Genomic DNA, 144,179 nt, shown 5'->3' with positions numbered 1-144,179 from the left:
AAGTCAAAAATATTCAATGAAATACGGGTCGGAGGACTATATTAATATTGAGGATTACAGCTTGCTAACACTGCAGTCAAGAGGAATTAATCATCAATACCTCAGCTAACATGTAAGAAAGATAAGCCATTAGCATCATGAGAGCAACTTCACGAACACTTGAGTGCCTGCAGAGGAAATTAGTCAGAGCTGTGAAAGCTAACAGATGAATCACAACATTATGACGAAAGGACAGTCGTTCATCATTATATAACAGGAATACAAAAATTCATTCAATATCAGAATAAGAACTTCATGAATACTTACTTGCCAAAGTACAAGCCTTTAAGAATTAATGCTGCGAGTAGCCCCGTCTAATGGAAAAAAATGGAGTAGGGTTTAGACCGGTCAGCTTATGTTAACTGATCAGCAAATATTAGTCATAATTGTTAGATACAGATATAGAAAATTAGATATTCCAGACTTCAGATTAGGCACAGAGGAACTGAATGTCTTCAGACATTTTGAATATCTGTGAATGACATGAAGCACTGAACCAATGATGGCTTTAAATTTGAGTCTTAAAACAGCTTAACTCAGATCATAAGTATAGCCAGTTTATGACATCCAGTCATGGGCACTTGTGGATTTTGTTCTTTGATGGGAAGAAATTAGTAAATAAATATATTAATATTTCATTGTAATCACTGAACCATTTAAAGCATCAATTCATTAGAACTAAAAGTCATTCCTCCTGGCAAGACTTAATAAAAAAACCCTAAAGAAACAGGTAGACAAGTAAGCACACAACAGCTTATGGACACGCCCATTGCAACTAACAGATGCAGGAAAAGTAAAACAACAAACTTACAGCAACTCCGAGACAAGTGCTTGTAAAAAACAAGTAGAAGAAATCTCCAATGAGAGTAAAAGCTGCGTGGGCATTAAAATGATCCACATTGATCTTCTGAATAGAATTGAAGAGCACTACAGATGTTGCATCATTGACAACTCCTTCCCCAAAGACTAGGCTGTATAGCAAAGGGGTCTCATCTTGGTGTAAAACCTAGGATACATGAGAACAATGTGCAATGGGAACGGCTAAGCGGTTGGTAGTCTTAGACAGACAGACAAAAAAGAAAAAAGAAAAAAAAGAGAACATATATAATATGATATAATATGGGCAATCAACCTGCAGTGTACACACTGTATCAGTTGAGGAAAAGATGGTTCCAATACCTGCCAGAAATAGAACAACTTGTCAGGGAAAAAAAAATTACACTGTTTTTTCAAGGTCAGGGGGCTCTAGCATCCCCTAACCCCCTCTGGTTCCGCCACTGAGAACAAGTGAGTAGTCGTTGAATAGAAAAGAAAGATTAGATAGAAGAAAGAGGAAGCGGAACTGACTGAGATAGTCTCGGATGGTCAAACCATGAAATCCACACTTGGGAAACATCCACCAGCTACCTGGAGAGAAGACTAGCATCAATTAATTATACTTTTACGCAAACAAACAAACAAACAAATAGATAAAAGAGAATTTCATTGTTACCAGCTGCAACAATGGAGGAAGAAATGAAAACACCAGTAACACCAAAGAGCATAATAGTTAAGAAGTTGTGAAAGAACTGCTTCTTCTTCACTTGAAATCTAAGCAAGTAACACACCTGATTAATTCAATCACTCCTAAATAAACAAGCAAGTAAATAATAATCACAGACTTACCCGGCATTGAATATAATGGGAGGTAAAAGATAAATAAAGAAGAGATTCTCATCGAACGTCAGTAAACGAGAACTTTGGCCTTTGCTGAAATATAAGATAGTAGCTCCTGCAATAATCCCCTGAAATTATCATCATAATTAATCCGGATTCATATATAAATTTTCTTAGCAATAGAATAGAATAGATATATTGGATAGACAGGGTTTATCCTCTGTTATCCCGGACACCGGGTTCGACTCAGAGACATACGAGAACAAGGGCGGTGATGGATTCATTAAGCCACCGATTTTCTTCGAGTAAGTGGCCGATCACTAAACAAAGGCAGAGCACTGCTATGAAGAGCGTGATGGGGACCACTTGCTCGTGCTTCTCCCCCGCGTCTAAGTATTTTGCTAGGCCTTGTATTATATTCATCATTTGCATTCAACATTCAAACTCTTTCTGTTTTCATGAACCATTTTATTCACTTCACTCCAGACTCATCATCTCTGCTCTATGTTCTCTTGACACGTTCCACCCACGTGTCGCGACATCCTTGCTTTTCTTAACGGCTTAGTCGTCATAGGCTAACCTATGTTTTTCTCGACGTCCATTTTATATTATTGTTCGCCCACAGATAATTTCTATTATTTGTTATTTATAGTATATATCCTATATTTTAATATGTAATTCATTTTTGGGCTTTTCCGAAAATAATGAAGTTGTAAGAATTATATTTAGAAAAAAATATTTTTGATAAACGAGTTAATTCAATAATAAAAAATCATACGGCATTTACACAAGCACAATCGAGTCGAACAAACAAAACACAGAAACAATCACTGATCAATCCATTATTCTTGGAGATAAAATCACATGATTTGCTGAAGATGATATATACACATACTTCGCCACATTCGCTTCCGCCACAACCAGTTTGAGCTACCGACTGAGAATCCAATCCTCTAACAACTTTCATTACTAAATCAAGCATCATACTCACACAAATGGTGAGAAAATAACAAAACTCACACAAACGGTGAGACAACATAAAAAACCAAGATCAAACACGAACTAAACGTGATAAACTAGCAACTTTAGATCCACAAATACTTAAATAAAATACTAATTAAACCAAAACAATCCCTAGATCTGGGGAACAAAACCACAAAACAGAATAACTCGAACCACTTTATAGAATAAAATCACATGGAAGAACGGGAAATCCGCAGTTCTGTGGAATTGAGATCTAAGAATAAGAAGGTCAAATCATAAAAGGTTTTGCATCCTTAGATCCGAAAAATAAACTAATGCCAAAGTTTAAGAAAAATTGGATCAATCTTACCTAACAAGAAAGATCTTTAGGAAAATCACGAAGAAAGGAGAAAACAAAAAAGTAAATACTGTTCGGGGCTTTCCACCGGTAGAGATCCGGTGGAAGCCCCTGCGGCGGCTGTGAACGAAAGAAAGAAAAAGGAACGGCTACGGGGGAGAGTGTAGGGTTCTTACGTAATATATATAAAATTTATAATTATTGTAATATATGTATATAATTTCATTGAATCATAATAATTAAATATTCTAAAAATCGGTTGATTAATCGATTATTAACATTCATTTACAAGACGGGACACTAGAAGAATTAACGATGAATCACAATTTAAAGGGCATAATTTTGAATTGTGACCATGACGGAAACAAGTAAGCAATGGTGTCGGAATGTTAGGGGTATAAGGGTTCCATTTCCAGATCTTGACCAACTCTTTTAATCAAGGTCTTGGTACAAGGGGATCATATATCATATACACTTCGTTGGTAAGAGGTCGATTTTAATTTTTTGGTATGTTAGATGTTGAAAAGTTTAACTTCTAGTGAAATGGTGGCTAAGTTATATATTGGTTTTCCCTTTATGCATATGTTACGTTGATATGCAATATCTGATATTTGTAATTGTAGAAGCACTTCAACACTTAAAAACAAAGGTTTTTGTTTGAAACATGATACTTGTTGGTTGGTTCCTTGAAAGCATCGAAATAATACACTTTGTATGGATCTTGCATTAGAAGGGTAGACATCAAGCTGAACCAGTGTTAAAGAGTCCCTCCTATTTAATATGCTTGTCAAATACTCCCTCCGTCCCAGCAGGATGTTTACGTACACTGTTTGCACGCATTTTGAGGCTCTCGTAAGTATAGTTCAATAACGCATTTTTAATTTTTTCTTATTTTAAATAAAAGTTTGAAAAGGAATTTTAAAAAAAATATATATATAATATAAGTATACTTTATAGGAGCCTTAAAATGCGTGTCAAAAAGTAACGTAAAGAACCTGATGGGACGGAGGGAATATTTAGGAAGTGGTTTCACTGGTCGGTCTGGTAGTGGTTGATAAATATATGCCAGTATATTATGAAGGTTAAATGCAACTGAAGTTACTGAACCTGTCAACTCTTGTGCAAGCTACAGGATGTCAGAAAATTATTGTGAAAATTAGTTTTCTCTCTTGTTCCAACGAAACTATACCAAAGTATGAAACAATGTGCTATGGATTAAACTTGTATAGAACTGAGGGTCATTTAAATAGAGAAGAATATAAGTACTCATTATCTGATATTAATTGGATCCACACATCTGACATTGTACAAAATTTTCTTTTCTTGCATACTTATGCATCCTCATTGTTGCAGATCTGTCAGGAAGATTGTAAATCTAGATGATCACATTGCTTTGGCCTGTGCTGGGCTTAAAGCTGATGCTCGAGTACTTATTAACCGGGCACGTATTGAATGCCAAAGCCATAAGCTTACTGTTGAAGATCCAGTTACTGTGGAGTATATCACGCGTTACATAGCTTGTCTTCAGCAAAAGTATACACAGAGTGGTGGTACTGTTAGGCCAGTTGGGCTTTCAACTTTGATTGTTGGATTCGACCCACACACTGGTGTGCCAGCACTGTACCAGACTGATCCTTCAGGGACCTTTTCAGCTTGGAAAGCTAACGCTACTGGGAGAAACTCCAACTCCATGAGAGAATTCTTGGAAAAGAATTATACAGAGACATCTGGTCAAGAAACCCTAAAACTTGCTATCCGCGCATTACTTGAAGTAAGTATATACTGCCTACATTCCATTATTAATTAAGTACATATGACTTATCACCTTAATGCATTCTGTTAGTAGTCTTATCGGTGGAACAAAACTTAACAGTGAAACACAAAACTTTTCATTGGTTTAGCAATCCAATATAACTATAAACATAAGCTATAACGTCACATTCAGGAATTAAACATAAGAGAGTGTAATTGAAACAATCCTAACCGTTACCCCTTTCACAGATCTACAGAAAAAATGAGACTGTGAGCACTATTAATGGCCTATGAGCTTATATAACAGTATTAACGAAACCAAGAGACTTCTCTATTAAATGATACATGATTTATTAGTTATCTAAAATCGGACCAGACATGAGGAATGCAGAAAATTAGAGTATAACAGCTGATGAAACTTACTGCAATATTAATGCCAGATGCCTTTGTATTTCTAGCTAACGCGACTTGAGGACCTCAGTTCTTAACTTCCTGTACAAGGAAAAAAGTATTAGAATTTATTTGAACACTTGCAAATAAAATTATATGGTAAACTTCCCTTAACCCAAAGTGCTTGGAATGACATAGTTTTTGTATATTAATTTTTGGCTTCAGGTTTGACCAAACTGATTAATCCGTGATGTTAAGAGGACATAATGAGCCCTACTCGCTGTTCCACAATGTATACTTTATGACGAGCAAACATAAGAGAAAGCATTTGGTTTTTATAAAGACAAGAGTTTGGTAAAACAAACTAAGAGCCACAGTTCGCGGAGTGATATGAGATTCGAGAGCGGTGATATGTGGTTCAAATGAGACATCATTTTTATTATTAACAAAATGTGGGGTACACAAATTTTATGGATCAAAATTTTATGGATCAGTGGCTCGTAGTTCAAAGATTGCAGTAAAGAAACATTAAGAGCATCTCCAAAAGCCTCTTAGGTAGCTCTTAAATATAAAACAAAATATTAGACTCCTAGTAAGTTAATAAAAATGCTCCAACTGTAAGTACTGTATAGTGAAGAGAAGCTCAAACCTAGATCAGTAAAGCATTGAAAAGATATCTACACATGCATATAATTATGATATATCAGGTTTTTATAAGATTCATGTTGTGCATAAATGAGAAGAATTTCATATATTTTCTTAAGGATATGTATTATTATTTTGAAGGGTTTTTTGAACGCCTGCAAATGTTTTTCTGTTTATCTACCGGAATTCCGGCAGTAATTCTGGTACTAAGAAATTAATAAAGGGAAGATACATTATGTTTTATTGAGTGACAGTTACTAAAATTCTTTAAGTACATTTCTGGGATAATTTTCACTATTGGGTTTCATGCTAAATGCCGTTCTCGATGTATAGATGTATTTAAATTAAAGATGTTGCTGTTGAGATTTGAGACATGGTTGGTTTCATCTCTTTTCCATTGCTAATCAAAATGTTTCTGTTTGTTATCAAACAGTAGCTGCTATAGAAGCAGGAAAAGATATTGCCTTGTCTAATAAAGATACTCTAATTGATGGTGGTCCATTTGTCCTTCCTCTTGCACATAAGCATAAAGTAAAGATTCTTCCTGCCGATTCAGAGCATTTTGCAATTTTCCAGGTATGCTGGCTCAATCAGTTTCATTCTAATTGTGTTGGTCACTCTATGAATGTGAATCACATTACCATGCTAGGTGTATTGTTATAGCTTATTATAACACCACGTTGCGGATGATTGTTAAAATTACTAGTTATAAGGATTTCCTTAAACATCCTTTGAACTTTGCTTCAGTGTATTCAAGGATTACCAGAAGGTGCTTTTAGGCGCATAATATTAACCGCATCAGGTGGAGCTTTCAGGTATAATTATGAGTTTGTGTTGATATGTTCGTATCCCTATTTTATCTACTTCTAATGTTAAAATGGGATAGAAAGATAAAGTTTAGTAAGTTATTACTTGTAGTAAGTAGTGGTTGGCTTCTTTCACTATAATATTATTTACTTCCTTCACTTCTATTGTTCGCTTCCATTGAAGAGACACCTTCACATTCTTCTGAAAAATACCTTGACTGCAACCAAACATCTTAAGTATTTTAATGAACTTTACATCCATTCTGGTATTTTATAGCGTTTTTTCTTCGCCTTTGCTTTAATTCCTTTTACTCCTCTTTCTTAAAACGCTTGGTATAGGGGTGTGATTATTCATATCTTGCAACCATGACCTGACAATGAAAATAATATTGCCTCTATTTAAAAGCTAAATGTCAAGAGAGCAGTATGAGATATTTGGCAAGACACTGACACATCAAGATATTCTTCCTACATGTGATTCTACAATATCAAAACCCATAATACTGCATTCAACTTAATAAAGTAAAGTGTGTCTGTCTAGTGAGAACGGCGACACAATTCACAGTTTTGTTCGCAAATTTGCGGTGACAATACCAAAGCCGCGGGGAAAGGGACATGTTGAGGGAAAAGAGGAAAAATATAAGAAAACAAAGAGCAAATGAAGTAAATGTGCTTCAATACGCTACTCAAAGGTGAAAACTTAATTTACGTCATGAAAAGGATTTTCTACTCAATATTTGTCAAGAATCCTGCAACAAATCTTCGGGATCAGAATCACTTGCATTGTGACCTAAAAAGTACAGCCAAAGGTGGTTAAGCACTTTACACACAAACAAATAACCATGTATGTGAGGCCATGTACGTGAGGTCATGTACCGGCAATATTACAAAGCAAGATATCAAGTTCACCAGGGCATTGCTAACTTTTCAAAATGAAGATCTAACTCTAGAAGCTCTCGTCACTCATAATATGCCTGATTAACAGAACACGAAAATCTTATAACTAACAATTTGCTTTAGAGTAAAAGACTGTTCAGGTGTGCAATGTACGGAGAATGAAGTAAAAACATTAGGGTACTCTGATTAGGTATGTGTTGCGCTTGTCAGCGGTGAATTTGAGAGACTCCCTACATTACAATGAAAAACTCCGTTCCATGCTAGAGTGATAGTTGGTCCTTTAATAATTAAGTTGATTGTGTTTAATTATTGAAGGTATAAAGCTTCTGTTATTAATATATATATATAGCTGACTACTTGAACTCTTGCTATTGTACAGGTAACTCTGTATACTGATGAAGGGTGGTATAATGACTTCAAACATATGCATTATGATTCATATTCTCCTCCAGACCCACAAATTAGGGAGCACCTAACACAAAATGACATTGCTTATATTGTACCTTTTATGCACAATCCAGCTTTGTCATTGGTACACCATTTTGGCAGCGAGTATGGAACCCGTTATAAGTTTAAACAAATGCCCTTGATTACATGTCAGCCATCTTCTAGGCAAAAATATTTGTGCTCTAGAAGATAGATATTCAGTGGCAAAGAATCATATATAGGATTGTTGTGGCTCTCTCTCTCTCTCTCTCTTTTACCTCAGGCTTGAAATGCAATAAAATAATTACTAATGCGTGTTTACAAGTGTATTAGTTGATTATCTTCACAACTTATTGTTGGTTGCTGATACTTGATGCTATATGCTTGTGTCTCAATCTCATAATACCCGCCTCTCCCTCCCGATATTAAAAATCCATATATCTTTGGAGTTTAAGGTATGAGTTTAAATTTTTATTATAAACAAATATTATATATTGATTTGATATAAATAAAACTCAAATCTGACAATAATTTTATTAATTTTTTAATTAATATAAATTAATAACTTAATTTTTATAAAGTGAATATATTGATATCAATAACCATCCATCGTTGCTTGCCGTAACATGATATTGTATACTTGTATCCTTGCTTAGTTGCGCATTGTTGATGGAGGAATTTGGTAATCAACAAAGATGAGGTTCATAGTCAGAATCAAGATCTATGACGGTGGTTTTAGCTGCCGGAGTGTGGTGGTTGTGTGTTTTAGGGGGTGGCTGAGATTAGGGTTTTGATTTGCCTCCTTGTACTCTCAACTCATGATCCCTCAATGTGCCTACGTACCCCTATATTTATAGGGGACCAAGCCATACGTAGTTCTGTTGAACCAAGACTCCTAGTTTGATCAGGACTAGGCCTCTTGGGGATAACACTAACCCTGAGGTGGTGACTTATCTCTTAGACGTCCAATGCTTTCAGAGTTCTACTCCAGTTAGAATTAAGCCTTGAGGCCAACTACCTCAGACTCCTAGTCCAAGTACATCACGTATACGACATTATCTCCACTACGAGAGGTAACACTAACCGCTACGTTTCGTAGCATGGAGGAGACGTCTGATATAGCCGTGACCAATTCCTTGAGGTGTAGGGACGCGTCCTTACCCCCTGGTGAAGGTTCTCGTTAAGAGGTAAGACCATTAGGGAGCCATGTTACACGATCGTCTTAATCCCCCAATGATGGCTAACTCACCAGAATACAGGATTCAGACATATGATCGGCATTCGTGTTACCCCTTAGGGCCTTCAACAATCATGATCACCTCAAGCCCCCACACGAGGGTTAACTCGGCAGATAACAAGATTGAGGATTATAGAACATGCCCGGATGTAGCCTGGGAACTACCAGATAAGCCTGATAACTACCAGATGAGCCCGACACTAGTCTTCATGTCCCTCGGAAGGGTAGGTCTTCGTATCCCCCGGAGGGGTAGGTCTTCGTATCCCTCGGAAGGGTCATCATTGAGACTCACTCTTTCCCTCACAATTCACACATCACTCCAATATTCGCGCCCTATCACATAGGCCGAACCCTCCGAGGGCCGCGCCCTTCAACATAGGCTGAGCCATCTGAAGGCCGCGCCCTATCACATAGGCCGAGCCCTCCGAGGGCTACGCCCTTTCATAGAGGTCAAGCCCTCCGAAGGCTACGCCCTCTCATAGAGGTCAAGCCTCCGAGGGCCGCGCCTTATCACATAGGCCAAGCCCTCCGAGGGCTACGCCCTCTCATAGAGGTCAAGCCTCTCATAGAGGTCACACCTCCGAGGGCTACGCCCTCTCATATAGGTCAAGCCCTTAGAGGGTTGTACCATTTCATATATACTCATAGTTAAATTTTGGGCATAACACACATTGTGCCCTGCCTCTTTATTACCTTGCTTCATTAAGCAAAAATGCCTATAATCATACTGGAGATATCAAAATCAAACTATGGTTCTGACAAAGTCTACTTTTATTTGAAAGATGTGTGTGCGTCTTTCGAGTTCTTTTGATGTAGTTAGCATAAATCAAAAAGAGCGGCACCAAAGCAAATAAATTTGTCTCGGAAACAAACCGAAAGCTAACCACAAAGCGCAAGATGGCCGTGCACTATATACTTGCGAGAGGAAGGATGATGACCTAAACTAACCCAACAATTAAAAGTTAGAGGGGGAGAGAGACCTGAGTTTCGCAAGTCTGCTCCTACTCCGGCGAGATTTCTTGGTCAGCTTTGTGGGTTTCCATCACAAGGGCACAATGACGGGAAGAATGGCAGGAGAACGGCTGCGGAGAATGCTGATCGAGGAGGAGATAAGAACTTGTCCAAAAACTTGGGGGGCACTACAGAGTAATTGCGGTGATTAATTGCAGAGGAGTAATGCGTCATTAACTGTAATTTGCAGGGGCTAGAATGTAATTTCATACTCAATAAAGTTGATCACAGTTCCTCTATTAGTATCTGTTTCACAACAATAATATTTCTTCGATTTTTTAAAATTTTAACCATGAACCTTATAAACTTCATAAATAATGCTAATTTTAATTATTTTAGTTAGTGTGGACCTTGTTAAATTACTTGTAACAAAAATTTTAGAGTACCATTAATTTTTTATGTTTTTGCCAGAAAACAAAAGTACTTTTATTAACGAGAATATAATATTATTGGGACAAAGCCCCAACTGTCAATTCAATCAGGTTGGGGAAAAAAATAACGTACTAAAAATAATAAGTTGATTTTCATTATATGTTTTGTGATTAATTCTTAATTAATTGTTGTTAAGAGCCCGAAATTGGAGTTGTATTATTGAATGTTGAAACCGGATCATAATTATTGGTGTATCACTGTAAAAGTCATGCATTTTTTCGGGATAACAAGATGACTAGATAATAAATTGTAACGTCGGACCACCCTATTTCTAGCAGTTATATTTTTTTTTTTTGACAAATATGGCTTATAGCCTTACAAATGAGTATCTGTTCTAAGATTTTGACTCAAATAAAATTAATGTTTAATTTTATATTGCATCATTTCATATTTAAGTTGCCATTTTTGAGTGATTCATTTGTGTGCTAATATTGATCAAATTGTTCTTGTATCACTTCTCATTAAAGTTGTCGTTTGTTGAGTGATTAATGCTTGCTATTGAATAGAGATTTATATAATTATTGTAAAATAGTAACAAAATAGCCCCGTGTAATTGGAGTAAAATGCCTAGTCCACCACCATATCTTCATCATAATCGGGAACACCAACAACTAGGAATGAGCAAAATCGAACAAAAAACCGAAACCGAAATCATAAAAAACCGAATGAAACTGCACCAATAAAAATCAAACCAATTAATAACCAAACCGAATAAAAACCGAACCAATAATATGGTTACGGTTTGGTTCTTAAACTTTTTTTTAACCGAATATAAACCGAACCAAACCGAATAAGATTAATTCAATATATATATACATATATATATATATATATATATATATTAAATATACATATAGATTAATTATAATAATATTTTGATTTAATTTTTTAGACTGTCTTATAATTTTCTTTTGAATGGCCCAAAGTTTTTGAAATGTGTATCTTAATCAGATTGTTATGTACCTTAATTAGATTGTTTCTGCTTTTAACCTTAGATATCAGCTCTTGTTTCTTGATATGTGCATTAATGGTCATTGGTCAGTTATGAGACAATATATCATTTAAGGCCTTGAAAAGTTTCCAGGCATAGGAAGCATAGGATATACTCATTCATTTACTTATTTACTTTGCATACTTTCAGAGTTTGTGGTATTACATTTACAATTGCAACATTTTTAGTAGATCTCACCTTGTATGATAATAAGTAAGCTAATCTACAAAATATTGATTCCTTACACATTGCTTTCTTGTAAATTCTAACATCCATCTAATATCAAAAAGATAACAAAGAAATTTTTGGTTTGGTTTAAAACCGAAACCATAAATGAAAACGGAAACCACACCAACGGTTTTTGGTTTGGTTTTGGTTTTTGATTTTTGAAACCGAATAAATGTGGTTATGATTTGGTTTCCGGTCGAAACCGAACCAAACCACGCTCATCCCTACCAACAACATCTTGCTTATATGATTCTTAAAATAAAAGCATAGTGAAAATTTATAAATTGGAAATAATTATTTTGACATGCCATAAAATTTCATTTTACAATCATAAGAGATTAATATATCGATTATAAACATAGAAATATATAATAGTTAGTGAATCTAGTGGTCATAGTTTGAGGACCAAACCCTGTATACATTAGGCCCAATTCACATATATAGACGGCCCAATAAATGAACAATATATACCGGGTATTATCATATTATATAGTCAAAATCCCTAGCCACAACTAGTCGTCCGCACAATCCTCAATGTTCTTGTCAAAAGTTCTAGCCACCACAAGCCCTGCGCACCATCTTCGTTGTTCTTTAGTTTCATTTCGCACGAAACATTATACACTATAATCATCTCATTGATATATGTCTCTATGTCTACTCACCTCCCACTTGTGATTTTGATCATTGTGTTCGTGTGTGACATGGGTTCTATCATGATTAAACTCGCTAAATATTTATTGGTACGTTATATCTCGAATTTTGTCTATTTAGATAATCATATATTCAATCATTTCATTTCATATATGGATAACTGTGAATAGATTATCCAATTTTATTGTTTTGATGAAAATTGTAAGGCAGCATAATGATTGTTATTCATTTGTTTTGATTTATTAGATCTACCAATTTCTTTTAATGAATATGTTTTGAAATTGTAAAAGTTTTTTTGATCGGAGAATATATTAGGAGTGCTCTTAATTAGTAGATTTGGTAGTATGGATACGGCGTAATTGATGGAATATGTTTTAGTCGTAATTAGGTTAATGTTCAATATTGTTAAAATTTTATTTAGCATCATAACATTTTATTAGTAAAAATAATATATTATAGAAAATAGAGTGATTGACACTTTGCACCCCTTATGTTTAGGCGCTTTTTCGATTTGGTTTCAAACAATTTTTTTTGGCAGTATGCACCCTAAAGTTTGAAAAGCGCTTCACTTTTCACCCCTTTGACCACTCTCCGTTTAATTGACCGTTAAAGTTAACAGATGTGAGGTTTTCACTTTGCACCCCACAGTTTTAATTTTTTTCATAAGTATTTACAGGGGTGCAAAGTGTCAATCACTCTAAAATTTATAGAAAATGATTATTATTTATTACAAACCGTGATGCCATGCATACTAAAGAAGCACAAATTATCAACGTAGATTGGTGATAAGGGATCCATATGAAGTTGATCTTCTGCGAATTGCATTTGTCTGATCGGATCTTGGTCAGCACATTAGCATAATACATATAAGGGTAGCTAGGGAAGAATGTTGGTGCATACAAAAACAGATCATCATTTATCTTACTAGAAGTTTGGTTGCATGGCCAGCGGCGGATCCAGGGTCCGAGCCAAGTGGGGTCCAATTTTTTTTAAACATGATAGGTAGCAAAATTAATATCATAGAATAAGTCTGATGTTATAATATTTACATATGTGAGCTGCATATTACGTTTACCTATCACAGCAGCATTCTCCGTTTCTTCATTTTCTGAAATCTCTCCATAATATCTTCATTACTTATTGTTTCGAATACGTCTCTTTCAATATAGATCACCATACAATCTATATGCTTGATGTGATTTGATTATACAAAGAAGCTTTGAGCTTTCTCGGCCGTTCTTCCGGTCGTTGCGTTGCTCTTCAGTCTTGTCTTCATCACTCTGCACCTGTGAGCACAAATGACTTGCTATTATTTTGTGTTTACTTTTCTTGGCCCGGGCTTGAATTTTTTGGCCCCATATCATCTTTATTGGCCCCATTTTATATTACAGTTCTGATTTTTTATACATAAAAAAGTAGGTTTTTTTTTATATAAAAATTCAAGTGGGGTCAGGGGCCCCACCTGACCCCTGTGTATCCGCCACTGTGCATGGCGTGTCTATCTGACTCTGGAAATAGAATATATATGGTCTGTTCACATGACCTGGGGAGACATGATATAACATAGCAAACAGAAGAAGCTACAATTATATAGATAGTCTGAGTTTTAAGCCGAGGATGAATCTCTATAGTTGCGGAAAGTCTTTCAGAACCTCTAATACATTGTTGTCCGCAGAAGCTAGCAGTTGAGAGAGTTTGCCGCTTAAATCATTCACCTCTACTTGCAGACTGTTAATGTAACTGCAAGTCTCTTTGAGAATGTCCAGAGCTGGTACTAGAGTGTGGTAGCAATGTAGCCAATGCTAATGTAGCCAAGTCTCTTTGCTCTACATTTGTTTTCAGTTAAGCTGCAATGATTACGGCACATTGTGTGCAGTCTTTTAAATTAGCTAATTTTCCATGCACGGTAAGATTAAATACTGAAATATATGGTGTGCAAATTTTAATGCACCGATTCTTGTTCACCAGTGATCTTACGCTACTTGTTTTAGTTAATTTCCTCGGTTGCTTCAGTTAAGTTATGGGATGTTGTACTCAATGCTCAGAAACTAAATATTGCATATAAGGATATAAGTAATGAAGCAAATTTTATATTGGTTAAATACCCTTTTTCTGTTGTCACATAGGAGACACCACTAAGCATTCATTATATTCAGTGCTTTAAAAGAAGAAGCGCCAACCCTTCAGACGATTTTCAGGAAGCATTGAAACAGGTACAACAGCTCTGCTAATGTGCATTTGATTTATATTTAAAACAATTTATATATAGGTTTTATCTTTATCTCATATTCTCTATTTATTCTACTTGGTGTAGGCAATGCAGGCAATAAAAAAGAAGGAAACCAAACAAGGGATAGATTCTTCTTAAAGGCGGTAAAAACTTAGAAATACCTGACTCTTAGGATCTTTATACATGTTCAAGGCAAAAGTAAGAATTCCATAGCATTGTTCCTGAAACTAGAGTTTCATGCATTCTTAATTATGTACTGCTATGGTCTTAACAGATGTGGGGTTTACACTTTGCACCCCACAGTTTTAATTTTTTTTTTATGATATGCTAGAAATTGTTTCGCAGTATTATATGCTAGAAATTAGGGGTGTGCACGGGTCGGTTCGGTTCGGTTTCTATCTAAAACCGTTACCGAACCGTGTATTTCGGTTCGGTTCGGTTTTTTGGTAAAAACCGTAACCGAACCGTTTGAAACGGTTTTTTTCGGTTCGGTTAACCGTTGGTCGGTTTCGGTTTTTTCCGGTTTTTATATGATTGGAAACTAGTATATACAAATTTAATACTATATTTAATTTTAGAAAAATATCTATATATTTATAATATCAATTTCTCTTATTAAACTATATAAATAATATATTGTATCACACACACATATATAATATGTTATATATAATAATATATAATAAATATTATATTTTTTTATATATTATATAAACGGTTCGGTTTTTCGGTTCGGTTTTAGGGGTAAAACCGTAACCGTAACCAAACCGTTATGACGGTTCGGTTCGGTTACGGTTTTTTTCGGTTTTTGTCGGTTACGGTTTTTTTCGGTTTGGTTTTTCGGTTTTTCGGCTCGGTTTCGGTTTTTCGGTTTTTTTTGCTCACCCCTACTAGAAATTGTTTCGCAAGCATTAGTAAGTAATGCTTGCTAATAATCTCATACTATATCTTGTTGCTTACTTGAACTTCTTTCTCTTAAAGTATCAGAGGTTGCATCATTGACAAGGAATTTTGACGTCTCAAGCACATCACCATATAGACCCTGAACCTCGTTGCAATGGACTCCATTTTATTGGATGATAAGAGCGCAAGACTATATTTGGACAGAAGACTGCAGGAAAATGATGTAAAAGGGGCCATTGATTTTGCTATTAAGGAGCAGAATATATTTCCAAAGCTCCACGGACTTTTACGCTTTCTAGGTAACATTACTGTGCAAGTCTCCCCTGCAGATGAGGAAATAGACCGGTATAGTGTCCTAGGCGTTGATAGTTCAGCAGATATAAAGACAATGAAGCAGCAGTACGTGAAACTGGCTAAAGATAACAAGCTGATCAGGTCGCAGGAAGTACATAAGCTTCTTAATAAAGCGTGGCATACCTTGTCAAAAAAATTCACCAGAAGAGATTACGATATGAGGAGAATATAGAGAAAAATCCAACAGGATGCCTTTGTTGTGAAGCAGGCAATTGCTCATCTACACAGCTACTTCAGCCAGCACCTGTTCTCCATGATTTTTCTGAAAATAAAAGTAGTGGTCTAAAGCAAGTTTCTTCAGCACAGGCAGTTGAGATGGCACCTGATCTATACAATGTCCCCGAAAATGATGGAATACACTTGACATCAGTTCCTGCAGTCACTAATTCAACACAACCGACACCTGATGTCTACAATGTATCAGGAAATAAAGAACCTGGCCTGAGCTCAGTTAGCACCGATACAGCATTAATTCAGCCAGCTTTAGGTATGTGCAGTATATCGGGAAAAAAGAGAAGTGGCTTAACCATGATTCCCTCTGATACACACTTGATTCTGCCACAGCAAGTTCAGTCCAATATACCGGGAAATGGAGGAAGTGGCCCAAATTTAGTTCTCTGTGCTACACAATCAATTCATCAAAGGCCTGGCATGTACAATGTATCTGGAAATGAAGGAATTGGCCCCAGGTTGGTTTTCTCATCTGAAGAATCATTTCAGCCAGGGTCTGGTATGGTCAATGTTGCAGGAAATAGCAGAAGTGGTCCAGGGTCAATTTCTTCATTTCTGTCCTAGCTGTCATGACATGTTTACTTACTGCAGATGAAGCTTTATGACCATAGAATGGTTCAGAGAGGGGAAGTACTCTCATACGAAGGAAATATCGGTGTACATGGCCACTTGCAGCATGCAGTACCCTTCAGAAATATTTGTCATGTCTGGTAACAGTTTAAAGGATATGCACTCATTTTCTATTATATAAATTTAGCCTTCTAAAGAAATATAACTTATCGATGTATAAAACAAAACAGGTGGGACAGATCTGGGGAACTTTTATTTAAGGAGAGGTTTATGGATTGTATCCCCTCAGAATTTTGCTGGGGAATGAAAGAAGGTATTGCTCACTAATTCAGTTCAGTTTCCTACATATCATCATTACCCTGAGGCACAATCCTTTTCTTGAAAAAGGTGCATTTTCTTTCATTTTCATATTATTATATAAATTAGGTACGATTGACATTAATTGACAGACAACGGGGAAAAAGTAGGCAGCATATATAACCAACACTCTAACTTTGGCGAAGCCTGGATTGGAGGACTTGATGGTATTTATCATATGAGGTGGTGATATACTTCATTGTATCAATGAAAGCTTAATGGGAGATGCATCTGATCATTGGCCATCTTGACATGCTGCAGTTGAAGTCCTTATAGAAGTTTTATGTTGCTTTTGCAATTCTCCTTCTCCATATCATTTTATCGTTAATTAACAAACTGTTCATGACCAGAATATCATTATGTGTATTCCCCACCACAAGAGAATTCAAACGGGAACACCAAAATAGCAGTTAGTATACTCTTTAATAGGGGTGTTCCAGAGGGATCCATGCCCTCCCATATGAGAAGTTAGTATACTCTTTAATAGTCTTTGTTTGTGTAGAACAGTTGACAAGAAGATGTTGTATTTTGGTAGCAGACAATCCTCTCACTTTGTGAATGCCATTTATGAATACTTTTTTAATACTTGGACTAGTACATGTATGATGGTAGAGTATTATGGTGGTATTGAATACCTTGTGATGAATTTGACTTTGGTCAGCTCATAAAATTTTTGGTGTGTATAAATTATAATTTCATGGACTTGCTAATTTGGGCTATTAATCTATACAATAGCATCTTTTTAAAGAGTAGCTGGTGAAGCTTCACCAAAGCTCAATCAACTCTGACGAGTAGAAAAAATAGACCCCCTGAAATTATTTTCTGCATCCGTCACTGATTCAGGTGCCTCTCAATCTTGTAATTCTAGTTTTTCAAACCATACACATGAGAAAACTGGAGAGATTTCTCATGTTCATCATCAATTTGATGTGAATTTTGTTGATAACAACTAACACCCTTTGTATTTAGACAAATAATGATCATCATGGGCTAATTTTGATGTTAAAAAGTTTATGCTCCTGATAACTATGCTCCTTGGAGCAATTCATGCAAATAGTGTTAAATGACAAGAACAAGGTTTGTGTATTCTATAGTTGCTTTGAGTGGCCTGTTTGTTCATTCACCTCTGTATTCACAGTGGGAGAGAGTGAACGATTTGATTGTTGATTAGATTACTGACGGCTTAAACCAGGTTACTACAGCCACACTATGCCATAGATGCACTTACGACAGAACACAAAAAATATAGGTGACAAACTTATTTGTCCCACATCGAGGAGATTTTGAATAGATCTCCTTCTCGAATCTATATAGGTTCATTTGTTAATTAGAGAGTCAAAAGGTAGCCTAATTTATTAACTAAAAAGGTTAAAGATTCTAAATATGCTAGTATGAAGGCCAACATTTACTCTCATAAAACTAGAAGAATTGTAAGAGGTTTATCTCACTTTCCTATAACACTACAAGAGAAAGCGGTTTTGCCAATGGAAATTGCTAAGGGAAATTAATCCGTTGGTAGTTCCCAACGGATTTGTAACGATTTGACTAGCCAATATTCTGCCAACCAATTCGCAACGAATTACCTACGCTTATTTACTAACGAGACGTTCCGTTAGAAAATATAACCGTGCAATGGAATAGTAACAAAAGGCCAAGGAATGAGCAACAGACTAGCAACGAAAACATCTATTGTTATGTTCGTTGATATTCCATTGGTAAATATTAACAGTTTCGTTACTAATTGGTTACTAGTTTTAGATGCCGCTGCATGAGCACATAATACACGGATACTATGCTAGTCTCTTTAGTTGACATGTGTGTAATGCTAAGGCCCAATGGGCTTTAGTAAATTAAATTGATTTGGGTTGTAGAAAAAAACCAAGAGTATACTGGACTTAGATATGTATTAATATTAATATTAAGTAATTCTCTTTGATTTATATATGTTACACAATTGTTAATTGGCTCATTCTTCAACTAGAAATTTTATATTATATTCTTAACTGGAAATTTTATATTGAATCGTTATAAAAAAATTAACCTTTTATTTGGTATGAGAATTCTGTAGTCAAATGTTGTCAGTTTACATAGCTTTTAATCTGATACCTACCTAAAACATAAGACTATTTTTTAAACATTTATTTTGGACGATCCAACTGTACGGATATTATTGTAATGGGATAATATTGATTAAAGAAACTTAAAAAAAATAGCCTTTTATTTAGTATGTGGATTTTGTAGTCAAATGCTATTAAATTACTTAGCCTTTACTGGAACACTTAACCGAAACATGAAACTATTTTTTTAAAAATCATTTCGGATGATCTAAACATACGGACGTTCTTTTATGTGGTGTGTGGATTTTGTAGTTAGGTGCTGTCAAATTACTTAGCCTGTAATGGAATACTAATCGGAAACATGAAACTATTTTTTAAAAAATTATTTTAGACGATCCAACTGTACAGATATTATTGTAACTTGTTATATTGATTAAAATAATTTTTTCAAAAAAATATGTCTTATATTTGGTGTGTGGGTTTTGTGGTCAAATGCGGTCAAATTACTAAGCCTTTAATCGAATACTTAACAGAAACATGAAACCGTTTTTTTAAAATCATTTTGGACGATACAACCGTACGGATGTTTTTGTAACGTGATAATATTGATAAAAAAATTTTTTAAAAAAAATTAGCCTTTTATTTGGAGTGTGGATTTTGAAGTCAAATGTTGTCGAATTACTTAGCCTTTAATGGGGTACTAACCGGAAACATGAAACTATTTTTTTAAAAATTATTTTGGACGATCCAACCATACGGATGTTATTATAACGTGTTAATATTAAGATAAATTTAAAAAAATATGCCTTTTATTTGTTGTGTGAGTTTTGTAGTCAAATGCAGCCAATTACTTAGCCTTTAATCGAATACTTACCCAAAACTTGAAACTATTTTTAAAAAAATCATTTTGGACGATCCAATCATACGGATGTTATTTTAACATGTTAATAGTTAATATTGGTTAAATTTTTGTAAAAAAAATTAACCTTTTATTTGGTGTTTGAATATTTTAGTCAAATGCACTCAAATTATACTAATTATTTTTAAAGTCATGAGAATTAAGTTTATTACAAAACACATATAATAATATTTAAATTTTGATCAATTTCTTATTTTAAAATAAAAGATATAATAGACTTTAAATTTTATTAAAGTTATTATATATTTGAAATTTTTTGTTAGCAATCAAAAACTAAAAGTATAGATTTTGAAACAATGATAAAAATTTGCGCGGTTACAATTCCCCCCAATTGAAATTTTTTTGGCCTTTTTCTCTTTGTTTCCCCCGCAACAGACATTCTCTCCTCATCCGGCTCTCGATAAACTGTCTCTCGCTCAATTTACTCTCTAGTAACACATTTTTTCAACTTTATTTTAGGTGTGTTCTTCAATTTTAGACATATCGTCCTTCGATTTGAGGCATATATCGCTAATTTGGGCTAATTAAGAGGATCTTCTTTAGGTGATTAGGGTTTTTCGGCGAAGCTTGGAATTGGGGCTTTCACATGTAAAGATTCTTTGGCTGCCCAGGGAAAGCGTCGTTACGATGGTAACCAAACTGGTTATTTCTTTGTCATTTTCAAGGTGTTTTTTGCAGGCGTATTTAATTTGTTAAATTTAGGGATTGTATGGATGTTGAATTTTTGAGATATTGTATGACTTTAAATATCAAGCTGCAAGTGTGGATGATGAGGGTATTGGTGTTAAGATTGCTGGATTTGCTCAGTTTTCTAGTCCAAAGAAACACAATGGGGCTGCAGGTCTAGATATGAGGGTAATGATAGCTTCAACATAGTTTCTTCCTATTGTGGTTGTGATTGATTATTTTAATTGTTACAGCTTATCTTGTTTTTCTTTTTGCCATTGTGTGCACCACCATACAGGTCTTGTTCACATCAATGAAATATTAGATGCATTTGGCTTATTTATTTAAAGTCTATGAGTTATGTTTATTTTAATCAGAATATCAGATACATTTGGTATATTTTGCTTATGGATGCACGTTCTTTGAAGCCTTCTATGTTCTTGATGCAGGAACATAGTTTAGGATAAGAATAACTCATAGATTATAAGCAAATACCCAAATTAAATCATAATACATTAAGCTTTGATGATTTATTTGGCGTTGTCTTGTAGTGTCAATATATATGAACCTTGGTTTGTCTGTGTATAGAAACATGTTCAGTATATTTCCTCTGTTTTTTTTTGTTTTGAAAGAATGAGTTGTCTCCCTTACAATCACGTGTGTGATTCTCGTCCAGCTACTTGTAGCAGAATTAAACTTCATTTGCTATTTTATAACATGCTATACATCTTAAGATAATTTTTTAGTTATGTTTTGTAGGTTAATAATGACGATGGATCTGCAATTTTTGTGCCATTTCTTTTTGTTTTTATGGTGTGCTATATTATTAGTATGTCTCTAGCTCTTGTTTTATGATTTCTTCGAGTTAAATAAGAGAGGATAGCACACACCGTATTGGTTTTATGATGAGAATGGCTTGGTTGATGATAATAATGTGCAACCTAGTATACTTTTTTTTTATCGGCTGATCTATAGTTAACTGATCATCAAGTTTGACTCGTACTGTAGCTATGTTTAGGAAACCTTTGTGAATCTTTGCGAGCAGCAGAATACTTCTGGTCAGCCTATGGATAGAAATGCATTATTTCTTAATGCAGTTGGAGGTCCAGACAATTGAACAGGGTATATGGAGTTGGTTCATCACAAGCAACTTCTATCAGTCTGAAATTATGCCTTGCACTTCAACCGTTGTCAATGAAGAAAATGAGTAGCTGAAGTACAACTGATAGAGATGAATGAGCGGATGGAAGTGATGGAATATCAAATTGCCAGGTTCATTCAGGCTAATTCAGTCCGAGATTCTCAGGGACCTGATGTAGATAGTCAAAATGATGATAATTAAGATTTGTTTTAGTAACTGCAGTGTTAGTTTCATTTATGTATGTCGCTTATGACTTAAAACTATTGCATATGACATTATAAATGTTGAGATTATTATATATATTTTGTTGTTACTTCATTGTTTTTTATAAATATCTTAAAATGTACAGGTCTTGGAAAATTAGAAAGAATATGTTTATACTAGAAATAATTTAAATTCTGTTGGCAAAGTGTTAGTAACAAGTCGTTAGCACTTCTGTTATTAATTGTACCAACAAAATTTCGTTGGGATAACATCGCTAACAATACCAACCAAATATTCCGTTGGCATGCTCGTTATAACATTGTTGTTGTAAAAACTAGAAATCTGTTATTAGTGTATCTGTATTTCGTTGGTAAATTTAGTAACGAATTTGTTTCGTTAGCATGAACTTCCCGACGGGCCATATGCCAACAAATTAGTTTTGTTATCATTCCGTTGGCAAGGTGATTTACCAACGGAAATCCCTATCGTGCCAACGGAATTTTCTGTCATTAGAAATGAATTTTCTTGTAGTGTAAAAGACTCAAAACTTGGATACCATTTGATTGGTAATGAGGTAAAGTTTATAAAAAAACTCAAAACTTGTATGCCATTTGATTGATAACGAGGTAAAGTTGTCCCACATCAAAAAGATGTCAATATAAGACTCAACTATATTAATATTGGCTCAATATACATTGGGCCAGATATAGTTTAAAATTTAAAAGTAACAATAAAGCATTGTGATCATTTATGAATCGTAAAATAATTGTTGTCATGACATAATATATTGTTGTGCAATCATAAGAGATTAATATACCTATAATTAAAGTACTAATTCATAAAAGTTGGTGAATCTAGTGTTCGAAGTTAGATGACCAGACCGCATATATAGGCTATATATTACTTATGTTCGGCCCAATGAATGAGCAATATATACTAGGTATTATCATATATTATCTTGTCAAAATTGCTATACGAGGTCCAGCCCACATATATAGATGGCCCAATAAATGATCAATATATTATCATATATGGTCTTGTCAAAATCCCTAGCCGTAACTGCCGATCCCCAAATTCTTATTGTTCTTGTCAAAATCCCTAGCCACAACTGCCGATCCGCAAATTCTCATTGTTCTTGTCAAAAGTTCTAGCCACGACTATCCCTCGGCAAAGTCCTCGTTCTTCGGTTTCATTTTTGAGGATAGTCATTTCATTGATATATGTCTCTATGTCTACTGACCTCCCACTTATGATTTTGGTCATTGGGTTTGTGTGTGACATGGATTCTATCATGATTGAACTCGCTACATATTTATTGGTAGGGAAAATAGATTTTTTTGCCACCTAACTTATTATTTGTTTAGAAACCTACCACTGAACTATAATTTTTTTCTTTTTTGCCACTAATGTTAGGTTCAGATTTTTTTTTTGTCACTAACGTTAGGTTCGGATTTGATTATTAACACTATGTTATTCTTTTTAGAGTTAATTGCATTTGACACCCCTTTGATTTCAGCATGTTGCACATTGCACCTAATAGTGATATAATAGTGATAGGGCTGAGCAAAAAACCGATTTGAAACCGGAACCGAACCGAAACCGGAAAAAACCGATCCGAATATAACCGATCCGAAACCGAAACCGAAAAATTAAAAACCGATCCGATTTAAATGCTTTGGTTCCGGTTATACCTCCCAACCGAACCGATAAAAACCGAACCGAACCGGTTATTAAATTAATAATAAAATAATAAATAATATATGTAATATATAAATATATAATCTATGTAATGTTTAAAAATCAATAAATTGATTCTAATACTTAAAGGAAACACAAGTCTGTGTTAATTTTTTATGCTCAGTGAATATATATGCTCACTGCCAGGCTGCTCTTCCATTCTGCATCTTCTATTTCCTGTCTGGTACCTCATTTTATCAATTCTGTATCTTGCATGCTCCGCGAATATTTTCCGTATGAGAATTCTAGGTAAGATTCAGTTTTATATTATTGGTCGGAGTGTTTCGTTCATGTATTATTTTTCATTCTTAAATTTATCGGTTTTATAACCGAAACCGAACCAATTATAACCGAACCGGGAGTTTTTAAACCGAAACCGAAACCGAACCCGAACCGGCGGTTGCGGTTTTCGATTTTTAAAACCGGAGATATATGGTTGCGGTTCCGGTTTTATCCCGAAACCGAGCCGAACCGGCCCATGCTCTCCCCTAAATAGTGATATGTGTCTATATCTTTACATGTAGTACTCCATATGTGTCCTAGGTAGTTTATCTTAGAGGACGAGAGTACGGATTTTTTACTCAGAAAGGAAATCTCAAAATTAACTTATGGAACTATATTTATAAAAAATGAGAACCTTAAAATACGTGACAAGTAGTGGTAAATAACTATAAAGTCAAGTGATACTATATATTTGTGGAGTCTTAAAATAATTTATAAAACTAAATTTTTTAGGTTCTTAAAATGCTTGTTAAACTCTCATACTTCAAGGTAAACTAGCTAAGGGACATATAGATGACTGTATATAATGTTATAGACACATATCATATCACCATAATATTGCAGACTACCACCATGTTTTTATAATGCTAAAAAAATAACATATTGTTAATAATCAAATCAAAACATAACGTTAGTGACAAAAAAAACCAACGTTTTTTTAAGGAAAAAAAAACCAACATTAAATTTTATTCAGAAAAAATAAAATAAAATATTTTTTGAAATTTTTTGGAGTCTCAAAATGTGTGTCCAACTTTCGTCCTTCAAGGTAAACTACCTAGGACACTACATAAAGATATAGACACATATCAGATCGCCATTATATTGCATACTAACACTATATTTTAATAATACTCCCTCCGTCCCATTTTAACTGCTTTTGACTTTTTTACACGTATTTTAAGATGTTAAAAAAATTACATCTAAACATGATTATTTTTTATAAAATTTATATCAAATAAAAGTTTAAAGTCTAAACTTTTATTTGATATAAGAATTGAAATTTTTTATTGAGTGTAGATATTGTTTTTTCACACCTCAATATACGTGTTAAAAAGTCAAACATCAGTTAAAATGGGACAGAGGGAGTACTAAAAAAATAACATATTGCTAATAATCAAATCCGAACCCAACGTTGGTGACAAAAAAAAGTCTGAACCTAACATTAGTGACAAAAAAGAAAAAAATTATAGTTCAGTGGTAGGTTTCTAAACAAATAATAAGTTGGGTGGCAAAAAAATCTATTTTCCCTTATTTGTACGTGATTTCTTGAATTTATATAGTATGTTTTGATAATCATCTATTCATTAATTTCATTTCATATGTGAAAACTTGTGCATAGATATGGCAGTTTTACCCGACCCGTTCCGACTCGGTTGAATCTATCGAACCCGGTTTTTTTCGATCTGGATCCGTATATGGATCTTATTTTATACCCGAAAAAGTTTGGATCTGGATCAGGATCTCAAGTATTCCGAACCGGGAACCGACGGTTGTGCATATAGATTATCCAAATTCAAGATTTTCGATAAAAAATGGAAAGCAATGAAAATGATTGTTTTTCATTTGTTTTAATTTAATGAATCTACTGATTTCTTTTAATGGATATGTTTTGAAAGTGTAAAAGTTGTTTTAGATTAAACTAGGAGAGCTCTTAGTGGTAGAATTTGCTAGACTATACTTTTTTTTTTTTTTTTTTTTGAATAAATTGTACTCTCATTACTTAAATCATATCTCTTTCGAGTACATGCAAAATAAAATCCGGGGGACTATCAAGCCACTCCCTTTCTTCTGACATAGAACAGGTGGCTTTTGCTAAGCTATGCGCCACACTATTCGCAGAACGATAAGTAAATTTAACTAGCACTGGATTTATGTGCTTCAATAACTCATTACAATCCCCAACTATTGTGCCAAAGATGGCTTCGCCTGGACTGCCATTACATGCCTGAACAAGCACCTGAGAGTCTGTTTCCATAATGCATCGCTGGTTTCTTCTTTTCAGTACCCATGACAACGCTTCCTTCATACCAATTGCCTCAGCCTCTCTCGGTGACCATGCGCCCATCCTTCTGCAGCATCTGGCTCCAATAAACGCTCCCTGAGAATCTCGCATCACACAGCCCACTCCAACACTACCATCCTGAAAGAGAGCAGCATCTGTATTCACTTTCACCCACCCTTCCATTGGTTTCTTCCAGATATGCTCACCCTCTTCATTGTGACAACCTCTTCCCACTTTATAATTCTGAGCCTCTCTCCACTCTGTAATAAACCGTATGGCTGCAGCCTTTACACCAAAAGCAGATCCATTACTTTGCTCCCAGAGCCATTTATTTCTTCTATTCCACAAGCCCCATGTAATCATCACAGCTTCCACACATTGTTCCTTTGTGCAGATTTCAAAGATCTTGATAAAATTTTTAAAAGCTGGCTCATGCGGTAATACTTGAATTCGTTGTTGTACTCCTGTCATAGCCCAAACAGTCCGTGCAAAATCGCAAGTAAATAAAACATGGGTATCCGTTTCTATCTCATTCCTACACCATGGACACTGCACACTCTGAACCACTTGCTTATTTGAAAGAGCACATGCAGTTGGTAAGCACCCTGTACAAACACGCCAAACAAAATGAGTTACTTTACCTGGGAGTTTCAACGACCAAAGTTTGTTCCAAAATCTCTTATGAGTGTTCTCGCATTCCCCTTGCAGCCATCTATATGAGCTTTTCACTGTAAATGTTCCTTTCTCATCGAGTATCCAGAACCAAGAGTCTTTCTTTTCTATCATAGGGATCGGTACTCGTTTGATTAATTCTGCATCCCGTGCATTAAATATATCTTCAATCAGATCCATATCCCAATTCTTGCCTGTAGCATCCATCAAATTATTCACAGTAATGTCAATCAAATGGTCGGGCATTTCTGTTGTTAAGACTCCAACATCCGCGTCTGGTAACCAAGGTATATGCCACACCTTTGTATCGTCACCCGTCCCAATTTTTCGTCTAGTTCCTGCTCTGACAACCTCCATAGCCTCCATTAAGCTCCTCCACATATAACTTGGATTCTTCCCGACCTCTGCCTCAAGAAAGGATGTTTTTGGATAATATTTCGCTTTGATTATGGTAGACACAAGTGCATTTGATTCCTGGAGCAATCGCCAGCATTGCTTAGCCAACATAGCTAAATTAAACTTTCTCAATTCTCTTACTCCTAAACCACCACAACCTTTAGGTTTACACATCTTCGTCCACGCCATCCATTTAACCCCTTTTCCTGTTGCTCCTCTACCCCATAGGAATCCATTCATTTTACGCTCTATATCCTCACAAATACCATTTGGAATTAGAAATAGATTCATCCAAAAATTGGGTAGCACCTGAGTTGCCGAAGACAATAGCGTTAATTTCCCTTGCTTGGAGATATCTTTATTGGCCCATCCCTGTAACTTCTGCTGGACTTTGTCTTTTAAAAAACCAAAAACCTCCATTTTATTACGGCCCATACGCATAGGCATGCCAAGATATTTTCCTGGTACCTCTGACTCCTTTACTTGTAGTATTTCACACACCCCTGCCCTGTCCTCCCTTTTTGTATTTGGACTAAAAGTAATGTTTGACTTATTACTATTTATCATTTGTCCAGATACACTTTGGTACTCCTGCAGAATGTCTTTCATTATACTTGCTTCCACTTGCGATGCTCTAAAGAAGAAATAGCAGTCATCTGCAAACAACAGATGGGACACAGGTGGAGCTCCTCTAGCTATTTTGCACCCATGAATTAACCCATCTTCTTCATATCTCCTCAGAATTCCACTCAGCCCCTCAGCACACATTATGTATAAATACGGTGAAATAGGATCTCCTTGACGCACTCCTCGTTGAGGTATCACACTTCCAAAAATTTTCCCGTCGTGAAGAAAACTATAAGTCACTGTTTTAACACATTTCATTATTCTCTCAATCCATATTTGAGGAAAATCAAATTTCTGCTGCATAAATTCAATAAACGCCCATTCTAACCTGTCATAAGCCTTAGATACATCGACTTTTAACCCAACAAACCCCGTTTTTCCTTGGGTTTTCCTATGGATGTAATGATTCACTTCAAAAGCCACCAGAGCATTATCAGTCAGAAGGCGATTTTCAATAAATGCGCTTTGCTGCTCCGAGATAATTGTATGCAGAGTTGGTTTCACTCTATTCGCCATGACCTTTGACAGAATTCGCATCAGCACATTACAAAGGGAAATGGGTCGTAAATCTGCAACTTTTTGCGGATGTTTCACTTTTGGAATCAAACACACAACTGTTGTGTTGATATTTGCAGGCAGATCCCCTGTTTCAAAGAAATGTTGGCAAAATTTACACACATCTGGACCAACTATATTCCAGTAGGCTTGAAAGAATGAAGGGTTCAATCCATCCATACCCGGGGCCTTGTCCGGGTGCATAGCAAAAATAGCAGCTTTAACTTCATCATCACTGATTGGTAACACAAGTGCTTGTTTTTGTTCTTCATCTATTTGCTTAAAAACAATTCTATTGGACAGTCGTTCTTCCGTATTTGATGTACTGAATATATTTTCAAAGTACTCTGTAATAAGCCCTTGTATATCTTCCTCTGATTCCTTCCATTCCCCACTTTCATCCTTCAGTTTTTTGATTTTATTATGCTCCCTTCGTGCCGAGGCATATTTGTGAAAGAATCTGGTGTTTTTGTCACCATCACGAAGCCAGAATTGCTTGGCTCGTTGGCGCCAAAAGATTTCTTTCTTTTCGAGTAATCTCAGATAATGCCTTCTTGCTTCATCATACTGACGGATTCCAGCCACATCTCTTCGGGCTCGCAATCTTTGCATATCATTTCTGTACTTTGCTAGCTTCTTCTTCATGTCCCGTATTAGACTTCCACCCCATTCTTCTAGTTTTGCACAACATCGTACCATTTTTTCCAGTAAATCAGTAACTCCCTCCTCATTCCAGCATGATTGAACAATATTTCTGCATTCACTTTCTTTCACCCACATATTCTCAAATCTAAATCTACTTCGTTTTGGAACATAGATCTGCTTATGCAGTTGTAACATCAGAGGCATGTGATCAGATGTGGACATTTCCAGTACTTGAACTTCCGCCTCTGGAAATAACTCACACCATTCTTTCGAAGCTAAACCTCTATCTAGTCTCTCCTGTATCCATCTTTCCGTCCCCCTCGCTCGCTCCCATGTATAAATATCTCCTGTAAAACCCAAGTCCTCTAGCCCACAGTCCATGATAGTCTCAGAAAACCCATCTAGTAAAGCCCTTGGTTGACGTTGGCCCCCCCGTTTCTCTTCCAAAGAAGTCATGTCATTAAAGTCACCAATTATACACCAAGGCAGTGCTGATTTTGTTGATAAATTCCTGATCATACTCCAAGACTCTTCCCGTCTTCTTCTCTCTGGAAAACCATAGTATCCCGTATATCTCCATTTGCCCATGGTTTCATGTGTACATTCAAAATCTATGTAGTTACTGCAGCTACTCAAAATGTTAATTCCTCCCTCATTTTTCCAAAACAGAGCAAGCCCCCCACCCTGTCCTTGTGCATCAACTGCAAAATACTTCGCAAAGCCTAATTTTTACTCACCGTCTCTACTCTTTTTTTCTTTACTAATGTCTCACTTAAAAAGATAATACTGGGCCTAAATTGAGTATTGATTTCACTTAGAAATCTAACTGTCTGTGAGTTGGCCAGCCCACGACAGTTCCAAGATAAGAGACTCATAATTCTTGGCGGGCCTGGACTCCAGGACCCGCCACTAGCAAGTTTTTTGACCCAACTATTTGCTGGCTTTCCATATAGTCTACTATATCGTGTCCATGATTTTCTCCCAACACATCTGCATCAATCCGTTTTCTTTTAGCATCAACAACTATATTTTCGGTATCCATCTCCTTTTCTGTTGCAGTCATATCCCCTTTTTTCAGCCCTATGATTGCATGATCCCCGTCATTTATTAACATTTCCCTATTTTCCCGCGATTTGATCTTGATCACCTCCGTGTCATCAGGCGTTTGACGTATCACCCCTTCAACCTCCTTGAACCGGTCCTCCACCCGTCCGCCACCATGCATGGTGGTTGTTTCTTTCCTTGTATTTTGTGCCTCCCACATGCCATCTCCATCTTTTTTGTTTCTAAGCCACCGAGCTCCTGTGTTATTTCTTGCATTTCTATTTGGTGCACGTAGCCAGACCCCGTATGCTTTCTCTATCATTTTATCTGGGTTGGCATAAACAATATTACAGTCTCTTTCCGCATGCCCTATGATTCCACAGATAAAACAGAACGTTCCCAGTCTTTCATATTTAAAATTTAACCAGCTCCAGTTGTCGCCTTCCCGTTTGATTTTCAGCCGGCGTTTCAATGGTTTCTCCACATTTAATGACACTCTGATACGCACGTATGGCTTCCATCCTCCTTCAAAGGTACCAGGATCTGATTTAATGTACTTACCAATCGATGAACCAACACTTTTAAGTACATTTTCGGACAAGAACCCTCTCGGTATATCATAGATCTGAACCCACATTTCAACTTGTTGTAATGGAACTGCAATCGGATCCTCCCCTTCCTCGACTTGATGATAGATTAGCATCGCTTGTTCAAATGACCAAGGTCCCCCATCTATAACCTTCTGCAGATCAAGTTTATGAAAGAACACAAAAGAATACCTTTGGCCACCCATTTCGTATACCTCCATTCCTTCTTTAGGCCTCCATAATCCTGCCATTACATTCTGCATCGCGTGATAATTAATGTTTTTCTCAGTCAAAAACTTCCCCACTAACATATATGTTTGCTTTTGTGCCACCACCTCATTGCTTGGAACAATAACTCCTTCTTCCTCCTCATCGTCGATCACCAGATTAGCATACATCTCCTCTAAAGGTCTTGCCATTCGTGTAGCTTACGATAAATAAAATTTATGAATAAAGTTTATAGGCTGAAAGTATTTTAAGAAAATATACGACAGAACTGTCACAAAGACAGAGAGAAAAAACTGTCAATCATGACAGACGCTCGTGTACAGCTTTCACAAGTCACATGTACAGTGTTCTTAACATGAAAGGTAGTATCGTTTTCACAAGTCACTGCTAGCCTATACTTAATCGATGAAATATGCTTTAGTCCAAATTAAGTTTTACCTTTCTCAGTCCATTAATATACATCAATGACCCGTTAAATGGAATAATAGGTTTTAGTCCAAATTAAGTTCTACCTTTCACAGTCCATTAACACACACCCTTGACCCATTAAAGTAATACCGAATTAAGTAAAGTAGTAGAACTATGAAATTGTTTAGTAGAACTATGAAATCTGTTATTCTTTCAGCAGAAGTTCACTAGAAAGTGTCATTTTTGTTGGATGATTAGTAGTTCACTTTGTTTATTGCTTTTACTTTGTCCAATACCATATAGATGGTTCAATGGAAAGCTTTTCGGTAGATGACATGGAGATTGCCTGCAGCCCATGCTACTGAATTCAACTTCCATAAACACTGATATGTACTTTATAGAAGCAATGAATTACAACCTGATGGTCATCTTTGTATCCTTCTCTAACATTTTTTTGATGAAACTTAATGATGTATTCGGATCCTGAGATTGTTTGATTTTGCTTAACCATCTGACATATTAGATCTCTTTCCTTCAAGTTCTTTTGTTGTTCAGCAATGGACCATAGCAGCACACATCTCTTTGGCAGTTGGCAGAGTTTCAATTACGGCAATTGGGCCATGGATGCATACCTTTGTGCTTTACATCTGGTAGTAGGAATCGCAGCCGGTAATTCAAAATGATGCATATTCTATCTCTTTGGCTTCGTTCAAATTTTTATTTTTCTTTTTAACTACTTCCCGTTGCTTACTTGTGCTCTCCATCACTGTAACTTCTGCAGCTGCAGATCCCTTATTCAATGCATTTGCTACTGCTGCATTTTTGAAGTTCGGGCCTCATGTCTTGGTATCCCGTGTTGTTGTGCTTGCAATATAAACTGAGGTAGTGTTTGTTTTGATTTTATACTGATGAAGAATTTGACCAAGAGTTTGTACACATACTTCGTCGACAGAGCATAGTGTTTTCCAGAGGAACATACTTCGTCGACAGAGCTACATAGTGTTTTCCAGAGGAAGTTTTGATTTTATACGGATGAAGAATTTGACCAAGAGTTTGTACACATACTTCGTCGACAGAGCATAGTGTTTTCTAGAGGAAGTTCGAGATATCCAGGAGTTACTCTACAAAAATGCTATTAGTTATTATCTTTCTAGTACTTGTATGCTTTTAGTTATTTGCAAAACTTGTAGGCTTTAAGTTATTTGCAAGACTTGTATGCATTAAATAATTTCTGTAGCTCATGGATTTTGATGGTGCTTGTGGTTTTAAGACTGATTGATTGTAATATTCAAATTTGATGGGAAATGCAATATTTAAAAGGTGTTTTCTTTAAAAAAAAAAAATATTTGTGGGGCTCATCTTTTAGAAATCAGACATCTTTTGCAACACACCACTATGTTAATATGTTACTATAGGATCTCAAAGATGTTATATTATTCTATAGCAACACAACTAATAGGTACTTATACTTATTGCTCAAGACCCAACATGGGTTTGGTGTTACTATAGCCTTTTTTTGACCTATAGCAACATCAGATGCGGTCTTTTGAGACACACGTTTGGTGTTGCTATATACCATCTATGGCGTAGTGCAGGCATTCATGTTAAGAAATGTGCTTAATTGCCGAATGTCAATTACAAAGAGGTTGGACCTGTCTATATAACAATGAGATGTAAAAATTTGGATATTTTGATCTTGTACATATTTTTCAAATATATTTAGTCCCACCTGTGAATCAATTCTTTATGGTTCAAAACCAAGTGTAAGGTTTTACTATTCTGTAAGAGATGCAAGAAACTGATTAGCATTAGGCATGAAGAGGTTCATATTTCCTCATCAGTTTGATCCTCAATATTTTGGGGAGAGATTATTATTATTATGTAGTGTCCGAATCCAAATTAGGTGGCAACCTCAAGTTGCAGGTCAGGTCATGCCTAACCAGGCCAGCCTGAGAAAAGAAGATCTAGCAAGATTCATACATTTAACATGATGCGGAGATGGAGATTTTATTCACAGAGAACAAATATCATTCGATTTGGTACCTTTTGGAACGGGAGATAATTTAGCAGTGAATCGATTCAGAAACAACATTCACGATCAACACTGATTTGCAAGAGTAGAAGAGCTTTGGCAGTAGATCATATTTGGAGTGACATTACCTTAGTTGCTCTCCTCATCTTCTTTACAGTAAAGCAGATTCCAGAGAACACAGTTCAGTTACAGTGAATATGGACCCCAATATTAGCTAATATTCCAGCAATGATGATGTTTCTCAGACAAACTTAAGCCATTTGGTCCACATTATTATGTACTCAGGCATATATATATAAGTTGATAACGTACGCATCTAGCTACGTGAGGCGAGTGTTGGAATCTTGTCAAATATACGATGCTTAATTATCGATAAATAAAAATAAATAATATGCATATCTTCATCTCTCAATATGTGTGGTTTCAGAAAAAACTCTATCTGCAGAGAAACACAACATGTGGTTATTGTACAAATGAGGAATCCATTCTGTATCCAGAACATAATTAATATTTGAAAAAGATGAAATGTAACATCAATCGATACACTAAATATTCGATCTCATAGCTTCCAACTGCTCTATGTTAATGTGATTCGGGGAGTAAAAGCCTACAATTAGAAGTTTATTATAGAACTTCTTATTGTACATGATATGAGAAGCAGAAAACTAAGAAATATACATGCATTTTAATATATTTATTTTCTATCGAGATTTAATATATGTAAGATAGAACTCATGATGAGTTTCTAAGCTACCTATTTGAAATAGGATTTGGACCACTAGGAACTTCGTGAGCACTGGCATTGACAGCTCGGTCTCGCCACATTGATCCTTGCCGGGTTTGAGATGATCTACAAGCCTTTCTATGCTGAAGCCTTGCTGGAATATTTTGTTGCTTAGTAGGTTCTTGTTTGTTGATACCAGTGACTGTGGAGCTGTTTGTACAGAGATTTGTTAAGTTCTGAAAGTTTGATTTGCTTGCAGCATTGTAAGTATTTGAAGCAAGGGATTGCGAGGTGTTTTCTTGATGAGGCATGACTGGCACAAAGAAAGAGAAGATTATTAAGAAGAGGATCATATTGTTGTAATTAAGCAGAAGTGTCATTCTCCCTAGCCATGCATACAACTTAGAGAATCATGATAAACCCTCATTAGTAGCAATGCTATAAATAATGTGTGTGTCAGTGGGGGGCTTAAATACAAATTTCAAACTTTAATGTTTGTATTTGTCAAGTGGTGGGTAAGGAGCAGGAAGAACTTAAAATGCTGTAGAAAACATACATGTATGACAAGAGAAGAGAGAGTGTGTGAGTGTCCTGAATCTCATGTTTTCTTGTCTGTTTTTTGAAGGTTAGTTCAAGTGAAACTGAAATATTGAAGTATAATAGGTGATATATTCAGTTTTCCCTTCCCCATGTGTACGATAGATCACATGTTCAATTATTTCTTCCTCGTGTGTAACATAGGTCATATGTTCGGTTACCCTTCCCCATCAGTAATTCATACTAGCCATGTGGCTCATTTCAATAAAAAAAACAAAGTTAGTCAAGGGCGACAGCAATGCATATCGCTATCATCTTGCGAACGAAAGGAAAAGCACAATTTGGACCTAAATTTAACACAACTCAGAGACCTTAGAAAAGAAATTGACAGTTCTCAGAGGATGAGACATACAGATGAAGCCAATGAAGTTGAATTCAGTGGCATGCAAATTTCTAGAAATGAAGATTAAATGAGAGACACATGCATGTTAAGCTGACAAAAGAAAGAGAGGCCAGGGACACTTGGAGGGACAATTTTATACATATAACTTGGCAACTAGGATAATGCACAAAAGTATGTTACAAAAATAATAAATGGGGTGCTATTAAGTCAACTAATCAGCATTTTGGGGACCCTTGATCTAATGTTATTTAGGGCCTGCTCTCAGCCACAATACATTCACACAGGCTAGATTTCTCTTTCACTGAGTTGAGGAAGTACTCAGCTTGCTAGCAAAGCCTGCAACATTAATCTGAAAACTCTACAATGGTCCCCAGCATACCCAGAAGCTTTGTTCATATGAGTTCTGGATGTTACAGATAATGTAAAGTTTTGTTATAGAGTCTTTGAGAAATCTGTATCTTTGCCTAGCTCGCACTTGTGAATAGCAGGACCATACCCAGTTGTTTTATTTATTCAGACCCCATGACCTGATTGTGTACTAAAATGGTCTCACGGTTATATAAATCACAAGCTCTCTTAGAGAACATAAAAGTGTTAGTAATATATTTGTCCTGCTTTTTCTTTCTTAGTGAAACAGACGTATTATAGGATATTTTTAGTTTGATTAGAAACATGCCGACTATCTCCATAACCAACACATGTATGTAAATTGGACTAACCGAGCAAAAAAGTTAATATACCAAATTACCAATCCTCTTTGGTGAAATCTTTTTACTATCTCTTTAATCTGGATGAGCATCCGGGAGCGGGTGACGTTATCTTTTAAATATCTCTTCAACTCGGATGAGCGCCCGGGAGCGGGTGAAGTTCAATTCTCTCTCTTTCTGGATCAGCTAGTAGACAATTTTCTGTCTGCGAAAAGGTTGACAGATATGTTTCTGGGCAAAAATCAGTACACAAACCTTACCACTTCCCATAAATTATTTTGGCATTCCAACTTTGCAGGAAAAAAAAAATAAAGAAGCAACACTTGGAAAAATATTTTATATCTGCAAGACTCTGGATATCCATCATTCATAATTTTCAATAGTCAAAGTTCGAAATAAAGGAAATACGATATGTATTTTCATGAAAAAAATTTAAAACATCAAATATTGAAAACAAATCATTCTCTACATATGCAAACCATGATTTAACTCGACAATTAAAAGTTCGATTAACATGACATTTTTAAATCACTGGATGCATAAGTTCAACTCAAACACAATTTCCAGGCACTCTAAAATATATGCTCCAACCGATACCAACAAAATGCAGAGCAAAATATGTGTTATAACATCGAAAATGATGTATTGCCACAATGTTACAACACTGATGATGTCATAGTAATTAAGCGACCCTTGTCAAGATGAATACAGATCTATTATTAGTTCAATCCATTCATCATAAGAAACTTTAGTAATATTTCAGCATCTTGATTAATTAACTTTTCAGAGCAGAAAATTACAACTGAATACCCAGAAGCAGAAAAATAACCCCCATGGCTAAAGCTTACACAATAAGCAGAAACAACAATCAATCTTGGGAAGTGAATGCTAGTCACCAAGATGTCAACTTATTCATTCCATGCTGATTACTACCAGAGTCCACAGTGTTAATCATCGTCTTCATCTGCAAATTTGAGTTCCACACATAACGAAAAACATATGATTAATATGCAAATACTAATTATTTATCCAATTACAAAATAACTATAGCTGAACAAGTACTTTTAGAGGAAAAGGCGATTGGAATAATAAAAGTATCAAGTTATTTATATGTCAAAAGCACCGGCATGTAAACCAATGTAAACACCTATATATATCCAACTCAAAAGACAACGACCAGCGGTAGCCTAATAAACAATGCAGTATTTGATAGCAATTGTCTTGCAACCAAGATTCATCTTTCCTCTCTTTATGTACATTAACTAAAGTACTAATATATATTTCAGATTAATCGTCATTTTTTTACTGTAATTAAGATAATTTAATCATCATTTCTGTTAAACGCACCATAAGATTCTTCAAGTGGAAGTGTAGAACCACGTCAAGACAATGTGGAGAGTCTAACAAAACGTCTTCAAACTCGCCAATTGCAAAGTGCATTATATACTACAAGTCTACAACCCAATATTCTTGATCTTTAATTCTTAATTACCATGCAAAGGCCAAAGCACGTCAGTCCCTCTTACACTACAATTCTACAAAAGCCATACACTAGAACTTCCGAAACCCATTCCTCTAAAAACCATACAACACAACAACATATCCAAACATTTCCGAACTACCAACATTGCAACGTTCAACACAACTCGATAATTCCACAAACCAAAACAACACAATCAGACATAAAAATCCAATCTTTTCAAGAAACAAACAACACAAGCAGCAAAAACTCGATCTTTCGACAGGAAGGAAACAAATTACCAAAATAACGGCGCTCATTAGCAGCCTTGGCTTTTTCGAGCATTTTATCGAGATCTCCATCAAGCTTAACTTCCCACTTAACCAACTGATTCACAGCAACTGACCCAATTCCCATCCCCAAAACATGCTCCCATGGATCTTTTTACATGTACCAACAAACCCAAATCAGTCATTTACACATACAACTTAAAACGACATGTATGCATTAATGTATGTAAATTCTTGATTATGTGTGAAAATGTGAAATTGAGTGGAGAAAGAAAGGGGAGCTTACGACGCATTAAGGGGAGTTTGCGGAGGGCGTTTGAGTAGATTTGGGTGCTGAAGCCGAGGAGAGCTCCGATCAACGTCGCAGTCGCCGACATGATATGAGTGGTGGTTGGAGATTAGCCGGCGAGATAAATGTGAAATTTGGATGAACGGTGGAATTTGTTTGAATTGATACTGATATGATTAATAATTACGAACATACTAATTCTTTTTTTTTTTTAATGAAATTACGAACATAGTTCTAAAATCGACCATGTGAGCTATTAATCACCCAATCAATTACTATAAGATATTCTACTATTAAATCTTTTAAATTCAACAAAATTTAAATTAATACAATAAATTTAATTAATTAACAATAATATAATTAATATTTATTCGACTAATATACTGATTATCGTTTTTTTTTAACTGGATACTGATTATCGTTCTAAATAATAATTAATCGAATTCATGGTCAAACCGTGTCTGATTTTGATTTTAGTTTTTTACGGCACTAAGTTATATCATAAAAAAATATTATTATTATTATCATTTTATATAATTATAAAATATAATATATAATTTCATTATCTTAAATAAAAATTTTATTTGAAAATATCAATAAATTTTAACGAAGCAACATTCTATAATTGGATACTTTTATATAATTTTATTTATTATTTTAATAATTTTAGTAGGAATACTTTAAAATATTAACGTGAAACGACTCTGGTTGTTCTTTTTTTTTTTGACAAATGCAAGAAAATTTCATTAACTTGAATATAATACAGTCGGGACAAACCCCCAACTGTCGATACAACCAGGTGGTAAAACAAATAACATGCTAAAAACAATTAGATGATTTGTTTCCTGATCGTTTAACAGATAGAATTCAAAAATTCTTGAAGCAAAAAAACAAAATCAAAGACATCCCAAGCGATCCAAATTGCACCAAAATCTCTGGAAATGGTAACATCGCAATTGACCATATCACATAAAAACTATTGTTGGCCCAATGTTCAGAAACACCAATCGCATAAATCGAGATTGGAGAAGTGGCACCACAGCTATCTACATGCCGGATACCAGCTATAGACTTGCCGAAGGCACCCCAGCTATCTACATGCCGGATACCAGCTATAGACATGCTGAAAGTGTAAACCCGTAAATGATGAACAATCTTTGATTGTGAAAGGTGAGCTCTTGCAATAATCACCACCGTCCTAGATTCGATACAATTTTTGTAGATCACCAAAAATATCAAGAAACTCATTTTCAACAGATCCAACACGAAATAAACCCAATCATGACTAAAGAAAAACATAACAAACACTCCAAAAGGAGAGACAAATCACATACTCCAAGAGGAAAGACATACAAACACCAAAAAAATTTGGTTTTATTGAAAAGAAATTAACAAAAATAAAAAATAGATAATGAAGGGGTTGGGGCTTTCCACCGGAGAAAACCAGTGGAAGCCCCTCGATTTACTTGAAAAAGAACAAACCCTAATATTGGCCAAAGAGTTTTTAGAGTACTTGCGTCATGTAAAGTGAGTAAATCATATTTAGAGTGACTCTGGTTGTTAGTTCCATCAAATAAAAATTATTTAGACATTTCAAGTTAAATTATATATCAGTATTGAAATTTATGAGAATCTAAATGGATTATGTTTTGTTTAATTAAAAATTTATAATTTGATTTAGCAGTCAGATTTTTAAATTATATTTTGATATGTGTTTTTCAAACCAAAAATATTATATTTATATTAATAATAATTTATAAAATTATACTTTACAAAAATATTAGTATGTATGTTGAGCCCTTTTTCCCCAAACGTAAAAAATTGAAAGGAACAAATAGAGTATTAATTAAAATTTAGTAGTAAGGTTGGTATCTTAATATTCAAATTAAACTATAAAATATTATTTTTTAGATATATTGATAGTTTGGTTATTTGGATAACTTGAAAGTGAAAACCGAATCCATATCTAAAATATTTTTTAATTATCAAAAGCGAAATCAAACCAAATCATTTAAAAATCAAAAAAAAATTTATTTGAATAATTTGAATCAACCGGGTTTAATTTGTTTCGGCTAATTGTGCCCGAATGTGAAACTTGAAAAATTGAATATGAATATTGAATATTAAAAACCAGTTTAATTAAAATCAAATTTGATTTGATAAGATTTTCTAACTTAAACTTGGATATCGCATAAATTCATATCCAATCCATGATCATCCCATCTTGATTTTATATTTTGTATTGTTCAGTGCATATGAATAATAATATAACTAGCTTCTTAACCCGTGCAAAGAACGGGTTGCTTTAAATTTTTTTTTTAATATATGTTATATCTCGTTGTTCATCTTTTTTAATTAAAATTTTATACTTATTTGTATTTTAAATCAAATTATGTTGATGTCTATATTTACACATATCCTCAATATCATGATATAATTTTATTAAATCTAATATATATATATATATATATATATATATATATATATATATATATATATATATATATATATATATATATATAGGGGTGGGTTCTGGTACAAACTTACAAACTTTCTGCGTTCAACACATATATAATTTGAATTCAACATTTTCTTAACATATTTTGTTGAACATCGATTAAATTTGTGTTGAAGAAGTACATAAACTAATTTTTCAATGTAAAAACTAAGTTAAACGTATTATATAACTAATAATTATGTTTCTAGACCCTACCCAAACCCCAGAAGTATAGTTTAAGTATCTTTATAGATATATTCAACATAATGATAATTAGCGTTCTACACCCGATGTTGAACCCCAGTTACAAATGTGTTGAATGCGTGATTTATTTATGCGTTATTTTTAAAAATTGTGATGTTTTTTCAAGAATTTTCAACATGTATATTTTCAATAACTAAGCATTAACACGATGGAAGAATAAAAAAAATTCAAAAAAAAAGTTTGTAAGTTCGTAACTTAAAAAAGTTTTTATTTGATCATATCCATATATATATATATATATGCCAACATTCCAGAGAGGGACTCCTTATATGGAGTTACATAGTGCGCCACTATAAATCATCAATTTTATTACAAATTCTGTTATAGAATACATATAAAACGTGATTCCAATATAGAATACTATAAAATAAATATATTTTAAATAATTTAACACTTATAATTTGATTAAAAAAATATATTTTCGAAACTGATTCTACAACAGAATAATTCTGGATGAGTATTATTCTGTTATAGAATCATGTTGAGATATTGCGTAATTTTAGATGATCTTTGGAATAAAAAAATTGTATAACTTCGTTTTAAGTTTAATAATCAAAATTTGCAATTATATTTCATAAAAAATATAATAGAATATATATTATGTATATATTTATAATGGTGTGCTACGTAACTCTATATAAGAGGGTATGTTATGGAGTGCTACCCTATATATATATATATATATATATATATATATATATATATATATATATATATATATATATAACTTTTCTAATATATATATATATATAATTTTATTAAATCTTAATAATTAAATATTCTAAAAATCGGCCGATTAACCGATTAATCGATAATCAAACGGTTTTTTAATCCGATTCGGTAAAATTCGGTTAAATCGATGACTAATTGGTCAAAACTGGATTAATCTCGAAAATCAAGTAGAATATTAAAATTTACAAAATTTGTGGGGAAAATTTAAAATTTCAAAAACGATTAGAATTATAAATATCATATGCATATATGTATTGGAGTCTTAATTAAAAAATAATTAATATATATATTAATGAATAGACATTAATGTCTAATAAATACATTAGTAGTAAAAGTCAATAATAACCTTTATATATATATAAATATTGTGTAATGAGCAAAGGACAGATTGGTCATTTCGTATTAAATTACTCATGGTTGCTCTATTAGTAGATAATAGATAATAGATTTTTAAAAGTTTCAACCTTATTTATAATCGATCAACCAAATCACCTACAAGTGCAATTTTAAAAATTACAATTACATAATATGTTGCACAACAATAATACATTACAAGATATCTTACCTCACAACCACATCACCCCTCTCCTTTCTCTCCCGATGACTTTATCTTTTCACAAATATCTCTTCACAAATATTTTAACCCCTCTACACCAACTCACACTCGAATTGCTCCACATACGCTATTTGTTCCCATCGATCCTCAACCCAGACTCCACCACACCCCTTGTCTAGAGGCGGCTTCAGTGTTTTGAAGGCCTTTGGCAAAAAAAAAATAAAAATATTGAGGCCCCTAAATAATTCTTCTAACTTTTTACTGAGCAAAAGATTCAATCAAATTTTTTTTAATCAAATTTAACAGTCATTTTCTTTCTTTTCTGGAGAATATAGCCAAACCATTCAACCTGATCTCTTGTGACATTGTTATTGTTGTTGAAGGAAGTTTTTTTTGAGAAACTTCTCTCAATAGTAGCTACAATAAAAAAGTATATGTTGAAACCCCTTAAATATCATCTCTTTCTTTTCAAACTTTCGGATGCAAATTTTCTTTTACTGGTCACATTGAAACTTTAAAAATTAAAACTAACTTAAGTAATTGAACAAGATAATTACGAGATTAGATATGGGAACATAGAAACAAGGCTCGGGATGGGTACATACGTGATATGTGTGAAGATGACCCGTTACTGATCCCAATACTTGATTATGACCCGTTACTGATCCCAATACTTGATTGTTATTAGAGTAAAATACATGTGTAGTGATAGTTGTCCCACTATAATTTGATAAGCATTCTTAAATGAAGAATTTTTTTTTTGAATAGAATATTTTTTTGTATGAGTATGAACAACCAAACAAAAAAATCGTTCAAAAGAATTATAAATAAAAAATGCAAATATTTGAATAATATATCTAACAATTATTTGACGCAACTACAAAAATTCTCACAGTAACTAAAAAATTATTATCATCCCTCTAATTTTTTTAAAAATAAATTATTATCAATATACCATCTGATTATAGAATAATTAAATGAATAAACAATTCTCAAAACTCTATCAAATAAAAATAAAATATAAAAATTTATATTTCTACTGTCAGACTAATCATAATCAATATACTCCATCCGCCCCTTTTTATTTGTCATATTTCAATTTTTATTGGTCAATTTGTTAATTTCATACCAAAAATAATAAGTCACTCTTACATTATTTTGGAAAACTGAAAATTAGATATTAAAATAGGTTAAAAATTATTTTCAATGACATTTTTTTTTTCTAATTTTATTAATTGATAAAATATTAATAAATTTCAATTAATTTTGGACAATTTGACTAATCAAAAATAAAATGTGACCGCTAAATGGGAAAGTAATTCCCAAAGTCCCATGCATGGTTATAGAGAAGTTTAGGAGCGGAGAAAAGATAAATACAATTCATAGATTTTCTTTCTATCTATCTGATGTAAGTTTGGGGAATTTATTACAAACTACAGAAAAAGACGTATGTACATGCGGACAGCTGTTGCTCCATAGTATGCCAACTTCTCTATTTCCTTGTTCATATTCGTCTCTGGATAGACGTGTAGAGATACATATACGCTGTGGCTTTACCGGACTCGCATCTCCAAGTCATATAAAATGTTCAAGGCAAGCATTATGCTTCTTTGCTTGATTGTGTTTGCAGCTCATGCTCATCATGCTAAGCGATCAACTTCCAACAACAACACCTCTTCTTTGTGGAAGACACTGACCGGTATTCTCTCTTTTTTTGTTTAGTAAAACATATAATCCGGTAGATTCCTCGGATAATTATATGATTTTATTGCACTATTCACTTGTAATTGCACTTCCTTCAGCTTTATTTTACCTCTTCAGATTCCTATTTAAACATTTCACTCAGCCTTGGTTCCAGTTCACAAATGAAATAGGGTGATCAGTGAAAATGCATAAAATTTTCATTCCTTCGTCCATTCCAATCCAATTATTTGAATTAGAAAATCTTCATCATAAGAAATTTAGACTCATTCAGGTTTATTCAATGTTGTATCATAACTTTTTTTTTCTCAGTAAAATTTGTTTATAATTTTCTATTCCTTTTTCTCCTCGTTCCAGTTCATCCAAGTGAACACAGCCTCAGAGTGTTGGTAATGTCTGGTCTAACTAATAACATTAGCTTAAACTCACACAACAAAACACACAACGAACAAGTGATAGAAACTTAAACATAAGCTCAGCAATGCTATTTTGCACTATCCTTAATTTCAATCCCTTCCACTTGATTTCAATTGTTTGCTTATTATTTATGTGCCCTTATAAGAGACGATGCCAAAGTATACCTGTTCATTTCAAAATATTAACAAGATATTAACAATAATACAGATTTTGAGATTTTTGGCCAAAAATGTCTATACATGATATGCTCCCAAACTGGTTATTACCAATACACATTTGGGATACCAGGATGGGAAATGCATATTATCTCGGTGAAATGGCCAAAAAATAGATAAATAGAATTCTCGTTACTTTTTTATTAACACCGGTATTTTTGTTATTTTTTTATGAAACACTTGGCCAAAAACTTTAACCAGTTATTGGCTAATATATGAAATCAGTGGCACAACGACAAGACGTTTAGTTAGATGCCTAGCTTGTGATGGTGTGACCAAAAACAGCTACACTTCTGTATTCCCTAAGGAACTTGCTCCCTTCTGTATTGCCTAAAAAACTTATAGGGAGCAAGTATTATGAAGTTGTTCTTCCTGGAGCAGGGTTATATGATTGTTTATCTGCTTGTTCGTTTCTTGTTTCCATTACTTTAAGGGGCTGAAGTTATTATTTGGAGCTTAGGCAACCAATATCTCTTCTAAAATTGGTTTTATTTTCTTTACTGTTTCTCCTGTTAGTACTCCACTCTAGAGCTCTCTCTCTCTCTGCTTGGAATGAAAAAACTCGAATTCATTAGTTTAAACTCATTTAAAATAAGGTATAGTTCAGATTGATATAACATTAGAAACTATACAATGCGTTCTTGATTTTTTTTGGTTTTATGACATGCAAAATTCTCTTATTTGTTTAAATTTTTTTTTTAAATTTGTATTTCTTTTGTAGGAGATGCGCCTTTAGCTATTGCACGTGGTGGCTTTTCTGGAATATTTCCTGATTCGAGTATCGACGCATACGAGTTTGCATTGTTGACTGGTTTGCCTAATATAATCTTGTGGTGTGATGTACAACTTACAAGTGATGGAGCTGGGATCTGTTTTCCAGAACTTACTCTTGATAATGGTTCGGACATTAGTAGCCTTTTTGACAGAAGGAAGAAATCCTACCTTGTTAATGGTGCAACTAGAACGGGATGGTTTTCAGTGGATTTCACCTTAGATGATCTCACAAATATATCCTGTAAGTCATGTTCTCTTATATATTTTCTCTCAAAAGAATTGATGAGAGGTTTTTATGCGAAAAAAGAGCATTGATAAAACTTTCAAAGTTCGGGGTGGCATGATGCACAAGTTATGACAGTGTCTATTTGGATAATGCACATTATACCTTTAAAATATATCTTGTTCCTTTAACATTAGTTCTGTTTCTAGAGGGATAAGGTGGGTGGAAGAGTAGAAAGGATTAGATTATTCTGTTCAGGCCCTTTTTTGAAGAGGGAAGTGTTCAGGCTTGGAATTGTTGGTTTATCTTTAAGTCTTTTTTTTTTTTTTTCATATCCTCTCAGTGCCAATGAAGTGGATAGATACAGACTCTCAAACAACTTGGAGATTCAGATTAAGTTCAAGAGTGAAAAGTTTTATACCTGTGACCATCTTTTAATGTGCACAACCTTTATTAAATCTTCTAAAACCTTATCTAGTTAAAAATTATTCACTTAAGATCTTCGGCAATTTGAATTGTGACTGGTGCTTAATGAGGGTTCACAATATATGTTTAAAAATTTTGCTGATGGCTTTACTGGACTAACATGATCTTTATAAACTGGATAGTAACACAGGGAATTTACTCACGTACCAATATGTTTGATCAAAATTTTTTCCAAGTCGTTACTGTTGAAGATGTGGCTAGGCAGTTGAAACGGCCTGGGTTATGGTTAAGTATTCAGGTAACCATCATCCTTCATGCCACTTCTATCTTGATTCTCACATTAGGTAGCTATTAATTAAGCCATCTTATGCATTTCTAATTGCTTTGCAGCATGATGCATTTTTCAGCCAACATAATCTGAGCATGAAAAGCTTCGTAATTTCTGCATCTAGAAGTGGTATTGTGAATTATATTTCATCACCGGAGGTGAACTTCTTAAGAAGTATCGTTACACAATTCAAGGAAAGCCCAACAAAACTTATATTTCACTTTCTAGGACAGAATGATATTGAGCCTACGACAAACCAAACCTACAATTCTCTCCTGATCAACTTAACATATATCAAAACATTTGCTTCGGGAATTTTAGTTCCAAAAACATACATATGGCCTTTGGATAGAGATCTATATCTGAGGCCCCATACCTCAGTCGTGTTGGATGCTCATAGCAAGGGACTTGAAGTTTTTGCATCTGATTTCTCAAATGATGTACCTTTTGCTTATGATTACAATTACGATCCTGTAGCTGAGTGTTTAAATTTCATTGACAATGGCAACTTTTCTGTGGATGGCATGCTGTCCGATTTTCCAATAACTCCATCAGAGGCCATAGGTATTTTTTTATATTTGGTTTATCTTGCATGTTTTATCTTGTCTATTACTATATTAACTTGCTGTTTTTATGTAAGCACTACATGCTACTATGCTAGGCCCTGGTTCTTGATCATATTTCTTGAAGCAATTTTAATAAATTTCCAAGTAATGATAACATAAGAGATAAGTTTCATATGGATACATGTCCTCCCTACATTATAAGTTCATTGAATACTATGTTCTAAATAGTTCCGACTTGCGTACCTATGTTCTACTGTAATTTGATAATAACTGATATTTAATTTAGCTTTTTTGTTGATAATTATGTCATCCTGCAGATTGCTATTCTCATATGGACAATAATCTTTCCAGAGCAGGTAGACCTCAATACATAAGGTTTATTTTTTATATACACCATCCTTTCGTTTTCTGTTTCATTTTTTAATATTGCAGAATTCTTTGTTATTTATCTGTATCACTGTATGGTGATATAATTTCCTTCTAGTACAACTGTAGACCCACTAAATAAATTAGTATTTTGGTCTTACAGCAATCCCTTTGGTCATTGCTCATGAAGGATCAAGTGGAGTTTTCCCTGGTTGTACTGATCTAGCTTATAAACAAGCTATATCAGATGGAGCTGACGTTCTTGACTGTCCAGTTCAAATGACGAAGGATGGAACTCCTTTTTGTTTAGGCTCTATAAACCTTATACATGGAACCACAGCTGCTCAGAATTTCAGTAACCTAATAATGAACATCCCTGAGCTTGATGGTAATGGAATTTTCTCGTTCAGCCTTGACTGGAGTGACATACAACGTCTGCAACGTAAGTTGTACAGTTGTTTCACTTCTTGTAAATATGCTGGTGATTTGAAATCTTTTGATGGACAAAAAACTGGGAAATGTTAGCATATATTATGTTGTAGCACATGCATCTTTTATGATTATTCTGATATGTAGCATACTGATGTATACTGAGTTTTATACATTTTCATGGCAGCTATGATATCAAATCCCCATCAAGGTGCATCATTGTATCGAAATCCTAGAAACAAGAACGCTGGAAATTTTGTGACATTGTCCGACTTTTTGGCTTTAGCAAATAATGCAGATTCTGTCTTAGGTGTCTTAATCCACATCGAGGTGAGTTTATTATTGTGTTTTGGTTTCTAGTTATGTGTTATCTAACAGACTTAAGAATATTTTATAGTGCAAAACTAAAACTTAAGAACTCACATGAACTAGGAAGTTAGATATCGTTTATATATCAAGCTGGCTTTTTTCATCAGAAGTTTAGATATATTTTCCCCATACAGCTTCTAATAAGCTTGTTGATCTTCCCCCATCTTAAAGAATGCATCCTACCTAGCAGAAAAGGAGGGATTGTCTGTGACAGATGCTGTTGTTGATGCCTTGAGCAAAGCTGGTTACAATAATCAGACAAGGAAAAAAGTAATGATTCAGTCTTCGAGTAGTGCTGTTCTTGTTAAACTAAAGGAGGAGAAAAACAATTATGAATTTGTTTATGAGATTGAGGAGGATATCCGTGACACCCTGAACTCAACCATTTTGGACATAAAAAAGTTTGCCAATTCACTGGTCATCAACAAAAATTCTGTTTATACTCAAAACCTTAAATTCCTCACGGGTGCCACAGGTGTTGTGTCAAAGCTACAGGCATTTAATCTATCTGTCTACGTGGAACTTTTTCAAAATGAGTTTCTTTCTCAAGCATGGGACTGCTTCTCGGATGCATCCGTGGAACTGAACCTATTTATTGTTGGTTCAGGAGTTGATGGTGTCATTACTGATTTCCCTGGGACAGCCAACAGATACAGAAGTAAGTTTTTATTTGCTTTCTGTTGACATGATACTAATATATTTAATACGAGTGCAACTATTTCAGATCATTCAGTTGCTCTAGTTAATTTGAAGCCACAGCACAAAGCCTCTGTCCAACATGCTATACATTCTCAAGTACAGTTGGATCTAATAAGTAGAATATGGAATTAGTAGTGGTGCAAGTAGTAGTCCAGCTGTCACTCATTAGGCAGCTATCTGAATTGTATATATACCTGGATATTGTTCAGTTTGTAACAACTTTTGCATATAGAAATATTTTCTCTCTCTAGAGCTTATTAGCTTACTCTTCAAGCTTCCATATCTCTGCACTTTTCACCATTCTTGTTCAAGTTTTATATGAATCATGTAATTCTAATATGGTATCAGAGCTTTCATGACTGTTTTCGATCCGTAGTACCTCTCTGTTTCCGTTTTCAATTTAGCGTTGTTGATTCGGTGCCGCATTTCATCTCCGATTGGACTGAATCAGGTTTTTCCTACATCTCAATTTACATTCTTGTTCTTCTTCTTCATCGATTGATTTGTTCTCGCTTTGATCACTGTTTCTTCATCGATTTCGTCGATTTGCTCGATTGGATTGATTTGTTGTTGTTATCTTGTTTTTCTTCATCGAAACCCTAAATTTACAGTCATGATGCGATCTAGTTTTGCTAATGTTGTTACTGGTGATCACATTGTTAGTGGTGATTCTGGTAGTCATGCTCATAATGAAATGCATAATGAGGATTTTCATTCGGAAAATCATGAACATGAAGTTGAAAACGAAGTTGTTTACAATTGTATGGCTATTGATAGCAATTTACATCCACTGTATCTACACAATAATGATCATCCTGGTCTCATCCTCATTGCTAAGAAGTTAATTGGTCCGGATAACTATGCTCCCTGGTCTCGATCGATGCGGATAGCTCTCAATGCTAGGAATAAATTTGTTCTTGTTAATGGCACTTATGCCAAACCTGATATCTCTTCGCCTCTCTTCGCTCAATGGGAGCGTGTGAATGATCTTGTCATTACCTGGATCCTGAATTCTGTTGCTGAGGACATTAGTGATGGACTGAATTATGTAACTACTGCCTCTGAAGTATGGATTGAACTTCGTGAACGCTTTTCTGGTGTCAATGGACACAGAGTGTATCAAGTATTGAAGGATATTCATAGCTTAGAGCAGGGTAACAGATCTGTTGAAGTTTATTTTCACAAGCTAAAGGCCTTATGGGATGAATATTTAGTGCTTGAACCCACAATTACTTGTGTTTGTGGTTCTCACAAGAAGCAAGTTGAAAGAGAGCAGAAACGAAAGCTTCTTCAATTTCTCATGGGTTTGCATGATAGTAATGCCAATATTCGTGGTCAAATTCTATTGATGGATCCTATGCCCACTTTGTCTCAGGCCTATGCCTTTGTCAAGCAGGATGAAAAGGCAAGGCAAGGGTTTAATTCATCCATCCCAGCAGCACCTGTTGTTGCAAGCATCAATGCAGCAACAGTGGATAATTTTTCGACTGGCCAAAAGAAGCAATTATCTGGTGCTAATAAGTCTACACTCAAGTGTTCTTATTGCAATTTTACTGGACACACAAGGGAGCAATGCTACAAGTTGATTGGCTATCCTCCGAATTGGAAGAAAAAGAAGGACAGTCCTGGTGCTTCTAGTGTTTCTGGTCAATTTCGATCTTTGCCTAATCCTACTAATGGTTCTAGTCCTGGTGCCACTGCTGCTTTGACACATAATGTCTCTAATAATCCATCAAATGACCAGCTAGTTCAGATGCAACATCAGCTTAATCAGATGAATCAGATGATGAGCTTTCTTATGAACACTGGGAAAACTTCAAATAGCCCTGAGGATCATTTGGCAGGTATGGTCACTTCAACTGTTAATTCTGTTGCTACTCCTTACTGTTTGTATACTTGGTTGATTGACACGGGAGCAACAGACCATATGTGTTGTTCTTTGGCTATGCTTACTGATGTGGTCACTTTACCAAGGCCTATCACTCTATCCCTGCCAAATGGAGCAGTCATTTCTGTTACACAGTCCGGGACATTTCGCATACATCCTACATTAGTCCTTCACAATGTTTTTTATGTGCCTTCTTTTACCTATAATCTATTATCTGTGTCAAAGTGGATTAAGGATACTGGCGGATATGTTTCTTTTTATGTAGCGCATTGTGAGTTTCGCCATGATAAGTCTGATAGTGCTTTAGGCTTTGGGCGATTGATCGCAGGGTTATTCCATCTGGAATTTCAGAGTCTTAATGTTCACTCTCCTGTTGTTAATAGTGTTACATCTAAGACTAAACTCAGTGCCCTTTGGCATTTACGTTTGGGACATGTCTCTAATGATGTTCTACATCATATCCCTGACATTTCTTCCACTGTCGTATCTGATTGCAATAAACAGTGTCCAATTTGCCCAATTTCCAAACAAACCAAACTACCCTTTCCTGTGAGTTCTAGCAGAGCAACTCTACCTTTTGATCTCATTCACGTCGATTTATGGGGTCCTTATGCTTCTGAAACTCATAATGGATGTCGTTACTTCCTTACTATTGTCGATGACCATACGCGTAATGTTTGGACTTTTTTGCTTCCTTCCAAACAGCACGTGTTTTCCCAACTTAAACAATTTTTTGAGCATGTTCACACTCAGTTTGGTGTCAATATCAAAGTAATTCGTAGTGATAATGGCACAGAGTTTTTCAATGCCACTTTGAATGCTTTTCTGGCTGATAAAGGGGTGATGCATCAGGCATCGTGTGTAGGCACACCAGCGCAGAATGGTCGTGTCGAGCGTCGTCATCGACAAATTTTAGCTATTGCTCGTTCACTTCGTTTCCAGTCTGGTTTACCCATCAAGTTCTGGGGGGAGTGTATTTTAACTGCTACTTTCATCATAAACAGAGTTCCTTCGCCTGTTTTGGATAACAAAACTCCTTTTGAATGTTTGTATCATTCGCTTCCTGACTATAGTGTTTTCAAAGTGTTTGGTTGCCTATGTTATGCCTCTGTTCATGATTCCAATAAATTTGATCCTCGTGCAATTCGATCTGTATTTGTTGGCTATCCCTATGGATGTAAAGGGTATAAGCTCTTGAATCTTGCTACTAAGCAGATATTTGTATCACGGCATGTGATATTTCATGAGCAGACTTTTCCTTTTCTGAATGATACTCATTCTACTGTCAACACTGATCCTCATCAGCTGCAACATTGGTTGTCTGATATTGATGATTCATCTAGTCCTGTACTTCCTTCTCAATCTGTACCTAATGTGTTGCCAGTACCAGACGTTGTTCCAACACCTAATGTTTCCACCACATCACCTACTGCTTCATCCCATGTTGATGATGATTGGACTACTTTACCTCCTGATAATGATACGTTGGTTAGTTTGCATCCTGATGATGATTTACCATCGTTTTCAGCTGATCATTTTCTGCGAAAATCAACTCGTGAAAGGCACCATCCTGCCTGGTGGAATGATTATAAGTGTAACTCTATTGTTAAGTATCTTCTTGCCAATTTTGTGTCTTCACATGCTTATTCCCCAGATCATCAAGCCTTCATGGTTCAGTTGCATAAGGCTGTTGAACCCAAATCTTTTGCTAAGGCAGTACTTGATCCGAAATGGGTTGATGCCATGAACAAGGAGCTTACTGCCTTGGAATCGAACAACACCTGGATTTTGGTTCCTTTACCAGCTGGCAAGCAAACCATTGGCTGTAGATGGGTTTTTAAAATTAAATACCATGCCAATGGTGAGATTGATCGATACAAAGCGCGTCTCGTCGCTAAAGGTTATACCCAGGAGCCAGGAGTGGACTTTCATGACACTTTCGCACCGGTTGCTAAAGGGGTTACAGTCAAGGCAGTTATGGCACTTGCTTCTTCCAAAAACTGGCCTTTATTTCAACTTGATATTAACAATGCCTTTTTGCACGGCGATTTAGTTGAAGAGGTGTATATGGATGTGCCACCGGGATACAAACTGACCCCTTCTACTGCACACTTTGTTTGTCGTCTTATTAAGTCCATTTATGGACTTCGATAGGCCTCACGACAGTGGAACAAGAAGTTGTCTGATTTTCTCCTTACTATGGATTTTAAACAATCCATGGCTGATTATGCCTTATTCACGCACACAGCTGGGTCCTTGTTCACCATTGCTGTTGTGTACGTTGATGATATTCTTTTGACTGGCAACAATGTTCCTTTCATTGACCAGGTCAAGTCTGATTTACACACTCGTTTCAGTATTAAAGATCTTGGTCAGGCTAAGTATTACTTGGGCCTTGAGATATCCAGAAATGACTCTGGTCTTATCTTGAGTCAACAGAAGTTTATAGTTGATTTGTTGGCTAGTACCAATCTTACAAACTCTAAGCCTCTGTCCATTCCTCTTGATCAAAACATCAAGTTGTTTGCTACAGAGAAGTCTGGTGTTCTGATTTCCAATCCTTCTTTGTATAGGAGTCTTGTTGGGAAATTGCTTTATCTGATCACGTTTACTCGTCCTGATATTAGTTTTTCAGTGCACTTGTTAAGCCAGTTCATGCAAGCACCTCGTGAGAAACATCTTGATGCTCTTTTTCGAGTTCTTCGGTATCTTAAGTGCACTGTTGGTATGGGATTATTTTTCCCTGCTAACAACAGCCTAGCCTTGCAAGGGTTCTGTGATAGTGACTGGGGTGGTTGCACTATATCCGGTCGATCAGTTACTGGGTTTTGTCTCCAGTTAGGCTCTGCATTGATTTCTTGGCAATCCAAGAAGCAAACTGTCACTTCCCAAAGCACTGCTGAGGCTGAATATCGAGCCTTAGCTGCTGTTACTACTGAAATAATGTGGCTAAAGTACCTTCTTGCAGATTTGTTGATTCCTGTTCCTAATGCTATTCCTGTGTTTTGTGACAACCAGGCTGCAGTTGATATTGCTCATAATCCAGTTCAACATGCTCGGACTAAGCATATTGAACTTGATTGTCATTTTATTAGAGAAAAGGTTCAAGCTGGCATTATTGATCCTCAGAAAATTGCTTCTAAAAATCAACTGGCTGATATTCTTACCAAGGCTCTTGGCAGTTCTGCACACTGGTTTATTTGTTCCAAACTGGGCTTACACAATCCTTGTGTCACTCCAGTTTGTGGGGGGAGTAATACGAGTGCAACTATTTCAGATCATTCAGTTGCTCTAGTTAATTTGAAGCCACAGCACAAAGCCTCTGTCCAACATGCTATACATTCTCAAGTACAGTTGGATCTAATAAGTAGAATATGGAATTAGTAGTGGTGCAAGTAGTAGTCCAGCTGTCACTCATTAGGCAGCTATCTGAATTGTATATATACCTGGATATTGTTCAGTTTGTAACAACTTTTGCATATAGAAATATTTTCTCTCTCTAGAGCTTATTAGCTTACTCTTCAAGCTTCCATATCTCTGCACTTTTCACCATTCTTGTTCAAGTTTTATATGAATCATGTAATTCTAATAATATTAATACCCGGTATACTGGTAGTCATAAAAAAAAACTATTGGTTTCAGTCTTCAGATCTTCTTATAGTGAATACATGGTTGTCACTTCTTTTCTCTTGGAGTAATTGCTTAAGGTCATTATCTATTTGGTATTCTCATCTTCCGCGCTCTCACAGTATATGGTGGTCTAAATTGATGATCACAGGAAATCGTTGCTTAAATCTAGGAAAGAAGACCCCCCGGTACATGATGCCTGTAGCTGTAGGTCCTGGCGATCTTTTAAGTGTCAGCGAAACTCAGCCACCAGCTGAAGCTCCCAACCCAGTTCTGACCGTGTCTGATGTGACGGAAGCCCCACTCCCTGCTATTGTCGCAAAACCACATACAGATAGTGGCACCAGAAGTGAGGCTACAGCACCATTACCAAAGCAACCAAGTGGGCAAGTTAAAGTAGGTAGCGGCTGTTTCATGCTGAACCTTGTTGTACTTCTTATAACTCTTATACTATTTTGAACAAAACAACATTTTATTTTCTCTGATCATCTAGCTTTTTCCTGCTTGTTTCATTGTGGCTGAAGCTTTTAGATGTTTGGAGCTCAGATGAAGATGACTTAGATGTGTTTTTTAAAGAGCTCCTGGTCCACAACCATCGATGATTGTGAACAGGTTAGGCAACCAACAATATTTTGGCCTGTGTCCGGGGCTTAAAAAAAGCATAAACCCCATCGGGCGCTTAAAAAAAGCGCTGGACATATATTATAATCCTGGTCGCTGAATATTTATCCAATGACCAGAAAATCATTGGCTGCAAAACATGTCCACAACCATCGATGATTGTGGACCAGGACCCTTTTAAGAAAGGGAATAGTTGGGATTTTGAAAACTATGATGTTGTGCTTGGTTTTATGTCGAAATTGGAAGGAATATAATGAAATTTAAGTATGTTGTGATTTTAAAATAATTCATATCGTAAATGCCCCATTCTCCGTACTAAACATTTTCCAAATTTTTATACATAGATTTTATTATACGAAATTTGAATTCACTTATTAATACATCCCGAATTTTCGCTCTACTTTCATCTCTTCCGTCCCATACTTGACAAACAAGCACAATGTGAAGTATATTAGATGGTATCTGTATTGATCTTGAGTTTTTACGTTTGATTTTCGCCAACTGTGCAACATTTTGTCCTCTTTGTCCTCTGCAATAGAAATATAAGAACATCTAGAGCATATAAAATGTTCTCCTGAGTTGAAAGAGCTTCTTCCAGTTCTGGTGGATCAATGAGTCTTCCTTCCCGGTACAAATTGTGAAATATAAGCATTAAGTTAGCTATATGAAGTCGAGAATTAAAGCTACATGATTTGTTTTGACAAAGGTTGCGAGGTAAAGAAGAAAACAGTTACCGGTTTAGACGGGCAATTCATTACTAAACATAAATTTTAGCTGGGATTTTAATAAACTGTTTTTAGTTTATGGATTTTGATAAATTGTGTCTTTTTTTGATTTTGTTTGGATTTTTGATGAAATGTTACAGAGTTGATATAGATTTTTCAGGATTTAAGCACAATACTTTAAAATCTCATGGATTTTGGTGGGATTTCAAAAAATTTAAATACACTGAACAATTCTATGAAATCCATCATTCTATGAAGTTCAAAAACAATCCATTAGTATTTGAGTATTTTCAAATTCTAATGGATTTTAAGCAATCCCAATTGAATACCATCGAATTTCAAAACATAATTTAAAATTCTAATTGAATAACACAGATTTTGTAGCATAATTTAAATCTCAATTGAGTACCTCAAGATTCTGTGACATTTTTTAAATTCCCAATTAAATATCGTCGGCTTTTATGAATTAAAAAAAATACTTTAAATCTCAATTGAATACACCTCCTAATGCCCTTAGACTAGGTTTGCGAATAGTTGAAAACATGTACCTATTGTTCCGCAATGCTGAGTAATCCTTTTTTATCGCCAGCAGATATGCTTATTTTTTTTAGATTAAATGCTAGAAATACTTTTAGTTGACTAAATTCAAATAATATGAATCAGTGTTCTAAAAACCCCCGATTTAACCGATTAATCCCCTGCAAGGTCGGCCACCGATTCGATTTTTGAAATCCGATTAATCCTTATATATATTTCTTAATCGAAGTATATATGATAAATTATTAAAATTAAAATACTATATTACTTTAAATATGAATAGTTATAGAGTTTATAAATATAGTAAATATATTAGTTACTAAATAGCTAATATAATAATAACTAAATATCAAATAATATTTTAATAATAAAATAAATACGATTTTCACTCCGATTAATCCTTCCGATTAATCTCCGATTTTCGATTAATCCCTGAATCGGTAGCTTAACCGATTAGGTCCGATTCCCGATTTCTGTAACACTGATATGAACAAAGGATAAAATAAAAGAATTAAGAATTGTTGATGCAGAAAACCTCGTGAAATGAAAAAGTCGTGGGTGGATCTGTGTCGGCCAAAGAATATTTCACTATGTAATAATGTTATACAAGTGTTTTATCAGTAGCCTAACAGACACATGTGATTTTTACTCTTAGCATAGTTCTCCCAGGGGCGTGCACGATTCGGTTCGGTTCGGTTATTTGATAAAACCGTTACCAAATCATATGCATCGGTTCAGTTCGGTTTCTACATATTAACTGTAACCGAACCGTACCGAACGGTTATTTTTGGTTCGGTTAACCGTTATCAGTTTCGGTTTTTTTATTTATAAACCATAATAAGTAATCATTTAAGATTATGATATATTGTTAATAAAATTTTGCAAATGTCATCTAATCATAACAAAAGAGTTTATAATTTAAATGTTAGGCTTGCAAATCAAACATCAAGTTTAAGTACAAAGTGATAACAAAAGCTAAATAGTTTCACAAATGAGAAAATAGAGTACAGAAATGCTTTATAATGTCTCTTGCATTTAAATCTCTCGAGTAGTCTTTAAATTCTTCAAGCCTCCAAGCAAGCTTTTGAAGCAGATTAACAGAATACAGCTCTACTCTTCAATAACAGCCTAAAGTAGATACTTTGGGCCTTTTGACAATTCATCTACAATATTTAAAAAATAATAATAACTAACCATTCGTTATCAAGGATAAATTCAGTAAATTTAAATCATTCAGGAGATTAAGTAGTGATTACCTCATTCAACTTCTTCAAGTTTCTGCCTTGTATCCTCAAGAATACCAAGTGGACTCTCCATATGAGTTGGTTTTGACCTTAGCCAATCCTGAGCACATATCAAAGCTTCGGTAGTTTTAGGAGTTAATGAACTCCTAAACGGATCAATTACTCTTCCGCCGGTGCTAAATGCAGCTTCTGAAGCTATAGTGGTTATAGGCATCGCTAAAACATTCTTTGCTACACTCGATAGAATTGGGAAATTTCGTGGAATTTGCTTTCCACCAGAGAAGAACTACAAAGTCATCAGTGGCACCTCTTTCGACACCATCAGACAAGTAAATATCTATTTTCGATTTGTTTTTCTTGGTTCTTCACCCTCCAGGTGTCTTTGAAAGTCCAGCTCTAAGTCCACATCATCTTCCCCGTCTATTATCATTGGCATTGTATCTGATGAGCTTTAAGTGCCTTTTTTTATTCTTGTGTCACTGTTAACATTCTCCTGTAATCTCACATAATCTTTGTAAAGTGCCTCAATTGTATTTTTCACTTTTTCTTTCATCAAAATTTGTTTCTCCCTATCCTCGGCATATATTTGAGCAAAAGTAAACTCAACATACGGCATCTTTTTACGAGGATCCAAAAGAACAGCCACATGAAGCTAGAAAATTAACATTATCAATATAGTCCCAATATTTATCATATTTTTCTTTCATACGCCCTGCCATGTCACAACATTTAGGATCCTTACTTGAGCACATTTTCCAGATACTAACATGCATTTTGACAAGTTTATTGAAAAACAAATTCGATGTTGAGGATTTAAAACCAGAAATCTTCATAGTCACTTTATAAAACACCTTTAAAAATTCTAGATATACCTTGCATTTTTCCAATCATCCACCCCTGAAGGCCCAACCACCAAGTCCTTCTTTTTCCTCTTCCTACCCCTGGTGTTAGTGGAAGCATCTTCATCATCACCACCAAAAAGGTAATCTAGAAATGTACTGTCATATATCTTCCCGCAGCCTATGAAATGCATTTTCATACTTAACGACAGTCTCTAACATGAGATATGTAGAGTTCCACCTGGTGTCGACATCTAGGTTGACTTTCTTTTCACATTTTATTTTTTCTTTCTCAACACGTTCTTCGAATTTTTTAAGTCGGACTGGTGATGATCGAACATACCTCACTGCTTTTCGAATTCTTACAACCGACTTATGTTGATCTTCCAATCCATCTTTCACAACAAGATTAATCACATGAGCACAACACCTCAAATGCATGTACACACAATCTAAAATTGCATCAGGCCCTTTAAGCTGTTTTTTTAAATATCTTATCGCACCGTCATTAGAAGAAGCATTATCAACTGTAACAGTGGAAACTTTATCGATCCCCCACTTCACTAAACAAGCATAAACCAATTTCCCAATAGTTTCCCCCTTGTGACTTGAAATTTGACAAAAATTCAGAATTTCTTGACTAATTTCCAATTGTCATCGACCCAATGGGCAGTGAGGCACATGTAGTTAATATTTTGGATAGAAGTCCATGTATCAGTTGTTAGAGACACTCGTTGACCCTTCAAAAGTTTTTTAATCACTTTTGCTTCCTCCGCATAGACTTTGAGACAGTCTCTAGCAACAGTCCATCGCGAGGGAAGTTTAAATCTGGGATTTAAGTCCCATAAAAACTCAACAAATCCTTCATCTTCAACTATGCTAAAAGGCTTATTATCCTTAATACACATTTTAGATAATGACTAGCGACCTCTTTCTTGACTAAATTCATGAACCTCCAAAGTTTTCCCACCTTCAGACTTAAAAGACAGAGGAAAACTCTCTAAGGTCTTCTATTTCTTATTGACATTTCCTTTGTAAACGGGAGATGTCCGACAAGTAGTTTTCAAATGATTTCCCAAAACACTTGTCCCATTTTTCTTAACATGACACCTAATTAATTTATTGCAGTAAGGGTAATTCGTTTCTGTCATATTTTCCACAAATTTAAAGTGACTCCATACCCAGGATTTCCTCGAATCAGTTTCCGGATTATTTACCTCAGGATTAGCCGATGGAGTTCCCTTTAAGTGAGTGGATGAATCTTTAGGAAGAGTGTCACGATTTTGTTGTTGTTCAGTTGATTCCATCTAAAATACAAGAAGCATGAATTATTAGCACACATTATATGTAATCAAAATCAATTGAAATCATTCAGCCTAAAGACAAGAAAGATTTATTAAAGAAAGATGTATACCTTGAATTAGTTATTAAAGCCTGAAGGTGAGAGCTGCCAACTGAGAACTTGGGAAGAGAAAAAGAGGCGGCCACTCCAGGCGGGTGAATGAGCTAGATTAGGGATTTAGAAATTAGGGTGAATATATGTCATATCTCCAATATGACAAAGAAAAATTCTCATCCTTCCCCTTCTTGTAGTCCTGATCTCGACGATGCTGTGAGTGAAGATCTTCTTGAGGGTTAGGACATCAGGAGTAGCACCATGAAAGAAGAAAAGGTCAAAGAGGCTAAATTGCTTTTCAACTGTACCATTCATGTCATAATCCCCAACTCCTTTGAGCGTGCTGACTGGTACAAAGAGAATTAGGTATGCTTCTATAACTATCCTTTCGATATTAGGATATCCTCTAAGTTGGTGATGGAGCTTTTGTTTGACATACATGTTTCTCTTGGTCAACTAATGCCTTTCGCTTCGAGGGCATTAGCATGTCTAGACTTTATCCAGGCCAAGTAGTATCCTAATATCAATGTCAACGTAGTCAAACAGCCTTAAGAAATTTTATGGTTGTCATTTCTCAACATTGATGTAGTGAATGATAGGAAATGAAAACTGGACTACTTCTGTGTTGACAAGTCCTCCATGATTGATGAAGCTTCTTACCTTCTAGATCTCTAGGACCCAAAAGGTAATTTTAAGCATCGGTTTCTTTTACATGTTTCTTTTTTTAGTTTCTTACTCTATTGATCGTATATATCCTCAATTAGCTTCCTATGTTTAAAGATTTCCATCTAGCTGTTGCTATTTTCATCATAGCTCCTAATTTGTCTTTTCACAATTATTGAATTATTTTTGTCATACCCATAGCTTGCTATCACATTATCAGTGACCCTTGCATGGTTTCATGAACTTGTCGTAGTTTCATAATTTGGATTTGATTTTATTTTCTTGCCTCGAGATCTTAAATTTAAGTTTAACAAAAGCAACGAGAATACGAATAGGATCGTTGAGAAGATCTATGCTCTCCCTATTGAGGATAGGTTATGACCCAACTGTATGAGTCGTCCTATTAGGAACTCAGGAATGGTTGATGTCAAAGACTTCATAGGAAAATTGAGTAAACCCTTGCCCGAAAATGAAGGTGACTCCTCTAAAAGAATCCTGCCCAAGGAACTAGGAGCAAAGTCACTTCATCTGTGACCAAGGTGTCCTATTCCGTTTGAAGAATTTCTTCTGAATCACTTGACAGTCCCAAAACTGTGGAGGGACTTGAAGTCAGCTGTAGTCGAATTTATGCTAAAGGTATACGATGTCTACTTTCTCTGGTGTTATATTTTTCTATATCTTCCTCTTGTGAAATCATCTAGGGTAGTGGTGCCATCGCGAGTCTCGTAGAAATCAGCGGTATCCAAATAAGTCATTGTTAGGAGATCGTCTACATGTTCTTTATCTTCGAAAACTAAATTTTCTCAACATTCTTTCCTTTGTTCTTCAGGGACACTTGATAAAGATCAACTAGGTGTTTTGGCGTCCGGCAAGTACGTGACCAATGACCTTTCATTGCACATCTGTAACATTCATTTTCAACAATCCTTTTTCTTTTTTTTTTTTTTTCAACTTCTAGTTGGGATTAGATTTATCATGCTTGAAAGAAGGATAATTTTGATTTTGAAGTCCTTGACGACACATTTCACGTCCACGACTATTGATACGACGCCCACCACCTCATCGACACCCATATTTATATGTTGCCGCATTCACTTCAGGGAAAGGGCTAGATCCAGTTGGACGAGACTCATGATTCTTCATCAAAAGCTTATTATTTTGTTCAACAACAAGGAGGCATGAAATCAATTTAGAATATTCAGATTATATCCATCTTTTAAATTTTTCCACAATTCAAGTGGATTTTTCACTGTAAGATATTCATATTTAAGCCCTTCGTGGAGATGGAAAATCATAACCTTTGGGCGGTTTGATTCAGATTCTTGATTTCCATCTTTGGTGGTGTCCCCAAGGCCTTGTGCAGCTAAATGGATTTCGATATCTAAAATCCATGATAAATCTGGCAGAAAAAAATCCATGATAAATAATTCTTTCCGGTGATATCAAGAGCCTCAAATTCAAGTTTGGTGAAATTCAAGATTCAATTAATATAAAGCAAAGATAACACAATTCACATGTTATTCACATAAGAATATAATATAAAGTTTAGGCAATTTAGATCAATGCATGTCTAGGAAACACACAAAAAAGAATTTTGCCAAACTAAATGATAAAAAATAAAAAAATAAATCTCTTATTATAGGGTTAAAATAATAGAAAACTTGAAGCCTAATATGCAGCAGATATCAACAAATACAACTTTGATCGGGATTCAGATATACATAAATAGATCATTCATAAAACGGACCAGAAGATTATACGATTTACATTACCAATAGCCATTTTTCCAAGTAAATTTTAAAAATGACGATTGACAATTTGGCCATAGGGAACATACAACAAAGATCAGTAACATGTAAAAATATTCTTTAAGCTCCCTGATAAGAAACAAGTAAGAAACAAGTAGCATAAGATTATATAGAAGAACAATGATGTCTAGATCAACAAGTTGGTGCAAATCAGCAAGTATATGTATATGTGATACAACAGAAAATATATACAAGGACCTATATAAACATACCGCTAGTATAAGCACAAGTCAACCGATGGAAAACGAGAGAGCACTATCATAAAATATGAAGCTGTAATATTCAAAAAAACTTGCACACTTCAAGAACCAGAAGACCCCAACTGGTAGAGAAACTTGATCGTGCTGATAATGTATTAGATATATATTTTTTATAATATATTAGAGAGACATAAGAATAAAGAAAGAAGAGAAAGTGTATTGGATTCAAGTGTCTACAAATTCAAATTAGCCACCTATTTATAGGTAGATTACAAGGCATTAATTGAAAGACCAAAAGTATATGGTTACAGGATTGTGAAAGATTAAGAGACAATGATTTTAAAGTTCAAGAATATCTAGAATAATCATCTAGGACATCCATTCATAACATAATGTCATATGTTCATATGTTTTTATTAAAAGGACAAAATTGGGGTTTACTATCATTGCAGTATATGTTAAACATCATTGGAACCCCAGATGAACTTCATGAAACGATTGGATATTTGAAAAGAGAGTCTAAAATGAAGGACTTGGGTAAAACAAAAGACTGCCTTGGTTTTGAAGTTGAACATTTATCTAAAGGAAATCTTTGTCCACCAGTCTTCATATATTGAAAAGATTCTTAAACGGTTTATTATGGATAAGGCATATCCTATGATTACACCTATGGTTGTACGATCATTAGAAAAGAATAAGGATCCATTCCGCCCAAGAGAAAAGGGAGAAGAACTTCTTGGTCCTGAAGCACCATATCTTAATGTCATTGGTGCACTAATGTATCTTGCCAATTGTACACGTCCTGATATCGCATTTTCTGTTAACCTTTTGGCAAGACATAGTTTTGCTCCAACTCGAAGATATTGGACTGGTGTGAAACAAATATTTAAATATATTCGAGGAACAACGAATATGTGTTTTTATTTTATTCTAAAGACTCAAAAGTGGAAATAGTTGGTTATGCAGATACATGATATCGTTCTGATCCACATCACAAACATGTTATATATTTATCTTGGCGATCTACAAAACAGCCTCTTGCAACAACTTTTTCGAATCATGCTGAGTTGTTAGCACTTCATGAAACAAGTCGAAAATGTGTATGGTTAAGATCTCTAGTCCATCATATTCGAGAATGTGGTCTTTCAGTTAATAAAAGAACTCCTACTGTTCTTTTCGAAGATAATGAAGCATGTATCACTCAGACCAGGGAAGGCTACATTAAAAGAGATCGAACAAAGCACATTGATCCAAAATTCTTCTTTATCCATTAACTTCAACAAAAGGGTAAAATTAATGTTTGTCAAATTCGATCATGTGAAAATCCAACAGACTTGTTCATAAAAGCACTTCTTACATCTTCCTTCGAGAAGTTTGTACACAAGATTGAGATGCGTAAATTTCGAGATCTATGTTGATTTTCATAATCATGTTGAAATAAGAGGGAGATATAATTTTATTACACATGTACTCTCTTTCCTTCAGTAGGGTTTTTCCCATAAGGTTTTTCCTAGTAAGATTTTGACGAGGCATAATGTTTGTACATGTCATCCAAAGAGGAGTGTTATGTATTTAGTGGAGGACTCTAGAATAATGCATATACCAAACCTTTGATCTTTCATCTTCATGTAACTTAGACCTTTGGCTTTACAACTCCATGTCTCTTTACTTTACAAGTACATGTAAATCCTATCATGTAAGCCTATAAATAGACCTTACTTGAGCTTGTAGAGACACAAAACTAATAAAATATATTTTTCTCTTTACTCTCTATATCCTCTGTATAGTATAATCTATACTAGTACATAACATTTTTAAAAATTTTCTTTTCTGAGTAAAAATTTAAATGTTAAATTTTATATTGGGAGACGGGGACGCAAGACGTATTTTGATGCATATAAAGCATATATTCACAATTTTTGTTAAAAAGTTTATTATTTCATATAAAAATTTAAACAATAAATTTTTATTGAGAAAAAAGAGTTAAAAATAATTCATCAAGCTGTATTAAAATTTACATAGAATTAGGATGATTGATTGGATATCCGGTAATTGTTATACATAGATACTGATACAGCAGCAGAGGGGTGTGGATCTGTGGAAAGAAAAGAGAAAGGAAAGTAGCAAGATCTCTATCTCTCTTTCTTCTCCTCCGTTTACTTGTTGTTTACTTGTTGAATCGGAGGAAGAAAGAGAAGAACATGAAGACGAAAAGTTTAAAGATTATTATATTTCTCATATTGATCAACACAATAACCCTCTTTCTCTACTTGTCATCTCACCCCGACTACTTGAAACACCGCTCACCTCCCTCTCCCCAGCAAGCCCATCATCATTTTTCTGGGTTTTCTCAAATCAATTCTTCAACTAAGCCCTGGCCCATTCTCCCCTCTTATCTCCCCTGGTCTCAGAACCCTAATGTTAAGTTTGGATCATGTGAGGCTTATTTTGGTAATGGTTTTACTCGACCCTTTTATCTTCTCAACTCCTCTTCGGGTTCCGATGGTTGGTTTCGGTGTTTCAAGAGTGATACTTTGTTGACTTCTATTTGTGAAGGTGGGATTATTAGAATGAATCCGGCTAAGATTAATATGTCTCATGGTGGTGAGCTCTTGGAGACTGTTATTGGCAGGGAAGAGAATGATGAGCTGCCTGTTTTCCAGCCCGGAGCTTTCGATATTCTGGTTCATAACAAGGCCAAATTTGGGGATAAGATTATAACTCCCTATTTGCTTCATCGTGTTTTTCCGCAAGGGGAGGTTATTAGGCACACTATGCGCAGCTTGTTGAATTCCATTCGCTTGGTTTCACCTGGTGACTTTCAATGCTCTGAGGTAATCAACGTCGTCTCTTTGCTTGCATTTATGTTTTTTGTCTGATTATTGTCTACTCCACTTTCTATTTAATGCTACTAGCAGATTATACCATGCCGAGATAATTAGGATAACCAACCTTAACTCTATACTTACTATCCAAGATAATTAGGATAACCAACCTTAACTCTATACTTACTATGCGCTCATCATTGGATTAGTATTCTTAGTAATAGATAGAGTTCAGCAGTATAATAGATGCATGCCCTTGAGCTATTTTTATTGTGATTATTTGATTCAGAAGTGAAGGCCGAATCCTTTTCTGGAGTTGAGTAAATACTGCAATATGTCCTACTTATCACCACATTTATTACCCTTTTTTTTGGTGGAGGCAATTTTAGAAGTTTTTAATACTTACACCCTTGGACAACTTAATCAAAGTTTAAATCCTTATATTATATTTGGTTGGGGTGAATGAAAATGGACGGAATAGAATGAAATTTGAACTACTCCCTCCGTCTCACCAAATTGTTTACGTTGGGTTTGGGCACGGAGGTTAAGAAATATGTATAAAGTAGTGGAAAAGAGAAAGAAAAGTGGGTGAAATGGTGGGACCCATTGATTTTTAATATATAAAAGAGATAGTGGAGTAAAAGTAGTGTGAAAAGGAAAAAAAAAGTGGGAAAGTGGTGGGACCCATTAACTATTTTAGGAAAGTTTTATAATGTAAAGAAATGAGTGGGACGTCCAGAAAAGGAAACTTTAAAGAATCTGGTGGGACGGAGGGAGTATAATTTAGTTAAATGTTTAATAATTTCATTTCCTCCATCATTCCACTCTTATCACCCTTAACTTGAGCTCAAGCCCTCCGCTTTATGAAGGAATGCTACATTCTTTATCATATCCATTTTCTACCCAAATCTCATCATACAAAATTTGCATCCACTCATTATTTTTTTCCAAGTCCTTCCTTTTACCCTTAAATTTTTTCTTTTTATTTTCACTCGCTCCATTCCATTCCATTTCATTCACCCCAACCAAACAAAACATTAACCTCGTATTACTATGAGGCGAGGGGTATTCGATGTAGTTGGATCTTTTGATTTCTTGATGGCATGGTCAAGATTTTTGTTTGTTCAGATGTCAAGAATATATATATATATATATATATATATATATATATATATATATATATATATATATATATATATATATATATATATATATATATATATTCAAAAGTGATGGCCGAAGCTTTTTTTTTTTAACTTGAGCATTTATTATCCTTTTTCTTGGTAGGGGCAATTTTAGAAATTTTTAATACTCACACTCTTGGGCAACTGCATTGAAGTTAAAACCCTTGTGTTTCCTTGGCGTGAATGAAGATGGAATGAATGGAATGAAATTTGAGCTATAATTTAATTAAATGTTTAATAATTTCATTCCCTCCATCATTCCATTTCTATCACCCTTAACTAGACTCAAGCCATCCACTTTGTGAAGAAATTCTCCATTCCTATCATACCTACTTTCTACCGTAATCTCATCATGCAAAATTTGCATCCCCACATTAGTTTTTCAAGTCCTCTCTTTTATCCTCTACCCTTTGTTATATCCTTTTATTTTCACACATCCATTGACCCCAACCAAACACAACATTAACCTCTCATTACCTTGAGGCGAGGGGTATACACTATACAATGTAGTTGGATATTTTGATTTCTTAATGGCGTGGATATATATATATATATATATATATATATATATATATATATATATATATATATATATATATATATATATATATATATATATATATATATATATATAATAGGGTCCTACTTCACTACAAACTTTCTTAAAATAAAAACTATAAATTAATATTATTTTTTTAACTCACATCAAAATATCAAACATATGGTTTGAAAATTGATCGTTGGAAGATTAAGAAAAATACAGCTGTGGAAGACAACTAGGGTTGCAATTAAAAGATGACAATGGAGGTGAAAGAGGCAGAAGAGAGGAGGCAACAGCGGTGGGTGAAGGAGGCGGTGGAGGAGGAGGCAGCGGCGGAGGTGGAAGTGGTGGAGATGGAGGTGTAGGTATTAGTGATATGAGCTTCAGAATTTAGTGATATTTGAGGTGGGTTTTTAGTTTCTAGGATAAGGAGGTTTCTATTAGAGTAAGACTCTCTCTCTCTCTCTATATATATATAACTACATTATACATATGATTCCACATGCTTACAACTTACAAGGGATTTTGGTGTGCGCCATGTCGTGGGCTTTGGCCGGAGAAACACTTGGAAATACACTTTCACTCAAAATCTAGGTCAGAGCAAGAATGTTATTGTTTATCTTGTATGGAAAATTAATAAACAAGTCAAAGTGTCGCAAAACTTTTCGGTGTATGTCTTGCCTTGACTCTTTATGAAAATAAATATAATACATATAAGTAGGTGCAGATTTCATCTTCATGTTTCCAGTATTACACAATTAGTAGTCATCTCTTGTTCTGACACATCTATGTTTCTTAAGAAATAATATGGAATACCAATGTCATAAAACTGAAAGTCCTATCCATAATTTATCACCAGATGTCCCTTTTAAATATTGTACCATCTCTTACAGTTTGGTATTTAAGTTCTTGACTTATAGTATCTATCTTCAGTGGGTTGAGGAGCCAACACTTTTGGTTACACGCTTTGAGTATGCAAACCTATTTCATACAGTTACAGATTGGTATGCTGCATACGTGGCTTCTAGAGTAACTGGTTTGCCCTATCGTCCTCAGCTGGTGTTTGTAGATGGTCACTGCATGGTAAGTGTACTCAGCTTCACTTCATTACAGTATTTAGTATTTACAGATCGTAATTCTTCTTGTTGGTGTCATGATGATTGCCTGCTCGCAAATTCATTATGTGCAGTCTTTCACTTATAAATATTCCATGTTCTTTAATTCAGACATATGTAGAACATTATATATTTTGTTATATTTTTCAAATCTGAACCTGTATATAAGCAACCAGAATAGTGTGGTTACTCATTTACCTTGATACTGCTGTATGAATGCTTTTTCATTCTTTCCTGTTAAATGCTATGTAGATGATTGGGCACAATCTTAAATATGTGAAGTTGACAAGCAGTAGGCACACATTAGTTTTTGGCATTTTGCTTTTCAAATTTTTAGAATTCATATATTTTAAATTTGTCTAAAGAAAAAGGTACATTTTAATGTATATGTAAGTAACTACGTCGAGTCCCTGGGTATTCCTGGTGCTCACGTTCTTATCTACTTGCCTAGATATGTTCCACACAGAACCAACATGCTGCATAGAATTATCTTCTTAATGTCTTGTCAATGTTCCAGGCACCCTTGGAAGAAACATGGAAAGCGATGTTCTCAAGCCTAAGATATGCTAAAAATTTTAGTGGACCTGTTTGTTTTCGCCATGCTATCCTTTCACCTTTAGGATATGAAACTGTCCTATTTAAAGGGCTGACTGAAGACGTAGATTGCCATGGAGCTTCTGCTCATGATCTGTGGCAACAGCCTGATGATCGAAAAACAGCTCGCATATCTGAATTTGGAGAGATGATAAGAGCTTCCTTTGGATTTCCTGTGGATAGGCACCAAACTTCGAAGCCCGATGCAGGTCTAAATGTTCTCTTTGTTCGGCGTGAGAATTACTTGGCTCATCCACGCCATGCTGGTAAGGTTCAATCAAGGCTCGCCAACGAACAAGAGCTTTTTGATTCGTTAAAGATCTGGGCATCAAAAGATGTAGATTGCAAAATAAATTTAGTCAATGGGATATTTGCCCATATGCCGATGAAAGATCAGGTCCGAGCAATTCACGATGCCTCGGTCATTATTGGGGCTCATGGAGCTGGCCTCACTCATATAGTGTCAGCCTCACCGAAAGCAGTTATTCTAGAGATCGTTGCTGCTGAGTTTATGCGCCCGCATTTCACGCTTATTGCAAAATGGAAAGGATTAGAGTACCATCCTATATTCTTGTCAGACTCTTATGCTAAACCTTTAATTGTCAAACAAAAACTTAGTAGCATCCTGAAAACCCTTGGATGCTAAGGATATGTGATAGTTTAGACGAGATACGTTTAACCCTTGATTAGTGGTGAGTCTGGTGTTATATGGAAAGATCAGAATTTGAAAATGGAAGTCATGTGCTCAAATTAGCAAGAATCCTGTAAGGTCTGCTCGGCTCTGCTACTGCTCCTTTGGGGAACACCGACTGGTTACTATTTTCTGTGAGATAGAAGATGAAGCAAAACATTAAGCACACGGCATGTGTGATTCTACAAACCATTTTGGTTTGGTGCCGAGTTTGGGAGTCTAAACTAAGGCAGATGGTGAGTGAATTTAGTGTTGGTCTTCGCAAGTAGGAAACAGGCATCAGGCATCGATGTTTTCCACCCAGTTGTCCTACAGGTAAATTAGTTAACGATTTTGGAGTTTTTTTTTATATATTATTTGAAGAGCATTGTGATTGTAACTAGAGTTCAGAACAGTTGTGAGGTTGCTGATCCTGGTCTCTTTGGTGAGGATTTAGTGACCAGTAATTACCTTGCCCCACGTACTACATGTTGTAGGATATACATTTTTAAATTTTCTTGAAATCAATGTCGATATTATTATCCAAACAGCCACAGAGCTATCCACGTGGCATTTAAATATGCATGTTTGAAAATCCCTTTCATTATTATTCAGAACTTCATTTATTACCGACAACCATAGGATTCCTCTCTATTGTATGAAATGGGTTGCGCCTTTCTTATAATTAAGAAAGCCATATGCAAGTCTGAAAGTCCCATTATTATTCAGAATTTCACAATCATAGGATTTCCTCTCGGCTGATTTTTATGAAATGGTTCGGGCCCTTTCTTATAAGAAAAAGCTTTATCATTATAGGAATTTTATTTCAACGCACTTTTCCTAAATAATATAGATTGAATAAACAAAAGTGTATATTATTATATATAATAACATAACTCTAAATTATACTATTACAAAAATAGATAAAAGATAATGAGTTTGAGAATTATACTTTCATATGTATTTAAATTAATTTGAATGAAGGAATGACTAATAATAATTGAGAATATATCTATTCATTTTAATATCTATAGATAAAAAGATATATTAATTTAATTATAATTATGTAAAATTTAAATCTTAGAAGACAATAAATATAAAAATTTAAATGATTATAAAGATCTTAAGTCAAGTTTTTTTTTATTAAAGAAAAATCTCAAAATATGAACTATTTCGTTTGATAGTATTTATATACGAATTTCTTTAATTTATATATGACATGTTCAATTTTCACTCGTTTTTTTTGATATTCTTGTAATATTTCTAACATTTTGGTAACATGAAATATTTTTTTTAAATTTTTACTAATTCGATTATGTTGTTAGATCATATATATATGATTAAAATAAAAAATTATGATTAGTACTGCAATATTCCAATATTTTTGTTTACTCTATACAAATTAACGCATATATGTATAAATTAACTTATATATTTTCTTTAAGAATTTGAATAAAAGATGCTGGACTTAAAAGAGCATTACCAACAGATATTGCTACTGGAGTTGTCAACCATTCACATGTGGTCGGGAAAATATAATTTTTTTTCATTTTCTCTATGGGGCAACCTTCCGTCAAAATTTATTCCAGTAACTAGCAACCTCAAACAATGATATAATAAGATGAAATCGTACACAATCCTAGTTAGAAATGATAAAGTGACACGAAAAAAATAACATACAGAGAAATTTATAAGTTTGAGGTATATAGAAAAGTTGCCTTGTTGACAACGTCCTGGCAACATCCCCACTCCAATAGGTGGCAAGCTCTTGTCAACTGATGTTTTCTAGTTTGAGTCAAAAAGACAGACCATGTTTTTATTTGGGCTAATATGACTTATAGCAATTTGAGTATTCAGGACCTCGGCAAACAGAGGATAAACCCTTAACCACTTGGACTATCCAGCTTAAAGACAGACCATGTTAGTAATATTAAAAGACCTTGTCAGCTTGCATGACTAAGAAGCTGAGAAAAAAACAAGACAGGCAGGCAGGCAGATTCAAGCATGAATCAAACCGGGAGTTGAACAATTTCATTTCCTCTGGTGCATAAATGCCTAGCACACACCCAAGCAATGCGGCCGTCGTCCCTGTACCTGATTCTCCACAGTCCAAATTTCTCTGCAATTTGTTTCCCAGTGAAGCATCTTTGCTCCCTTAAGAAGTCCATCACCCACTGCTGCGCTAATCTCAGGTCGTGCTCATTGTCCCCTTTGCTCCTGTTCAACCCCCTACTCCCCCCGATAGCCGCTGCTCCTACAACTCCTGCTGCTGCTGCTGCACCTGCACCTGCACCTGCACCAAGCATCGGAGACTCTACTAGGCGGGCAACTTCTCTGCTCAGATCAGGTATCATCTCTCCCATCCCTGCTGCTAAATGGGCTCCTATCTTTAAGGCAAATGTCAGCAATTTCATGAACTTTTTCATGTACGGAGCCAAACACTTAACCGAATTGTTATCCACCTGCATCATTTCACATCCAATCTGTTCTTCAACCACATGCATCTCTCCTCTGTATTCACATAACATGTGCAGCCTTAGTGCATTCATGCCTGATATCATGGTGGTCACCAGTCTCCTCGAGTAGTTTTCTGTTCTCACAAAATAGAACATGTTGGGTACTTTTCTTTCTTCAAGTTGCACACTGTAGTTCACTAGATAATTTACTTTGCGATGCAGCTCATATAGAAGCCGGTGCTCCAAAATTCTCAATCCTTGAATTTCCTGCTTCAAATCCCTGATGTCCTGCTCTATGATCTTCAGTCTCTGCAGAACTTCTTCAACACCCTTGGCAATTCCTACAAATGTCGGATCAACATTACTATTTGCTTGTGCGCTGATAGATGAAGAAGGCACATTTCCTTCTAGGTTGTTTTCTAGTGGAACTTGTAGTTCCACTGCAAGGTTGTGTAAATCATGGCACCTCCTGTGAAGCACTTCCCGGAAATCATCATCTGATAAGAGGTCACGAGCCAAATCAAATGATTCTCTTAAAACAGTTCTCCCTGAATCTGAGACTGAGCCCCAGGTGTGCTGGTAATTATACATACTTTCTGCAGGGACCGAGAGCATTGCCTGCTTCAATTGTTGTATAGGTATGGCTTGTGTTTTTCTGTATCTTGGATGAGTAAGATTTTTAACACATTCTAACCGGATAATGTTTTCTGTCAGTGTGACACCACGGCATTGAGTTTGGATTGCTGGAACTATAATATGTTGGAAAAATCTCAGAGTTTCGGTCAAGCTTTTGGTGGAACAAAAGAGCACATCAATATAGTAACCTAATTTTCCTCCAAGCTCAATTCTGATGTGCATGCCATTAACATTTATCATTATAAGGTGCTTCTCCAGAATGTATGTTGCTCCATGGTCGCTTTTCAGCCTCATTATTTTGTTGTGGAGATGCACCTGGTTTAGAACAATATATGCATGCAATATAAGAGCTAGAAATTTAGAATAATATACATATATAATATAGACATTGATAGACATTGATCAATCATAGACTATAGCGAGGATTTCCAAACCTAGACACCGAGTTAGGTGACCACCTTTTTTAGAGCTGTACTGTGTCTGGATGACACTACAGAGCTAACTGCTGTTAAGTAGAACTGATCCATACTAAACTACTTAAACTGTACTAAACACAAACACTAACTGCTGTAAACTATGGAAAAATCTAATGGATCACTAAATATATATTTGTTAGCAAGGGATTGACATTTTGATAGAAAGAACTGTCCATTTAGAATAATCATGCCATTTAAAGCCTTTATTTTGGCATTGTTCAAAAGAATAAAGGGCTGATCAGAAAAGAAATTGTAAGAAGTCTGCATTGCTGCATACCAAGTGCTAGAAAGCAGAAACAAATTAAGGATGATTTTTTATGTGCCCTATACTATATGATCTATGATGTGTTTCATGTTGGCTCACCCCATTCTGTTTTTTTTGGATTAAGGTTTATTTAGTGTTGTGTCACAATCACACACTTCTTACAATTATCTAACAATATTCTTAATCTTTTGTTTAGTTTCTGTAGTATCTTCATGTTTGTGTATATGCTTAAATAACTGACAACGTAATTTAAAGAAATCTTGCCTGTAAGCAAGGGAAGAAGCTTGGAGTAAGAAACATGTGACTGGAATCATCACACTTGAGATGCCTCCCTGCATATACGCAGTCAGGTGTGCTTGATACCCATCTCGGTGTTCTTTCCCTGCCTTCTTCAAGTGTTGACGGTATCAATAGCAGTGAATTTGGATCTGATGGATCTTGTTCATAACATAATTCTAGTTTCATCATCATTCTCACAAGATCACTAGGCTCTAAGTTTTCAAAAACTTTAGAGCCCATTCCTGGAATCTGGCTGTGTAAGCTACCTCTGAGAATCTTCTCTAACTCTTTCCTACTTGAAAATCCATTATGTTCAGCCGAGTTTTGCTTTCTAGCATCCAATTTTATTAGCTGACCTAGTACTTCACAACAAAACCACTCAAGGTCCAGGATTAAAAACCCCAATTCATCAAAATAAATTAACTCACCTATATGATGTAAACACAGAGCGACAGCCCTCCTCCTCATATCCACCTTTTCCTTGTTATCAGATCTTGACCGAACTCTCAGAGACAAAATCTTAATCTGACATATGTCACAAAAGTCTTTCCATTTCATCACCGGCTTGTTGTAATTTTCTGACCTCCAGTCTGACAATGCTTGAATTAAGTCATTGCAAAGCTCATAAACCCGAGGAACTCTTTCAAGAACAGTTTTGCTTGTTCTCTTGATATGATGAGAGAGTTTACTTACCATCCCAGATGATCTTGCATCAGTAGTGAATACATTTGGATAGAATTCAACATACCCCGTAAACTTATCTCTCAATCCCTGTATTGCATTTATAGTCCCCTGCAAATTCTCTATCTGATTGATTTTGTCGGTATGTGTTAGCACAGCAGTTACATTTGGTAGCATACACTGTTGGACTGCTCGTCTTGAGTTGGAAACAATGAATCTTAGCCAGTACTGAATTTCTTCTTCTATTTCCACTGGGGATTTTGGTTCTCGATTGCTAGGTCTTCGGAACAAACTGGCTACAATTATGAAAAGTGATGCACTTCCATGACCTGGGAACATGAGGTCGTGGAGGGAATATAACTCGTGCTGACCAGCAAGGTTCCATATTGAAATCTTTGTGTCTTCATCTTTACAGTTCTTTATTTTAATCCCTGCTGTTTTGACAGCATGCTCAACTGGATTCCTAAGCATTCTTAGTTGATCAATGTAAGGCAGCTTCGAAGAAGAAATGTTATGCAGTATAGAATTGCACAGAGTGGTTTTTCCTGCACATCAAATATAAAGGGTCAATTGCTTTTGGTATACTAACTCAAACACGTATAACTTTGGTGATAGGTATCAGAAGCTCACCAGCATAGTCTTGCCCACAGAGGAAGACTCTACAACTCTTGGGCACTGTCATAGGTATGTCCTTAAGTAAATCAGTATCAGGCTCACTTCTTCCATTCTGACCCAGCTTCAGACCTATACCTTCTGTCTTCCCAGAATTCTGTAGCGGAGTTCTTGTAAGATCAATGTCCTCGATCCAAGGATTTACTTGTAATATTTCAAGTATTGTATGTAAGACCAAATCCCCATCAACCCCTTTGCAACCTCTTAAAGACAAGAACTTTAATGTGGCATTCGTCTCAAGGCTCTTAAAGATTTTGATGATATCTTCTGGCCTTAAACTTTCATCGTCATATATACCTAAACGGATCACACTCTGGTTGGTTGTCAGCATCTGCGTGATGGCAGCAAGCCCATTCCTTCCAAATCTTGTCCTTCCTCCACCTATAGTCACAGACTTGAGGGTTAAGTTTGCTTGGTTTTGTAAAGTACCAAATCTGCTCAATGGGCATAGTAAGTGCTCGATACCAATACCACCAAACCAATTCCCATCAAGATACAAACATTCCAGGCTCTGATTTTTAAATAGTCCAGCTGCAACATACACAATTCCCTTGTCTTTTAAACAAGTTCTTGATAAATTGACCTCTTTTAAGCTGCGGTTTTGTTCCAAAACCCACCTAAACTCCCTAGCCCACCGAGACTTCAGCCTGACCCCAGTCATATCAAGTGATTTAACCGTTGAATTCCAACCCAACGCACAAGCAACCCTGCAAGCACCAGAGATGTCAAGCCTGTATATCCGTAACGTGCAGCTGGCATGTACAAATTCAACCACCTTAGAGCTTTTTTCTCGCTGTTTACCAGTCCAAACATGAACTTCCATGGACCTGTTCCTTGCTAGAACTGCAGAAATCAGCGGGGTTGCTGTGATTGAGTTTGAATCAAATACAGTGAGTAACTTGAGTGTGGCATTTGCCTCGATCATCTTAGAGAGTTCTTCTGCACCCTTAGACCCAATCGAGTCTTCCCAAATCTGTAGCTCTTCTAAACTTCTATTCTGCTTAAGCGCAGAAGCAATAAGGCCAGCTCCGACAGAACCAATGGAGGACTCGGAAAACATAAGCTCCTTAATCACACTATTCTTCTTCATCATATCCGAAATCTCCAATAAGCATTCTACTGAGAAGTTATTCCTTTGAAACACTAGTTGCTTCACGTTGAAGGAACTGTCAAGCAAATTGCTCAGCTCTTTCACTTGTGGCAACCTCCAGACAACATTGTGGAACTCCATGATATGCAAAGATGATTTAGTAGCTCGTAAGGCTTCCAAGAGCTGTGAGAAACACGAAAAGGCTTCTTCGGAGATGTTTATGATTATGGACTTCTCTGTTTCTTGATGGCAACCAGAAACTGGTTGACAGAGGCAGAAGGTTACGTTGTGCAGGACTAGATTTCTGGAATTTAGAGCGGTTAAAGCCCATTGTAGATTTTGGTTCTGATTTGTTGTCATTAGAGAAGACTTGTGTGGGTTGCTTCACAGAATCAGTTTTGTCAAGACACTGAACAGGTAATGAATAGCAAACAATTAACTTGTCCTGCAATCACGTTGGTGAGGAATCAGAATTGGAATGAGATGCTTCATTTCAAACTCTGCTTTCGGTGGGCTGTGGCATAATAATGTCCTCTAAAATTCCACTTTTGGGAACAGTTTTTGACTATTAAAATGATAAAGCGAATTGGGCTTGGCCAGCACTGTTCTACCTTTTTCGGTTTTGCTCCCACCACCTCTTGTTGAGCAAGGATGCTCCGATACTAATTTATACTAAATCATACTCAACTCGCGTCACTTTGTGTTTGCGAATTCGTATTCTCTCCGCACGGGTACATCTCACCGGAGTTCCCACCGAGAAAAAGTTCAAAAGTCACTATTTTGAGTCAAATCGGCCTCAATGTTATTTTGTGGAAAAACGATTTTAACTGTCATTTCAAAACACATGAAGTTGCTTTTTGATTTTTCTGAGTAAAACACAACTTGAAGTTCAAGTTGCGTTTTCTAACTTAAAACACGACTTGAAGTTGCGTTTTCTGTAGAAAACACGACTTGAAGTGGTGTTTTCAGCAGAAAACACGACTTAAAATTGTGTTTTTCTTAACGCAACACGAAGTTGCGTTTTGAAGTGATAATTGGGCCATATTTTCAGAAAATGTTAATAGAGGCCTTTTGCAGTTAGATAGTGACACTTGGGGCCAACACTGTCTAGAGACATGTATTTTACAAAAAGGCATGCCCAAATGACATGCTATTTTTCATTAAATATAGCAAAAACTTTTGCATCATTACATGACTGATACTAAAGTGCACTTAAAAATATAACGAAAGTTAGCTAATATTAACAATAGAACTTAGTACAGTGCTAACTTATATTAGCAGCTTATCTAATATTTTCATTAAAAAAAGCTTCAACACTTCAATTTTCATCATCCAGAGCAACGTAAATGTGTCCAGAGCTTATTTGTGCATTATAAAGTTCAAAAGCGTCGAAGTTAAAAAATTCTTCCATAACTCCAATGGTTGAATTTAGATCTTCAACATGGACATCATTAATTATGAGAATAGTTTTGAATTAAATATTAAAACTCATGTTGATGATCTTGCATCAACTAAAACCTTGATATCCCAAGAATCTATTATACAACGAATTATAATGTTCTGCAATTATTGTTTACTAAAAATAGAAGACAGTAGTATTGTAAATTATAACAGTAATTTTGAATTAAAAATCAGAACACAAGTTCACGGTTTTGGAGTAACTGAAGCCCCACTATCTCAAAAATATATCCTACAATCTATAATATTCTGTGGTTGCTGTTTAGATGATATATCTTATAATGTTTGTAACGATTATGCTGGAGAGTGAAATACGAGATATGCTTTTCAAAAAATAGATCATATTTTAATACGTATAGATATAAGATTGTATGTACAGATTAGTTTTTAAAAATTATATACAATCCTTTAATCATATCCATTGATTACTAGATTATTTTAAAGGTAGATCTTGTGATCTTTCATGACTTCAAAATTTTGTGGTCTCCACAAAGCCAACTCTTTGTATATATATTATCTTCAAAAGAACATATCTTTACGAAAATAGACAATTATAATTTGCTGTTTGCTGGACTTGATCATTGGTTATTGGTTATTGGTTATATGTTGTATGATATTTTTTTTATATAAATTAACCCCTTCGTTGAGAATTAAAGAAAGAAAGAAAGTGAGAAGACCCATTTTATAATGATTAATCGGAAATCGGAATCGAAGTATGTACGGGTGTGAGGCGGGGGTTGTGTATAGAGTCTGGCAGCAAGCCCAGCTAACAAAGTGGTGGTTAGGGTATCCATATATACAACACTAGTTTGATAAGAAAAGCGGAAAAGAATCGAGGATGGGGACGACAATGAAAGCAATATCAGCTGCGATGAAACTCATCGACGTCAAGAAACAAAACCTTAAAAAAGCCTTTGATGATTTACAATCCCATTCCTCTTGGCTCCCCTCTTCTACCCTCACCTGGTCCCAAATTGACACTCACTTCACTTGCCTCCATTCCTCTCTTGAACACCAATTCCAATTCCTCCAATCCCTGGAATCCCAACCCCAATCCCTGGAATCCAAACCCCAATTTCTGGAATCCCAACCTCAATCCCTGGAATCCAAACCCCAATCTCTGGAATCCAATTCAATTCCCCCAAAATCACTCACCCGCACCGCTCGCCCCCAACTCAAATCACTTTGCCACACCATGGACGCATTAGCCCTCAGAAATTATGTCATCCATCACCACAGGCAACGCGATTCCATTCGCCTCGAACTCGCGGATGCTTTTGCTGCTTCTCCTGATCCGGCCTCCTTGGTTCTCGACACCATGGATGGTTTTAGCTCTACTAATGATTTGGAGTTGAGGCGGACTTGTGTTATGTTTTTAGAGGAATTAATGCAACTTAAGCCGGAGATTAAGGGCGAATGCAGGGAAAAGGCTATGATTTTGGCTATTGATTGTAAAGAAATGCTTAGTACTGTTACTAGCATTAACAACAATACTTTCGGGTTGCTTGGCTTTTTGCTACTTGTTTCTGTTTATGGTTTGCGCCATGCTTTTAGCCTCCATCAACTTACTGATTATGTGGTTTATGTTGCTAAGAATAAGATGGCCGTTCCCTTGTGTCGCTTGCTCGATTTTGGTGACAACATTACTGGTCAGTTGGATTTCTATTTTTATTTTGACGTTTGCTTTCTTATGCTTTGTTAATATACTGCCTTCATATTGGATGTTATATGTGCGTTATCACTTAGCTACACTTATAATTGATTAGTATGTATCGGATTGTTTCACCTTAACTTCCTTGTTCATTTTAACAATGTTATTCATCTGCTCTGCTTAATACAACAAAACTCAGAGTAAATTTACAACTGAATGAAAAGATCACATCGGATGATCCTTGGAACCAAATGTTTATTCTTTTTTGCTTGTATTTTTGGGTCGCAGGTATTATTGAGAAACTCATCAGTAAAGGCAATCATATCATCGCCGTGAAGTTTATATATGAATTTGAGATGACTAAACAGTTTCCACCAGTACCTTTATTAGAGGAATATGCAATGGAGTCTAAATCTGTTGTTCATAAGATTCGCATGAGTGGGGATGTGAATAGTCATAAAATGGTAACCTCGCATTATATTGATTTCCTCACGTGTAATTAAACCTAAAAACCAAGCTTATCTATTACTGAACGACTGATATCTGTTTATCACTGCAGAGGGATGTTACTTTGAATGAACTGGATAGATTGAAATCTGTTGTCAAATGTGTAGAGGATTACAAGCTTGCTTCTGAATTCCCGAAGCTTAATGCTCTTATGCAGCGCATTCGGAAACTAGAAAGAGAAAAACCAAACAAGAAACGTGCTGGAGCAGCCTCTGCCTCTGTGCATGAAAAGCAAGCAAAACTACAGAATAGTAGCATAACAAATCATTCCCAAACAGAACAAGATGGTGCAGTTCCTGCTACAAAAAGAAACACTGTGCAAGAAAAGCAATCAAATCTACAGAAGGAGACTGCATTTGATCGTATGCAACCAGCTGATCCAGCTAGTGTCACAACAAGGGATTCTTCTAACTTAAGAATCCCTGAAACTGCTGTTACCTCAGCTATCCCATCATACCAGCAACCTAATCCATATGCCGCAGCACCAATTGGGCCTTATGGAATGGTTGGTTCTAATCCTGACTTTGATACCTATGCTTCTGCACACATGGGGTCTTATGCATTGACCACCTCTAGTCATGAAAATCCAGCCAATTTCTACCCTTCAGGATCACAAATACCAGGTGAAACTTATGGAATGACAGGCTTGTCTTCAGGCATGTATGAGCAGTCAGAGCCTCCTATGAGTTTTAATTCCAACATACCAGCTCCCAGTTCAAGTCTCTGCCCTCCAGGATCGCAGATGCCGGCTGGTTATTATGATGGAAACACTGCTTATGGTGGATATAGTTGGGCACCCGAGTACCATCCGTCTTACTATCCTCAGTAATAATCTGCGACAGTTGAAGTTTTAGCTGTAAGATGAATATGTTTTACTACAGTGTATGGATCTGTCTAGTGTCTTTTTATGTAATTTAAAGAACATTGGGGGCATCTATCCTACATGAGCCATGGAGTTGGCTGGAATGTTTAATCTGTATAATGTGGAGGCGAGGAGGGTATGGTAAGAATTTTACTTTTTGTCTTAAGGTCCATGGCACAAGGAGTGCTTTTGTTTTTTCTCCCTAGCAATCCGACCAGCTGATGGCTGTTCTAATTTTTCAAACATGATTTGTACTTTTGAACTCCATTGGTATCAAATTTTGAATTGTATATCCAATTTTTTCTGATACATCAGCTGGAAGGAATAATTTAGCGATGAATGGCGTTATCCTTTTTAATTTCCTAATATTTCTGCCAAGATGAATTTTCAAAATACTGACATCCTCACATGCTCATTATACTCACATGCTCATTATACTCAAAAAGCTACACAGGTGACTTCAGAGTTACACAGGTGCCTCGGCTTAAAATCCTTGCTTTAAGTCATCTCTAACTTTAAGCTGAAAAATGCTCATTTGTGTAATAAGTCAGAAGCCAATTTAAAGTCAAAAAAAAAAAATTGTCAAATTATAAAGATAGTAATATATATAATAAGTATACTGGATAATAAAAGTTAAAAGAAAGATATAAAAATATAATAAAAATATATCTGTTTATATCAAAATAGTTTAAAAAATAATTAAATATATAACCAATGTGTATAACAAATGATAGCTATAGACCTTAAGACTCAAAGCTAAAAAAGAAAATGCAAGATAGAAGTTGAAAGAAAGAACAACAAATAGTGGAATTCATGTCATTGTGTGCATCATGTTCCTATATGAGTTTCTATGCATCTAGCATTACTCTTACAAGGTATTACCCTTGGAAATGCTCAAGTTGTTTAGGTTTTGTATAACTAACTTCTTTCATGCTGACGAATCAATTTATTATTCAAATGTATAGACTGTGTAAAATTCTGGTAGAATCTGGGTACCAGCAATTTGGAAGTGAAAATAGAAACAATACCACTTGACAATATACTCTAACGTAAAAGTTGAAAGAGATTAAATAGAATGTTGCAGTACAATTTGAAGAGCCACAACGGTAGCAAGAACTAGTTCTCCATCCCAAACAGGATACTGCAACCTTGTACCGTAGAAATTAACATATAACAGGTCAAGTTATAATTGTTCCATCCCATGACCATGAGTAAGGCTCTTAGAGAGTCTTCAGGAATTAAGCTTCTTTCACAGAATCGTCCCTTACTATTTCCTCAACAAGCTCCAAGCTGGCGTACCCCAATTTCTTCCTCATTGAGCTTGTCAAACCCGCTGCATCAACCCCATCTCCGATCACAACGACTTGGTCTTTCTTTTCCCCTTCCAGTGCCACTGATATCACACCTGCACCATGCAATTATTTGACACCAGAGAATGATTACGTTTTACTTGCTTTATTGCGTCAAACCTGTAGCTGAAATAGTTACTCTACTTTTCTGCTATTACGTTTTACTTGCTTTATTGCGTCAAACCTGTAGCTGAAATAGTTACTCTACTTTTCTGCTATTTGTTTAGGATACGGGATAAAAAAGGAGTAAAGTATATGTTAGTGACCGAACTTTATCCATTTTTTCATTTTGATGGCCGTTAATTCAAATTTATAATATGCTCACCTTATATTATTGTCTTAATTCATCAAAAAGGTGGTTAAGGGCCACTTTTTTGAGAGAAAAAAGATTAATTTTTTCTCAGAAAAGTGGCCGTCAGCCATTTCTTTGAAACATAAAAACAAAGTCTCGCCACCTATTTATAAATTTGAAAATTTGACCACCAAAATGCTAAAATAGATAAAGTTCGGCCACCACTTTACATTTTACTCTTGGAAAAAGCTTAGTTTTATGCATATATGGAAGTACCTGATTCCGTGGCAGCCATTGCCAGGGCCTTGGACCTACATTTCTTGCAGTGTGAACGTACCTTAATTACTATCTTTTGCTGCAGAGTTATATGAAATGAAACAACGTCGTCAAAATCATATGAACAAGAAACACATATCCAATATTTGTGTGCATACAATCATATACAGATGTATTACTGAGAGTCCGAGAACATATTAAGTGTAATTATTGATTGAATCAGATGTATTGACTACGAACGAGAATAACAGAATCATTTACCTCCATTTTCTGACTGACAAACGCCAACTATTGAGGAAGGGATTTTTCAGCAGCAAATTTAAAGACTCACAATCTTAACCCTTGTGCACCCCAGCATGTGTGTATATATAGAAAAATATTCCCTATGTTCTATATTAAGAGGAGTGTATTCGATTGGGATTTTAATGGATTGTTTTTAGTGTATGGATTGTGTCTGATTTTGATTTGTGCGGATGTTTGATAAAATGTCGCAGAGTTGATAGGATTTAAGCGCGATGCTTCAAAATCCCATTGATTTTGATGTGATTTCAAAAAACTTAAAATACACCGAAGAATGCCACAAAATTCATCATTTTATGAAATGCAAAAAAATCTGATTATTAGCATTTGAATACCATCAGATTTTAATGGATTTTAAACAATCCCAATTGAATACCATCGGAATTTAAAATCTCAATTGAATACCACCAGATTTTGTAGCATAATTTGAAATCCCAATTGAATACCTCAAGATTTTAATGGATTTCAAACAATCTCAATCGAATACCCTCGGATTTCACAAATGCAAAAAAATGCTTTAAAATCTCAATTCAATACACCCCTCTAAGAGTCGTTTTAACTTTTTACTTCTAATCAATTTGAGGTGTAAAAAAAACATATATCTACATATTATTTTTCAGAATTTTTTTTTCTAAATAAAAATATGTTTAATTTTTATAAATAGAAAAATAAAACTTAAAAAGTAATATGCAGAAATATGTATTTTTTTACACACCAAATTAGGTGTGAAAAGTTAAAACGACTCTTATTATGGAATAATTGAACAAAGGAAGTACTGCTTACAGACTAATTTTTCTCTGGCATTGCCTGCCTATCTTAAATTAGGAAGCATTCCTTCTCGATCCCACATTGGACGTTGACTTGATTGCTCCAAGTAAACTAAAATATAAGCATAGGATCAATTTGTTATGCACTTCTGAAGTAAGCTCCAAGACTTCCGCCAAGTCTTCGTAAGAAGAATATTTATTTCGCATACGAACATGAATTTCCAGTACCGACTCGGATTTTTTGAAGCAACCTATGAATGTGTCATGTGAGCAATGGCGTGTTTTCTAACGAGAATATTGATCAATGGCAATGACCTAGTGTAACATACTGACATGTGGTCACACATTCTCGGTGCATACTACGTGGGTGTTTGGCACGGGCTTATAAGCTCGGCTTCTGAATTATAAGTTAGAAGCACTTATTTGTACCATTTGTATAAGAAGCCAAAAAGTACTTAAAAAAAGCTACGATTACTAGTTTTTATCTCACGGCTTCTACTTATTTCTCAAACACTTTTATCACTTATAAGTCGTAACTTGCTTCTAACTTCTACTTCACTTTTTTATTTTAAGCAATAAGCACTTATTTTAAACTCACCCAAACGGCCCCTACATCTCCCCTGCGCGTGCGGAGCTGTTAAGTAACTCAAATTTCAGGCTTTAGAAAACATATATAAATCAGAGGAATGGAGAGAGTCAGAGAGCCACAAATAAGTTAGTTTAGGCACAAGACTAACTCAAATCGATATCCAACACTATTTTCTTCAAGTTAATAGCTAATTTGTGGTTATTATGGATAAAAACTGATTTTCTGGATGAGTAATGCATAATGGGGTAGATATTAGATCAAATAATGTTGTTTTCAGTTCTTCTCGAACGTGTGTAGTTTGTGTTTTGTAAACATTTTAAATTGTAATCATGTAATTTGTGTATCTGGTGATGTATGTAACTTATCTATGAAATTATATGTGATATGATTGTGATATTGTACCATCCTGCATTTATATGATCTTTCCAACGCTAGTATAATTTCCAACTTTATTTTCAAAGAGTTGAAGTACTTTATTGAGTTTCACTTTAATTGGGCATTAACTAATTTGTGCAAAATATATAATTTGACAAAAGGATAAATATCAAATTGGTGACTCGTTTCGTCCAAATGTATCAATTGAGTGACTGATTCCCAAATTGACTCAAATATTATATATTGAGTTTCGCACATTTTTATGAATGGTATTACATCCAAATGAAAGATTTTGAGTCCTACTATTTTTTTTAATATTTTTAGATTTTTAAAATTTTATCAACTATTTATTTTTAATTTTTTGATTGTTTTATTTGATTTAAATAAAAATAAATAGGAGATAAATTTTTAAAAATCTGAAAATATTATCTAAAATACTAGAACTTGGAATCTTTCATTTAGATGTAATACCATTCATAAAAAATGTGTGAAACTCAATATATAATACTTTCAAAATTTTGACTAACGATAGAGTGATATTTTTGATACAAATTTTTCTAATAAGTAGCTCATTTGAGTCAATTTAGGAATCAGTCACTCAATTGATACATTTGGACGAAACGAGTCACCAACTTGATATTTATCCCATTTGACAAATCAATTAGGGAGTAGTTCTTTTTTTCCCCAGAAAATTAAGATCGGAATGAGTGACTTGATCTAGTGTTTTTGTGGGTAAATTGCATGTGTTTCCTTTAGTTTTATAATATCTAATAAACATGGATGCACTAGAGATATATTGTCATTTAAAATATGATGTCAAAAGTGCCGACTATATTGCGTGTAATTTTAATGTGAGGTCGAATGGTGTGCAAAGGCGATTCAAGATACTTAAATCAGTGATGAAGATGGAAACTTTCTTATTCTAGATGAACAGTTTGTTAAGAAAATTGTTAAAAAAAGTAACAAGGCCAAAGATGTAGCGACTCGCAACAAGGGCAAAGATAACAAATAAGAAAGAGGAACATTAATCAAGAGGTATGCATTAGGGTCATGTATATATGGTATTATATTCTTGTATGACTGAGATGCGAAGAACTTAAACTTTTGGTAATGCATGATTTGATTTTGTGCATGAAAAAGGAAAATTAGAGATGGAGGTTATTAATGTTGAGAATAGTAGATCTAGACCAGCAAGTGAATCTGTTGTGAATATTTGTCGGAAAATAACTAATATTGGAAAATGAAAATTGGCATTGACGAGGTATCTAATGAGAGCAACTAAGGACAATAGATCACCGAGTAAAATACTAAAAACAAAGAAGGTGTGAACATATGAAGCCTGAAGGATATATACTGAAAAATGCTCGCCTTCGATCATGACAGACGAATTCATGAATCTGTCAAAAGAACAAATGAAATGGGTGAAAAGAATATGATTTTGTGATTTGTTAATGTTTAGGATGATTTCTTATACACACAAGATCGAATATAACATGGCACAATCATATGATAGGGAAAGGTGTGCACTCCCTGTAAAATGTGGGACAATCCAAATTAATAATTAAAAAATGAATACTGTGATCGGATTGCCAATGAGGAATGTTGTTCTCTAAATAGAAAATAATGAATCCAATTTTACTATATGGGGGACAATTTCAAGATAAAATAGGCTATGAAAAATCGCCCCTAATGGTGACAGACGAAATCATTGGAAGTTGTGTTGTGGATAAAAATTTGAAGTGAAATTTTCGTAGTTATATTTTATAAGCTTTTCGTTAAGGGTCACTAGAACCTATTCCTAAATAGGGATGCTAAAAATAAATTTGGATGTGGATATTCACATATAGCTGGTGCCGATCGGTAATTAAGAAATTGATAATAACACATGTTTTTAGTGCTGCTAACACAAGAGGAACTTTACGGGATTCTTACCATTTCTCATTGTAGTTAATCATGCGAAACCTGAAAACTATAAAATTAAATGATATTTTATGTCCAATTTTATTAATTTATATGTTTTAACTTTTGAATTTTATTATTGTTGTCTCACAGTATCTTTATGTAAGCAAGGTGCAGAATAAGAACTATGTCCACGTATCGGATATGTGCCTGCTTATCGAGGCTGGTCAGATATGTTGATTCAGAATGAAAAAAATGAGGCCTCTGGAAGAAGTTTTAGAGTTAGGTTATTGATTGATCTTGTAGAAGAAAGAAGGTAAAATATTTATAATATTTTATTAGTAAATGTTCTTGACACTCATAAAATATGATGGTTGTAGTTATTGTTTGCCTACCAATTTTCATTTAAGGATGACACAGAAGTTGGGGACAAGACACAAATTAGGTGTTAATAACATGAATGATAACATTAAGCACCAAGCATGCAAAGCAGATTAACACATGGCTCACCGTAAAAGTCTCAGGCGATTCTTTTATGAGTGTGTGCGCACGTGCCAAGGTGAACATTTGTATAAAATACGAAAAGGTAAGTAAGGAACATCTAAACATATAGCAACTAGAATGCGTTCATCTGGTTTAAAGTAAAAGCGGGGGTTTTGAAAACATACCATTGTTCGGAGGTGGAGATGAACGGAGAATACGCCGGAGAAGGAAAGTTGCTTACGCCTGGGATGCTTCGAGTAGAGAAAGTGAGCAAGTGAGGAGTTTTGAGAGATAATAAAAAGTGAAACAAGGATGTGTGTATGTGAATATATAGCTGCAAACAGTGGGGGGTAGCCTCGCCAGTTGGCGTGTTGCGATTGCTATGAACGAAGGGTAGTCTTAATGGGCTTGGCTTCCCGAGATGCAGTTAAAAAGCTGAAGAGGTAGAGTCCGGTTGGGACTCTGTTGCTGAAACGCTTGGATAGTGGGATTTAGTTAAATTCAAATTAATTTGAATTTTAACTAAGCGAAAATTTTGGGATCAACCTTATCTTGAAGTGTTAAGGTATACCCGGGAAACTGAGAAGGCGGCATTGGATTTAAGGAAACCCGAACAAAATTTCGGAAATTATTTTAATTATTACGAGAAATTATATCGGAGGTGTGCACTGGTTATTAAAAAAAATCTAATTATTATGTGGGTAGTTTTCAGAGAATTTCTTGTTTCTCGCATCAGGCATGCCCACGTAGGCTTAGTAATTCTTTATGATTAACACCTGACACAATTTAAAGGCTTGCAAGCGAATGGGAAGGGGTTACTGTTGATAGGTTCCTCTCGCATTTTATACTTCAAGGAACCGGGGGTAGTTGTTGTGCCGTAAAATCTCCTTAGGCTTATTTTATAGCCCATTGTATTATCTGGGCTTTATTTGGGCTTATTTGGATCACTTGACAAAAGATATCGGGCTTCACCATGGTTGGGTGAAACATTGAAGGCATGCAAGAAGACTTCTGGGTTTACATTGGAGACATAATAGAGGCTGCCATCAGGATGAGGTTTCAGCTAAAAGACTTTCGTGGGCTACCACTGTTAGGGGTTACCGTTGGGTGCACCCCGGGTTACAGCTGTGGGGGTACAACTAAGGGATGCAGTTAGTAGGACTACCGTCGCCTGGGCAGAATGGAAAGCGGATTCCAAGCAGGACTCATCTTCCTTGTTTTTAGGAGGACGAATTGGAGGTGGATTTGGAGTATATTGACCATCCTTTATCCGCGAATTAAGGGATAATTACACCTATTTTGGAGATAATTACAATATATGAAGATAAATCTCATGTATAACCGGATATACATCGAGATGGAGGCTTCAAGTGACCTACTTGGAGTAGGATTTCGCTGGATAACTGCTAAAATAGGCTGATTTATCCTAAACTAGAGGGGATGAGAACTTATCTTTCCATAATTCTTATCATGAGCTACATGATCTTGATCCTCATAAATAGGGTATGTAGGCACCTTGCAAAGGGATTCGGATTCACAAGTTCTAAGTTTTACACTCGAAAGAGAGGCACGTGTAACCTTTATGACACTTTCTCCGGGCATTTGCAGGACGAAATTCTATTGTTCCGGCCTCTTTGTTCGGACCTTTGCGAGCTCAGCCCTTAAACACAACCATTTTTCCATATTTCTTGTTAACGGTAGCCCGTCAAGGTATTCGTGATTTATGTATTTATAACAAATATCCCTGTTATTGTGACGTATAGGTGTTGTATCAATTTCTCTCACAACATTAAAAATAAAATTTTATAAAATAATTAAAAAGCATTCATAAATTGCACGGACTATAATCTAGTAATCACAAAGGGGTTAATTATCAAACTCATCACTGAGGTCGATACCATTTGTTCACTTGAGTGATGAGTTTCATAATTATCCCGATCATAAAATAAGAATCTTAGGGGGTGTTTGATAACTCTTAATGGTCATTTTACTTATTCGGTCAGAGATTTAATTTTTTTAACAGATTATCAAACGTGCTTAATGAAACCAAAACACACTTATTGGATAAGAGCGTGGACTCTCGCTTAGTGGGTAAGAGAGACTCTGAATAGGGTTTTCTAATATATACCCTCAAACTCAACCCTTTATTTTCACTCTTCCTGCGTTTATGCTAGCTGTTTTAACAGTGTATTATCAGGTGCCCGTCACTTTTCTTTAAAAAAAAGGAATTGATTAATCTCCTCCTAATCTTGATATGTGCTATAAATATATAAAATTATAAAAATTTTGGATGATTTATGATGTGTTTTAGATAAAAATTTAAAAATATAATTTTGAAATTATAGTTATGGATAAAATTCCAAAATTATAAAAATTATAAAAAATTTAACATCATAAATCATCCAAAATTATAAAAATTTATCCAAAATTATAATTTTTAAATAATTTCGGATGATTTACATTTTTGTAATTTTTATAATTTTGGATAAGATTATACTTTTTTTATAATTTTGAATAAAATTATATTTGTTATAATTTTGGATGATTTATGATGTATGTTGGAATTATAAGGGTAAAATGAAAAATATATTGTCATTCAGATATTTTAATATGATTGTTATCAAACAATAAATTTCTTTCAGTAAATTTTTCATTCAGGTAAATTCTTCATTCAGTATATTCAGCAAATTTAATGATTCAGCATTTTTTTATTCAGTTTTATCAAACAACCTCTTAGTCGTAACGGTTTGAATAAGGCATAAAATCCAAGGAAACTCGTCGGGGGCCTGCTGAGGCAAGGCAGGGCCCACATAGCGAACTTGCAATGTATCGTCCTGCCTCCCGTCACATAAAATAGTTTTCACCCGCTTTGTTTGTTGATCCTGGACCGAAATGTGGCCACCGAATTCCACTCTCTTTTCATCCTCCGCTGCATAAACAACCCACACATAGTGCCGATACACCCAAACATAAACACTTATCACAATAATAATTCAAAAATGAAGTCTTCTCTTGAGCAGATTAAAAAACTCGCACTTGAACAAAGAGAAACCAGGGAGAAACTATATCTACAGTCTTTTGCTCCATTAGATGATCATCTAGCTCAGGCTACTAAGGTATTTTTCGCTTCTCCATTGTTACTGCTTCTTTTGTGTTTATGTTTTGTATTTTTGCATTCAAATTACCATAATTACTGTATCAGGGTTTTGGTTTTTACTTTGAGAGTTAATTACACTTTGTAACGCCTAGGTTTGCTCCAAACGCAGTTTAGTACCCAAACTTTAAAACGTGACAGTATGCACCCTACACTTAACATTCTCGTTACTATTCCGTCTAAGTCTGCCGTTAACTTTAACTGTTTGAGATATAACAGTGTGTATATTAGTTTCTAACAGCTACCTTATACCCTGTGACCCCTTAAAAATTATGTATTATATTTTGAAATTAATTCTGAAGACACACAACGATGTAAAAAATTTAAAATAATTTTTAAAATATGTATCTAGATTTATAATCTGATTTTTTTTTTACATAAACGATGTAACTTATTTTAAAATTTTAAAAATAAATACATATTTTAAAAATTATTTTAATTGTTTTTATATCGTTGTGTGTGTTCAGAAATAATTTCAAAATATAATACATAAACTTTGAGTGGTCACGGGGGGTAAAGTAGCTGTTAGAAACTAATATACATACAGTTACCTCTCAGTTAAAATTAACGGCAGATTTGGACGGAATAGTGACTAGGGGTTACAACTTGTACGGGAATGTTAAGTGTAGGGTGATACTCTCAAGGTTTTGATGATCACACTGTCAGCAAGCTAATAGCATAAAACTTGTGCTTGTTAGCGAGCTATCAAAGATATACGCATGTGCTAACAGCTTGATAAGTTTCAGTGTTATGTTCAACTGTCAGCAAGCTTACAGGTTGTCATTCAGGCTTATCAGCTAGCTTACAGCGAGAACAGAAAAGCAAATGGATAAGGATCAAAGTCGAAAAGCAAGGAGATTTATTAGGAATCGATTTGTAAGGACTTTAATATTTATATATGACTTATATAAATATTAGAGCTCAGTTTTAAATTAGTATTTCAAACAAAAACGATTTCCTAACTTATAGGAGTTTTTATCTCTTATTCGATCTTATCTAAAACTACTCCTATCTTATTTCAAATTATGGTTTTTATATAAACGTTTTACTGAGTTTGTTTACAACGTTTTGACGCTTTTTACTCAGTAATCTTCACAAGTTTAAACGTTCAAATTGATAACAAATTATACGTGAGTTCGGTTGGAACAAGAACGTTGGAATTTGTTAGCAAATTGACCGTTAGATCTTTGTGTATATATACTTGAGTGTGGTTGCCGTTTTCTTCAAGGGTGAACACACTTCAAGCTTCTGAAATACAACACACTTACATTGCAAAATCTTTACTTGAGCTCTAGTACTTATATTTGATTATATATCTATATTGAGTTCATAGTTTCGGTTGTATTACACTCTTACATTGTATTGTTCAAAGTGTAAAGGTTTGTTGCTGTGTATCGAGCTTGTGAAACAAGGGAACAAGGGGACTAGTTAGCTAGAAGAGTATACTTGGGAAGTATAGGTCTTGGAGAGCTTTTGGTTCGTGGTTCAGGGGTTTCAGCAAGCTGATAACAGGAACAAGGGATAAAGGGAGTTATATTATTGAATCATTGTAATCGTTAACATTATTTGATTAATAATATAATCTCTTACCAGTTGGTAGGGGACCAGGACGTAGACCATTAGGGATAGGGGTCGAACCTGGCTAAAATTCTCTGTGTTGCTAGTTTACTGATTATATCTGTTTTGCATTGCATCTGCATTGTTAGCTAGCTGACTGTTTACTCTGAAATTAACAGCAAGCTGTCTGTGACAGTATAAATATTTGGTAACATTAAAAATCGGTCATATTAGCCATAACACCTATTCACCCCCCCTCTAGGTGTGTAATTTCAATTGGTATCAGAGCTGTGTTTGTACTAATACTTCTGTAACAGGAATAGTATCGATCGATATGGCTGATAACTTTCAGGGAAAGTCCGATTTTAGAGCTCCCCTCCTCACGGGTTCTGACAACTACAATTGGTGGAAAGGCCAAATGGAGGCTCATCTATCCAGAGATCCCCTAATGCAAAGAGTGGTGCAAAGAGGTCCTTATGAATATCGTGATAGCGATGGCAAAGTCAAGGACGTTGATGTTCTCACAGCGGATGAGCTATCAAAGGTTGCTGCAAATGGAAAAGCAAGGAGTACATTAATCAATGGGCTGAATCAAGCTGAATATGACAAGGTCTCTTCTCTCAAATCTGCAAAAGAAATTTGGGATGCATTGGAGACATATCACGAAGGCTCAAAGGCGTTAAAGAAAGTCAAGCTCGGGAAGCTTATGAAAGAATTTGGAAGCTTTGCTATCAAGAAGGGAGAATCCATTCGTGAAAGCCAAGCTAGATTCCAAGTCACTCTTAACAGCCTTGAAAGACTTGGCAAAAAGATTCCTCAATCGGAAATCAACATGAATATTCTAAATGCTGTTCCATTCGAATATGGTGCCAAGGTCACAGCATTGGAGTCAGCTCTCAACATTGATACTATGGATCACCTGGCTATATTTGCTGAGTTGGAACAATTTGAAGCTAAGATTGAAGCTAACAGCTCAGAAAGCAGCAAGCTGCCAACAGAGAAAATGAAGAATCTTGCACTGCACTCCTCTGTCAGCAAGCTGGAAACAGATGAGGAAACAGAATCAGATGAGGATCTAGCTCTTATGTCCAGGAAAATCAAGAGAATGATTGAAAAGAAAAACAAAATGAAGCGTGAAAAGGGCAAAGCTTTTGGTGCAAAGAAAGATCCAAAGGATGATGCATGTTTTGAATGTGGCAAGAAAGGGCATTTCAAAAGGGATTGCTACAAGCTAAAGAACAAGTCAAAGCCGCCTAGACAGCAAGCTGATTTTAAGAACAAAAAGAAATCCAAGGCACTTCTAACTTGGAGTGATGATGAAGATGAGTCAGCTTCTGATGATTCTAGTGATGAGATGGTGAATTTGGCTCTTGTTGGTCTCGATGGCTCAATTGATACAACTGATTCAGATACGGACACTAATAGTGAGGTAAACTCTATTAATTCTGAATTAAATACTATTGATACAACTACTTGTGAACTAACCATGCAGGATAAGAGTTGTTTATCAATAATGGAACTCATTGATCTAAAGAATGAGAATTATGAGCTCGAGAAAGAAAATGTTCATTTGAAGAAAGTCATAGGTGATTTCTTGAATGAAAAGAGTGCCAAAGCTAGTAGTGGAATCATTGCTACCCTCAAGGAACAGATCTCACAACTTGAAGGGAACAACATGCAAATCCAAAGAAGGAATGATACACTCATGAAGGAACTCAGCTCGCTGAGAGCAGATCTTAAAGCTAAGGATGCAAGCTTGGAGGCGTTCGAGTTAAGCAAATCCCAAAGCTTAGCCGAAATTTCTATTCAAGCTGAAAAGATCAAGTCATTGGAGCAAGAAGTCAAAGATCTTCAGAAAGCCATGGGAAAGTTTGTTCAAGGAGAAGAAAGTCTCAAATCTATAATGAAACAAGCTAAAGGTTCTCATGACAAAGGAGGCATTGGTGCAGCTTCTACATCCACTTCTTCAATGAGATATGAAGGGAAAAATGGCATTCCATACAGTTATGCCATGCCATGGAGAACATGTCACAAGTGTGGAAAGAAGGGCCATCTTGCTAATAATTGTCCAATGAAGAATTCTCAATCAGCAAGCTGGGAAAGGAAGTCAGCTCACAGGCAGTATGCTGACAACAGAAACAGACAGAAGACAGCTCCAAGACAGAATGCTGATAAGACCAGCAGAACATGGAAGAAGAATTCTAAAGTGGTCCAAATGTGGATCAAGAAATCTGATCTTAATGTTCTATATGTCTTATCAACTAACACTGTTGGACCCAAGAAAATATGGGTACCAAAACGTTGAGTTGTGTATGTTTGTTTTGTAGGTTTGTCTCGTGTCTAAAGTAAAGCCAAATCAATGGATATTGGATAGTGGATGCACTAGGCACATGAGTGGAGACAAATCTCAGTTTCTAAGCTTGAAGATGAAGAAGGGTGGTCGTGTCACAATCGGTGATAGCAAAACTCTTCCTATTCTCGGCAAAGGAACTATAGGTAATAGTATCATTTCTATCAACAAGGTACAATATGTTAAAGGTCTTACTTATAACTTGCTTAGTATAAGTCAGTTATTTGATGATGGTCATATTGTTAACTTTGGTAAGGATGAATGTACTATACTTGTTGGTGCTAACAAAACTCCTCTAGTTGCAAAACGAGAAGGAAATATATATGTTTTGAACTTTGAAGAACAGGAGGCAGGTGTTTGTTTAGCAGCTGTGGATAATAATCCAGGAATTTGGCATAGAAGGCTTGGACATGCTCATATGGATCATCTCAGCAAGCTGTCAGCAAAGAAGCTTGTTCGAGGATTACCAAAGCTTAAGTATGCCAAGATGGAGACATGTTCTGCTTGTCAATTGGGAAAGCAAACAAGGACTCCACATAAGGCAAAGAAAATGGTATCTACTTCTAAACCTTTAGAGCTTCTTCACTTGGATCTTTTTGGTCCCGAAGCTTATAAGAGTATTGGAGGTAAACAATATGCCTTTGTTATTGTTGATGATTATTCTAGATTCACTTGGGTATTATTCTTGCGTACTAAAGATTGTGCTTTTAGTGAATTTGAGAAACTAATCAAGTTGCTTGAGAACAAACTAGATACAAGACTTGTAGGTATTCGAAGTGATCATGGTGGGGAATTCCAAAAAGACTTCATTACTTATTGTGAAGAAAGAGGAATCTCTCATGAGTTCTCAGCACCTCGTACACCTCAGCAAAATGGAGTTGTAGAGCGTAAGAACAGGTCCTTACAAGAAACAGCTAGGACAGCAAGCTGCCAAGAGGCTTTTGGGCAGAAGCTGTCAACACAGCAAGCTATGTTCTTAACAGAGTGCTTATCAGGCCAATTCTCAACAAGACTCCTTATGAATTGCTAAGGAAAAAGAAGCCTAATATCAGCTATTTCAAGGTTTTTGGATCTAAGTGCTTCGTACTCAAAACCATTGATAGGGATGGTAAATTCGACTCTAAATCTTATGAAGCTATATTCTTGGGTTATTCTTTAACAAGTCGTGCTTATAGAGTATATAATCTTGGTAAACATACTGTTGAAGAGTCTATTGATGTTTCATTTCAAGAGTCTACTGATGATCTTGCAAGGGATGAGGAAGAATGTGCAGGTACAGGTACTAGCAGCAAGCTGACAGTGAAGGAAACTGGAAATCAGCAAGCTGACAAGTCAACTGCCACAACTTCAGAAGGCAATAAAGCTACTGAATCCACTCCATCTCTTGAGGAAACCTTGGATAAGATGTCAAAGCTTACATTGGATGAATCCAGAGGTCAAACTTCATCAGCAAGCCAAAATGTTGTTGATCAGACTCCTCCTAGGCAGACTACAAGAAATGAAGAGATCATAGCTCAACATAATCTACCAAAGTCAACTAGAACAGTGAAGAATCATCCTCCTCAGTTGATCATTGGAGATAAATCAGCTGGAATCAAGACAAGGAAAGCTCAAGCCAACATTTGTGCTTATGCTGCCTTCATAGCTCAAGAGGAACCAAAGAATGTTCAAGAAGCTTTACAAGATGAAAATTGGATCATGGCAATGCAAGAAGAACTCAATCAATTCGAAAGATGTGATGTTTGGGAACTTGTAGATCCACCAGAGGATGCTTCAATTGTTGGAACCAAATGGGTATTCAAGAATAAAGTTGATGAATTTGGTACTATCACTCGGAACAAAGCTAGACTTGTTGCACAAGGATACAATCAGCAAGAAGGAATTGATTTTGATCAAACATATGCTCCGGTTGCAAGATTGGAATCTATTAGGATGCTCTTATCATTTGCATGCTACAAGAAGTTCAAGCTACATCAAATGGACGTCAAAAGTGCATTCTTAAATGGATATCTAAAGGAAGAAGTTTATGTCAAGCAACCACCAGGATTCGAGGATGAAAAATATCCAAACCGTGTCTACAAGCTCAAGAAGGCACTTTATGGTTTAAGGCAAGCACCTCGGTCATGGTATGAAAGGTTAAGTGAATTTTTGATCAAAAATGGTTTTATTAGAGGTAAAATTGATCCTACTTTGTTTACCATTATTAAAGGTCAAGATATATTAGTTGTGCAAATATATGTGGATGATATTATATTTGGATCTACTAATGATTCTTTGTGTAAGTGGTTTTCAAAGTGCATGCATAGTGAGTTTGACATGAGCATGATGGGAGAGCTCAATTATTTCTTGGGACTCCAAATTAAGCAAACTCCAGAAGGAATTTATGTGCATCAATCCAAGTATATCAAGAATTTACTCAAAAGATTTGGATATGAGAATATCAAGGCGAAATCAACACCGATGAGCGTTGTCAGCAAGCTGACAGCAGATGAAAATGGTAAAGATGTTGATATTCGAATGTATAGAGGTATGATTGGAAGTTTACTTTATCTTACAGCCTCTAGACCTGATATTATGTATAGTGTTTGTGTTTGTGCTAGATTTCAAGCAAAACCAAAGGATTCTCACTTACAAGCTGTTAAAAGAATATTTAAATATTTAAGTGGAACCATTACTTTGGGCTTATTCTATCCTATCACAAATGCTTTTGATCTTGTTGGGTATAGTGATGCAGATTATGCAGGTAGTCAAACTGATAGAAAAAGTACAAGTGGTGTTTGTGCATTTTTGGGTCAAAGCTTAGTTTCTTGGTTAAGCAAGAAGCAAACTTCAGTTGCTCTATCTACGGCTGAGGGGGAGTATTTGGCAGCTGGTAGCTGTTGCTCTCAAATGCTATGGATGAGACAACAATTGAAGGACTTTGGAATCAAATGCAAGCAAACTCCAATCTTTTGTGACAACACAAGTACAATCAACATTTCAGAAAATCCAGTCAATCATTCAAGGACAAAGCATATTGATGTTCGACATCATTTTCTGAGAGACAATGTTGCAAAGGGTGCTGTCAAGCTGATTTTTGTGGCTACAGCAGATCAGCTAGCTGATATCTTCACAAAACCTCTTCCTGAAGAACGTTATGTTGTGCTGAGAAGGGAATTGGGTATGTGTGATGTGCAGTCAGCAAGCTAATAAGCTTGGTCCGGGTACTATCAGCTTACTCTTAGTACTTTACATTTTTTAAATTATTTTTGCATGCGGGTCAGTTCAAGGGTTTATTTGCAGTTTAGTTTAATTAATAAACTATCCGTTATGTACTGATTTACATGAATTTATGTGCTGAATTTTGTTACGTGATTATGTGCTAATCTATGTGATTTATGGTAAGCTTTAAAATTCAAATTTTTAAGATTTGCTATTTAAGTGGAAATCTGCTAAGAATTGTTACTAGATTTTGTTAAGAGAATATAGCGGATATATCATGTCGATCTTCACCAAAATTAGTTTAACAAATATTATCCCTAAATCCTCTCCCGAGATCATTATCAAAAGAATTTTAAAATCTCTTATTTCTCCGAGTCTATACAGCTTCCTCTTTAAAAGCCCTCAACAACCCTCTAGGGTTTTATCTCTCTTCAACAATCGTTTCTTCCAAATCACTATTGCGACTATCGGCGCTCGAGTAGCTATGAAGAAGAAAACCAGAGCATCAATGAAGACTTCAACCTCTGGTTCGGTTACTAAACGGAGGTTAATTGATGAAGATGATATCGACATTGATCCTGACTTGGTTGATATTGAAAGCAGCGATGAGAAATCTGGGGCTCCGAAGGTGGAGAAGTCGGGCAAGAAGCCTCGCTTGTTAGCTGAAGAGAAGCCGGATGTTCTGGGTCTTGATGATCGCAAGATTATTTTGGGGAAACCTCTATCGGGTAAAGCTTTCTTTAACTGTGGTGTAGTCAAGCTTTTCACTGATTTAGGTTATGAATCTTTCTTAATTGACATGCCTAAGATTTGTTATCCCACTCTCGTTCGTGAGTTTTATGTTAATCTTCAGTCGAATGCATCGGGTCAGTGTGTGTCCTTTGTGAACAACACCAAAATCACACTGTCTTCCTTGTTTTTGAATGCTATTCTGAAAACCCCTCCATCCTCTGTATCGATTTATACTAAGCGTGGGTTTAAGCAGTTTGATGATTTTGATGTTAAACAACAGTTTAATGTGTTGTTTGGGGTAGATGGTCCAGTAGACACCTTTCCCTCTACTACTCAGATTCTACCTTTAGCTCATGCTGTCTTTAGGGTCTCGATTGAGAATTTGAGTCCTAGGTTGGGAACTCGGTCTAATTTGTCTGCACAAGATGTTATTGTGGTTTCAATGTTGTTGGCTGGGAAACAATTTGATTTGGGTGATTTAGTTTTAAACAATATGGTTGCTGCTGTTGAAGGGAAAACCACTGCTGGTTTACCTTATGGTTTACTCCTTACTAGGATTTTCGAGTGGTATGGAGTAAGTTTGGATGGTGTTGAGTCTGTTACTGCAAAAGAATGTTTGGATGCTAAGTGTTTAACTCAGTCGAATTTGAAAGTTGAGAAAGATGGTTCTTTGTCGGTTGTGGAGGTTCCGGTTGTACCTACTCCACAAGTTTCTCCAGTTCCTTCTGCTTCTATTGATCTGGGTATTCCTGCAAAGGATATTCTTGAGTTCATGGATGAACTTCGTGACAATCACAAACGTTTGGTGGATGGACAAAAGCAGCTGTCAGAACAGCTGGATAACATTGTTACTGAGTTTCAATTTTGGAAGGAATTTATGTTTGCTGGTAAGACTGGAAACTCTCCAGAGAAGTGTAGTTCTGGGAGTTTTGGGTATGAGTTACGCAAGCGGATGTTTGGGTCTTGCGGGTCTTCAGATGTCAAGTTCACTTTCACCTCTACGGATGATGCTTCTGACAGTCCAAGACCACGTACGGCGATGGATGCTCTTAAGGAGGCTGCTGGTACTGATTCTGAGTTGGCTGCTGCTGGGAATTTAATGATGGAACAGAATCGCATTGCTGTGGAGCTTGCCAAGAAGCTGGATTCTGAGAAGGAGAAATCTGTGGACGATGACGAGGCTTAAATTTTTTCTCTTTTTAATGATTAAGGGGGAGAAAATTTAGGAAAATAATACTTTGCTTAAGTGTGCTTTATCTGCTTAAGTACTTTTATTGGCCCTATTTGCTTTTACTTCAGACTAAGATGTTTGGTGGTTTCGAATTTGGATATCAGGTGGTTTATCCTGATTAAATTTGTTTAAGTTGTTTGTTTTGGATAATTGTTGGATACCAGGTGGTTTATCCTGGTTTAGGATTTTATTTAAATTATCTATGCAAGTGCTTTATCTGTTATCTGGTTGCATGATTGTTATATCTGTTATATCTTGTTTTATATACTTAATTGCTTTATATGATAAGTTTAATGATATTAGATTGCTGTATTCAGGGGGAGTATTAATACTTTTCCTAAATATGGTGTAATCATCAAAAAGGGGGAGATTGATACTCTCAAGGTTTTGATGATCACACTGTCAGCAAGCTAATAGCATAAAACTTGTGCTTGTTAGCGAGCTATCAAAGATATACGCATGTGCTAACAGCTTGATAAGTTTCAGTGTTATGTTCAACTGTCAGCAAGCTTACAGGTTGTCATTCAGGCTTATCAGCTAGCTTACAGCGAGAACAGAAAAGCAAATGGATAAGGATCAAAGTCGAAAAGCAAGGAGATTTATTAGGAATCGATTTGTAAGGACTTTAATATTTATATATGACTTATATAAATATTAGAGCTCAGTTTTAAATTAGTATTTCAAACAAAAACGATTTCCTAACTTATAGGAGTTTTTATCTCTTATTCGATCTTATCTAAAACTACTCCTATCTTATTTCAAATTATGGTTTTTATATAAACGTTTTACTGAGTTTGTTTACAACGTTTTGACGCTTTTTACTCAGTAATCTTCACAAGTTTAAACGTTCAAATTGATAACAAATTATACGTGAGTTCGGTTGGAACAAGAACGTTGGAATTTGTTAGCAAATTGACCGTTAGATCTTTGTGTATATATACTTGAGTGTGGTTGCCGTTTTCTTCAAGGGTGAACACACTTCAAGCTTCTGAAATACAACACACTTACATTGCAAAATCTTTACTTGAGCTCTAGTACTTATATTTGATTATATATCTATATTGAGTTCATAGTTTCGGTTGTATTACACTCTTACATTGTATTGTTCAAAGTGTAAAGGTTTGTTGCTGTGTATCGAGCTTGTGAAACAAGGGAACAAGGGGACTAGTTAGCTAGAAGAGTATACTTGGGAAGTATAGGTCTTGGAGAGCTTTTGGTTCGTGGTTCAGGGGTTTCAGCAAGCTGATAACAGGAACAAGGGATAAAGGGAGTTATATTATTGAATCATTGTAATCGTTAACATTATTTGATTAATAATATAATCTCTTACCAGTTGGTAGGGGACCAGGACGTAGACCATTAGGGATAGGGGTCGAACCTGGCTAAAATTCTCTGTGTTGCTAGTTTACTGATTATATCTGTTTTGCATTGCATCTGCATTGTTAGCTAGCTGACTGTTTACTCTGAAATTAACAGCAAGCTGTCTGTGACAGTATAAATATTTGGTAACATTAAAAATCGGTCATATTAGCCATAACACCTATTCACCCCCCCTCTAGGTGTGTAATTTCATAGGGTGCATATTGCCATGTTTTAAAGTTCAGATATTAAACTGCGTTTGGAGCAAACCTAGGGGTTACAAAGTGTCATTAACTCTTACTTTAAATAAGTTTTGCTGTACTTTAGGCTCGTTTCGATAAATAATTTAGGTTAAATTTAGATGTCACTTCTATTAATGTCCAAGCAATGCTGCGGGATTATAGTAACAATTCCAACATTAGAAGCCAGTATAGATCATATCACTTTATTACATTCAACTCGGTCTCTAGTAAACAGGCTGCCAGTAATGTTGTGTTTTACTACCGAGTAACTTGAAAATAATACACCTGCTATACCTACTTATGTTATTCGAGGACAATGGTCCGTATAGGTTATTTAATATACTCAGCAGCGTGCCCTTCCAAATTATTATAAGCCAAATTTAAATTTACTGAAATTTTCTCGCACTGTTGTTAAAGGCGCTATTAATTGTGCTTTGCCATTAGGTGCAGTGTGTGTGATTCAGTGCCATTCTGAAATTGGTAAAAATAAAGTGCAAAATACGTACAGAGTAATTTAAAGATGTAAATTCCCTTAAAATGATGAGCCTGAAGATTCACGTCGATGCCAACTCAATGAATCTAGTTGTCCAGATAAGTACTAAACTGAATTTTGATATGTATTGATGGCCTTAATCAAAAAATTTATCTTCTCTATGATGAACATAAGTGGGATCTTTGGATTTGTACTACCACCAAGAGCATAAGAACCGATAGATACATTAATAGATGGATAGTTGCTAATCTGGATGAGTTGAAGTTTGTGCTAAAAATGGCTAAACCTTGGTAGCTACACAAAAAGAAACAACCTAATATCTTTATTAATGATAATAAAGGTATATTAGAGGTCTGGGGTTCGATACTTGGCAGTTGAGAACTAAAAAAATATTATATATTAATATACAAACATTCCCAAAATAAATTTGTTTCAGACTTTCAGTATGTATAAAACATAACAATTATAACACCTAAACTGTATGTACGTTTCAGTTTAAAAGTCATTAACACTGCATGCATTCCTAAGTGTGTGTGGTTCATAGTCCTTAAGGTTATTTAGGGTTTGAGTCCTAATTATTATTCAAGGCCTTGATTCCCTGTTTGTGTGCTTGAAGATCTAAACTATTGAATATGATTTACTCCTTATATGGCGTTTGAGATCAAAACACGTTCACTTCTGATGTTGGGAAACCCAAAAGTTGGTAGTTGGTTTCCGTTTTAGTCGCAATCACGTACTAAACCTATTATGTTGCTTTGTCATTAGTTTCCAATTATTTCTTTTTCGTTAATGCTGTCCGACATCACTTTTTCCCTCTCATAGTTTATAATCTATTGCCGGGTACATTTTAATTTTCCATTTTGGCAGGATATGCAAGAGATGAGAAGCTGCTATGACGACTTACTATCTGCAGCGGCGGCAACAGCTAACAGTGCATATGGTATGCTGATATACCGATTCTCATGCATCTAAACACTATCCTAGAAACGTAGTTCCTAATAGTCCGTCCTAATTGTAATCTTAGGTACAAGTTTTAAGTGGTACAAGACTGTTTCTGCTGTAATTTTACACAACATGAACAAGAGTTTAGTCATTATATATAGGTGAATTCTTTCTTACTTCACTAAGGTTTTGTATCGGTCTAATAATGTAAACTTTCCTTTCAAACCATCATAGGAACCATTGCAAAGTGTCCATACTTGATACACAACAACTCTGACTATTTCATAGCTTTTGGTGTTTGTATAATCTCAAAAAGGGGTCAATCAAATTGGGATTTGAGAAGAGGATAATTGATGGCTTAGTCAATAATGCATTTGATAAATATCGAGAATTTATGATTTGTTTGCTGGTTTCTATATCTTATGGTTGTATTGAATGTTTACTATACATAATCAATTGCCACTTTGGATCATTGTAATTACATGGATGCGTAACTTTACCGTCTACATTTCTACTTCAGAATTCTCAGAGTCATTGCGAGAAATGGGGACTTGTTTATTGGAGAGAACTGGATCTAGTGCATATGGAGAAAGTGGTAAGAAATATAGTTTTGATTGCCCAAAGGTTTTCAATTTGATATTGTAAAAGAAAATCCCTAAACTCAGCATGGTAGTTGTGTTTTATAGAAGTACTGAAATGCAGGGGGTGGAAGATTACTCTTACCGTGTTACAAAATTAAACAGGGAGTTAGAAAATAAAGGACTTGGCCCTTAACTGAAATTTGCCTTAGCTCATCCCTCTGTTGTAGTTCAAAGGGAAGATAATATGCCCTGTGAACAATCCTGGTCCTATGGTTATGTTTTTGCAAGTAGCTCTACCATTTATTCTTCGTTACTAAGTCTAGCAAGCCTCCAGGAATTCATCCAGAATAATGACCCCAAGATGTCACATTTTGTATACATCTTAGCTAATAAGTAAGCAAATGCTTACCTTCTCTTTTTTTAAAGTAACTCCCATCTGCCGAGTCATTACCAGCAAAGCATGGATCTGACTAGTTAGGTGATTCTGCAATTTTTCTGGATTCATATGAAGTATGCAAAGATATGGTTTTGTCAAGTTCGTCTAAATACTCAACTCCAGGACTGCACACGTACGAAGTCAAATCTAGCACTTGAAAATTTTGTAAATGCATATATATTATTCCCCAATGCAAGATTCACAGCAAAATTCTTTGAAACTTTGTCAATAAAAGTAATAGATAATAAATACATGATGTATTTATCTATATTTTGTACTTGCTGTTCTTTTAAATATCATAAAAGTAATTATCTAAACTCTGTGTGTGTGTTTCTTTCTCTAAACCAAACACGGAAAGTATTTTTACATGGTATCATGAGTGTATCAGTTATTAGAATCATACGCACTTTGATAAGATGGTCATGCTTGTTACCAGTATTTCACCCAGAAATAATGGAATTAGTCAAGTAACCTGATCTGCTAGTTGTATCTCCCCCTATGGTGGGTAATTAGTAATTTGAGCAAGTTTGTATAAATGACGTGTTGGGGAGTGACAAAGTGTAATTTTTAGCTATTAAAAACTTATTTTCTTCTAGTAGTATTTAGATGGGTCTTGGAGGTGAGTGGGGATTGCTATTTTGAACTTTTTGACAGTTGCTATTTTGATTGTAAGTGTGAACTAAAGACAGCACTGACTGATTTCCAAATTCATGCAGAAGGTGTTTTGCAGATGCTGGGAAAAGCACAGTTAGAACTCCAGGAAATTGTTGATGCTTACGTGAGTGCTTAATTGTCATATTCTGTATTTACATTATATGTTTTGTGTATTAAATTGCATTGATTTGGATGTATGAATGGCTATTGCTTTTTGATTGTCAGCGCTCTCATGTAGTCCGTACAATTACAATCCCATCAGAATCTCTGCTCAGCGAGCTTCGGAAAGTCGAGGTTTGTCTATTATGCATATTAGTTTATTTTTTCACAACACAAGACTGGTTTCCTAGTTAGTAGCAGTACAAGCATAGACAGAGGAAGAATACACTAAATTTATCTATGCTTTATCAAACTATCAAAGTGAGGAATAAGAGGCCAAGATCTGGTCTAAAATTTTAGTTTTATGGAGTCTTCTGATATTTTATTGTTTTGTTGTTCCTTAGAAATAAGTGATTACCCTCTTATAAGTGAAACTATCAAATATTGTATAAATACCTTTATTGTGCTATTCATTGACCCTTACAACTTGAAATAATATATCCAATTAAAGGAAAAGGAATGTGTTGTATGATCTTAGAATTATTAAGAATGTTATATACGTAAGTTTAACATTTACATAATGTGTTTGTCTAAAATATTAAATAAAACAAAAACAAAAAATTTACAAGTACACACTGGATATGCACTTAGTAGCTGTCAAAGGTATATACCTTCATAGGTTGTCAGAGTTCTGGTGTTGCTATTTTAGTATTACCTTGACCGCATCATGTTAAAGCAGTTAAGCTGTTCCACTCTGGATGATTATACATTTCTCTCTTTTAATTATATTTTGTATGTTTGGCGCATTCCTTCTTTTAGAATACTTACATATTCTTGTTTGTAACGAGTTTAGAATGTATTCACACATGCACACGCACACACAGAGTGGCATATATGTGTGCAACTGTGCATACATATGCATGCAAGATGCATATTAAAATCTCAAGCTCCGCGTTCACTCTCTATTATATAAAACCCTCTTTCCTAGTTAGGCCTATCACCTTCGCATTTTCTAGGAGTTGGATGGCTACGCTGTTACGTTGGCGCTGTCAGTTAATTTGACATATATTGACTTTTTTTGTCTCTCTGGTGCAGGAGATGAAGTCACAGTGTGATGATAAAAGGTATACAATTCTTTTGTGGTTCTTAATCTATTCAATAGAGTGCATTTCTGTAACTTGTGTACATGACTTCAGAGAGGTATATGAACACATGCTAGCACGATACAGAGAGAAAGGAAAATTTGGAATTGGAAATGGTGAACAACCTATCACTTCACAGCAAGTAAAAGAAGCTCGAATTGAATATGACGAAGCTGCGAGACTTTGTATATTTCGGGCTAAATCTCTAAAGCAAGGACAATGCCATAGTCTCTTAACACAGGCAGCTCGTCATCACACTGCACAGGTACCCTTTGCATCTAACATGCGCTCATTCTTCTTATGCTCTGCCCCGCTTGAGTTGAATATTCTCATTCAACCTAATATTTTCCTGCAAACAGTTGCATTTATTTCGAAACGGATTTAAATCTTTAGTGGAAATCGATCCACGAGTAAGACTAGTCTCCGAAAAGCAACGCATTGATTGCCAAGTTGGACTAGATGAAGGAGAAGATTATGGGAGTGAGATGAGAAACAGCTATGAGAATAATAAACATGTAGAGGTGAGTTTGACTATAGAAATGATCAATGATATGTTAATTATACTACATCAAGGATTTCGGTAAGACTAAAAAGCCTCCCAACTTTCCAAGCATTAAATGAATTTGTAACTTTTTCTGCATAAACTAAATATATGCTAATCCACAAATTTATTTACACACTTCTTTTACAATGTTCTATTATGAAATATTTAACGCTTGGTTTCATACTAGCTCCGCCAATTTAAGCAACTATTGATTTTGGTAGAATATTTTGTATAGCTTCCAGAGTTCAAGCTCTAATTTCCTTCTACTCAAATAAATTTACTCCCGAACATGCCTGCATCTTTTGTTCATGCATTATACTGACATTTCTAATTTCTGTGTGCTGCACTAAATTTTACAGTTGGATGAGGCTGACTTACCAAATCCTCATTTTTTGAACGTGGAAGAGGCTGCGGTAAAGAGTCTTTTTACTTCCTTTTATATTAATAATGAGGCTGCATATCTTGTATGATTAGATTAAGGAGACTTTATATAATATCATTGTTAAGTTATGTATTAGAAACTCAACTATAGACTTAATACTAGTGTTTCGTAGTTATGATAAAGTTGGTCCTATCAATGGATTGGATATCTGGTCCTAATCCAGAATACATAGTTCATTGTTCATGATGTTTATGCCCGCAGAAAGAGATAAGCCTATCAATGCATTGGATATTTGGTCCGACCCTAGAATTAATAAACGATTATGAATCCTACTATCACATACAATCTGATAAATTAAATTTGATCTGAATCGGGTAAGTGTAAAGATTTTGCCTGATCTGATCCGGTAATGATTAGATTATAATATGATTACATGTATTATATTGTATACAATAAACTATACCAAAATTTAATTAAAAACCTAATGCGTAATGTTTGTATATGAGTAATCTGGATCTTAATCAAAACCAATAATGGTTATATCAGTTTCAGGTTTCTTTATATCTTGGCTATTTTTGGATGATGGGTTAAATAGGTAATTATTTGTTGAATAAAGATAAGGACTAGGGAGATGCTATGATTTGTTTTCTACTGTAATATCGTATGATTAAGTAAAAGATTATTTGCATTTTGTATAACCTAGAAATTTAAATTATGACAGTAGCACACCTAATTTTAAACCGTGTACTTTAATTGAAAAATTGTTGTCCTTTCAACAAACTAGGGTTTTTCTTTTGGGACCTGAATAGGAGACGGATATTTGCCTGTGGTTGCTATATCATATGAGATATATGTATCATAAAATCACTATATTGTATATTGTAATATGTTAATGTCTAAGTTACCTAAATAACCCCTATGTTTAATGTTGTTATCTTACATTTGAAAGAATGAGGGTCTGTGCTATTAAATTGCACGATTTGAAATTGAGTAATAGTTTTAGTATTTCGAATCTCCAGGGGATGCAACATGCAAATAACTGAAATAGAAATTATTGAGGTTTATCATAACTTGGACAGCACTTTGAGCAGCTTTGAGAATGGTGTGTTTAATGGGACAAAACATTAGTTGTATGTCTTTTTGCTATTTGTAGTGCATTGCTAAATGGAGGCAATTTAAGTTTAAAACATCTGTTACTTGACATTCTTACAGTTGAGTATAACTCACATTTCCTTAAACAAAAACATATGTTCACTTGGGAAACTTTTTAAATTAAGAAATAATATTATGACAGGAAATATATTTAACAATCAACATGTAGCATAATGAATTATTTAAATTTAAATCTTAATGTATCCGAGCTCTGATCCGACGACTTGAACCCTAACATATGAGAAACTACCGGAATGTCAAAAGTTCAATAATCTGTCAAATCCAATCACCAGTAAACAGATCCAACCTATTTAAGGGTTTAACGAGGCAAATGATCCATGACAACTTAGACATGTTAGACTGTTAGTACTCTGTTACTTGATAAAACTCTCAAAAAGTTTGTAATATTTGTTATTACAGAATCATAGCTTTCCTGGAACTTGTGAAATGGATAAGTGGTGAATGTAGAGAACCTACCATTTGTCGATTCCAAGAAAGTAGGGGAGTAATAAACAAGACTGGGAAATAAAAATGTTAATTGTTATTTTGGCTTATACTAAATTTTTACATTTTGTATATTAGCAGCGAACTTTTAGAAAGAACCACGAGGCACAGACTATCAGCCAGCGACCTAGACCAAGTAGCCATTCTGCCCCAATATACACGGAGAAGCTGAATCCAGCTGATAAAGGAACGGAAATCCATCCATCTGTACAGAAGCTTCAGACCTATGTGTTGCCTACTCCTGCTCGAGCAAAGATTTTATCTGCAATCACGACTAGATCTGGTCTGCAGTCAAGTTCTACAAGCCTCAGCACAAGCTCCACTAATCTGCGGCATTCGTTTCCACTTCACACTGAGAGAAACAGTAACAGCTCCCCCATCCCTCCTCCCCCTCCTGACAGATGTTCATTTACACAGTTTGAAAGACATAACTCATTTGACCTCAATCGGAACAAAAGACAGGCCTATTCTGATCCTATACCAAGTAAACCTATTGTGTCTACTAGTGGTCCCCTCACTAGTAAAGAACTTCCAAGTGGTTTGCTTTCTCGAATCCCAGTTTCTCAGCTGTCTACATCTGCGAATGTATCATATAGTGCTTCACCAGCCCCTGTATCTTCACCCAGAATAACTGAGCTTCATGAACTCCCCAGACCTCCTGACAGTATAGCACTGAAGACTCTGAATTCTTCTTCAATTGCTCATTCTGCCCCCTTGGCAGTAAGAAATCATGAGCATCCTCCTTCTAATAAAAGCCCAAAGCTGGCATCTAATATTGCATCGCGGCTTCTGGCTTCTCCATTAATTGTTCCTCGGAGTTTCTCCATGCCTGCTCGCAGTTCGAAAGCAAAACCATTCGACATGGGGGCTTCTCAAATTCTGGATCAGGTTGAAGACTTTACTTCTCCTCCACTGTCGCCAATATCCATTTCAGACATGAAGCCATTATCATCTATCTCGAAGCAGTCTCCAGTTCTGGGAAAATGAAAGGTAACTTATGCCCTTTTTGTTAAGTAATTCTTCATATTCCATTCTTGGTAAATTGCTCTTTGCAGTTGGTAACTTCATATTATTATAAATGACATGTGTAGCTGCTTTAATTGTTCATTGTTATTATTGTTTTAGAATCAGTAGCTTCTTTACATTACTAGTAGATATTGGAAGGAGGATTAGTTTAGTTTATATAGCAACCAGTCTGTTAATTAAAGAAATTAAGATTTGTTGCAAGAACACAATATTCTGAATTTATTATAGTGTTCATAAATATAATATCTATAGTTCTTTCTTGGTCAAAGCAGTTATCATTGATTCTTTATCGGAGAAACATAATATCTCCATGTTCTTAGTTTCCATCAGTTTTCTGAATTTTGCATGTTACAATACTGCTTTCCAGAAAATAATGCACAGAAATGCCGTTTAGGAAACTGTAGATACCTTTTAATACCTGTATGGAGTAATTTGTTCAAGGTAATGGCCAAATGTGCATGGCATATTAATTAGTAACCACACATTCTCTGACCTCGGGTTCTCAAAATGTGGATCTAGTTTATGAGTTGAAGATGGATTCCTGATGTCAGCTCCTAAAAACATACAACTGTACAATATAGTAGGATGGTGATTAATGTACAGCTGAAAGTAATAAATTTGCACATCATGTATGAATGTTATTGTACAAACTACAAAATGAAATATACTAATATTTTTGATGGTTGAGTTTGATATTATATTCTGAATATTTTGTCTTGATTGCTAAACCTGAACTTTTGGTGCAGGTGGAAGCTGAATAATCTGTCTTTTTGTTTAGAATAATCTTCTTCGGCCGTCAGCTTCTGTGCTGGAGAGTATATATATACATACCTTTTTTTTTTAGTGCTCATTGGAGTTTGCTTCTCTGTTTGGTATGATAAGGTGTAGAAAAATGTTGCACAGTATAGTTTCAAGAAGAAACTCACCAATTGCGTGTGAGTTTACTGTTGAATATATAGCTTCATAAAAAGATAGTGGGCTTTTGGAGGGTGTCGGCCCCGTTATCACAATTTCAAAGTTTAATACCCCAAATATCAAGACTCGAAAATATTGCACCGAAAATCACTTATGTGTAGTGTTTTGTTTAAAAGACAAAACGTTGCATGAATTAGTGTTGGGTTGTCAACCCCTAGTTTCACCTAACGCTACAAGATGTAGCGTTTTGTTTTAAAAGACAAAACGTTACGTGAAGTGTTGTTGGGTTGTCAAACTCTAATTTCATCTTGTCAATGACCCATCTTTTAAAGAGGTTGTTATTCTTTTGAGGTAAACAAATCAATTGATTTAATTAGTACTTCGTATATACTTAAAACAGATGATCTTAGCTGCCTATTACATTAGTTTACTTGCAATTCTTTCTCTAAATCTTTCATCACATTTCATATAATCACACTCAGTAGCACATATTATGCCCAATTTAGACATTCAAATCTATTCACTCTTCTCTGTTTCATCTGTGTTTCCAACCACGCTGAAGAAGAACAAACTTTTACTCTATTTTCGACCCCTCATGACCCTCCCCAGGGATTCTAATTTGTTGCTACTATCGAATCATAAAAACACTGAGAGTTCCAAGTTGAAATCGGACCAAGAGGCTCTCAGAGTCATGCAGCGCCGCTCTCGATCACTCAATGCTTCTTCTAGCAACTTGTGCAGTGACTTGAAATCTGTTTTAGTCGAAGCATCACTTCACCAGCAAGCAAGACGAAAGATTGTGCACGGCCAAACCACTAGATTTCAATCACAGAATGTTTTCTACTTCAGAGTATCCACAAGACTCGGTTAATGACTCCCACGGTCGCCTACGGGAGAGATAGGGCAGCAGTGGTGGCCGAAGAGGATGGCGGTGACGGCGGCTGTTCCGGGATCAGAATGAGATCCGTGTGTCGGTTTCAGAAAGGAAGCATTAATTGTGGCTTAATTGAGAGCGTTAATTTTGCCTTAATTGAGGGTGTTAATGGGTTGTTAATTGTGCCTTAATTAAAGGCTTAATTGTCTCATTAATGAGTTACCATGTTTGTGGAATATTTTGACCGCAATTAAGTGCCATTTATTGACGTGTTTTTGTTTTTATTAATTACCTTTCAATGCGTGGTGTGTTTTGAATTGTTTTCATACTAATTTATCTTTAGTGTTCACTAAATATTTTCAAGTCTACAACCATCTTGCAGGTTCAACGTCAAAAACTGCACTCTACGAAATTTTGGAGGTTCCAGATGGGAAAGGGACATATCACATAAGTGTACAAGTCATTGTAGCTTGGATACAAGTTTTTTTTCTTGTAATTTCTTTGTAAAGGATGTATTTTTGCTTTGTAAGGTACTCTTTTTCCCTTTGAGTTTTTTCCCATAGGATATTTACTCTTGCAGGATTTTAACAAGGCCCAATTGGTGGGTTTTCTTTTCAGACATTAGATGCCATATCGTCTAAACGTTCGGGAGTACTTGCTTACTCTTCGGTTAGATGGTACTCCCTCCGTCCCGGTGAGATATATACGTTTGTGTTGGACACGGAGACTAAAAAAAGGGTATAAAGTAATGTAAAGTAATGGGAAAAAGAAAGAAAAGTAGGTAAAGTGATGGGACCTACTAATATTTAGGTGATAGATTTGAAAAAAAGTAGATGAAAGTAGTGGGTAGGTGGGATTTTTATATTAAAAAACTTTAATATTTTGGGAAAGTTTTGAAATGTATAGAATTGAATGGGACATCCTGAAAAGGAAAGTGTATAGAAATCAGAGGGACGGAGGGAGTATACTTTTGTGGATGAAAGAAACTCTATTCCGTCGGACGTTGTGTTTTCAATATTTAGTATCAATGGAAATTTATTTTCCTTTAAAAAAAACAAATGATCTTTGTCTAGCTGATTTTTTTCAGATTTCAATTATTTGAAATAGGGGTGTGCACGGGTCGGTTCGGCTCGGTTTTTAGCTAAAACCGTTACCGAACCGTACATGTCGGTTCGGTTCGGTTTCTACCTTAAAACCGTTACCGAACCGTTTCAAACGGTTTTTTTCGGTTCGGTTAACCGTCGGTTTGGTTACGGTTTTTTCCAGTTTCTTATAATAAAAAATATTATACAAATTTAATAATCAACTCAAAAAAAATTTTAATAAAAAATAAGGTATAATCACTAATTAAATATTATTCATTAGTACGTATTTTACCAAAATAAATAATAAAGAAAATATTTAAAATATAAATACTTATTAATATAATCGAAATGAAGTAGATGAGCACTATTACGGTATGTAAAGATGATCCATAAATGTAAAGTATGAATCAGTCCAGTGTTTTTTTTTTTTAAGGAAACGAACTTGCATTACTTAGAAATTAACAGAATTCAGTACAAGGCTTAGTTACACAGTATCTCTTTATGGAAATGATGTTAATTACTAACTACTCTACTACTCTCTCTCTACTTAAATATAACAAACTACTGTAACTTGCTGACTTGTAACTATAGTTGAGGTGGATAGTTCCTTGCTTAGCAGATAATATACCAATAATACCAATGTAATAATTTATTTTATATAAAATATATAATATATAATAAATTATATAATATTATATAAGCGGTTCGGTTTTTCGGTTCGGTTTTAGGTGTAAAACCGTAACCGTCGGTTCGGTTAACCGTCGGTTCGGTTGAGCTACGGTTTTATTCGGTTTTTGTCGGTTTCGGTTTTTTTCGGTGTGGTTTTTCGGTTTTTCGGCTCGGTTTTGGTTTTTCGGTTTTTTTTGCTCACCCCTAATTTGAAAGATTATTTATGATTGGTGTGAAACAAGAATAGTTGGGGATGGTTGATGGTGAACTTATATTTGGGACCACTTTATAAAATGTGATTTGTTGGACATTAATTGTTAACATTGTGGCCCGCAAGGGTTGGTTCAGCTGGTTAAAGAGAGGACATGTATCTTCTTGGTCACAGGTTCGACTCCTGAAAGGAGCAGAATTTGTGATTATGTCTCCTGGATCAGAGCCAACACATTGTGATGGCTCGGGTCTTTTCTCGCTGTTGGATGCTACCAATTACATCCACGGTTGCTTGGTTGCTTGATCGTACAGTACTTCATATGCTAACTAATATAACAGTGAAATTAGATAAATAAGTACTGGAAGATTTAGAGCATATGCTAGTAGTCTGTCTCTAATGACAGTTTTCTCTCTGTCTCTGATGACAGCTTTTGCTTAAGAACATTTTATACCCTATTATTTTTCAATACATCAAATCTTTTAAGCCTTTCGTTTACACTTTTTTCAACTAATCAACAACATGGCATGACATGAAACAACATTGGAAGAAATGTATGCAATACTTGTCATTGATGAGGAAGATGAAGGAGGAATTATCGTGGCTAGTAATGAAATTGTGGAACAACAACAAGCATATGTACTGATTGGTAGATTTTTAACGGAGAAGAATATAAATTTCAATGCTATGCAGAATGTAATGGCATCGTTATGGAGGCCAAAGGAGGGTATGGAAGTGAATGACATTGGCGGGATGAGATATTCATTTACGTTCTTTCATAAGATGGATATCCAGAAAGTCATTGACGGAGGTCCTTGGTCCTTCGAACAGGCTACACTACTAACCCACCAACTCGAAATGGGAGAAGATCCATGTACTGTTAAGATGCAGGATGTTGAGATGTGGGTGCAGATATATGACATCCCACGGGGGTTTCTATCGGAGAATATTCTTAAAAATGCTGGTGATTCGATGGGGAAATTTATTAGGGTGGAACCAAACACGTTTGATGGAGTCTGGAAACAATATGTTCGTATCAGGGTGGTAATTAATGTTGAAAAGCCATTGAAGAGAAGAATGAAAATAAAGAGGGAGGAAGATAACTGTATTGGATTAATTTTAAATATGAGCGTCTGGGAACTTTCTGTTTTGTCTGTGGTATTCTTGGTCATTTGGAACGTGATTGCAACATTGTATATAGGAACACTGATAAAGTGATTGAGAAGGCGTATGGAGTTTGGCTCAGAGCACCATCTAAAAATGCTGCAAAAAGGAACACTGGAGCGAAGTGGCTACGAAACCATAAAGATATCAATAATCCGTGGATGCAGATGAATAGACAATTATGTTTTGTTGGGTGTTATGCTGTAGATGCGGTTGGTCATGGGGGAGGTGTGGCGCTCTTATGGAAAAATGAAGGGGGAATTACTATAGTAAATAGTTGTAGTAACTTTATCGATTTTGAAGTTACGCATGAGCAGATAGGTCGATGGAGGTATACGGGTTACTATAGAATTCCAGATCGTAGTAAACGAAGAGAAGCTTGGAGTATGATAAAGAATTTAGCTGCAGATTCTATGTTACCATGGTGCATTATCGGTGACTTCAATGATCTTATGACTGAGGATGAAAAGAAAGGTGAGCAGTGTCATCCTCGGGCGTTGTTGAATGGTTTCTCTGAAACAATTATGGAGTGTAATTTGATTGACTTGGGGTTTACAGGGGATAAGTTTACTTGGGAAAGAGGTAGGGGGACAGATAAATGGATTTTGGAAAGATTAGATAGAGGGCTGGAAACAGCAGCATGGAGTGGTCTTTTTCCTCATGCAGAAATAAAAGTCTATGAAGTCTCTACTTCAGACCATATGCCTTTGTGTCTGCAATAAAATAAGCAAATCTATATGCCTCGAAGTAAATGTTTTCGATTCGAAAACATGTGGATTCAGGAGAAGGAATGTCGAAATATTGTTCAAGAATGTTGGAGGGATGAAGATAATAGTGATATTATGAGAAAAATGGCTAAGTGCAGTGCTAGACTTGAAGAGTGGGGTGGAGGAATGATAAGAGATTTAAAAAATAAGATCTCTAATTATCTTAAGGATATGCAGAGGTTGAAATCTCGTCGAGATACAAGTGGGGTTAGAATGTATAATGAGGCTCGTTGGAATTATCTGAGATTGTTGGAGAAGCAGGAAGTCTTTTGGCGCCAACGTGCTAAGTAGTTTTGGCTTAGAGATGGGGACAAAAATACGCGCTTTTTTCATAAATTTGCTTCTGTGAGAAAGGAGCATAACATGATAAAAAGAATAAAGAATGATGCTGGTGAATGGCAGGACACAGATGAATCAATTCAGGATACTATTATCAAGTATTTTGACAATATTTTTACTGCCACGACAGTAGAGGAGCAGATGCCGACTGGAGTTAGGTTTAAAAGTATTACAGATGATCAAAAAGAAAGTCTTATGCAAAGTGTTTCTGAAGAAGAGATTAGAACTGCTGTGTTTGCTATGTGCCCTGAGAAGTCACCAGGTATTGATGGATTGAATCCATGTTTCTTTCAAGTATATTGGCACATTTTGAGGAGAGATGTTACAGAGTTTTGTAGGAATCTTATTGAATATGGGGAGCTTCCTGACCAGGTGAATAGAACTCTTGTATGCCTTATTCCTAAAGTCAAACAGCCTAAGCAAGTTTCTGATTTGCATCCCATTTCACTATGTAATGTGCTAATGCGGATTTTATCAAAAGTTTTGGCGAATAGATTAAAACCGTGTTTACATTCAATTCTATCAGAAAATCAGAGTGCGTTCGTTGAAGGCAGACTCCTTACGGATAATGCATTGATTGCATATGAGATTAACCATTACATTCATAGAAAAACGCAAGGGAAATGTGGAGTGGCAGGGCTAAAAATAGATGTTTCTAAGGCGTATGATAGATTGGAGTGGACATACATTGAAATGATGATGAGCAACTTTGGGTTCCCTCAAATTTGGATTCAGCGAATTATGCAGTGTATCAAGACAGTTTCATACAGTTTCTTGAGGGAAGGAAAAATATTTGGAGATGTGCATCCTCAACGAGGTATTAGACAAGGAGATCCTATCTCCCCTTATCTATATATCCTATGTGCGGAAGGGCTGACTGGAATAATTCGAAGATACGAGGAAAATGGTTGGATCCATGGGTGTAAAGTAGCTAGAGGTGCCCCGAGTATATCTCATTTACTTTTCGCCGATGATTGCTGCTTCCTTTTCAAAGCTCTACTCAAGAGGAGGCAAATAATATGTGCGGAATTCTAAGTAAGTATGAAATGCTATCAGGCCAAATGGTGAATTTTAGTAAGTCAGATATTGTTTTAGTCCTAATATTGATGTAACAGAAAGAAAGAGTATTTGTGAGATTCTGGAAGTGAATGAAAAAGACAAGCCTGGGAAGTATTTGGGAATGCCGATGTATGTTGGTAAGAGTAAAAAGGAAGTTTTCGGAATTCTGAGTGATAGAGTTTAGCATAAAATCCAATCATGGTGTAATAAGGAGCTGTCAAAATTTGGAAAAGTAACACTGCTAAAGTCATCTGCACAAACTACTACTAATTTTTTGATGAGCTTATTCCTTATTCCAGATACAATATGTGATGAAATTGAGAAAAAGATGAATGCGTTCTTATGGGGTGGAGGAGTAAATGGCAAGGGGGTGAAATGGATTTCATGGAAGCGAATGTGTATGCCTAAGGAGTATGGCGGCTTGGGATTAAAGGAGCTGAAAAAATTTAATATAGCCATGCTAGCTAAACAAGCGTGGCGTCTCCTTATTGAAGCTAATCCATTAGTTAGTGTAGTAATGAAAGCAAGATACTATCCGGATCAAAATGTGTTAAATGCTGGACTTGGAACTAATCCCAGCTATGTTTGGTGTGGTATTGTTCAAGGTCTGGAAGTTCTCAAAGCTGGTGCAAGAAGGAAGATTGGAAATGGTGAGGAGACGATGGTGTGGGATGTGCCATGGCTTCCGGATGTGGAAAATGGTTTTGTTAGTCCACTGGAGCATGACCAGACAACAAATATCAAGGTTAGTAATTTAATGGTTGCTGGGGAGAAAAGATGGGATGTTGAGTTATTGTATGATGTTTTTTGCTCGAGAGATGCAGAACTTATAAGACGAATTCCAATACCAATGGTGAACAAGGCGGACTCATGGTACTGGATGCTTGATGACAAGGGAGCTTTTACAGTAAAGAGTTGCTATAGATGGATCTGAGGTGAATGTTCTTGATGTTTATTCTGATATGTCGAAAAGGTTATGGTCTCTAAAGCTCCCCGAGAAGGTGACAAATTTTTTATGGCGTCTATGTAGAGGGTGCTTACCAACTAATGTAGCACTATTGTCAAGACATGTTGATATAGATGCTCGGTGTCCATGGTGCCACTGTGAAACCGAAACGGGCATCCATGTGATGTTCTTATGTGACTTTGCAAAATCAGTTTGGAAAACTACTAGTGTTCACTACTTGCTTCAATGTTCTGCAGACGAAACAACTTGTGAAATTTTTTCAAGAGTATTTCAACGAAATACGAGGGACAAAAATGTAGAAATTACCATGGCCTGCTGGAGTCTATGGAACAGGAGAAATAACTGGGTTTGGAACCGTGCTAATGGCTCAGTTTTTGGTGTAAGAAATAATGCCAGTCACTTACTTATCGAATGGAAGGAAGCTCAGATCAAAGAAAATGACAGACGTACTCGAGATGAAGTAGGAGCAAGAGTCTGGAAGCCTCCAGATGCAGGATGGTTGAAAGTTAATATAGATGCTGCGGTGTTCCTTAATGGCAACATAGGTGTTGGTGCTGTTATCAGAGATGAAAACTCTTGTTTTGTAGCAGCCAGAGGAAAGAAAATTGCAGGTGCATGGACGGCCAGAGAGGCAGAGGCAATTGGCCTTACGGAAGCTTTATCGTGGATCATTGACAAGGGGTATAAGCAGTGTGTAATCGAAACAGATTCATCTGCTCTAGCTGCTGCATGTAATAGTGGGCAGGGAGAAGTTTTCTTTGGTACCATTGTGATGAATTGCATTCAGTTACTTAAGCACGTAAATCAAGTGCTAGTTGTTTATATTTATCGCTCTGCGAATACGGTGGCTCATAAGCTTGCCAAAGCTGCCTATTCTATGTCAGACGAAGAGGAGTGGTATGTCACTCCACCTCAGTTCCTTGATCATGTATTGAGTTTGGACATGATTTAATGAATGCAAGTGCTTTTACTCAAAAAAAAAAAGGATAAATAAGTACTGACTTTTAAAATTGTACATTGGAGAGATCATATTTATATCTCGATGATTAAAACAAAATTTAAATTCGATCAAAAAAAACAAAATTTAAATATTATATCCTGTAATGTGAAACCACAAATCTTTAAAACAGAATATTAATCATGACGAGCGTTTTATGTCAAAAAATTTGTACTTTCCCAGAACATAATATAGGTTACATTTCAGTTTTAATCATTATTCTTGGGTAATAATAAATTTTTCTTCTGTCGAATTTAACCATGTAGTAGTTTGAAATTGAGTTTAAACAATGATTTTTACTGATATAGCACATATAACAAAAGAGTAAACCTTATAATTAGATCATCCACAGTTGCAGTTACATAAATTTTTCCACTTAATATTTGAACTAGGTACACATGCTACACCACAGTAACGATATTGAGCAGGACAATAAGACATTTACAGTGGACATACATCTACAATGTCCACACAAATTCTGGGACATCACTTCGGGCCCCAACCAATGTCCGGTAAAGGTACATCTTTTCTACCTTCTGACTATCTTCTGAATTAGCATCCACCTGTTCATTTTCATTAATGATTTCCACATTCAGGGTTGGCATTTTCTTGGCCAGTGTCTTGCAGGCCCCAAGAGTCACTTCACAGGACGACATCCAAAGGGATCGCATTGTCTCATACTTCCCCATGTCTGCTAAAAGTGCCAAATTCCCAAATGGGCTATCCCGGATTTCCAGCTTTTTCAGCTTCTTGCAGCCATTTAACACATACACCATTCCCTTGTCGCTGCCCCCCGCAAATGCAACTGACAGCATTTCCAGCTGCTCCGCATACATTCCTATATAGAGGAAAACCTTGTCCGTCAGCAGGCCAGAGAGTGACAACCGCTTAAGACCCTTGGAGGACTGAACAATTGCACCAAAACCTTCATCCAGTGGCTGCATGGTCACAGGATCTGGTATAGTTGGATTAAGAGTGCACAGCCTAAATCTGATAAAATTCGGACAGTTTTTAGCAACAGTTATCAGTGCAGCATTGGTCATTTGCTGGCAGAAATAGAGCAAAGAATTTAGTTTCGGGCAACCAGATGATATCGCGACCAATCCCACTTCTGTTACAGCGGTATTACCAGCACCATGGAGATCAGATGGGAAGACTCGCAATTCCTGCAATTCTTTGCAGCTAGAAGCTACTATACCCAATCCTTTATCTCCGATATAATCCAATATCTGTTGGAAAATAAAAAGAATGTCATCTAAATGGAACATATATTAATCGATGCTGATATTTAAAAAGTAAGGTCAACTTCGAACCCATAGTCGCTGCAATCTCTTGCAATGTCTGATAAGCTTTATAAGATCTTTACAATAAATTCCAGGCGCATAACTCAGGTTCAGGGAGGTCAAATTCACACAAACAGGGTACACAGTAGGCAAGCAGCGAGGGGCGACATCCAGGAATCCTGACAAACTCCTAATCGAAGTACAATTCTGGATAGTGTTTTTAAGCTTTTTGCAGGTCTCTGAATCTGGATCATGGACATAAGAACCTGCACCCAATTCCTGCAATTGAGGTGCTTGGACCAAAATCTTCTGAAGAGCATCGACCGGAACTGCATGGTTTAACTTAAGACTAACAAGATTTCGACACCTTGCTACCAGTCTATCAAGAGCAGGGAGATTAACTTCTCCCCTCAGACATGCAAAATTTAATGAGACCAGAGATGTGCAACTCTCAGGAAAGCAGCTAAGCCACTGCCCTCTATGATCCTCAACTTCATTTTCTTGCAAGTCAAGCTCCCTCAGATGCCTGAATTGAGAATTATAAAGGTGATGAATGCCAGATAATGTCTTAGTATCAAAAACCACATGTTTAATCAGAAGTTAGAACAATAAAGTAGTTGCTTGCTTTTAACATCCCCCAGCGCATGCCGCATGCAGTAATCAATCAGTTAAAACAAACATGCACAGCAAAAGAAACCATAAGATTCATATTGCACACCGATACACACATCCCAAAAAACTAAACACTACAAAAAACAATGACACAATCTATATTAAATACATAGAACTCAAATTAGAGTATGCAACAAGACCAGCAATATTTAGGTAAGCAGGCTACCTAAGCAGTTTTTTGTTTTGCTGTAAGAACTATAAGTTAGCAAGTGGTAGGATCTCGAATATAACTATAAGTTCCCTACACACATGTTTGTGTGTTAAGACTTGAGTAAATAAACCCATCACACGATGTTCAACCTGCACAAAAGGGCAGTGATGAACCATACAACGTCATGATACATTTTACCTTGATGATGAATGAAAAGATTTTACATATACAAAACCTGAAAAGTTTTAGATATAAAACCACTGAATACTTGCAAACATATAAGAGGATGTCAACAACAATTATTGAACCAACATTATCTCAACAAGTATAAATAGACAGCCCAGCATTTCTTGGCAATTAAAAGATGTACCTCTAAGACCCAGAGATTTAAAAAAAAAATACAATCATACCAGATTCATACAAGCCGGAACACATAAAAGCCTACAACCATAGTTCACAGATATATCTAAAGAACAAAACAATAGCATAAAGCATCAACACATAACACACTACCTGCAATTGGACGCAATAGCTGCTAGACCATCTGTGGAGAATCCTTCACAGCTAACCAAAACCAAAGACTTGAAATTTACAAAAGAGCGAGCAAGAAGCTCAAGACTGTCATCTGAAACCACCATCCTTTTCAACTTAAGCTCCTCCAAATTAACCCCACTTTTGACCATAGCTTCAATCCATGGAAAAACAGATCCACCCCAATCAGGGGGAACCAAATTAAAATCTGCAAAATGGGGCTTCCCTTTCAAGGTAAGAGACCTCACCCTAGGAAACCTCCCAATCATCCTCTCTGGACTAATTGCATAACAATTCCCAATAAAAACCCTCTCCCTACTATTCCTCTCAACACTATACCATGACTTGCACACCAAAGACACCGCATTTCGGTCCCCATGGGTGGTCAGCAAATTAAAGATAAGCTCCAAAACTTCCTCCGGGAAGTAATTAATCGCGTTATACAAACACATCTATTAACTGTTAATCTAATCTAATACATAAAGACAGAGAAATTCAACTTGGATCCAACAGCAAATCTTCGAATGTCCAAACTTTTACTAGATCTAACAAATTACCAAGAAAAAGATCGAATCTTTATCCAAATTAAAAGTAGATCTGGAACAAAACTAAACCCTAGAAAAAAACGGAGAGATATTACTGAAAAATCTAGGATTTGAGCTTGGTCTTTAGTAGTCTAATTCAACACCACCATAAATCTGAAATCAAATACAAAAATTTAATAAGTTAGTTAGTAAGAAGAATGAAGCGATAAAAATTCTCAAGCAAGTGAAAATTGAAGATATAAATGATTGAATTACCTGTTAATTGGATCTCTGTCAATTGCATCTTCTCTCTCTACATCACTCTTTTACTCCTCTGCTTTCTCTCTCTATACATATCATACTTGTGTATGCACTTGTGCTCCTCATCTGTCGATCATCATATGTATAATTATGTTGTTCTGCTACCACCTAACCTAAACTAAACTAAAAATCTCATCTTTTTTGTTTGTGCGGAGAAGAAGATAAACTCTAATGAGCTACCACCACTTTATGTGACAGAGAAAGAGATTCAATGGTGATAATATAAGATGAATGATTTAATCGGACGGTGAGGGTGTGGAGGAGTGACAAACTTATATTGGAATCTTGACCACTGAAACTAAACGTGGCTGGAGCAAGTTCAATATGTTAACTAAATGAGCTCCTAAATGACGCTCCGATACTATTCTAGTGATTACCTAAATTACTAGCACATCCTCAAATTTTTTTACCATTATTTATTTTTAGATAATTTCTAGTCATTACCTATTTAATATTTATAAATAAAAAATTCATTTCACACTTTCTTTCTTTATCTTTTTCCTTTTTTTCCCATTCTCTCTCTCAAATTCATTATTAAAATAATAATATGGAAATAAATCTATTGGAGTTGATACTAAAAGTTGATTACCTAAATCACTAGGACTGAGTCCTAGGATTCATTATTTTATATTATAAATAGGTAATGAGATAGGTAATTTATTGGACTTGCTCTTATGTCTTTTTTAGTATCCGCTTCCAAATTTGGTGCAGGACTCACAAAATCGGTTTACAATCAAAACCGGGAAAATGAAATTAAACCCATCTATATCTATAGTTTATAGGTCTAAGTTATATGGAGACCATTTATGGAGTATTGTAATTCTCCATCAGGTCCGTTCATTTTAATCAAATCTGACGATTGTAACTTTTCTATTAATTTTCTAAAAACACGTGTATATATTTGTAATCATATACGTATTTTATCCTTTAAACGAATAAATTTTTTTGTAATCGTTAGTTACGACTATACGCCAATTTTGGAGGGTGGTATTCCGTTTGGAGAGAGTTTGTCTTCATTCTTATCCTTAATTTATTTATCTATTCTTCTCTTTATAATGATTATAGAACTGTTGCTTGTTACTTTTTTGTCGAGGTTAATATTTTTCTGATTGTCCAACAAATGGTTAATCATAAAGAACAGTCAGGTAAGGTGTTTTTTTGCTACCATCTTTAGATGAAAGTGTTCTACAAATGATTTTTCATTCATTTGTTTTTCAATTTGTGATCATTTATGTAATTGACACCTTTTCATTTGTTCTGCACATCGGCGTGTTTATCTATTGTAAGATGTTCTGTAGAAAATGTGGATACTCGATTTTTGTTTATTGATTTGGTCTTCTGGATGGCTTTTCATTTTGATCTCCAAAGCCAAATCTATGCACCTCATATTTTTCAGTCACGACTATTGTATATTAAGTTTAGTTTAGTTGTAAATAATTGTGTAGTTTGTGAAATGTCTGTTTAGTTAGTTATATTCTATAGTAGTTTTACATTCTTAAAAACCAACTGATCCACTCCAATCAAATACAAACTCATTTGTCAGTTGGCTATAACAGTCCAAGAATGGATCTTCTCCTACATAAAGTGAGGTAGGACTGGTAATTTTCAGGAAATTACCTGAAAAGTATACAGCTCATCCTTGTCATTAAATGATGCAATTATAGCATCCAAAGCAGTTTGGAGTAGGTGTTGTAAAGTCATCTAACGTTTTTATGTGTTTCTGCAGCTCAGAAAGAAACTACGTCTGTTTGATCATGATAGTAATAGAGTGTGTTCAGAAGAGCAATTGATCATCTTTAACATGTAGAATTGTACAAAACTAGTAATCCTCATTGGCTGCTTCTTAGAAGAGCTTCCTTTTTGAAACCTGCTTGCAGCTGGTTTATATTTGCAGGAAGGATTCTTCCTGAATCTCATGTTCCCAAACTTCTTGACAAATATAGAAAGAGATTCATCTTCCAATTGTTCAAACTCCTCCATAAAATAGAATTCATCATCACCACTGGAAGAAACAGTTGGTCTCATCTCACGCACAACAAATTTCTTAGTGGTTTTAGAAAACGCAACAAAAGCCTTCTTTTCTTCTAGAATTAGGAAATTCCATAACTAGAGCCCTTGAGGAACCCATGGTTTTACCCCAGCCATATCTCTGCTTTGTTTGAACTTGTTCAAATGCATATGTCTTTAGAACTCCATAGAGTTTTTCTAGAGATATCTCATTTTGATCCCTACTTTCTCTAATTCTAGTGATTCTGTGTTCTAAGAGATCATGGAGTGTTAAGACAAACTTCAGGTTCACTTCTTCGTTGTCATAATGTTTTCTATTCAGATTTAAATTATTAATCAAGTTGTTATATCTGATGAAAACTTTTGAAATCCCTTCTCCGTGATTAGAACCAAACTGCTCATACTGAGCCATAAGAATCCCTTTCTTGTTCTCTCTGACTTCTTCAGACCCTTCATTGATTATTTCTAGAATATCCCATATTTGTTTGGCATTTGTATAGTTGACCACAACATTGTACATAACAAGGTCTAGAGATTCCACTAAAATGAGCCGGAAACTAATATCCAAGTTAAGTTGCTCATTTTTTTCATTAGTATATTCAAAAGTATCTTGTGGGATAGTTCTGTGAGGTATTAACACATCATCCTCCTCATGTGCTAATATTATGTTCATTGGGGTAGAAACACCTTTTGTTAAGATGTCGGTGTATTTTTTATTGGCAGCCCGAAGAAATAATAACATGTGCCTTATTCACAGGTCGTAGTGTTCTTTGTCAAAGGGTGGTATATTAATACTACTAACTTTGTGTGTACTTAGGGCTGGCAATATTGGACGCGACCCGACAACCCGACAAGAATTCGACCCTAATTTTGTTCGAAAGAGTAAAACACGAATTCAGGTTGGAGTTTTTCGGGTTCGGGTCGAATTCGGGTTGACCCAAAATCAACCCGTAAAAAACGGGTCATTTTCGGGTTGAATTCGGGTTACGCGAAACTGATCCGAAAGTACCCGAAAATTAATATATAATACGAATATTATACATATTTATATAGATATAAATATATTTATTTATTTTATTTTTGTAATATTTATCAGTTAAATTTAATAAAAATTATTTAATTTAATAAAAATTAATTTATTCAGATTAAAATAACATTTATTTGTTATTGCCAGCCCTATGTGTATTCATATTGAAGGATTTGAAGTGAATAGTGTTTGGATAAGATTTTAAAATTGGATAGAAAATTAGTTGCAGAGTGAACTGGATCTGATAAAATACCAATTTTGATGTGCATAAATAAATTTAAATATAAATATATAAGCACTTAATATGATTATTATAATAAATATAAAAATATTAAAATATGCAAACACGTGAAGCGAGCAAAAAATCTACGTTGCTATGAAGAACACGTTTGATTTAATTTTAAATAGGAGTTTATACTTATTTGTAAGAAATTATTTATAAATAAAAATTAATATTGAAATTCTTTATTGAACATTTATATAGGAATTTATTTTTACAAAATTTATTTAATATTTAATTCCTTTTACAATAGTTATTTGTTCACAAATTTGGATTTACGAGTATATCATAATTTCTATAATCGGTATTTATAGTGATATTTTTCTGATTTTTTAATAAGAAATTATAAAACAACGAAATAAATTTAGAAAATCGATTCAATAAAAAAAATTGAAAGGCATTAATTGCGGCTGAATCGATTATTCTCGGGGATTGTGGTTGCTTCTTTTTACTGTATAAACGAGTTCTTGAATACGTGATTATTAGATACACACTACAAATTTTTTATGAAAATACTATTTTCACACCATACCTTAACAAATTTCCGCTAAACTATTACATAATAGCACTTACCAAAAAAAAAAATTGGGGGTTTTTTCATAAATATATAAGAAAAAGTAAATTTTTGCAAATTTATTTTTCTCAAGAATAGCTATTTGCAGTTTTACTACACTAAGTTTCTAAATTGCAAAAATACTACCTCTCCCTTATGCAACTGAATGCAACCTCGTATGCAACTGAATGTCTGATTTCAGGTTCCAGTTCTCAAATGTCATTTTCGACCTCATCCTTGGATATATATATATATATATATATATATATATATATATATATATATATATATATATATATATATATATATATATCCAAGGATGAGGTCGAAAATGACATTTGAGAACTGGTTACTGAAATCAGGAGTTGCAGTTGCATGTGGTTGCATTCAGTTGCAGAAGCTCAGCGGGTCTCAGCGGGTCGCCTAGTGACCAGATTTTCAGAATCTATATATATATATATATATATATGGATTCCAAGGATGAGGTCGAAAATGACATTTGAAAAGTGGAACTTGAAATCAAGCATTCAGTTGCATATGAGGTTGCATTTAGTTGCAGGGGGAGGGGGTAAAAAATATGCAATTAATTAATATGCAATTAATTTAGGAAGATGGTATTTTTGCAAATAAGATCCTAAAAAGTAGTATATTTGATAAATTATCTAAAAAATTTTGTCATAGCCGGGCACAATTTCTAGTTTACAGTATAGTCGGTTGTTATATTAATCAAACCTGATTTCAATAAATTTTAACCAATTCAGTTGACAAACAGCATCGTATATGCTTAATTGTCATGTAACTACCTTGCGAGTAAAACGTTAGGCGAAGTATGTGGGGAGTAATGAAAGAAGTGATTAATGAAAAAGCAAACATTAAATTAAAAAAGAAACAGCGAAGTTTGCGTGTATGTTTCATATTTGTGTGATGTATTAACGTAAATAGGCTTGATGGAATATATGTTGAGGTGGGCTGTGACAGAGGCATCTGAATAGAGATGGAAGGAAATACGGAGGAAAATGAGAATGATAAAGAAGTGATCAGATTAGAGAGGGAATCTGTAATTCCAGTACTCAAGCCCAGGCTTGTTATGACCTTGGCCAATCTCATTAGTATGTTCTTCTTGTTTCATTTTTATTTCCATTTTTTACAAATGAGTATCTGTTCTACGAAACTCTCGGGATGAGCCAGAGTCGAACCCAGGACCTGGGAAGATAGAGGATAAGCTCTTTACCACTGAGTTATCCAGTGCTCTATTTCCATTTTTTATTTCCATTTTTTTTAAATAATCTTGTTTGATTTCTTTTACCTTCTGACTACATTTCATGTGTTATATGTGTTTATATTGAAATAATAATGGACAAGAAAAAAAAGGTGGTTAACATTTTCTGAATGTTGTTTGTGTACTGCAGAACTTGGTGCTGACAGGGCTGAATTTTTGAAGCTCTGCAAAAGAATCGAGTACACTGTTCGAGCATGGTACCTTCTACAATTCGAGGACTTAATGGTATAATTCTTCTGTTTTTCTTGATTATCACTCTCTGTATTGTTTGTGTCCCTTGCTTCTGAGTTCTTTGGTACTAGTTTATTTAGTTATACACACATGTCAATATTGTGCTTGCAGCAACTCTACTCTCTCTTTGATCCTGATAGTGGAGCTCAGACATTGGAGCAGCAGAGCCTATCTCCGGAAGAGATCCAAATTCTTGAACAGAACTTCCTGTCCTATTTGTTTCAGGTAACTTCTATTGATAATACAATGGCACACACAGATTGTTGTTTGTGTAATTGTATATTCTGGGCATTAAAAATGTTTATAGCATAGCGTTTAAATCTATGTGCATGCACTAAAGCTAAAAACATTTTAAAAGTGCCTCCAAGTTTATCATGTGGGATTAATTGTGTTCACATATGTTGTGTTTTAAGTGCACTGTACATTTTTACTTAGTTTCGGTCTGCTATATGCATTATACGTCTGGTGAAGCTCCTTTCCAAATTATAAGCATTGGTATCTCGATTGTATAGATGATAGAATTTCAGTATGATACTAATATGATATGCTCACTTTTGGGTTCTGTTACATAACTGATGTTGCTAGTAAGATGTGCAAACCTCCAGGAGTAACTGTTAAAGTTCATCACATATAATTTCAGGCCAATTGCACCATTTTTGTACATTAATGCCTACAAATTTGTTTACAGATTACGCCAGCTCTAAACCATCATCTCATAGTTTTTACCATTATTTTCAAGTCTATGTTAAAGAAGTCAGACTATGCATATAAAATTTCATCTTTTTCCATCAAGATCTTGTCGACATGTAAGCTTTCTCTGGACTAATTCATATTGAACATTATTTTTGGGTGTAAAGGTTATGGAGAAAAGCAACTTCAAGGTAACTACTGATGAAGAGGTTGATGTTGCACATGCAGGACAATATCTTCTCAACCTTCCAATAGCAGTTGATGAGACAAAGGTTTGGAATTATAATCCCCACAACTTGAAGTACAATTGACAAATTATCAGATATATATTGTATGTAAATTATTTAATTTCTTTAGTTCTTTTTGCTGGCAGTGAAGATAGTTTCATTGATTTTTTAATATTAAGTTTACATACAACCATCTCCTGTTGAATTTGTAAAGTCTATATAAATTGTCAATTTAGGCAAGAATAGTATTGATAATGTATCTAGATAAATTAAAGCATTTGGATATAATAACCATAATTGTAGATTGTCGAAAACATCATCATAAAAACATCTTTCTGAATTCTTTTATTCTTTTCTGGGGATGAGGACACATGTAGCTGGACACGAAGCTTTTTGCTAGGTACTTTGCAGAACATCCGCAAGAACACCTTCCAGATTTTGTTGATAAGGTAATTAACATGATAATCTTAATGGATATAGGCTATTTTCAATTTGTGTGTTTGTTGCTTACATGGTATTTCAATTATATTTTCTTGTTAATCAAAATCTATATCATCGAAGATATAGCCTCTTCATATCGGATTATAACCAGATAGTATTGTAAATATTTACCTAGTATATATAACATGCTTTTTATTGTGGAGTTTTGAAGTGCTTATCATATATGTCCATGGTAGGCAAAGCTAAACTAATTTATAGTCTGAATTTGGAGTCCTAAAATTTGTGATTTCTCATTCTTGGAGTTTAAGATGATTGGCTAGTTACGATTTGCTAAATGATTTTGATATTTACCATGCATAAATTTACAAATTTTGATATTTCCTAACTAGAAGATAGTGGTTGGTCATCATTTATAATGATGAATATAATCAAAGTTGAATGTTACTTGCCAACCAATAAATTAAGAATGTCAAATTCTCTCCAAGTAGCCATTTCACATCATTTATGATTTAAGTCGCACTGTAAAATTTGATAACACAAATCAACAAAATTCAGAGGACCATTCACCTGGAATGACATGCACTAAATTCCAGAATCTATTTTTCTTATATCATCCCATCCTTATGGTAGTTCAAAATCAGCTTTATAATATAATGTCTCAAATTTTTATAATCATATAATAGACAAGTTACTTCAGTAAAGCAGCAGATTTAGTTTCATAATTGTATCCTTGAAGAATTTTGGATAAGGGTGTATTTATATGTTTAGAGTATATGTGCTCTTGCTTCTCCTAAAATTTTCCTTCACCAAATATGGTTTTACCAGGGACATTAATTCTAACACAACGGTTGTTCCCATATGGCATTCATTGTTTTTAGTTATAAAAATACCTCATTGAAGATATAGCTAATTTAAACCAATACATAGTTACTCCAATAAATGTTAAAAATTATTGCCTAGCATAAAATTAGTTTAGTTTACTATTTTCATCTCTGCAGTACATAATCTTTCGACGAGGAAATGGAATTGACAAGACAAATGATTTTTTTTATATGGAAAAAGTGGATATGCTCATTGCACGTATATGGGCATGGTTTATGAGACTGACAAGGTATATTGTGATCATATCATATTATAAATTTGTTAAAGGGATTTCAACTCCTAAAAATTACAAGCCCTTTCAGAAGTTTTGAAATTTTCAAAGAATTCTGAGTTATTTTATGTTGTCCGTGCAGCAATTGGTATTTAATTATTTGGACTAATATGTTAGAAACAAGTGCCCATCTCTTTCTTAACTTGTAATTACGTGCAGGTTAGACAGATTGATAAAGTCGCCTAAACGTCCAAAGAAACCCCGTCACAAAAATCCCCCCAAAGAAGAAGATGATATGCAAACTGAAGAAGAGCGAGCTGATTATGTTGAACGAATCCGCCTCGAAAATATGGAAATCAGGTTTTTAGATTTTCGTCTTTATCAGAACTTTAACCGCTATTCGACTATACCTGTACCGTATTTGGTCACTAGGACTGTAGTAGGAGGGTAACATATAACATGTTTTTGCTATTGTAGCACATCTTTGTTATATGGTATGAATTTATAGATTGCACGATAATATATATATAAGCGTAGTTCACGTGTTTCTAGGATATGTGTGCATGCTTTACAGTATTGAGTTACTATTTGTTGTTGCAACAACAAATTTTCCCTGTGTCTGGAACTGCTACGACAGTTTGAAAGAGGTTCACTTGTGCATTATGATACATGTGCTTTAAAGGTTTTTCCAATCGAATTAAAGGTTTTAGTTTTATGGTAATATGCTTTTGAGTTATATAGAGTACCTAATCATTGACGAATTTGTTCACTGTTCTCCAGTTTAAGCAATCTGGTAAACAAGATAACAATCCAGGAACCTACCTTCGATAAGATAATCGTTGTTTACAGGTACTGGCTATGACGAAGATACTTCAAAAATGTGTAATTTTCAATGTCTTAAAGCCAGTACTATACTAATTGCTATGCATGATGGTAATTATTAACATCCAATTAACCGATGACCATGTAGACTAGCCAGTACCCAGACTAAACCGGATCGTGGAATTTATGTGAAGCACTTCAAACATATCCCAATGGCGGACATGGAGATAGTCCTGGTGAGTTTGGAATATCATCTTTTTTCACTTTCATTTTTATCTTCATAATCTATATTTATGCAAATTTGAGGGTTTAAACTCTCTTTTACTCCAGAAGCATAAGCCACTGATCCACTGTTCTCCATCAGACTTAACATACAAATTTATTGGTTTTTACATATTTTTTTCTTTTAACAGCCAGAAAAGAAAAATCCAAGTTTGACTCCAATGGACTGGGTTTCATTCCTTGGTTCCGCTATAGTTGGGCTGGTGAGTTATCTAATTGTTCTTCTTAGCTTACTACTTGGGTACTGTATCTTTTATAATAGACGATCTTACAATAGTGTGTGTGTGTGTGTGTTTCAGGTAGCTGTGGTTGGTTCTTTAGAAATGCCTAAAGCTGACCTTTGGGTCATTTTTGCCATCCTCTCTACAGTAATTGGTTACTGCGCCAAGATATACTTGACGTTAAGTGTTTTCACTCATAGCTTCTTGTTACCTGAATTTAGTTTATTAGTTAAGCAGTGCGATCCTAGTAGCAAAATGACTATACGCAATACTATAGTTCGGCACTAAAAATTGATATTGATGCTAGACTGCAACTTGCAACTCCAGTACTAGTTGCAAAATGCAACCAAATATATGCATATTGGGTGATATAATATGTTACTTATTAATAAATATTCATCCGTTTGTACTTATTTGATGATGTGGCATGGGTGGATTTATTCAACTTTGGTCGCAGCTTTAGAACTAACTATACATTTATGCATCTTTGCATTTGAAAATGGAATTACTGGGGGGTGGTCATCTTATACATTAAGTTTCATGGTATAGAAATGCAAAAAATTATATCATTGCATCGGACCTGCTCTTATGTACATGTATCTAGTTGTTGCACTAAATCCTAAATCCTTTTAATAACGATCCACATGTCCGTGCTTTAGTATTCGACGACGAGGGGTGCAATCATGTGGCAAAATGCATGCACACTACCTTATACATGTAATGGGGCTAGATTGTGTGCACTTCACTACTATGGCATGCTATAATAAGACTGCATATGCTTAAGCAGAGATGACGTTTTACCTTTGTGCTGAAATATCTAAGTTTCATCTAGGTTATTTGTACTAATCTTGTAATGTCCCATTGCCCATTTTATGGCTGTAGGTTTCAGGCAAATATGGCTGCATACCAGAACCTGATAACAAAATCTATGTACGACAAACAACTTGATAGTGGAAAGGGCACTCTTCTTCACCTATGTGATGATGTGGTTCAGCAGGAAGTGAGTTTATTTTTTGCCTTCTACAGCTGTGTATTTCTTTTACTTTACTTCAAACTATGGGAGGGATTGTATATAAGGGGAAATAAGAGGTCCAAACACACTTGTGGTGAAATTATTGCCCAGTTTGCCACTCAGTGTGGCACTAAACTTGGAACTGGTTAGTCTGATAATTCGTGTCTGCAATTACACTATTAATGGTTCAGTTCTGTCTCCTGCAACACATGTACTGGATTATATGCACTAATTAATTGGGTGTAGGTGTTGATTTAACATTACACTCAGTAGTTTAATTGTGTTGTCATACTTAAATGATCAACATATATCTCGCGCATAAGCATGTCAATCTCATTTAATCCAATTTGTAGGTAAAGGAAGTCATCATCTCGTACTTTATACTAATGGAACAAGGCAAAGCTACTCTTGAGGTCTATAATCAGTTTTTTTTCATAAATTTGCTTTATGAATAGCTCAAGGATAAACTTTTTGGTGTGGTGAGAGTTACTAATAAATGAATAAGAGCTGAAATGTGTAGGATCTTGACATGCGATGTGAGCAACTAATTAAAGAAGAATTTGGTGTGAGCTGCAATTTTGATGTAGACGATGCTGTCGGAAAACTGGAAAAGTTGGGCATAGTTTCTCGGGTAAGATTATTACTCCCTCTGTCCCAAAATAAGTGTCTCTTTGACTTTTTGCACGTAATTTTAAGATGTAAAAACAACATACTTCTACGCATTATTTTCCAAATTTTCGTTTTCTGAATAAAAATATAGATGTTAAACTTTTATCTGGAAAAGACGCACACACTTTCACATGACACACCACCATCATTTGGGTCTGGTTAACATTCTTCTTTGACATAAAAAGCATATATTAGTGCTTCTTTTTTTTTTCACTCTTTTGCTGGCCTCTTGTGTTCAGGACACCATTGGAAGATTTTATTGTGTGTCACTTAAGCGGGCTAACGACATTATTGGGATGACAACTGAGGAGCTTGTAATAAAGGCAAAATTGGGAACAGATGCTTCTTAAAGATCCAGGGGAAGTTTACTCTGCTTCTCTTCAATGCCATCTTGGTGCATTGAACCTCGCAAATTTGTTGTTTGCAAGGTTTCATATCAAAATTTCATTTTAGGAATTATAGCCATATCTTTTGATAAACAATATAAGTCGTTTCATTAGTGTTAAATATAATAGATCTGGTGCATCCAAATATGAAGGAAACAAGAAAGAGTTGCCCCCCCCCCCGGAAGACTTGGGCTTTTGAGTTCTCGAAAGAAATAATCAAAACCTGACACAAAACCACAATTACTAAAAAAATGAACTGAATCAGAACCGGAACCAATATCATTCTTTTTCTGTTCGATTTGTATCTGTTCCAACCAGAAAGCACTCACCAATTTGAATTGTACATTGATGAAAGAGCAAACACGATGTATGGTTTGACAATATCATAGTAGCCAGTTAAGATTTTGAGCAACATTCTATTACATAAATGTTCAACTGCAGGAATCCCTTTCTATGAAATAACAATAATGCACAATGATATGCAGAATTACAGAAAAACCACATTCTTCATAATTTTCACTTGGTCAATGTCTGCATGAAACTTAAAAGAGTCCTCAGTACAAGAATGCATTAATAACTTGAAGCTACTCAGTATTGGACATAAGGCAAGATTGTCATTTCTTTCCCCTCCCGACAATATCCATAATATTTTCACAGAATGAGTGTTCCTCTTTTGTTGGAGTTCTGTAAAACAGGAACCAAGATGTTAGAATGATATAAGAATGAAATAAGTTGGTTCTGCAGATTTGAATACATCAACTCCTATTTAGCTTACAAATATCATACTCAACTACTCATATATTACAATTTTGAGGACGGTGGATGGAGCATAATGCAGGTGAATTCCAAGCCCCAACTCTAGCCTGTAAAGCTCTTAAAATATTAAAGGTTTGTCTCATTTGTGAGACCTACCAGTCAAGTTATCAGAAGAGTAATCTCAAGTATAGAAATCCTAATTCCTATTGCTACACAAAAGGGGTCCTCGTCCAAATTTAAGGTTATTTACTCACACGCCTGAACGGCCCCCCGAAAGGACACACCGTCAAATTTGCAGTGGACATTAACAGCCCAACACTGACCAAAACCATCTGCTCGCTCTACCATCACAACATAGCCAGCGGATTTAGCACAACAGAGTAGAACCTAAATGAGCATTGTTTCATACGTATAAGAGAATATCATGATCAAATTGCCATTGGCTTCTCTTATAAGCTAGTGTTTAATAACCAGTATCATGTTAACAGTTAATACCTTCAATGGTACAAGAAGTCAAGCTCAATTATATGATAGAGAAACATGTTTTCCATTAATTGACCTCGAAAAGAACTCCAGAGTTATATTATCACTTTTTTGACCATTCCTGAAAACAGGACTGCATCTTATTCCGAGTAGCAGCATTCCCCACATTGACCGTTGGAATTATTTTCTCAGGCCCCAAAAACTGTATAAAGTAATAAAGATTAATTGCACTTATAGGCCACATAAACATTACAGAAAGATAAAGCCACGAGAACATATCAGGAGAAAGTTATATCATAACCTATTAGAGTATTACCTGAACAAACTCCCTCAATTCTGTAAAGCTAGAATGCTCGCTGTACGGAACTCCTGCAAGCAAATGCAATAATAAGTTTTGTCAAGGTCTTCTGTTACTAACATTTTGAAGTATCTTATATTATTCGCGTAAAGCATAACGAACAATATCCACTCGAAGCATCTTCAGAGATGTAATCGCAGTAATGTTCAGGAAGTAGGTTTTTGGAATATGACAATACTTTAAACACAATAGAAGTTTATAATCTTAAGATCATCATACATCTACAAGGACAGCAATATACTAAGATTGTACATCTTACCATAGATAGTGACAAAGCCTTTAGAAATGGGTTTGATTGAATCCAATTCGCTTCCGGTAGATTCAGAAAAAGTCCAACCTGAAAAAAGGAGGTTGCAGTTTTAGCAACATACTGCACTTGAGTCATTTATCTCAAATGCTGAATTAAACTGGAGAGAGAATTTGGTGATGGTGAAATAATCCAATCCGAAGGATATCTGATCCGAAACCCGAAATTTTAAATTTACCAAACCTGATTTTTGGATTTAGTTTCTAAACTTGAAAAAAATTTGGAATTGGATTTTTAGAATTTTGTTAATACCAAAACAAAAAACTCTATGCGAATTAAACATCCAAAAAAAAAAGAATATATATACAATTGTTCATATACAAACTAAATTAGAGTACAAACTACAAACTTAATCTAGGCCTTTAAATAAATCTAATCTCATGACCCCTAAAAGTCATCACAGATAATTAAAATTAGGGGTGCGAATTTCGGGTAGTGGGTCGGGTTATCTTACCCGGTCCATTTTTTGGGTCAACCCAAACCCGACCTGTTCAGTGCCCGATTAACCCAAAATGACCCGAAATTTATTAAAAATTAATTATTTTGATTATAAAAATTATATTTTTATAATGTATTTAAAATATATACTCCCTTTGTCCCATTTAATTCTATACGTTTCTTTTCAACTGCTTGACAGGCATTTCAATGCACTTATAACATATAGTTCCGCAACTTATTTTTGAGTTTTTTTTCGTGAATAAAAATTTGACATCCAAACTTTAATTCAGAAAAAAAAATTCCAAAAATAACTTGCACAACTACAGTTTACAGGAGCATTAAAGTCCGTGCCGCATCCCCGTCCCCCACTGTATACTATCCAGAGGGACGGAAGGAGTAAGTAATAATTTAATGAGAATATATGCGAATAAATATTTTTATAATAATATATAAATATATCATAAATGTATGTAATTTTGTAATATAAATATATATAATTAACATAATATATTATATAATTATGTTTGTGTGTGTGTATTATCAATATATATTATGATATATTATAAGTTTAATAATACGTTATATATTATGCATTATAATATATTATATTTTATGTATTATTTAATACATGATATATTTTTCTGTTTAATAACTTAATCCAAATATTTCATATTAATACATAATATTATGTATTATAATATATTATAAGCTTCACAATTAAAAACTAATTACTACTTAGCTGGAAACAAATCAGCATAAGGTATCTATTTCAATAAGTAGAAACAAACATACAACAACCACCATTGGGCAATAATGAGTGAGTCGCTAATAACCATTTAATCCGAGGTCATGAGATGTGTGCAATTCTTTCCAAGATATTAAATGGATTATAAATTGATATAGTTTAAGTGATAATGATGTAAGGGAAGATTAGCATATTTGATGATTAATGGTCGAATATTACTAAACTCAAATTAATGGGTTACATTCTGGTTTCAGATATGTCCATATCCAATATAAAAAAATTCGGGTTTCAGATATCCCCTAAATCCATCGGATTGGATTCATAATTTCATTTCCGGTACTTTTTCAGGTTTAGTACGGGTTCGGTTGTGGATAAAAAAAATCGGTTTTAAATTTGGATTTGTCATATTCAACACTGTTGTCATCTCTAAATATCCCTAATAATTTCCATCCTCACCTGTTGGCCGAAAAGCCAAAACTGATGTATATCGATCACTGTATGACTTCAAATATTTCTCCAATATCTGTTGATAATATGTGAAAAACTTTAGTTTGAGGAACTATACTTGATGCAATTGTAAACAAATTCAAATTAAAAATACCTCAAACTTTAGGGACGACATCGGCAGAACATGCAGAGGTGTATCATTCCCATTTGTACACAGATTACCTGATATTTCTGGCCAACCAAAAGACTGCAGGATGCGCCTCCTTGAAGAATTAGCATGAATTTTCACCTATTGGAAAGGAAGGCACTGTTTAAAATTTTTTTAAATGGTCTAAAAAAATTTTAAAAAATGTTACAGTGAGTAGTAAAATATATACTTATTGCATATGCTTTATAGTCGTAAGTCATGACATGGACATTTATTTCGATAAGAAAGTCAGTTCACGTAAAGCAACACATGGAACATAATAGTTAATAATCATGTTGCTAGCAACCTGCCTGAATGTGTGGCCCCAAGGTATACGCAAGGCCTATCAATTCAGGCCTCTGATTATAAGCATTGAAGTACACCAAAATATAATTTCCATGTCTCTGAGTTGATCATTGGAATGGAAGCCAAGATACACGCAAACTATGCCCGTACTCTTGCAAGAAAGTTGTTTTCATGAAGACTCTAAGTGCATGAGAAAATAGTGAGTGATACTGATAAAATATGGATGCAAGCTGGGTTTATAATGATCAATATCTCATTCTATTCAACCTCACTTTAATTGCATGATCTTTAGGACAGCAAAGTTAATGATGATGATGAGCTTAAAGCAATATATATTATCAAGGCAACAAAATCAACCAATAATCGATGGTTTTGTTTATTGTATATGTCTTACTACAAGATTCGACAACCGAAGACTACAAGATGGATGGCGATGACTGAATGATATTTCCTCGACTGGAAACAACAATAGCGACTTAGAACAATCTTTTCTTAGTTGAAAACAACAAAAGATTACCAGCCATTAGTTTTGCAACTTCTGCTACAACAAAAGATTAACAGCCTCGACAAAAATCTAAGTCTCCTATTTCATTCATTCAGTTCCAACGCAACACCTTCAATGAAGCGACTACAATATGAAGAGATGCTGAAAAGAAGATCTCAAGGGCTGTGTTCCAACTGCAATCATAAATTCACCATAGGCCATAAATGTCAAGGATCACAAAAATTGCTTCGTGAAGCCTTTAGAGATAAGAACATCAATGCTGGTTACACAATAGAGGTTCCAGAATCTGGACCTTGAGGACAAGGATCCATTCCAAGAGGAGGGTATTGAGAGGTCAAACTGGTCTGTGAATTTAGTTAGTTTAGTAGCTGGTCTGTTTACATGTCAGTTAACTATTGTTATTATTAGTTATTAGTCTCAGCAGTAACTACTAGCATCAGTGGCAGTTATTACCAGTAATTAACAGTTTACAACTTCTAGCAGTTATTAGAGTCCTATTTATCAGTGATGTGATTCTATGCAATTGAGTCTCATTTATATTTAAACTCACTTTTGATTTATGTGATCAAGTCTTCATTGTGAAATATAAGAGGTTCATTCTCACCTAAAAAGAATATTTATCTTCCCTTTAAATAGCTTTGATTTGACCTATAACATAACATATTTCAGAGGAACCTATATCTTTCTCACTAGGGTCACCAACTATAACTGAATCTATGACTAGAACATGCAAACAAATTGCTCCATAGCAAGGAAGAAAGAAGTCAATACATAACACAAGCCCCTTAATAAAACAATATAAAATAATTTATTAGACACAGTTTATACCAAGCAAAATATAATAAAAAATAAAGGGAAATTCTCTTTAGTACTATAGTACAATTTATTACTCGTACCTGTCCAATCATATTATTTGTTTCTATATGTGGTGACCCTCTACATTTGGTTCCTATCTATAGTATCCTTTCGTTAAGCAAAATGTTATTGAATTGATTTCGGACCGTAAAACAAATTGTATATTTAATTAAAATCTTGTACAAAACCACATAACCAGACCCTTAAATCATGTGAAACAGACTAAAAATACGTGAGACATTAATAATAAAAGTTCGGTTAAAATGAGTTTGAAAGAGGAGGGTTTCGTTCCCGGTTCTCCTGTTCCTTATATCTCACTCAAGTTAACTCTATTTTAGATTATTCAAGGGTCCATTTCATGTATCTTTTCGCAAGGACTTTAAATAAAGCATTTGTTTCAGTTGAAAATTATTTCTATAACATTTTGCTTAACAGAAAGGTACTATAGATGGGAGAGCAAATGTAAATGGTCACCACACATAGAAGCAAATAAAGTGATGGTACCGGTGGAATAAGTAAATTGTACAATGATACTAAAGAGAATTTTTCAAAAAATAATAAATTACATACCGTTAATGCCTTGGAAATAGCAAGGTATACAGATTCTTTTCCTATGCTATATGCCCCAACAATGATAAGCGTCTTAGGTTGTTTCTTAAGCATGTTCTTTGTAACTTTCACAATGAAGTCTAATACCTTTTCCTTCAAAGGAAACCTGAAACAATATATGATATCAAAATTTTACAACAAGAACTGAAGAGAGTAGACGTAAGTTTCAGGAACCAACACAAATAAAGCACCTGTATTTGGGATTGCAGTACGTTGTGTCAAGGTAAAGCACATTGACTCGTTGATTTAAAAGAAGTGGGTATGTTTGCATCAATTTAGAAGCCCTAAAATCGCCTGTGTGAAGGTAGCATTGACCACTTGGGAGGTTAAAGTGAATGAGAGCTGCGCCCGGGCAGTGATTAGCCTCGAGCATTGTTACTTTAATTCCTTCAATGACATACTCAACATCTAAATCCAGAGTATGGATTAATCTGTCAATCCCAATAGGCAGGGCAGACATCATGATAGAGGAAAGGATAAAAGAATTAGAGAATTTTTTATGAAAGCAAACAAGGAGGCCTATGCACTGATAATTTCAACAAGTAGATTAATGCAACATAACTGTAGTTGGTACAGGAAAAGAGTTTCTTACAAGGGGTTTACATATAAACACATTTTGATCAACCTTCCTGTGATGGGGGTGCAATAAATAGGTCCATGGGACCACGCCTTGCTCAAACCACCATAGTGATCAGCATGGAAATGACTAAGGAAATAGGCAGAGCAACCTTTAACTTGTCCATAGCGGAATGCATCAACAGTGAAGGGTGTTCCTAAATAATTGCAAAAAACCAGTAAGATGTAATATTTACGTTTTCTTTTGCCTCCTTACTCAACCAATCGAGCACAACAAAACAGTAGAATTAGACTATCTATAGCTAATTAATTATTTATCCGTCTCCCGTACGACTCATTTATGCACCTGAACTTGTTTCGTGAAACCAACACTGCATTTTCCCATTAGAATTAAACATGATGATTGTATATCGCCATATCTCAAATAATGTTCCTCAGGAAAAATTTCATAATTTTCCATGATATGTAGATTTTGGGGCTTGGCTGTGGCAAAATTTTGTGGAAAAGAGTCAAACTACATGAGACACTTTTTAGATGGTTAATATGTAAAACCATCCCCTAAGTCTTTTCGACTTGAGATCAAAATCACATCAATCCATTAAAATCCATAATTTAAAAACTAATCCATTAAAATCCCAATCGAATACACCTCCTAAGTCCAATCCGACCTGTCAAGAATCAGGATCATTTACCATCATATTTCTCACTCCCCATAACAGAAAAATCTCACCAACAAAAAAGACATTGACATAATATACTTAATATCGCAAAATATACGGAACAGGAAGCTTCTTACCAGGAAGTTTCTTATAAAATGGGCAAGCACGCTGCTGCTGCGGCTTCTGAGCTTGAATCGTCTTTTTATCAGGAACAATTGAAGTAGAAGCCTCGACATTGGTCTTAAGCGGAAGCTTCCACGATTCAAATAAATTACACTGTTTTAACCTCTTGTTTGCACTGGTCGAAGAAGAATTTAAACAAGACCAGTCGGTTCCGCACCTATAAAAATCGCCCGCGAAACTATCTTCTTCTTCTTGTGTAATTATATCGTCGAGCTTCTTCATTGAATCATCTTCGTATTCATTTTCAAAATCCTCTAAATCCGCTATCCGAATTGGATTATTCAAATCATTTGAATGGCTGATGAATGAAAGCGGCGTCGTTTCCATGGAAATACAATTCTTGTTTCTTACCCTGGCTTTTCGTTATTTGGCGCCTGTTGTCTATCCTAGATCAGGCTGTTTACTTATACATAGAGCTTTTTTCTTTTAGGCACGTTTTAAAATCATTTTTGACTTCTTTTTTCACTTCAAATCATAAATGTAGGTTCGTCGAAAGCCATTTTATAATCATTTAACATATGTTAAATTTGGTAATATATATTTTTTCATGAATTTTTTATTTTTAAGATATTCTTTCCAACACTAAAATATATAGTCTATCAAATTTATTTTTATTATTATATTTTTAATAATTCATAAATCACATATAACAAAAAATATCTAACCCAAAACTTAAGGTGAGCATTTACATCAATATACGAAGTCACTATTTTAAACATCTTCAAACGGGATCAAGCAACTGGCGTATAAGAGTTCGTCATTTTTAAAATAATTTTTTCAATTATTTATTCAATTCAATTATTTATTCAAATTAATATTATAATTTGAATATTTTATAATATATTAGTTTTGTTAAAATTCAATTCAATTTATTTTCAAATTGAACTAATTATATCATTTAGTATTAATGAATAAAATTTTTAAATTAGATTAATTTAACCAATTGATATTTTCTACACGAAATTTAGCTGTTACAATTTATTATCTATTTATAAATATTTTTATTTTATTAATATGTGATTATTTATTATTTTATTGATTTTAAGTCAAATTTTAATTATTTCGTATATCTTCATATGTATAAAAAAGATATTTGTCGTGTAACACATTAGAGCTAAAATGAGTTATATGAAGGTTTATGTTAAAAAATTATATTCAAGATTGTATATTCATAATTTTATACTTAACATTCGGATTTTCTAGTGTATGCTCATTGGCACACACTAACCAGTTTTTGACTAGATGGAGGAATTCTGTTGGTTAAAATCTCACTAATAATCATGAGCCCCTGCATGCACAAAAATCATGATCAATAAAACTCTCACCTCAACAAAAAGTATTTTTAGTGTGTGCCGATAGCACACATTAGAAAGACCCATTAATAGGGGTTTACACGGTTCGGGTTGGGCGGGTTAAAGAAATTTAACGATCCAACCCAATTAAATCGGGTTTTCAAATTCTCAACTTAAACCATAAAAATTAAATTCATAACCCAAACCAATTTGTATTACTTTGGTTCGGATCAGTTTGATCGGGTTATGAAATATAAAATAAATTCTTTTCCATAATAAAGCAAAATCAAACTTTAACACATTAAAAGATAAAACTTTAACCGAATCTGATACTTAGAGTCTGTCAGTCTGATGCTTAAACAGAAAGTCTGGTACATGAATAGAGTTCAACAAAATAACATAATTATCCATGTCAAATGGATCTTAAACAACCAAGTTTTGACATCAAAAGAAACAGATAACACAATAGTTTTTAAACTTTGAAGTGGAAGACAGAAAAGTAATATATTACTGATCAAACATCAATGATATTGACATTCTTGATCTTGGCCGTGGTCTTCTCAGCTGATTCACCGCTCTTGTTTGCATTTTCTGCAAAACAAAAGTATATAATTCAGTCGAAAACTAGTAAACAAGCTTTAAACAAAAATAGCATTCAGAAAAAACTTGATCTAAATAATACAAATCATATACCTTCTTCAAGAAATTCGTAAGAATGTGTTTCATCCACATAAGTATCTAATTTAATTCTCCCTGACCAGCTTTGAGTACACACCAATGCCTCCACCATATTTGGACTCAAAGAACTCCTAAACGGGTCCAAAATACGCCCACTAATACTAAAGGCTGATTCATATGCAACTGTAGACACCTGAATAGCAAGCACATCTCTAGCAATATTTGATAAAATTTCATGATAAAAACTGTTTGAAGTCATGTATAAAGTGTTGTTGAATTTCAGAGTGACTTCAAAAAAAGAAGCCAAAAATTTGACAAATATAGATTCAGCTTGCCAGTCAATAGAAATAGGAGGCCCGATCCTCCTCTTGCCATTTTCTTCCATGAAGTAACTCACAAATTTGTCATCATCTTCTTCGTACCTTTGAAATGCCTTTTCGAACTTCAAAGCCACGTCTAATATCATGTAAGTTTGAGTTCCACCTGGTTTGCACATCCAACACCAACCCTCCCTTGTATTCATTTTCTCTTTCTCTGCATATATTCTGAATTTTTGTAGCCTCGAGGGTGATGATCGAATGTATCTCACGCTATTTCAAATGAAAGCTATCGAATCATGCATTTCTTTGAGACCATCATTTACAATTAAATTTACAATGTGAGCACCACACCTCATATGCATTTTTTAGGTGATTTAAGTTCAACAGGGACGACATTTATGCCAAGAGTTGGATTAGTAATTTGGGTAGGATTTGGATTTTCCATTTCAGTCTCAATTATCTGATATGAATCATAAATAATACGACATACATCAACTACACAACTACTATGAATCTAATTAGAAAAACTAACAAAGTAACAAGTACGAATAAGTATGTGTAACTCTAAGAATTATGAATAAGTATGCGTAAGTGTAACCATAAGTAATTAAAACAAAGATAAAGAGAGATCAGAAAAGTATATCAATAGAAATACGAAGAGATATGTGTACCTTCTTGCTGATGGACTAAAATCTAAATGGACACACATACGAGAAAGTTAGATGGACTGGGCTAACATATTATGGTCTACTGGAGTGGGGTGGATAATTTCTATATGTAATATAATATTTTTTAATCGGGTTGGGTTGGATCGGTTAAAAAAAACCGAAACCCGTGTCCACCCCAATTAAATCGGGTTACTCAATTTTTAATCCAATTATCAATCGGGTCAAAAAAATTCGCATTGATTCGGGTGAAATATGGTCGGTTTGGGTAGGTTCGGTCGGTTTGACCAACCCGTGTACATCCCTATACCTATTAACATGATTGTAAGTTTTTTAATGAAATATTATATGTTAACGTATTATTATGAATCTTTTTAGTATTTGAAATTGTTTAACAATATAAAAGTAATAGACCTCCGCATGTTGTAGAATTTTGTTGGCTTATTATAGTATAACAATGTAACAGTAATAGACCTCCACATGTTGTAGAATTGTAGTTCTAGAGGAAGAGTACCAAACCACTCCACATGTTGTAGACTTGTGATCATAGAGGAAGAGTACCAACTTGTGATCATAGAGGAAGAGTACCAAACCTCAAAATTTTAACCAAAATTTTGAATTACAAATTATACTTGTGTTGGCTTATTATAGGATAGTATAGATAGTATAGATTGCATTAAACATATTTATAAGATAATTAATGGTCCATATTATAAAATTTGTCATGAATAATTTCTTAATAATAGGCATTCTACACACATATATATATATATATATATCTCGAGTGTTATATAACACTAAAACATCAATTGATTAAGAATGAAATAATATAATAAATAAAAATTTGTGAAGTAATCAGTTTCTTATATAGTTGTATCTTAATTGGGTTTAAGTACATTCAACAGGTCAGGGGTGAACATGAATGACCCAACCCGCGAAACCCGACACAAACCAACCCTCTTTTAAACCGATTAAGCCGAACCAATCAAGACCGATAATGATATGGGTATTTTCGAAAAACCAAAATAAACTGGATTGGATCAGAGTTTAACATATTATAACCTCTAACCAACCCAATCCATTTATATACAAAACAAACAAATTAGTTTCTACCACATCATCTTTATGTTTGAATCTAGTGGTTTTACAATATATTGCATGCAAATTCCTCGGTACAGTCTCATTTGGTCGTATTTCAGTATTTTAATTTGTTTTGCTAAGTAATATATGTCTAATTCGTGCTAGCTTTTTTCTGTGTACCTGTTAGCTATTATCAAGAAATGTCAATGATATCGAGTTAGCAGAGTAATTTTTAGTGAATATCTAGCTCTGATATTAAGTGCATCCACGTAGTTCATAATTTAATATTATTTTTATTATTTTAATTTCCTGACTCATTATGAACTAGGGAGTTTATTCTCTTAGCATTGACAATTTATTTATTACTTATTTTAATATTTATTTTTAAAACCCGGCCCAAACCGAACCAACCCAACCCAAAATTTAATTGTCAAGGTTGGGTTATGTATATTTTTTTTAGTTAATGGGTTAATTTTTTATAAACCGAACTAATTGGGTTTACTCTTTCTAACTCGATCGACCCAATCCGTGTTCACTCGATCGTAGTTCCACGTAAATATATAATTCTTTTAGATGATAAGTTTTATTCAACACAATTTTTTATAGGTTGCACAAAAAACATATGTATACATTCTTAAATATACAAAAAACTTATTTATATATTTTTAATTCTTAATAATATTAATGGATGATTGTTTTTTAATCTATTTTGGTCACAGACACTTTAAACAACTAAGAATGAATATGAAGGAAAGTTTGTATGTTTATAATTTTAAATATTTAGTCTATATTTTTAATATAAGTTATAAGTTATACTCTACTTTTTTTAATTTTTGTATATAAGTAAATTGAGAAAATTGAGAAAATAAGACAAAAGGAGCATGGCTGACGGAAACAAAAAGTTGGAATAAATAATAAATAAATACATTAAAAGTAAAAAAAAGGGGGAAAAGGAAAAAAAGGGCAGAGAGAGAAAAGATTTGATTAGATGAGGATGAGATAAAAGAGGCGGCCTGATTGGCGAAACGACCGCGTTTACAAAACCCTAGCTCCATCTTATTGT

At 35.0% G+C, this 144,179-nt stretch overlaps 12 protein-coding genes and 4 long non-coding RNA genes across 21 annotated transcripts in view; 10 read left to right on the top strand and 6 right to left on the bottom strand.

Annotated features, from left to right (window-relative positions):
- Positions 1-2,175, bottom strand: part of LOC108222239 (sodium/hydrogen exchanger 4) — a 6,444-nt gene extending 4,269 nt beyond the window's left edge. Inside the window, exons 1-8 of the mRNA XM_017396153.2 lie at positions 1,954-2,175; positions 1,705-1,823; positions 1,532-1,629; positions 1,387-1,446; positions 1,172-1,218; positions 851-1,045; positions 307-353; positions 101-167 (exon numbers count right to left, since the gene is read on the bottom strand). Of these exons, the coding sequence (XP_017251642.1) occupies positions 101-167; positions 307-353; positions 851-1,045; positions 1,172-1,218; positions 1,387-1,446; positions 1,532-1,629; positions 1,705-1,823; positions 1,954-2,127 (807 nt within the window). The 5' untranslated portion in view covers positions 2,128-2,175. The remainder of the gene's footprint in view (positions 1-100; positions 168-306; positions 354-850; positions 1,046-1,171; positions 1,219-1,386; positions 1,447-1,531; positions 1,630-1,704; positions 1,824-1,953) is intronic.
- Positions 2,176-12,343: 10,168 nt separating this feature from the next.
- LOC135153006 (uncharacterized) lies at positions 12,344-15,418 on the top strand. The gene is made up of 3 exons (XR_010292439.1): positions 12,344-12,571; positions 14,609-14,695; positions 14,797-15,418. It is a non-coding gene; the product is annotated as an uncharacterized LOC135153006 (long non-coding RNA).
- A 76-nt stretch (positions 15,419-15,494) lies between these two features.
- On the top strand, positions 15,495-17,710 carry LOC135153009 (uncharacterized). The gene is made up of 3 exons (XR_010292486.1): positions 15,495-16,910; positions 17,001-17,083; positions 17,220-17,710. It is a non-coding gene; the product is annotated as an uncharacterized LOC135153009 (long non-coding RNA).
- A 2,683-nt stretch (positions 17,711-20,393) lies between these two features.
- LOC108220751 (uncharacterized) lies at positions 20,394-22,228 on the top strand. Of its 2 annotated transcripts, none has more exons than XR_001806793.2 (2): positions 20,394-20,958; positions 21,788-22,228. It is a non-coding gene; the product is annotated as an uncharacterized LOC108220751 (long non-coding RNA). The 2 variants fall into 2 exon arrangements; XR_001806792.2 differs by having other exon boundaries at positions 21,778-22,228.
- A 9,038-nt stretch (positions 22,229-31,266) lies between these two features.
- Positions 31,267-32,615, top strand: LOC108222585 (uncharacterized). 2 transcript variants are annotated; one of them, XR_010292330.1, is made up of 3 exons: positions 31,267-31,730; positions 31,821-31,966; positions 32,085-32,615. It is a non-coding gene; the product is annotated as an uncharacterized LOC108222585 (long non-coding RNA). The 2 variants fall into 2 exon arrangements; XR_001807007.2 differs by having other exon boundaries at positions 31,268-31,730; positions 32,079-32,615.
- Positions 32,616-36,402: 3,787 nt separating this feature from the next.
- Positions 36,403-37,921, bottom strand: LOC108220405 (hypothetical protein). Its single transcript, XM_017394163.2, has 3 exons — positions 37,736-37,921; positions 37,462-37,599; positions 36,403-36,664 (listed from the first exon to the last, which is right to left on the bottom strand). Exons 1-3 carry the CDS (start codon positions 37,824-37,826, stop codon positions 36,648-36,650), a joined length of 246 nt encoding a protein of 81 aa, XP_017249652.1. The 5' UTR covers positions 37,827-37,921; the 3' UTR covers positions 36,403-36,647.
- A 5,383-nt stretch (positions 37,922-43,304) lies between these two features.
- Positions 43,305-54,414, top strand: LOC108221228 (glycerophosphodiester phosphodiesterase GDPDL3). Its single transcript, XM_017395124.2, has 9 exons — positions 43,305-43,486; positions 44,842-45,135; positions 45,726-45,841; positions 45,934-46,435; positions 46,755-46,793; positions 46,967-47,245; positions 47,420-47,562; positions 47,773-48,259; positions 53,967-54,414. Exons 1-9 carry the CDS (start codon positions 43,372-43,374, stop codon positions 54,272-54,274), a joined length of 2,283 nt encoding a protein of 760 aa, XP_017250613.1. The 5' UTR covers positions 43,305-43,371; the 3' UTR covers positions 54,275-54,414.
- A 9,478-nt stretch (positions 54,415-63,892) lies between these two features.
- Positions 63,893-69,327, top strand: LOC108223942 (beta-1,2-xylosyltransferase). The gene is made up of 3 exons (XM_017398419.2): positions 63,893-64,682; positions 67,332-67,481; positions 68,031-69,327. The coding sequence occupies exons 1-3, from the start codon at positions 64,050-64,052 to the stop codon at positions 68,751-68,753; spliced, it is 1,506 nt and encodes a 501-aa protein (XP_017253908.1). The 5' UTR covers positions 63,893-64,049; the 3' UTR covers positions 68,754-69,327.
- A 1,039-nt stretch (positions 69,328-70,366) lies between these two features.
- LOC108219764 (protein TORNADO 1) lies at positions 70,367-75,915 on the bottom strand. Its single transcript, XM_017393272.2, has 3 exons — positions 74,201-75,915; positions 72,875-74,115; positions 70,367-72,184 (listed from the first exon to the last, which is right to left on the bottom strand). Exons 1-3 carry the CDS (start codon positions 75,690-75,692, stop codon positions 70,787-70,789), a joined length of 4,131 nt encoding a protein of 1,376 aa, XP_017248761.1. The 5' UTR covers positions 75,693-75,915; the 3' UTR covers positions 70,367-70,786.
- A 1,531-nt stretch (positions 75,916-77,446) lies between these two features.
- Positions 77,447-80,119, top strand: LOC108219940 (FRIGIDA-like protein 2). Its single transcript, XM_017393540.2, has 3 exons — positions 77,447-78,439; positions 78,730-78,905; positions 79,001-80,119. Exons 1-3 carry the CDS (start codon positions 77,629-77,631, stop codon positions 79,775-79,777), a joined length of 1,764 nt encoding a protein of 587 aa, XP_017249029.1. The 5' UTR covers positions 77,447-77,628; the 3' UTR covers positions 79,778-80,119.
- A 743-nt stretch (positions 80,120-80,862) lies between these two features.
- On the bottom strand, positions 80,863-82,080 carry LOC108222671 (heavy metal-associated isoprenylated plant protein 47). Its single transcript, XM_017396556.2, has 3 exons — positions 81,989-82,080; positions 81,728-81,806; positions 80,863-81,215 (listed from the first exon to the last, which is right to left on the bottom strand). The coding sequence occupies exons 1-3, from the start codon at positions 81,992-81,994 to the stop codon at positions 81,049-81,051; spliced, it is 252 nt and encodes an 83-aa protein (XP_017252045.1). The 5' UTR covers positions 81,995-82,080; the 3' UTR covers positions 80,863-81,048.
- Positions 82,081-88,899: 6,819 nt separating this feature from the next.
- On the top strand, positions 88,900-108,931 carry LOC108221227 (uncharacterized protein At2g33490). Of its 2 annotated transcripts, none has more exons than XM_064093047.1 (11): positions 88,900-89,256; positions 101,327-101,399; positions 101,922-101,996; positions 103,135-103,196; positions 103,298-103,366; positions 104,267-104,295; positions 104,368-104,578; positions 104,673-104,834; positions 105,217-105,270; positions 106,977-107,885; positions 108,668-108,931. In XM_064093047.1, exons 1-10 carry the CDS (start codon positions 89,140-89,142, stop codon positions 107,880-107,882), a joined length of 1,758 nt encoding a protein of 585 aa, XP_063949117.1. In that variant the 5' UTR covers positions 88,900-89,139; the 3' UTR covers positions 107,883-107,885; positions 108,668-108,931. The 2 variants fall into 2 exon arrangements, with proteins under 2 accessions (XP_063949117.1, XP_063949116.1); XM_064093046.1 differs by having other exon boundaries at positions 106,974-107,885.
- Positions 108,932-117,279: 8,348 nt separating this feature from the next.
- LOC108223421 (protein AUXIN SIGNALING F-BOX 2) lies at positions 117,280-120,766 on the bottom strand. Its single transcript, XM_017397684.2, has 4 exons — positions 120,403-120,766; positions 119,585-120,300; positions 118,279-118,774; positions 117,280-118,194 (listed from the first exon to the last, which is right to left on the bottom strand). The coding sequence occupies exons 2-4, from the start codon at positions 120,052-120,054 to the stop codon at positions 117,424-117,426; spliced, it is 1,737 nt and encodes a 578-aa protein (XP_017253173.1). The 5' UTR covers positions 120,055-120,300; positions 120,403-120,766; the 3' UTR covers positions 117,280-117,423.
- Positions 120,767-125,161: 4,395 nt separating this feature from the next.
- On the top strand, positions 125,162-131,863 carry LOC108222417 (uncharacterized). Its single transcript, XM_017396337.2, has 15 exons — positions 125,162-125,423; positions 125,724-125,818; positions 125,936-126,049; positions 126,682-126,786; positions 127,119-127,190; positions 128,181-128,293; positions 128,495-128,635; positions 129,056-129,124; positions 129,246-129,333; positions 129,511-129,582; positions 129,679-129,779; positions 130,483-130,600; positions 130,966-131,025; positions 131,133-131,243; positions 131,521-131,863. Exons 1-15 carry the CDS (start codon positions 125,309-125,311, stop codon positions 131,629-131,631), a joined length of 1,485 nt encoding a protein of 494 aa, XP_017251826.1. The 5' UTR covers positions 125,162-125,308; the 3' UTR covers positions 131,632-131,863.
- Positions 131,864-132,018: 155 nt separating this feature from the next.
- Positions 132,019-139,449, bottom strand: LOC108220730 (DNA cross-link repair protein SNM1). Of its 3 annotated transcripts, XR_001806787.2 has the most exons (11): positions 139,036-139,449; positions 138,256-138,436; positions 137,855-138,094; positions 137,625-137,769; positions 135,356-135,490; positions 135,211-135,277; positions 133,524-133,601; positions 133,223-133,275; positions 132,919-133,108; positions 132,678-132,810; positions 132,019-132,351 (listed from the first exon to the last, which is right to left on the bottom strand). XR_001806787.2 is itself a non-coding variant. In XM_017394580.2 (10 exons), exons 1-9 carry the CDS (start codon positions 139,406-139,408, stop codon positions 133,010-133,012), a joined length of 1,371 nt encoding a protein of 456 aa, XP_017250069.1. In that variant the 5' UTR covers positions 139,409-139,449; the 3' UTR covers positions 132,019-132,351; positions 132,983-133,009. The 3 variants fall into 3 exon arrangements, 1 of the variants encoding a protein (XP_017250069.1); XR_001806785.2 differs by lacking the exon at positions 132,678-132,810; XM_017394580.2 differs by lacking the exon at positions 132,678-132,810 and having other exon boundaries at positions 132,983-133,108.
- A 4,653-nt stretch (positions 139,450-144,102) lies between these two features.
- LOC108219924 (uncharacterized) overlaps positions 144,103-144,179 on the top strand; it is a 5,794-nt gene continuing 5,717 nt past the window's right edge. Inside the window, exon 1 of the mRNA XM_017393522.2 lies at positions 144,103-144,179. This exon is cut by the window's right edge and continues 67 nt beyond it. The gene's annotated coding sequence lies outside the window, so the exon portion shown is untranslated.

This window comes from Daucus carota, chromosome 5 (assembly GCF_001625215.2).
Source record: "Daucus carota subsp. sativus chromosome 5, DH1 v3.0, whole genome shotgun sequence".
Lineage (NCBI taxonomy): Eukaryota > Viridiplantae > Streptophyta > Magnoliopsida > Apiales > Apiaceae > Daucus > Daucus carota.
This window is presented reverse-complemented; position numbering and strand designations above follow the sequence as displayed.

Excerpts from the sequence above, each read along its gene's own strand:
- LOC108222671 (XM_017396556.2), bottom strand. Across the intron at positions 81,216-81,727 it reads AATGGCTGCCACGGAATCAG|GTGTGATATCAGTGGCACTG; the intron begins GTACTTCCATAT and ends TGCATGGTGCAG.
- LOC108221228 (XM_017395124.2), top strand. The coding sequence starts at position 43,372 with ATGTTCAAGGCAAGCATTATGCTTCTTTGCTTGATTGTGTTTGCAGCT. Across the intron at positions 46,794-46,966 it reads CAATAATCTTTCCAGAGCAG|CAATCCCTTTGGTCATTGCT; the intron begins GTAGACCTCAAT and ends TTGGTCTTACAG. Across the intron at positions 47,563-47,772 it reads GTGTCTTAATCCACATCGAG|AATGCATCCTACCTAGCAGA; the intron begins GTGAGTTTATTA and ends CCCATCTTAAAG.
- LOC108223942 (XM_017398419.2), top strand. The coding sequence starts at position 64,050 with ATGAAGACGAAAAGTTTAAAGATTATTATATTTCTCATATTGATCAAC. Across the intron at positions 64,683-67,331 it reads GTGACTTTCAATGCTCTGAG|TGGGTTGAGGAGCCAACACT; the intron begins GTAATCAACGTC and ends ATCTATCTTCAG. Across the intron at positions 67,482-68,030 it reads TTGTAGATGGTCACTGCATG|GCACCCTTGGAAGAAACATG; the intron begins GTAAGTGTACTC and ends TCAATGTTCCAG.
- LOC108219940 (XM_017393540.2), top strand. The coding sequence starts at position 77,629 with ATGGGGACGACAATGAAAGCAATATCAGCTGCGATGAAACTCATCGAC. Across the intron at positions 78,440-78,729 it reads TTTTGGTGACAACATTACTG|GTATTATTGAGAAACTCATC; the intron begins GTCAGTTGGATT and ends TTTGGGTCGCAG. Across the intron at positions 78,906-79,000 it reads ATGTGAATAGTCATAAAATG|AGGGATGTTACTTTGAATGA; the intron begins GTAACCTCGCAT and ends TTATCACTGCAG.
- LOC108219764 (XM_017393272.2), bottom strand. The coding sequence starts at position 75,692 with ATGACAACAAATCAGAACCAAAATCTACAATGGGCTTTAACCGCTCTA. Across the intron at positions 74,116-74,200 it reads CTGTGGGCAAGACTATGCTG|GAAAAACCACTCTGTGCAAT; the intron begins GTGAGCTTCTGA and ends TTTGATGTGCAG. Across the intron at positions 72,185-72,874 it reads GCTTCTTCCCTTGCTTACAG|GTGCATCTCCACAACAAAAT; the intron begins GCAAGATTTCTT and ends GTTCTAAACCAG.
- LOC108222417 (XM_017396337.2), top strand. The coding sequence starts at position 125,309 with ATGGAAGGAAATACGGAGGAAAATGAGAATGATAAAGAAGTGATCAGA. Across the intron at positions 126,050-126,681 it reads TCCTGTCCTATTTGTTTCAG|GTTATGGAGAAAAGCAACTT; the intron begins GTAACTTCTATT and ends TTGGGTGTAAAG. Across the intron at positions 129,780-130,482 it reads TGCGCCAAGATATACTTGAC|GTTTCAGGCAAATATGGCTG; the intron begins GTTAAGTGTTTT and ends TTATGGCTGTAG.
- LOC108220730 (XM_017394580.2), bottom strand. The coding sequence starts at position 139,408 with ATGGAAACGACGCCGCTTTCATTCATCAGCCATTCAAATGATTTGAAT. Across the intron at positions 137,770-137,854 it reads TACTGCAATCCCAAATACAG|GTTTCCTTTGAAGGAAAAGG; the intron begins GTGCTTTATTTG and ends ATATTGTTTCAG. Across the intron at positions 135,491-137,624 it reads CTATTTCCAAGGCATTAACG|GTGAAAATTCATGCTAATTC; the intron begins GTATGTAATTTA and ends CCTTTCCAATAG.
- LOC108220405 (XM_017394163.2), bottom strand. The coding sequence starts at position 37,826 with ATGTCGGCGACTGCGACGTTGATCGGAGCTCTCCTCGGCTTCAGCACC. Across the intron at positions 37,600-37,735 it reads CAAACTCCCCTTAATGCGTC|ATCCATGGGAGCATGTTTTG; the intron begins GTAAGCTCCCCT and ends ACATGTAAAAAG.
- LOC108221227 (XM_064093046.1), top strand. The coding sequence starts at position 89,140 with ATGAAGTCTTCTCTTGAGCAGATTAAAAAACTCGCACTTGAACAAAGA. Across the intron at positions 89,257-101,326 it reads ATCTAGCTCAGGCTACTAAG|GATATGCAAGAGATGAGAAG; the intron begins GTATTTTTCGCT and ends CCATTTTGGCAG. Across the intron at positions 104,579-104,672 it reads CTCGTCATCACACTGCACAG|TTGCATTTATTTCGAAACGG; the intron begins GTACCCTTTGCA and ends TCCTGCAAACAG.
- LOC108223421 (XM_017397684.2), bottom strand. The coding sequence starts at position 120,054 with ATGTGTTTGTATAACGCGATTAATTACTTCCCGGAGGAAGTTTTGGAG. Across the intron at positions 118,775-119,584 it reads GCTATTGCGTCCAATTGCAG|GCATCTGAGGGAGCTTGACT; the intron begins GTAGTGTGTTAT and ends TTCTCAATTCAG. Across the intron at positions 118,195-118,278 it reads AGAGATTGCAGCGACTATGG|ATATTGGATTATATCGGAGA; the intron begins GTTCGAAGTTGA and ends ATTTTCCAACAG.